This window comes from Dreissena polymorpha, chromosome 1, assembly GCF_020536995.1.
Source record: "Dreissena polymorpha isolate Duluth1 chromosome 1, UMN_Dpol_1.0, whole genome shotgun sequence".
NCBI lineage: Eukaryota > Metazoa > Mollusca > Bivalvia > Myida > Dreissenidae > Dreissena > Dreissena polymorpha.
This window is the reverse complement of record NC_068355.1, coordinates 119,600,097-119,744,275: the sequence shown is the minus strand read 5'-3', so window position 1 is coordinate 119,744,275 and position 144,179 is coordinate 119,600,097. Positions and strand designations below refer to the sequence as shown.

Sequence of the window (144,179 nt, the reverse complement as noted above, 5' to 3'; positions counted from 1 at the left end):
AAGTCGATGGATAATGACCAAACTGCAATATGTCTTTATGTAAAGATCTATGTAAAATGAACACTCTTGTAAAATATTTCGAGATTTTTTTATTGCTGTCAATAAAAGAATTTTAGCACATTGTTAAACAATCATCATAAAAATGATTTTGTTTTCTTTTCATGGAAATCTGTTTTATTGTTTTTCTTGTTTTCTTCTTCTTCGTATTGAAATGTCAACTCAAATTCTTCGTCATGCCGATCGATCTCCATTTCCGCCTAAGGAGTTGTACTGAAAAATGTATATTTCATAAAACTGTATTCAAATGTTGAAAATAAATAAGCATTTTCATACGAATGCCTCTATCAGTCTGGTCCTACCACGTAGCGAAATAAAGCCAATACTATTTGCCCAAGCAGCGGCTCTCAAATATGTTCAACCAGTTTAAAGGAGCGAATCGACGGTATTTCCCTAAATAATGAAATATCACATATTAAAATTATAAAAAAGTCCAAATTTTATGTACATAAAATCGGAAGGAATTATACGTAATTGATGAAATCGGAAATAACAATAGTAAAAAGTCCACAAATATTATGCACACCAAGGTTTCAATCGGGTTCAAAGTCATTCCATATAGATCCCGCAAGCTTTCTATGCTAATATACTGTAAAAAGACGTTTATAGTCAGTGAGCATGCCTATAGCGGGGTCTGTACAACTCACTCGTAAATATTTTATTACTACTTCAATTTTCCCGCGCCGGCGAAAAGATTCACGGGGAAAACTTTTTTATTATTAAAAGACATATTATACAGAAAACTTTTAATACATATGTATTGAGAAATCATTTAATATATTCTCTCAATATGTAAATATATTTCGGAAAGTAAAATGCTATACTAGCCGCCGATATGTCCCTTTAATATTTGTGTATCATTCGATTTAATCTTTCTGATATAATGTAAAATGAATCAGATCAGTAATGCCTCAAATAATATTCGAAACCTCTATGGTGACAAATACATGAATCAAAGGTACAAGTGCCACTTTAACCTGCAGCTTCGACTCGAACCCCTTTAATTTTTTTTAAATTCCTATGCTTTTCATCCTATCCAAAATGACATGGAACACGTGTTATGGCATCTCTGTGTACGTGGAATGCAAATTTCGCATGCTTATTTTGCTTCTAATCTCAATTGTATATATATGCAGGTTCAATTATAATTTATTTCACTAATAACAAATAAATGAATGTTGAAGTTCGTTGAAAGTATTTTTTATATTCCATTATACACATCGTGTGAGTTTTTGGTTTTAAATAGTTGTTTTCAAATAATTATATCACACCTGTCTTTGGAAAACATGTTCAATACATCGCAGTGTGTGTATTATCCATTTTGAGTTTGGTTATTATCCACAGAAATGTTCATATCAGTTTGGATTTATCCATAAAATTTTATACCCGTCCTGCAAACACATGATTTTAACACAGGAACACACGGTGTGTTAAAAGTAAAATTGTAAAGGACATTCATGATACAATTTGGCATATCTCTGTTACAGTTTTGTTCGCTCTTTTGTCAATTAACGTGTAAAAAATTCAACACATAGGTCGCATTTCATGAAAATTAACATTTTCCAGAGACAAATTTATCGTTTTTTTTTACTAAAAAACTATTAAATCATTGCAAAAGTCAAAACGCATGTGTGTGTCAGACATTAATTATCACATGTGTATACAAATTACGTCCTTATAGTGACTAAATTAGCAGAAATGATAAAATAACCACATACCTGTCAGTTTCAGTTTCAGTTTCGGTCGACATTTTTTTCTTCAGTTTGAATTATCCAACTGAGGTTGGATTATCGACGTACAGGGGGTGTTATTAACAGCCTACATATGTTAAACAGAATTGTAGAAGATATAGACTGTTTTAGTTGTGACTCTATAAATAGTGCGTTAAATAAATTTACTGATGTTATACGTCATGTTGCTGATCCTTTATTTTCGAAAGAATATTTAATAACAAAAACACCCACATTTGAACAGTGTAGCGCTGTTAGACATGCAAATTGGTTTGATGTGGAATGTAAAACGGCACACAGTCGCTATGTTTCTCTTTTAAAACAATTTAATTGTAATAAGTCGGAAGACAATAGACTTCAAATGCTGCAATATAAAAAAGAATACAAACAAATTATCAATAGAAAGAAAAAACACTATTTAAGGAATAAGGCCCATGAGATGGAAAGCTTAAAAACTCGTAGGCCAAAAGAATTTTGGAAATATTTTAATTCAAATAATCAAACTAAAAACTAAAATATTCCTTTGGAAGACTTTCAAAACTTTTTCTCTGATATTAGTCATGGTTTGTTTGATTGTGTAAATGATGAGGCTGAACAATTTTGAAGTACTCATAATTTTGATTTGCCGAATTCGCGCTTCCCCGAACTAGATCAGCCATTTACCTCTGATGAGATTAAATTGTCTGTAAAACGATTGAAACGCAACAAAGCATATTAGAGTGATTATATTTTAAACGAATATTTAATTGAATGTATTGACATTTTAGCGTTGCATATATGTGATTTGTTTAATGCTGTGTTGAGCTCTGGTCATTTTCCAATGAAATGGACGGAAGGTATTATAACCCCTTTACATAAGAAAGGCGATAAATCTGATGTGAACAATTATAGCGGGATTACACTTATAAGTTGTTTATCTAAGCTATTTACTTCAGTTGTTAACAATAGATTAGAATTTTTTTGTATTTACTTTAATATAATTTCGAACGCGCAATTCGGATTTAGAAAGGGCGCTCACCAATTGACGCTATATACATCCTAATGTCATTGGTTCAAAAATATGTTAATGAAAATAAAATACTTTATGTTATATACGTTGATATGATATAATGCTTTGATACTGTTTGTCGTAATTCATTGTGGCTTAAAATATACAAAGCCGGCATAGAAGGTAAATTACTTAGAATAACAAAAAATATGTATGAAAATGTTAAGTCATGTGTTAAGCATTGTGCCTCATACTCGGAATATTTTAACTATGCTGTAGGTTTACGGCACGGTGAAGTTATGTCCCCTTTGTTGTTTTCCCTATTTGTAGAGGTCTTAGAATTGTTTTTTGTTGCAGAATGATCCCTCTTTCGGTCTAAGTATTGATGATATTGTATTGATATTGTTGCTTTTCGCAGATGATATGGCCATAATCGGTAAATCACCCGGGGAAGTGCAGAAACACTTGGATCTTTTATCAAATTACTGTAAATGCGGAGGATTAACGGTTAACACTGATAAAACTAAACTAATGGTGTTTTGCAAACGGGGTAATTTATTTCCATCTGAAACATGGACCTTTGAAGGTCAGAAAATAGAAGTAGTAAATGATTTTAATTATTTGGGAACTGTTTTTAATTATACTTGACATTTTCAGCTTAATCAAGAACATTTATGTGGAAAAGCACTTAAAGCTATGAATATATTATTTAACAAATGTAAAGAATTTGACTTAAAACCCAAAATACAATGTCAGCTATATGATTCTTTTGTCGGATCCATAGTAAATTACGCTTGTGAGATATGGAGTAAAACAAAGTCAATTGAATTGGAAAGGTTTAACGTAATGTACATTATAATTGTACATTATAATATATAAAGGGACATATAAATGAACGTAATAATATATATAACAGAATTTATCTCATTGTACATTATTGTGTTGTTGTTGTTGTGTTATTGTTGTATAAGCAAACTAATTTAGGAAATAGAATATTCGGGTAGGATGTAATGAAATTTGAAAAATTGATTATGTAGGTATAGTTTCATTTCTCCAATGTAATTCAATTATCGGGAACATAGGTTGATTTGTCTTTAGCCCTTCATTAACAATTCGGCTAGTACATAACAAACCCCAATTCAGATATGGTATATAATGAAATTTAAATAATGGAAATATCCAATTTCCCAATGTACATAACACATGCAAGTTCGGATTGAATGTATATCTTAAGGGTATCGGGGTTTACGTAATTGATTATAGGAGCGTTAGGTTTCACACTACTAATGTGGTTTGTCCATAAGAGAACACCTGGTTATATGATCAAGTATGTTAATGAAATAAGGTCTCCTATTCACAATGGTTATTATCCACACATGTTCATCACGAACGTATTGGTCAAACGTGATAATTGTATATTGCACTTTTCTACTGTAACATGTGGTACAGGCATGAGCGGTCCATCCAATCAACAAGGGTTATTTGAAGGGGTGGGTTTAGAAAATCGTCCGAAGAGAAGAGTCAACCAACCAAAAATGGAATAAGAGATATCTTAATTTTATGATTATTTTGATGAGAATAAAATGCTGTGTGTTTTTTGTAAGAATTATTCTGCACCTCAGATCTATAGAACACTTTGTTAGTCAAATAGTTACGAATCACTTGGTATTGTATTCTTCTTAAGAAAAAGAATAAATAGCACTTAGAAATAATTTAGAGACTTGTCTTCTTTAATAGAATAGTGTAATAACAGTGACTACGGGACACATAATAAACTGGTGCGCGGTGACAGGATCAACCGGAAGTACCACTTCTTTCACGGGCCAGAGGGAAGAAGACGTGCCGGACCTCCACATCGAACGAGCAAATATTCGGTGAGTGACTGACTTATTTTCCTATGGTTAATTATCTAAGATTGCAGATCAAGCGGTTCCACAATTCTTTCAAAATTTAAGCGAACAAATAAGAGGAGTATCAAATGCTATCGGAACTCAAAGCGTCTCACAGGTAGTTCAAACTTATGACGGAAACCCTAAAGAATACAAAAATTGGATCAAAAACATAGAGAAATATGGGGTACTTTCACGTTTGGCGGGGGATCAATTGAAGTTAGTAGCTTGCCAATCTAGTAGGGGACTTGTTAGCGATTACATTCAGAGGTATTTGACTGATTTTCCTGATGAGTCATGGGCAACCTTAAAAAATGAACTTATTATAAGATTCGCAGAAATCCAGGACCCTCATTATGCTCTCGCTCTCTTAAAAACGATCAAACAACAACCCGACGAAAATGTCCAATATTCGCGGAAAGACTCCTGTCTTTATCTAGTGAAGCGTATGAAAATGTTGAGGATAACCTCGAAATGATCGAAAGTCAGTTAATTGGAACTTTCATTGATGGCCTGAGACATGATTATTTACGCCTTAAATTAATGCGAGAAAATCCAACCACTTTAGCACTACTTTAGTCGGCAGTCAATTCCGCATTAGCCGAGCAAAATGTAAGAGCAAGATTCGAATTAAGGTCACATTTGAGTCATAATCACGTTCAAACACCACTTAATAGACCTGTTCCCATGAAAATCGATCATTTGAGACTATCAAACACTTGTAGGTATTGTAAGAGACAAGGTCATGTTATACAAGACTGTAGACGTAGGAAAAACGAAATAAATGCATACACGGTAGGTCAGAACGGTAACGCAATGGGACAAAAAGGTTACGCACGTAAGAACGAATATGACAAAAATTGGAAAGACAAAATAGACTGTTGGAATTGTGGAAAATTGGGACACTTCAGTAGAGAATGTACTCAAAGAAAACCGTACCTTAATAAAAAAAAACTAGGAACGTCTTATCAAAAAGGGGTCTAGGGTAATGACGGAAGCGTAAAGACGTATAATATTGCTTTGTGTGGAAATCCAAATTCTTGCCTCATTTCAATAGGAAATTGTAAATTTAGGAGCTTGATAGATTCCGGAGCGGAACTTTCCGTACTCAGTAAAAGAGCTTATGATCTATTAAAAAACAAACCACCACTTAAAATGACAAAAGTTAATCTAAAGGCGGTCGATGGTAACTCGCTATACGTTCGCGGGAATGTAAAATTAAAATTTAAAATAGGTAGTATATATATTGAACATCCATTTTTTGTTGTTGAAAACATTAATAGGAACGTAATACTAGGGAGAGATTTCTTACAAGATAACGGTGTCCGTTTATACTTTGATCTAGGATGTTTAAGGATAAAAGATTGTTATGTACCTCTGGAAGAAGATGTACACCTTTCAATAATAGCGAGGCTAACTAGACATACCGTTCTTAAACCACAAACTGCATATAGACTCCTTGCTAAAACTAAAAGAAACGGCATACACTCAAATCAAAATTATGACTTCACTGGAATAAGTAATTCTTTCTTTGATAATGAACCCGGTTTAACAATTGTAAACTCAGTAGTCAAGGCAACGCGTGATCGTAAATTCCCTATTCTAATTATAAACAATACCCATAAAACGATTAGACTAAAACGTAATTGTCCCATAGGCCAACTTCAATCTATCCAAGATAATGAAATATGTTCCATAGAAAGCGTTATCAAAAATAACACACCCAAATCAGGCTTGTCTAAAGATGAAATCCCATCAGATTTACATGTCGCTGGAGATCAAAAGGAAAATATTCTCCCGGTACTCTTAAAACACAGAACTCTCTTCGCAAGAAATAATTTAGAATTAACACAAACTACAGCGATAGAATTTAACATCGATACAGGGGACCATCCTCCAATTAAATTAAGGCCGTATCGAACACCATTAAACAATAAGGTATTCATAGATAGAGCTATCGACGAAATGCTAGCGGCAAACATAATAAGCCCATCAAGAAGTCCGTGGAGTTTCCCTATTGTTTTAGTAGATAAAAAGAAAAATAACTTTGATTCAAATAAAGATAATAAAGAGGAGAAAAGGTTTTGCGTCGATTTCAGACAGCTTAACAAAATTACAAAACCAAAAGCCTATCCATTACCATTAATCGATGATATATTGGCGTTATAAGGGAAAAGTAAATATTTCACCAGTTTAGATTTTATATCGGGTTATTGGCAAATACCTATAAAAGAAGAAGACAGAGAAAAAACGGCTTTTGCTTCAGGGTTCAGGGGTCTATTTCACTTTAACGTCATGCCATTCGGTGCGTCTGTGGCGGGATCAATATTTCAAGAATTAGCTAATAAAGTACTTAAGGGTTGTGAAGGATTCGCCGTAGCATATTTGGATGATATTCTAATATTTTCACCTGACTTACAATCTCATTTATCACACGTAGATACAGTACTGCGAAGTCTCAGTAAGCATAACCTAAAGCTTAAACTATCGAAATGTCAATTTTTACAAAGAGAGACTAGATACCTAGGCTTCATTATAGATCAAAACGGTATAAGGCCTGATCCGTTAAAAGTAGAAGCGATCCGACAATTCCCTAGGCCAAAGTGCGTACGCGATGTACGATCTATCTTAGGTGCAGCGGGATTTTATAGGAGATTCTGTCCTTCGTATTCAGAAGTAGTCGAGCCCCTCATTAATCTCACGAGAAAGAATTTCCCATTTACATGGTCAAAACAATGTGAAGATAGTTTCATACAATTAAAAGACTAATTTACGCAAATTCCTTACCTTTCTTATCCGGACCCAAATAAAGGTTATATTCTGTATACTGATGCTTCTGATAAATGCATAGGATCCTGCTTAACTCAAAAATGCGGGGACAACGAAACCGGAGATTATGTGGGTGAAAAACCGATATTCTTTCTATCACACCGATTAAACCCAACACAATGTAAATATAGTACTATTGAGAAAGAATGTTACAGTATATTTTACAGTCTAAATAAATTACACCATTATTTACACAACGCCGAATTTGTTATCAAGACGGATCATCGACCTTTAAAATTTCTTCTTGAATCTCCGATGCAAAACAAGAAAATACAATTATGGGCCTTAAGTATAGCAGGTTAAAATTGCTAAATTGAGTATATATCGGGAAAAAAGAATATTATTGCCGACTTTCTAAGCCGACCCCCAAACACCAAAATAACCAATGACCGAGGCGAACAAACGGAAATAGAATTAGATATTAACGATAAAAATTATACGATTAATTCGAAAATAAATGGACAAAACCAGACGCGCGAAATTAATGTAATTGACTCTACACATATCGATCACAGACAAATAATTGATAATAGGACGATCCCACAAACAGTTATAAATAACGAGACAATCGAACCCGATAAAATAAACGATTGTAACATGGACATTGAACAAGGAAAAGACCCACACATATCTGAAATTAAAACGAGATTGAAATTAGGGAAACAAAACAAACACGAAGATGATAAATTTATTATGGTTGATGGGATATTATATTATATATCGAACGTCGATGAAGAACCTACCTTTAGGCTTTTTGTACCTAAACACCTTACAGGTTTAATTATTAATCAGTATCATGACGAAAATGGACATGGCGGTTCTCAAAGACTTTTTCATACCATAAAAGAGAAATATTATTGGCCTAAAATGTTCAAAGAATTGAATGATTACGTGTCGAAATGCGTTGTCTGTCAAAGTAGAAACTTGAAAGCAATAAAAGCTCCCGTATCATCAGAAACCGCAATACCGCCATTCCCTTTCTCGGTCGTTTCCATAGATATATGCGGGCCATACCCAACAACGCTTTCCGGAAATAGGTATATAATATGTTTCGTAGATCAATATTCAGGATATATCGAAGGATTTCCGTCGCCGGATAAATCTTCTGATAGCGTAATACACCTGTTAGTGAACGAGATTTATTGTCGTTATTCATGTCCCATAAGGATAATTACCGATAATGGTAAAGAGTTCACTAGCATGGCATTTACAGAAACATTAAAATCCATGAATATCCAACATGTCAAAACGTCCACATATCACCCCGAAGCTAACGGCAAGAATGAGCGCTCTCACTCGACTATGAACAATTTACTATCAAAACGCGTTCAAGAAAACGTTCAGCAATGGGATTTACATTTAAACATGTCTTTGGCAGCTATGCGATTTTCCAATTCAGAGACATCGAAACATTCGCCTTTCTTTTTAGTATTTAACAGAGACCCCATTCTTCCCATAGACAATTTGTTAAAACCTAGGCGTAGATATCACGGTGAAGATTATCATAAAATAATATAAGAAGAACAACACAAATCATTTAAGAAGGTGTGTGCACAAATTCAAAAATCTTAATATAAACAAGCCGAATATGCGAATAAAAATACAAAAGACATCAAATTTGAAATTAACGACCCCGTTTACTATAAGAACTTTCAACGTACAAATAAATTAGACAGTAAATGGAGGCCATATTATCGTATTATCGAACAAAAATCACCGTTAACATACGTAATAAAGAATCAATTAGACAACTCAACTATTAAAGTTCATGCTGACCAAATAAGACATGCTAATATAAATGAGTGGCCTATATCAAATACTAATATAGGACGCCCCATAAGGAAAGCCAATTTAGCTTTTGCCGAAAGTAGTGAGTCTGATAGTAATTCAAGTAAATCAATACAAGGATTACCTATCATTACTAGGCAAACCCGCCAAATTCGGGACGATTCTGACAAGGAAGAAGATATCCCTTTAGCGGAATTGCAAAAACATTTACGAAACAAACAATTCAAATACAATGCGTCAAACTCTAGCGAATCTGACACGCGTCAATACGATAGGGTTGAACAACAATATCCGCCCCCATGTCAATCGGACACCGATTCTACCGATAATCACATGCAAATCGACGAAATAGCTATTAAGCATAAAAAAAGAAAATCCATACGACAACGTCAAAGATCTAATAAATCTATTAAGAAAGTGATTTTCACGTGCCTAGAGGCAATAGCTGACCATATGTAAATAATTACAGTAACGACCACACGAGCAATATTACTGTCTATACGCTTTAACGACTCCAAATTGTGTAAATAGCTTGTACTGTAGTAAAAAGATCATAGCACTATATTTCTTCTTTGTAATATTTCAGATGATGTTACCATCATTTGTTTTGATATTATCGTTGCGCATGATCGGTGGGCTTGAGATTAATGAAAATGTTATATTTCAAAAAGTAAACGAAGTGTCTGTGACCAGAGCTCATTGGCAAATAGCCCTACTTCTCGATACCACCGTCTTCTCTACGTTTCTTACCCAGCTTGAAACAATACTAAATGATATCACAAATACCACGAACGTCATGACATTCCAATTCAAACGTAATGACCAACTATTGCAAACGGACGCTTTTGAACAATCATTAGCACAACTCCATACGGAAATCGAATACATCCGTTCTGACCATGACAACGTACTTGACAGTTATCTAGATTATAAAACGCTCAGTCATATCCAGAAACGCTCATTGTTACCCCTAGGCGGATTCTTTAAATTTCTTTTCGGCACAGCTGACGATTCTGACATCCGAAATATTCAAACGCACGTTAATCAACTTCAAGAAAGCCAAAAAACTATTATCCATGTGTTACAAAATAGTTTATCCATTCTCAATGTAACCCAACAACACATAACTGAAAATCGCCACTCCATTAACACTCTGATATCTACTCTTAGACAACTTGACGAGAAAATCATGCACACATATGAGCGTTTGACCAATGCTGTTCAAGATTATACGGTTAATAACAACTCCCTGAAGATCATGATTGATGAATTACGTCAGGCTGTTTTCCACTCATCACTATATCTAGAAACTTTTAAGGGACAACTTAATATGCTCAGCACTTGCAAACTTTTTCCATCCCTTATTTCACCTATTCACCTGAAAGACGTACTATTAGACATTGCGACAAAATTGCCTAATAATTTACAACTACCAGCTAATCCCAAGACCGACCTATGGCATTATTACCAATCTACCTCGACGACCGTCATTATGTCACCTACCGCTATTATCATTACAATGGACATCCCCCTCCTTGAGATAGGAGCTTCTTTCGATGTATATGAAGTATTCAATTTCGATATGCCCTATTCACCTGCTAACGAAACTATCAATGACAATAAGATCCACTATAACATGTCCGCTAGATACGAACTGGAAACTAAGGGCTTCTTGATTGATCAAGCGCGAAATCACTACTGCCTATTGACAGATCATGAATTGAGCACTTGTCAAGCGCGACGTACATGTGACGTACAATCACCATTCTACCAAGTGGACTTGTCTAAATTATACGTTATAGCCATTATGATTAACAACACTCAGCACATAAAGGATTATTGCAAGGTGATCATACATCCTAACACCATCTTACCTGATGCCAAATATTTAGGATCTGGTAACTGGGCGATCGTCTCTAGACAAGACCTACGCCTTGTAACGATATGTCAAGACCATTCCGAAAATAAACTATCCGCTCGCGCCATCGCTCCCATAGACATTGTTAATGTACCCATGAACTGCCGCACGTACAACGAACACTTTACATTAAATGCTTGGTACATTAACTCCAGTCAAACACGCCTTCAAACAGACAAACTTGAATTACCTACCTTTAAAGGTTCTTCCATTTGGGAACCATTCCATGCCTCTCTCGTTAACTTCACTAAAACTGAAATGCCTCATGAATTGTCAAACATCATAGAAATACCTATGGAAGCTTTAATAACAAAACTGCAGGATATCAGACAATTAAATGACATTGACGCGACATCCGATGACTTCCCATTATGGGGATACATTGTCATAGGCGTGGCGACCGCTCTGAGTTCTGGTGCAGCACTCCGCATTTACTGTAAATGTAAACGTATGACCCGATCTAAACGTCCCATAATTGCCCAATTTCGATCTGCCAACGATGATATGCGCCTGGGAGAAATCAGTCCCCCGGGTTATGTGGGCGTGGCCTCCTGCGACGTGGTGCACGAACCTCTCGTGCCTGAGGTCGGCAAGCCCTCAGCACCCCTACAACAACCGAGAACACTGTCATCCCTATACCCGTCTCTACGAGGGTGACAAACCCTTTCAGACGACGACATCAGGATGATCATTGACGATAACAACTTGTCAACAACATCATTATCTAACATTTGATCCAAGTTGTGAACCATAAACAGCACCATGGGCTGTTTACTGGATATTATCTACTATCGTCAATAATGAACAGAACAATATACTTGAAAGGACTAAAATCTACGAACATTGTTTAGTGCACTACTTCATCGATCGATATATCACCCGTATTCGTCTATTGTGACTGTATATATGTGTTGAACACTCGTATAATCTTCAAAGAACGTTTGGAATATGTGTTATTAAGATGTTGTCTATAGTTAACCAAGATGCGTTGAACACTCGTATAATCTGCAACGAACGTTTGGAATATGTGTTATTACCATATTGTATATAATTTACCAAGACTAATGTCCACACCATGAACTGTATCTAACAATGATTTTTGATTCTACGAGTTATTCTACCGCAGAATCAAACCGACCACTACAAGAACTCTACCGGCCGCTGCCGCCCAATCTACCAGAAATCCATCATCCGCTGACGCCGAATCTACAAGTACTACATTGTTCGCTGACACCAAACTCCACAAACTTTATCGTCCGCTGACACCCAGTCTACAGGAGCTCCATCGTCCAATATCACCCAGTCTACAAGACCTCCATCATCCGCTGACGCCAACTCTACAAGAACAACATTGTTCGCTGACGCCCAGCTACACTAACTTTATTGTCCGCTAACACAACCTACAAGAACTGTGCTGTCCACTGACGCTCAAAACAAAACGGATATAAACATTTCCTTATTTTGTAACTATATATTTCATTTATTAACCATGTACCTCGTTGACCTCTTTGTACACATTACTTTTTGGATTACTAATTCGATTTTCTTTCAATCATTTTTTAGATTCTACAAAGAATTTAATTTTCAATCGCCAATTTCCATTACTTTACCTATTAAAGAAACTCAATTAGAAGAAATACATTATTTTATAACTACATTTGAAAGAATGGCCACCCTTGAACAAGAACATAATGTTTCAATTTTTACTTATATGATGAGATCTGGCGAAATTCAAGTGGACACATTGATTTTCTTGATTACTTATTTCAACATACCTCTTCTTCACCAACAGATGCTCAACCATTTAACAAATGAAGAACACATTCTCAATTATCAAATTTGCAAAGCAATATTCACGTACTACGGCATTGACTCTAAAGAATCACTACAAACATTCCGCCGATTAAAATATTCAACATCCATCCCAAACAAAATTCGCAACATGTCAATCACCACATTCGCTCAATCAGATAACACTCAATTGCATAACCGCATTCAACAATATTTCACTCAGGGCCACCAACGTCAAAGACGTTATCAATTTTCATCAAAACTTTTATGTAAGTTCTGTTCACAACATAGCATAGCAGCAGTACAAACACCTTGCTGTAAACTTAAATATCATCCAACATGTGGCACACCATACAGAACTTTCAACAACGCACATGTATGTACATTTTGTTTTACACAGTTGACATTACCAGATATAGCCCTCATTCATGCATCACATCAGTTACCACACATACAGAGATACAGACAAATACTACTAGAAAACAAACGACGTAAACTTGGTAATAGACGTTAAAAAAAAAAAAAAATCCAATCTATTTACTCATGATTATATTGTATTCACTCAGTTACAGTACTGGCACAACTCATATTTCGTATGTTTATATAGTGCAATACATGTCATGTTACTTCTCGAACCTCTTAATATGTTCAATCATTACATCATAACAGGAAATATTATTGGAATCTTGTTGGTTCAGAGTAATACAATGTCTTATCTTCGTACAGATCTCATGATTAAATTTTTGACATGATCATATTTTTTTCATATCATGAAATAAGAAAAAATTCATTTGAAAGAGAGAGTTGTGTAACGTAATGTACATTATAATTGTACATTATAATAAATAAAGGGACATATAAATGAACGTAATAATATATATATAATAACAGAATTTATCTCATTGTACATTATTGTGTTGTTGTTGTTGTGTTATTGTTGTATAAGCAAACTAATTTAGGAAATAGAATATTCGGGTAGGACGTAATGAAATTTGAAAAATTGATTATGTAGGTATAGTTTCATTTCTCCAATGAAATTCAATTATCGGGAACATAGGTTGATTTGTCTATAGCCCTTCATTAACAATTCGGCTAGTACATAACAAACCCCAATTCAGATATGGTATATAATGAAATTTAAATAATGGAAATATCCAATTTCCCAATGTACATAACAAATGCAAGTTCGGATTGAATGTATATTATAAGGGTATCGGGGTTTACGTAATTGATTATAGGAGCGTTAGGTTTCACACTACTAATGTGGTTTGTCCATAAGAGAACACCAGCACCCGATTGTATAAACGCTGGTTAAAGTTACCGCTCGGTAACATTCAAACCTTGGTAAGTTTGCGGTTATTCAGGTATAGTAACCTTCAAGGTAACTTGATTGTATAAACACGATATACCGCAAAGTAACCTAACCGCGCATAGTGGAATTTAACCACCGGTAACTTTAACCAAAACATTCCCACAATGCATTTTCTAATGACGTAATTTTCGCGCGAAGTGTCACGCTCATTAACAGCGACATGTATTTTTTTTTATCAAATTCATTTACAAATGAATTCACAATAAAATAAAGTGTAAATTTTAACTATGAGTTCATCAAAATGACCAGGGACAAATTGATAATGATGTCGGGATTTGCATCAATTAGCGGAATCCCTGGTGCTTCCAAACTGCAAGAGAGTGCTTACAAAGACGTCTATTCTTCTAGTTGTTCTAGATGTAACATAAAAATTATACTTGGTCGTCGTAACATGCTAGACTATTCTTCTAATTTGGCTTATGTTTACAATAAACTTACTTACTTTCTTGTACACTTAGGGTATTTACTATAGACAAATAAAATATTGTTCAAGTTTAAATATATCTTTGTATGCAGAAATCTGCAAATGCAACCGAGTTCACCAACGGCTATTATTTGTGTCGTGTTGTGAGAAAACTGGGCATAATGCATGTGCGTAAAGTGTCGTCCCAGATTAGCTTGTTAAGTTCGCACAGGCTAATCAGGGACGACACTTTCCGCCAAAAATTGATTTTTGATAAGAAGGGACTTCATTTTAACAAAAAATGTCATAAAAGCGGAAAGTGTCGTCCCTGATTAGCCTGTGCAAACTGCACAGGCTAATATGGGACGACACTTTAAGCACATGCATTATGCCCATTTTTCTCAGAACACGACACATTTGATCAACTGCTCCGGTTCATTTTAACAGCAGTAATGTACATAGAGTACATGACGTAGTGTGTGACGAAGAAGAAAGTTTATTGAGTTCTTATTTGAATATAATGATTTGATGGCATAAGGATGTTTATTTAACTATGCTAAAATAATTATCAAAGACCCTAGATGCAAACTCGTCAATTATTGAATTAAATGGATTATTTATGGATTTTAAAGGATTATTAAAGGTAAGATACTAGTTCGAACGTGTTTTGTTTTTTGTTTGTACTTTTGTTGTTCCCTGTTCTCGGAGAAATGATTTTAACATGGGCACCATTGATGCATCGGATCACACACGGCATACCCATAACAGAATATAAGAAACACGTTCTGTGCGTCCTTAAATTCGTCGTCCGAAGTCGGAAATCGTATTGCCCTGTAAATGAAGTCAAATGAATGGTCAGTCGCTGCAATTTGTGGTTTTCTCGTCGAAATTGTGAAGGTCGTCGATGGTTAGCTTATATAAAGTCGCGCGCCGCGGCCTTTTTGTGTAAGTTACCTCTCGGTTACTTGTACTTACCCACCTATGGAAGCAGGGTATGTTTAAACTGGGTTTTAACCGATCGGTATAACTAACCAAATTTTATACAAACGTTTACCGACCAGTAACCAATATGTTACCGACTTTTAACCGCCGGTATGTCGTTAACCGCCGGTTTAACTGTTTATACAATCGGGTGCTGGTTATATGATCAAGTATGTTAATGAAATAAGGTCTCCTATTCACAATGGTTATTATCCACATATGTTCATCACGAACGTATTGGTCAAACATGATAATTGTATATTGCACTTTTCTACTGTAACATGTGGTACAGGCATGAGCGGTCCATCCAATCAACAAGGGTTATTTGAAGGGGTGGGTTTAGAAAATCGTCCGAAGAGAAGAGTCAACCAACCAAAAATGGAATAAGAGATATCTTAATTTTATGATTATTTTAATGAGAATAAAATGCTGTGTGTTTGTTGTAAGAATTATTCTGCACCTCAGATCTATAGAACACTTTGTTAGTCAAATAGTTACGAATCACTTGGTATTGTATTCTACTTCAGAAAAAGAATAAATAGCACTTAGAAATTATTTAGGGACTTGTCTTCTTTAATAGAATAGTGTAATAACAGTGACTACGGGACAAAGGGTACACTTTAAGTTCTGAAAACGATTGCTAAATGTTAAGCAAAATGTATGTAATGCTGTAGTGTACGGCGAGTTAGGAAGATACCCACTATTTATTCATAGATATGTTAAGATGGTTAACTACTGGTTTAAAATTATTCAAACCGATAACATAATCTTAAAATCAATTTATATACAAGCTCTAAATGATTGCCAAAATGGTCATTCTAATTGGGTATCTAATATAAAAAAAATTGTTAGACAACTACGGTTTGTCATAAGTGTTTAATAATCCAAGCTCTGTCGCTGTTAAAATATTTATACCACATTTTATGTTGTTATTGATACCTATAAACAAGAGTGGTTTCGATCTGTTGAAAAAAGCTCTATTTAAGGTATGTACCGTGTATTAATGTCTATGTTTGTTTACGAAAATTATTTAGATTTATTACCTAAATCACTAAGACACTACGTCACAAAGCTTCGAACTTCGAGTCTGCCACTTAGAATTCAAACTGGAAGATATGCTGGTAAAAATATACAACTAAACGAACGTTATTGCTTTTGTTGTAATGAATTAGATGTCGAAGATGAGTTTTATTGTGTTTGTAAATATGTCCTTTATACATTGATATTAGAAGAAACTACCTAAAGAAATGTTACTATGTTAGGCCTTCTGTTTATAAATTCCACCAATTGTTGAATACCACGAATAAATTTGAACTAATTAAATTAGCAAAATTTGTAAAAGATGCTCTGATTTTAAGAAATAATATTTCTGAAATAGTATAGAAATTGCGCGACTGGGCCACTGTCGTTTCCCTTCCGTAAAGAAATATACTAAAGCAGTTTTCTTTCATGTCAACATGAAGTAACTACAATTTTATAAATTTATGGTCTTTCCTTAGCCATAAATTTAAAAAAAGTATTAAAACTTTCGAATAACACCTTAACCATGAAAATCCAATTTTCTTATTATCGTGACTGGGCGGCTGGAGGACTTTCGACCGTTTAGGCCTATGCAAAATATTCTCCTTTTATATGTTTAATTTCCAAGTCTTGGTAAACAATGTCGTTTGGTTCGATCATTCCGAGTAAGAATGCCGTGTTAATCTTGAAAAGATATTTTTTTCCAGTTTCACAGAAAGGTCAAGCTTTCCCTTAGATATTCGCCTATCGACTTTCGACCTTGAAAAAACGTGTTTAAACCCTCCCACCCTCCATAAGCTTCTACCAAGGAGTAACATTCTGTTTCAGCCATATCTCCGTAAACTCTGAAAACTTTGGGTCGTAGTTGGATTTTTTAACCATCAGCACCCGATTGTATAAACGCTGGTTAAAGTTACCGCTCGGTAACATTCAAACCTTGGTAAGTTTGCGTTTATTCAGGTATAGTAACCTTCAAGGTAACTCGATTGTATAAACACGATATACCGCAAAGTAAACTAACCGCGCATAGTGGAATTTAACCACCGGTAACTTTAACCAAAACATTCCCACAATGCATTTTCTAATGACGGAAATTTCGCGCGAAGTGTCACGCTTATAAACAGCGACATGTATTTTTTTTATCAAATTCATTTACAAATGAATTCACAATAAAATTAAGTGTAAATTTTAACTATGAGTTTATCAAAATGACCAGGGACAAATTGATAATGATGTCGGGATTTGCATCATTTAGCGGAATCCCTGGTGCTTCCAAACTGCAAGAGAGTGCTTACAAAGACGTCTATTCTTCTAGTTGTTCTAGATGTAACATAAAAATTATACATGGTCGTCGTAACATGCTAGGCTATTCTTCAAATTTGGCTTATGTTTGCAATAAACTTACTTACTTTCTTGTACAATAAGGGAATTTACCATAGACAAATAAAACATTGTTCAAGTTTAAATATATCTTTGTATGCAGAAATCTGCAAATTCAACCGAGTTAACCAACGGCTATTATTTGTGTCGTGTTTTGAGAAAACTGGGCATAATGCATATGCGTAAAGTGTCGTCCCATATTTGCTTGTTAAGTTCGCACTGGCTCATCAGGGACGACACTTTCCGCCAAAAAATGATTTTTGCTAAGAAGGGGCTTCATTTTAACAAAAAATGTCATAAAAGCGGAAAGTGTCGTCCCTGATTAGCCTGTGCGAACTGCACAGGCTAATATGGGACGACACTTTAAGCACATGCACTATGCCCATTTTTCTCAGAACACGACACATTTGATAAACTGCTGAAGTTCATTTTAACAGCAGTAATGTACATAGAGTACATGACGTAGCGTGTGACAAAGAAGAAAGTTTATTAAGTTCTCATTTGAATATAATGATATGATGGCATAAGGGTCTTTATTTAACTATGCTAAAATAATTATCAAAGACCCTAGATGCAAACTCGTCAATCATTGAATTAAATGGATTATTTATGGAATTTAAAGGATAATTAAAGGAAAGCTACTAGTTCTAACGTGTTATGTTTTTTGTTTGTACTTTTGTTGTTCCCTGTTCTCGGAGAAATGATTTTAACATGGGCGCCATTGATGTATCGGATCACACACGGCATACCCATAACAGAATATAAGAAACACGTTCTGTGCGTAATTAAATTCGTCGTCCGAAGTCGGAAATCGTATTGCCCTGTAAATTAAGTCAAATAAAGTGTCAGTCGCTGCAATTGTCTGTTAACTCGTCGAAATTGTGAAGGTCGTCGATGGCTAGCTTTTATAATGTCGCGCGCCGCGGCCATTTTGTGTAAGTTACCTCTCGGTTACTTGTACCTACCCACCTAGGGAAGCAGGGTATGTTTTAACTGGGGTTTAACCGATCGGTATAACTAACCAAATTTTATACAAACGCTTACCGACCAGTAACCAACATGTTACTGACTTTTAACCGCCGGTATGTGGTAAACCGCCGGATTAACTGTTTATACAATCGGGTGCTGCTGTTGAAAAGTATACAGAGTTAAGATTCTCCCCCAGTTAAGATCTGGTAGCATCTTATTCGCAATTAGTACAAATACTGTTTGCATACCGGAACGTTATTAACCACATAAAAGATAGCCTTGTTGTACTTGTTATTCTGTAACTCTAAAAGACCTTTTTGTAAATAAGTATTCATGGTTTATTTTGTATATCCTATTTTTTAATATTTAATCTTTTCCAAATTACATTTTGTTTTGACGATTATAACAGAACATACCCATAAGAATCAAAATGTTGGTGTAAAACTCCAACCCAGGATTTTAAATAAATGTGAGCAAATCTTGTCGTAAAACTTTTTTTTCTCAATGGTTTTCAAAACCACGAAATCCTCCAATTTACACATATGGTCTCGGTTGCGGAGAAGTTGAAATAGGATATACTGAACATTTATAAAGTTCTTACGTTTAAGTTCCATTGGTTTATCCTTCCCATAAATGGAGTCGTATAAGGACGAAAGCTTCTTAAAATCTTCGATTATTTTGTCCTCTAAATACTCAATATCGTCTATACGTTTTCCAACCAAAACGTAATAAATATAGTTTGCATTTTCGTAGTGGTTGGCATAATTAAGCTGTTTCAAAAACATTATAATGGTTTTCTTGGTTATTCTCGAGTACTTAATGTGTGCGTTATCGGAGTCGTTAAGCAGACGAAACGTCTGAAACTTTTGATGTAGCTTATCAAACACCTCCTGTGGAATCTTGCAGTTTTGCTTACCCTGGTACTGATTTATGCACTCGTGAAAGTGTACTATACGCGAGTACGCAACCTTCGTAACAATTTAAACTCGATCGTAGTCTTTGTGCAACGCCTGGCTTGTTTCAAGAACGTCGTGTTGCGTTGAGCATATTATACAAAACTTTTTACTGCTCTTGTCCATTTCAAATTTTCTCGGGTCCTTATTTTGACAGACGTCGCACACCGTCTTTTGCACCGAGAGAGGTTTTTGTATCTTAATGTTCCATTTCTTATCCTCCACCAACTCGGACGAAATGGCCACGTACTGTTGATACAGCGTATTTTTCTTCTCTTCAATGTTAGCATTTAGCGGTTGTTCAGAATCGTCATATACTCCTGCACCAGTTCCGTGGTTTTAACGATGAACGCGTTTTAATGAGCATGCGGCGCTTTAGCTCTTCTTTCGTTTCCTGTAAATAACGCACTGTCTCCTCCGTAAATAACGGAGAGGAAAGTAAATCGGTCACGGTTTGCAAGGTGGCCTTTGTCTCCTGTTCTTCCTGTGAAAAGCGGGAAAGAATTTTGTTGTGTGATGAAATAATTATCATATTTACGTCAGACATTGTTTTCATATATAATATATATATATTTTTATATCATAAAGATCACGAGGCTCTTGACCTGATAGGTCGCAAGGTACGATGGGTTAGGAAGTTTTATATTACAAAAAAAAATTGAATTGACTTAAGTATTTTTTACTTCATATAAAATTGATAACAAAACGGTACAAGAATTGATTCAACGGCGTATTCAGCAAATTGAAAATCCACCACCACAAGATGAGCATCTAAGACTTTTACAAAATTTAAAATCTTCACAAAAAATAATGAATTGTAAAAAAGCCAAAAGTCATAAACCTGTTAAAAACAGTTGTATTTATGATCAACGTGTTATCGATTTAGTAGATTATAAAAAGGATTAAGGTTCATTTCCAAACCCAAACTGGGTTTGAAAATGACTATTACAAGTCTATAAGGTTTTTATTGTCAACCCATGAATTAAACGATTCGGGATATCCGAGCCACTTGACTAACGACTTGTTTCCGCGTTTTCGAAAAACTTTTTCAATTCTATATACTTCTTGACTTCTCTTTTGTAGTTCTTGTTCATAAAACGTACCCTGTATTTCCTCACCATCCGTATATTGGACTTGTGACACTGTAAACACTTCATCAGTCCATCTAGGCGTATATTCTTTTTCAAATATTCCCTTTTTCTTAGTGATTCTCACCTTATCGCCGACTTCAAATATTGGCTTACCGTACTTTTGAGGGTGTTTGGAGTACAAATTGAACCAAACTACGCTTTCGTTCTTTTTATGACTAGCATCAACAGGTGTCAGTTTGATTGATGAATGCTTTGTGTTGTTATAATCATTTACCATTTCATCTAAGACATCGATATATTTTCTGGTAGAGTTGGCTAAAAAAAATTTGAACATCTTTTCCTTCATTGTTCTGTTCCACCGCTCTACCACGGAACTTTTCTCTTCGTTTCCTTGGAATATAACTCGATTCCCAACGCCATTACATTTTTATTGTAGAACTCTTTTCCTTTATCGACCCACACTTTTTGGGGTTGCCTTTCCTTAAATATTTCGTGATATGCTTCTGCAACCTCAACTCCGGTTTTACTCTTTAATGGAACAATCCATCCATATTTTGAAAATACATCTATAACTGTTAGCAAGTATTTTTGCACCATTTTTAAACTTAGCAAAAGCTTGCATATCTACTAAATCAGCAGCCCATATTTTATCAATGCCATGGACAACAACTATTCTTTTTCTAAAACGTTTTACAACGGGTCTATGCAGTTCGTCTGCGAGCTGATCAGTCCATTTTAGTTCTTTAGCCACGACTTTTTTTCCCCTTATAACCTAACCCAAACTATGCCTTGGTAGATATTATTGGCTTTATTATACTTCGCTCAATTCTTTCACGGATCGTTGGGTCTTTAATAGCATCCATTTGTTCAATATAAAGAAGTGAAACTCCAGCTGCTGGAGCAGTATTGAATTTTCATTAAAAACAATTAGTTGGTCCTTTATTTAAGGCAAGTGACCGATTGCCCAAACAGTACAAAACAGCACAATACAGCACAATACAAACCAACATAAACACAAAATATGAATAAAGCTGGGGTCACCGCCTTGGAACGGTCATTGCAAAGCATTGGGGGTTTAAACCTGGTTATAGAGCGCTCAACCTCACACTTGGCCCAGCAATATTCATAATACATTTAAGTGTAAATAAAATTTAACGTCATATCATTGTAACTCAAATTAAACAATAATAAAAGGGAATTAAAACGCATTCAATTTAATTACTATTTAATTACTCAATTGCATTGAAGATACAAGAGTAACAGAATTACAACTTTTTGACGAACGATAAAATAAAACTATTAACAATTGTCAACTACATTCTTTCTTTATAGAAAAGATTTGAGGATATAGAATCATGGAGTTAATATCTCAGATAATCATCGCGCGAATACAGGAAGAAGCAGCAATAATGGGTGTAAAAATTCCATATTACATAGCTTGGTTGTTTATGTGACTGCTAAAAAAATAAATAATTAAATCAAACAAGAAACACCTATCAGAGAGAAAACATAAATAAAATGGAACGTTATAAACCCAATTACCTATGCATGTAGATTACAACTGGGAAAGTCGGTCGTTTGACGTCACAAAAATCCATAATGACATAATGACGTGAACAAATTCCAGGGGCAGTACTAAATAAAAATATTAATGGGGCTGTGCTACTTTAATAAAACAAGTTTAGGTGATTTCATATTAAGAAGCAAATGAATAAAAATGGTAATTCCATTAAAGCAACATTATTGGAATCAAACAGTATATAGGTGTAAAGCATAATTTTATCAGCTGCGTTTCTACTTGCTGTATCTGGAAAGTGTTGGTAAGCTAAATCATGATGGAAGGAAGCATTATCAACTCGATCAACTGGTTTACTCCAGTCTTTATAAGCACCAGTTGAAGGTAATCGTTCGTTTAAATTAGTTCCAGGTCCTGCAAAGTACATTCCTGGAATATGCATTTCACCGGGAAAATTTAGCACACGGAAGCATTACTGTACTAGTTACCGAATTTAACGACGAAACCAAGTCATCTCCAGTTTTAGTATGCATTTTTACAAACTGTGTTTTAACACAACCGCAATCGACGCACTTTCCGCGAAGCATTGGTTTATTGTTTTTACTTACAACATTTTGCACATCAACTGTTTCAGTTTTGCTTTTGCACTTTACGCAATACATTTTTAAATGGAAAAATAACTTATATTTTAAATGGAAGTTACAGATCTTTCGTGGAATTATGATATTTCAAAAAGATGCAACAGTAGACTTTTACCGAGATCAATACGAGGTCTTATTATTGTTAAAAGCATATGCGGAAAAACTATACTATTGTTAAACCTTTTACTACGACCAGGATGGTTAGACTACAACAACTTGCAAGTTTTTGGCACGTAGCTATTTCAGCCGGAGTACAGAATTATTAAGAAAAGCTGCCTAAAGAAGAGATTATGAAATTGTTTGCCGAACAAGACTATATAATAGTGAATGACGTTTCACCAGTTCTTTTAGTTGAAGAAATGGCTAAATGTTTAGATAGGCCAGCTGATATTGGATGTATTTTTTTTGAAACGTCTGATAATGTACCTGATCCTAGAGACTTGAGTAGCTCTAAAAAGAATTTAATAATTTTTGACGACCTTCAGTTGGAAAAACAAAACAAATGTGAAACTTATTACATAAGAGGACGTCACAGCAATGTAGACTGCTTTTATCTCGCACAAAACTACTTAAAACTTCCAAGACAAACAATACGTGAAAATGCAAACTTTATGTGTTTGTTCCCACAGGACATGAAAAATATTAATCACATCTACAACGATCACGTTTCAACTGATATGTCAAAAGAAGAATTTAGAAATTTTTGTAAAGTAGCCTGGGACCGTCCTCATGGATTTGCTGTTATAGATCTTACTAGTAAAAAAAAAATAATGGTAAGTATAGATCAGGATTTGACTACTTTTACAAACCTCACTAATTAAAAATTGCGTTTTCACTCACTTACAAAAGTACGTTTTAATTATTCCAAGCTCGCTTTTTGACGATATCAATAAAGGCTTATCCTTTTCAATACAAACGTTAACTATTTTCGACGAGTCTTGAGAAAATAAGACGATCTTTGGTATTCTAAAGAGCTGATCTGGCTTATAGCAGTTGTGAACAAGCATGCTGTTTAAAACGTCTTCCTGTCCAAATGTGAATCTCTCGGTTACTAAATCAGGTGAACTAAAATAAAACTTTGCCATGCCGTGTTCTTTAGTTACGGTAAACTTGTGACAGGACGCGTTAGATTTAATAAGCTTGCACATATCACTAAATAGGGAAGTTGATATTGCAGTTGCGGAATCATCCGCAGGTATACAACGGAGGGGAGGACACGTTTTGAACAATTTCCGTTATTACCGACAAATCATAAGAAAACGCCCCTTTGCTCGTGGATTTTACTCCTATTATAAGCTCTCCCGGTTTTGTTATGGATAAGGTAACTATGGTTTTGTTTTTTATTATTTTAAACGACTTGCTTATGTAACTTTCTATTCCAACGTGAAGAGGCTCGTCGAATTCAAACCGATACTCGTCAAAATTGCTAGCATGTAAGTCAACTTCAATCATTAGGTTAATAGTTGTAAGCGACTTCAAATGTATACCATCCTTATCAATAGAAAAACACATCGTTTTTAGGTTGTTAAATAAGAGTTCAAACAAAGCTTTTATCCTATTTGCGTATTTAGTTTTGGCATAAAACATGTTCTTTAACAACCGAATTCTTATATCTAAATTTAAATCAATTTTTTCTAATAAAAATGGAAAGTGTTCTTGATTTTTTTTTAGAAGAAATAAAACAAGTTAGGATTAATACAGGTCCGAAAAATTCTTTTTACATTATATCGAAAGGTTATAGCTCTCGAATTTGTACTTCTTTATGTCCAACAATTCAACTAGATGTAGACAAAAATACGAAATGGCCTTAGGTAATTTTGAGACCTACTGTTCATTTCCAAATATAGACTCTTTAAATAATATTTTTCGCTATTGTCCTGACGGAGAAAAATGGTTTGATATAAATATTCCCGAAGGTTCATACGAAGTTCATGATATTAACGATTACGTCCAACGAATAATGAGGGACAATGGGCATTACAACTCTGTATCGGACGAGTACGCTATATCGCTAGAGTCAAACGACAGTACACTTAAAACAGTACTAAATATAGCACAAAATTATAAAATAGACATGACACCTGCAAACTCTATCAGAACGGTATTGGGGTTTAATGCAGAAGTATACGCATCAGGATATCACGAGTCAGAAAATATTGTAAATATATTAAGTATTAGTAGCTTGAGAGTAACTTGTGATATTATTAACTCATCATATGTTAACAATCCGACTGACAACGTTATCTATAGTTTTTTTCCAGCAGTCGGACCCGGGTATAAAATTATGGAAACACCAGTTAATTTGGTTTATTTACACGTTAATTTATGGACAATTTCGTCAATTGAGACAAAACTCACTGATCAAAACGGGAAACTTGTAAATTTGCGTGGTGAAGATCTTTCGATAAGATTTCATATAAGAGAAAAGTAAAAATAAATTAAGTCTTATATAAAATGAGTCGTTACGAGAATGTAAAAGTAAATATTAGCGAAGGTCGGAGGGAAAAAAATTAAAAAAGCTATTCAAGCAGGAGAGGCAGTTGCTATCCGTTTATCACATAAGAATATATCCGGAGAAGATGTGTTAGCCCTCACTCAAGCACAGATCAACAAAATAACAAAAGCGTACCAAAGTGGAAAAGGAGTGACGATTAAAATGTCAAAAACACAAATAGAACACAACGCAAAAGTTGAAGGGGGATTTATTGGAGCTATTTTGCCGATGTTGGCAACCGCGGGTAAATTTCTGATGTCATGCGTTTTACCAGGACTTACAACCCACTTACTAACCGGCGTAGGAGCCGCAGCCGGTAGTAAAGTTGTTAACAAAATTAGTGGATCGGGTGTTATGTATTTAAAGAAAAACGGAAGAGGTTGTAAAGTTACACAAGCAGGTAAAGGATTGTATTGAGCCCCGTGGAAAAAAGGTAGTTCGTTAGGAGAGGGGCTGTATCTTAAATCTGGAAAAAGAATGTACATGAGAACGGGAATAGGATTGCTACTAGGACCGCATTCACCATTTAGCAGTATTCCAATATTAGGGATGCTTCTATAAAAAATATTTACATATATAAAAATGCAAAGATATAGTATGCCAATTCACAAGTTTATCCACAAGTCTAAACGATCACCACCAGCGTCAGTTAAATGGTTGCCACACGAGAATCTTTCACATCCTGCAGAACCACTGTAATTAAATTAAAATTACGTTTAAAATCACGTCAAAAATCACGTATGAAATCACGTTGAAAATTACGTCTAAAATCACGTCAAAAATAACGTCTAAAATCACGTCTAAAAACATTATTATTTCTATTTAAAAAAGTCGTTTTTAAAGATAACAGATCCGGAAAAAGGGACTCCATGGTGCATGAGTATCTAATGTTAAGAAATAAAATTCGTCAAGACTCTTTATCTGAAAAGCTAGGATACATTGATCAACACAGAGAACTAACAAAACTTTACAAACCTATCACCGATTCGCAAAGAGAGTTAAAAGAAGCTACGTCAAGTCCGATACAAGCACTGCCAGCAGCATTAGCAGCTACAACACCTAATGCCTTTACTTTCCCTCAATACCCAAGCATACAAGCAGAAGAGGATAAAAGACCGGCATAAACATTAATAGAACTAGGTTCAATAGCAACTGAATACTTGAGATCGATGGCAGGCAAACAATGAACCGATAAAACATTTGGTCTGTATGATAAAGGTGGCGCTTTTTATATTGGAGATTCAGAGGTTAAACTATCTGGAGATGATATTATTGTTGGAGAAACAAAATATAATGGAACCCAAGGACTTTGGGAGCTAATAACATCTAACTATCCTGATTTCGATAAATATACTTTACAAGACATTGACTCCTACAAAACAATTTTACTAAACACCAATGCTATTGTGAATCCTGACACGGGTAAGGTTAAATCAAGTTCTGGAGAGAAGTACAGAAAAATTATTTAACCAATCTATGAAGCATATTTAAAACCTAAAAAGGCACTAAAAACATCTTCATTATTCAAGAAGAAAGGAGAAGGAATAGCGTTAATGCCTTCTGATCCAAACAGACTCGTTGAAATGCTTACATTACGAGTTAAAAGTTATAATGCAGGTAATACTGGAATAAAAAATGAAATCATAGACATAGCAGATGAACTGGTGAGACAAGCGGTAATAGACAATGACTATTATAAAAAATTAATGTTACGTATTTAAAAAATGATTGTTAAACGAAGGTATATAAAGAAACACGTTATCGGCGGTTCTGGGATGTTTGATACCGTCTAAAATTTCTTTAAGCGAATGGTAGGATCAACGGCTGCGAAAACTGCTGCAAATGTCGCAAAACGGTGGCATCAAAAGTGAGTAGCGCATCGAAAACAGAAATAGGTAAAACGGCTATCGAAGCAGGAAAATCGGTTGTAAAAGAAGTTTGTTTAAAAGCAATTGATGTTGTAAAAGATGTAGCTATAGCCAAAGCTAAAGCTTTGATTGATGGATATAATACACCAAAAAAGACGCAAAATAACGCAAAAATCGAGGGACGCGTTTGCGTCTCTCATAAATATGGGTTCTTATAAAGCAAAAAACATTAACAACTTGATTGCGGGTTCAGGCGTTGGGGTGAAGAGAGTTACTGCAAGGGCAAACGCAATTTCAATTCAAGATCTTGTAAAAAGGTTGAACACGTGATCCGGTCTTCGTCTGGCTTAAGAATTGTTTTCTTTTATAATTAAAATAGCAACAATGTCGAGCGAAATATCAAATTTTACGGAAGCCTATTGAAGAATCCATTGAAAAATATGAGTTTAAGGCGTATGAGCCTGTAAATGGTACGCATTTAAATTCATCGGGTACCATAACTATCGATATCGGGTTGTATGATGTCTTTGCTCATCCTGCGGAATCGTACCTACTCATTGAAGGTAGACTAACTAAAGTTAATGGGACTGCATACGCAGACGATGATGCAGTAACGTTAATAAACAATGGGCTTATGCATTTGTTTTCCAATATTACGTATACGCTATCCGATCAACAAGTAGAATCGTTGAATCATCCTTGACAGGCTACGACCATGATTGGAATGCTCAAGTATCCGGATGGATTTTCAAAAGCGCAAGGACTCAATCAGCTTTGGACTAAAGATAATGCGGCAACAGCTGTTATTGCAGACAACACAGGGTTTGTTATCAGGAAAGCATACCTTATTAAGACGCCTAAACCCAAGGGAACATTCTCGTTCGTTGTTCCGCTGAAACACATTTTCTGCTTTTGCGATGACTATGAAAAGATTGTGTATGAATTTAAACATACACTTGCACTTGTAAGAAAAACAACGATGCCATCTTTAGACACAATGACGAAGATGAGGGTAAAGTAAGCCTTGATAAAATGTCATGGTTTATGCCTCAGATTTTACCTGCAGATATGGAAAAAGTTCAGCTGTACAAATCCATTCAGGCAAAGGTAACAGTACCCGTCGCTTTTAGTTCTAGACATTGTGAAAGTATTACAGTTCCACAATCTACGTCGTTCAACTGGAGACTAAGTGTTAGAACACCAACCGAAAAACCGCGATACATTTTGGTAGGATTCCAAACTGATCGCAAAGTAATCAAACAAGAAATACATCGATATTCGATCATTGCAATCTAAATAACATATATGTGACTGTTAACAATCAGCGATACCCTGAGGCTGATTACAATTTATCTTTTCCAAGCCAAAAGTTCTCACGAGCTTACTATGAAGCGGCCAGATTTAGCGAATAGTTTTATGGAATGGATCCGCTGATAACACAAAGTAACATAACACCGGCGGATTTCAAAGACCTGTTTCAAATTATGGTGTTTGATGTCAGCAAACAAAGTGAGCGGTTAAAATATGCATCGGTAGAGATGCAAATCCAAGCGACATTCCACCAGAATGTGCCAGCGGGAACAGAAGCGTAGGCAGTTTTATTTCCGACCAAATGATAAAATTTACCTCTGACGGATCTAAAATGTATATAGTGATGAAATAAAAAAAAAATGAATTCACTTAAGTAATTTATTTACCATTATAAAATAATGAATCGAATAGTAATAAGTTTGAGTGGTGTAACGTCAACGGTCTGGGGCACGACAAGGTATATGTGGTCCTCCATATGGTTTGATGATGATTGGAAATGTAGGGAATGGGAAATGGAAGGTAAAATAAAACTAAAAAAGAAAAAAATGAATATTTGGAATGGATAGCCGTGGGCAGACCCATGATAGAGAAAGATGAATATTTGGAATGGCTAGAATAGAAAACAATGACTATTTGGAATGGCTAGAAAAGAAAAAGAACGAAGAAACATATAGAAAAGGAAAAGATGAATATTTTGTTTGGCTAGAAAAGAAAAAAGATGAATATTTGGATTGGCTAGAAAATAAAATAAATGACTATTTGGAATGGCAAGATTGGGAATTGGAAGATCGAATAGACCAAGAAAAAGAAAAAAGAAAGTGGAAGAATGAGTCAGAAAATATTGTAAACATCCCTTAAACAATGAAAACGACTTAAAGTATTTTATTTTTTATAAAAAAAAATGAGATACACGAAGAAAGTGCTAATTAACAGGTTAAAGGATATCAACATTACTACTACGACTAATCAGAGTATAATGGAGTTAATGTTGATTGCAAAGGAGAACGGATTAGATTGGAATCGAAAGGATATTGTTATTCCAGAACCTAATGCCGATGAAAAAAGACCGCGAGGTAGACCTAGACAGTTTTCACCAAAAGTAATTGTTAAATTAACGAATGTTGAAACTGGAGAGGAAACAACCTATACTTCAAAATACCAAGCAATAAAAGCGCTTGGTTGTAATATATAAAAGAAAAACAACGGACAAGTGGTAAATGGAATGAGGTATGAGGTAACGTTTTTATAAGCAAAACTATATTCTTATAAAAAATGAAAAGGACTTAAGTAATTTTCAATATAAATAAAATGAATACCAAAACTGTGAAAGAGTTGAAAAAAACTGCAAAAGATCAAGGTATGCGTGGATACTCGAAGCTCACAAACGCTGAGCTGATAGCGAGGCTGAATGCACGTAACGATGAGGATGATGATGTATGGGAAGATGCGAGGGATGATGCAAGAGCTGATGATGTATGGGAAGATGCGAGGGGTGATGAAAGGGCTTAACCTTCTATGATAAATAGGTTATTTAATTGGGTTGTTATACATGTAAAGACAGCTGTAAAAATAGCTATGATTGGATTATTAAGCATACACCAGAGCCTGTAAAGAGAGCGATCAGCAAAAAGGCTGAGGCGTTTAAAGCAGAAGTCAGATCTATTAATAATAAATATTACAATAAGAAGCCGCGAAGTTGTGAACGTGATATTGAAATTAGTGAAAGTGTTATAGTAATTAGAGAAAGTAAAACTGCACTTAGACGTTTTGCAAGACAATATATTATTGATGGGGTTGAAAGAACTGATGCTCCAACATTTTTAGATATTGTAAGGCCTGAAGTTGTAAAGTTTATTAGCAAACATCGTCAAATAAAAATGAATCTAGTGCTCGTGTGTGAAATGGATCGAGTAGATATAAAAAGTGGAAAAGTAATTAAAGACGATGTGCCGTTTATATCAAAAACTGAATTAGTATTGGAGGGAACTGATGTTGATGAATTGTACAAACAAGCATCAGACAAGATATTGGAATCCATTTCCATGTTTCAAATGAAGGGAAGCAATTGGACACTAAAGTCCGTCATTAGACTGGAAATTAACACCGTAACGTATAAGCCATTAAACGGTAAATTATACATTCAATTGCCGGGTAAGTTGGCTGCTAAAAAGGCAATTATTAACATGAGGAATGAAGATGACGAATGTTTCAAGTGGTGCGTCACGAGAGCATTAAATCCAGTTTTTAAACATCCCGAAAGAATAACCGAACAATTAAAAGAACAAGCAAAGTTGCTTCATTGGGGTGGTATTGAGTTTCCAGTTGCAGTGAATGAACATGTTATAAGTAAATTTGAAAGAAACAACAACTTGAGCATCAATATCTTCGGTTATGATTCTAAAGAAAATGATATTTACCCACTAATTATCAGTAAAAACGAAAGTGAAAAGGTGATTGATTTGCTGTTGATTTCAGATGGAAAAACAAATCGTTATTGTTGGATAAGAAACTTTAACAGATTGTTAGCAGATCGAACCAAAACAGGTCATCACACTATGCATTATTGTAAAAGGTGCTTCACAGGACATCGAACAGTTGAGGGTCTTCAAAGACACAAAGAATATTGTTCATTACACAGCACACAAAAAATAGTAATGCCAGCAGAGGGAACCTCAGAGTATTTTAAGCACTACTGTAGATCATTGAGGGTTCCTTTTGTAATATATGCAGACTTCGAATCGTTCATCGAGCCTATTAGTTCTTGTAAACCAAATTCAGCGACGTCGTTTACACACAAGTTCCAGAAGCATACACCGAGCGCGTTTTGCTATCACGTAGTATGCTCTGATGGCTCATTGTATAGTCAAAGGCCTGTAGTGTATTCAGCTAAGAATCAAACAGATGATGTCGCGCAATTATTTGTCAACTCTGTTGAACAAACCACTAAGGATATTTACAATAAGTTCAAATTCTCCGAGGAAATGATATTCACGAAAGATGATAAAACTGAATACGATGCTGCAAGCACATGTCATATATGCGAAAGTGCTGAAGGCGAGTTCCGATTAGAAGGCAACAATGATAGCTATACAAAGGTTCGCGATCATTGTCACTTGACTGGACAGTTTAGAGGAGCAGCACATTCAAAGTGTAATTTAGGGTATAAAATTCCTAAATTTATTCCTGTATTACTACACACTCTTTCTGGATATGACTGTCATCTATTTATTAAAAAGTTAAATAATGGAGGACAAATTAGCTGCATTCCAAATACCGAGGAGAAGTATATTTCGTTCTGTAAGAAGATTGTTGTTGACACGCATACAAACAAAAAAGGAAAGGAAACATCTTGTTCTGGAGATTCCCCGATGATTGGAATTTCAGTATATTCCTATTTCCCCGATTATGGGAATAAAATAAACTCTTAATACCCGATTGTGGTATTACAATTTATTAACGATCTTCAATAAATATATTCAATACGTCCTCTCTCTCATTAATAACTAAGCAACGACGTCACGTCTTTAAAGTAACGTCACAATCGACGTCACGTCAATGAACGAAGTCGCTGGTACATATAAAAACGTAAAAACCTACTTCCATTTTCCCCTCCATCAAAATACAGTACATTTGATACATATTATGAAACAATTAAATAATAAATCAAACGTTAAAATGTTTCTTAATTTCGATATTTAAAACATGAAATTGTCCAGTTCTAACAGGCATATCTTTGTTACCAGTCTTGTCATAGTGCTGCTTCCAACCTGGATTTTGATTCCTGTACACCCGTACATTTTTTATTTCCCCCCTGCTTGAACGATTATGTGATTGACTGCTAAATTGATCTCCATCTGTTATTAAGCGATGCGTATCGATTTTAAAATTTTCCTCTTCCGAAGATAAACGATATGGCTTGGTATCGGAGTCATTATGATTCCCCTCCCTGACTTGATTGTGCGATTTAAATTGTTTTGCAGATATTTTCATTGTCGAATGACACTCATTTGTCACAAGGCAAAACATTTTCGTTGCTATTTGGTACGTTTTTGCCCATGTTTGTCAAGCTGTTTTGATGAATGTTTAATCGCAGTGTAGAACTATGCAAAAGCCAATGATGAGTCTTGTTACACGACACGAGCGAACACTTGCGACTTTTTCGACATTGTTTGCCGACGTGTTTGTCCTCTAAGCAGCGAAAACAAAGTCTATAGCGCTTTGCAATTTGCCAACGATTTGCAACTGGCAACTGTAGAAATGTATCGCACTTCCAAATACGATGGTTATGATTACACACTGCACAGGGCAGTGCCTGCTTAACTTGATGGTCCGATTCATGAATGAAGAATGTACTTGAGGAACTACTTGGTTCTTCCTGCGACTGTCCGTTCCCTGAATCGACTGCCATACATGTTCCGCAAATTCCATAAAAAGTTTCGTAAGCTATTGTTTGGAACTCTGATTCCTGCAATACCCAGGTTCTTAAGGCAAAGGTTGACTCTTCTTTGTGAGTCTCAAATATCCAGCGATGATACCGCGTCAACATGTCCTCTGGCAGTTTTCTTTGTAACGTGTTGTATAGCAATCCTTTTCCAAGTTCCTGGTGCTGACCGTTTTCTTGCAGATTGATGATAGATAATTCTAGCAAATCAGCAAACTTTTCCAAGTCATCTGCATTTCCCATTCTGACGCGCGGAAAGTTTTCTAGAAGTTCCATATGGTTCGCCACTTGTCTTCTTCTGCCACCATATTTTCTCTCAAGTCGTTCTTTCGCAGCATCGTAAGCTCTAGCCGAGTGACCTAAATTACTTATTGCTTGAAGCGCTTCCCCCGAAAGGTATTGTTTTAACTGAAGTAATTTGTATTCCATGGTGACTGGGGCGATATCGATACACACCAGAAATGTAGATTTCCAACTCTTGTAAGTACTTTTGTCTCCAGTGAAATTGGCAATTCTACTTTCTTCAAGTGATGCAGCAAATCTTGTTCGACAGTATAGTTCTCTTTAAATGTTCTTAAATTAAACGCCGACGTGCTTGTTTTGCTTTCAATATAATGTTCCGAATTATCTATTGAACCGTGCGATGCCGCTGCACGATATTCGCTGTTACATGTGTTTTGTTCCAGTTTGTTTGAATAACTATCGCACGAATAAATTTTAGCTTCTATATGTCCATTAACCTTATTTAACGAACTCATCTGTTCATTTTCCGACGGTCTATTCGCCATTTTCTGTCCGTATATCATGACTGCATCAGTTACTACACGATAATCGTTTTCAAATGTGTCCATCTCTGATAACATTTTCTTACATTTGTCTATATTGTTAGTATTTAAATATAAGTCTGTTAAATCGTTCATGATACTCATCGAAGTTTTCGCAAACACATCAATCTCTGCACATGAATATCGTACCCGAATGCCCGATTCTTGACCTTCATGCTGAAGATACAACAACGATATTAGCTTGCTTCTTGTCAATAAAAAATCCGCTTTTGACAGTACCTTTTTTAGCCGAAGTCCGAGGACTGCTATTTCGTCTTCATTATCAACCGAACTTGTTCTTGTCGACGCCATTGTCGATTGCCGCATCAATCCATAAACCACGCTCTGCTACCAAAAATGTTCTGGAGATTCCCCGATGATTGGAATTTCAGTATATTCCTATTTCCCCGATTATGGGAATAAAATAAACTCTTAATACCCGATTGTGGTATTACAATTTATTAACGATCTTCAAAAAAATATATTCAATACGTCCTCTCTCTCATTAATAACTAAGCAACGACGTCACGTCTTTAAAGTAACGTCACAATCGACGTCACGTCAATGAACGAAGTCGCTGGTACATATAAAAACGTAAAAACCTTTTGTCCACATCTATTTATCATGAAATAAGGTTTATCGATACCTATAGGTTTATGCAATCGAGTTTGGATGCTTTATCTGGAAATCTTACCGATGATCAGTTTCGTGAATTGGCTAAGGTCTATAGCGGTGATGAGTTTACACTTTTGAAACAAAAGGGAATCTTTCCATATGATTATGTGAGTTCCGTTGAAAAACTCGAAGAAACATCACAACCCCCAAAGAAAGCATTCTACTCAATGCTCACGGGTAAAGCTATCAGTAATGATGATTATGAATTTGCAAACAAAGTATGGAAGGCTTTTGGCTGTAAAACAATAAGAGACTACCTTGAACTCTACATAAAGAGTGATGTCTTGCTGCTAGCCGACGTTTTCGAAAACTTCAGAGATGCTAGCAATAAATATTAAAAACTAGATCCAGCATGGTATTATACAGCACCAGAACTATCTATGGATGCGTGTCTTAAGTTGACAAAGGTAAAACTTGAGCTTATAAACGATTAATACGTGTTGCTAATGTTAAGGCAAGGTATTCGAGGTAGGGTTAGTACAATCAGTATATGGGTGATGATTATGATAAAAGCAAAGACTCATCGTTTATAATTTATCTGGATGCTAACAATCTATACGGGTGCGCGATGAGTAAGCCACTTCCAACAGGGAGTTTAAGTGGATGAATGAAAATGAGCTTAACGGTTGGAAAAACATTTCATGCACAGAAGGACAGGGGTGTATTTTAGAAGTTGAATTGGAATATCCTGATGAATTACATGATCTTCTTAATGATTAATCACAAGCCCCTGAAAACATAATACCTGAGGGATCAAAAGTTAAAAAGCTTATTCCAAACTTGAACAACAAAACAAAGTATGTAGTACATTATGAAAACTTGCAGCAGTACGAAAAGCTAGGGCTCAGAGTTACCAACATTCATAGAGGAATGAAGTTTATTGAAGGCCCTTGGTTTAAAACATATATCGACTTGAACACTGAATTGCGAACAGCTGCAACTAACAATTTTGAAAAAGACTTCTTCAAGTTGATGAACAACAGTGTGTCTGTAAAACAATGGAGAAAATCGAGCATCGTGTTGATATCCGATTGGTTAATAATCATACACAAGCGGAAAAGCTCGCTGCAAAGGTTAATTATAAACGCTGTACTATATTTGATGAAAATTTAACAGCTATACATATGAGAAAAAACATATATATGTTATAACTAACCCATTTATCTTGGAATGTCTATTCTAGACTTAAGCAAGACAATAATGTACGAGTTCCACTATAACTACATCAAAGCTAAATACGGAAAATGGGCGAAGCTATTGTTTACGGACACAGACAGTCGTGTCTACGAAATTAAAACTTAAGATTTTTATGCAGACATTTCAAACGATGTTGAAAGAATACGAGTAAGTATCCAAAAGATCACCCCTCCGGAATTAAAACTGGTGTAAACAAAAAGGTTCTCGTATTGTTCAAAGATGAGGCAGCTGGAAAACAAATAGAGGAATTTGTAGGACTCCGAGCTTAACTGTATTCGTGTAAAATGTATGAAGGGAAGGAAAACAAAAAGTTTAAGGGGGTACAAAAGAGCGTTGTCGAAAACACCATCACACAAAACGATTATAAGAACGCGCTGTTTTCTCGCCAAGAATTGCTAAGGTCAATGAACGTTATCAGATCATACGCGCATGAAATGTATACTGTAACGGTTAACAAAGTAGCTCTAAGCGCAAATGATGATAAACGTATTATACAAAAAGACGGTATTCACACACTGGCTTATGGAAATAAACTCCTAAGAAAAAAACAAAACATTGATAGCACTATATAAAATGAGTTTTAATACCGAAAAGTATATAAATGTTGAAGGAGTTGTATTGCCAAACGAACCTCTATCCAATTTTCGCTTGATAGATGCTGCTAAAAAGTTAAACATTAAAAACTTTAGGGGTGTCTATGTTCGTCATGGACTTCCGAAAAGCCCTAAAAAGGTAGAATGTGGAATTCTAAATTTATGCGACTCGCGAGGGAATGGTACACACTGGACTGCTTGGATCAAAAACGGTATTGAAAAACTGTACTTTGACAGTTATGGATTAGCACCGCCAGTTGAACTCGTTTGCTATTTAAGGAATCCTGTGTATTATAATAGCGAAAGAGTACAGACGGATGGTGAGGTTTTTTGCGGACACCTGTGTGTGTGTCTTTACATTCTTAAACAATGTGAGAGCGAATGCTTTCAACATGTAATAAACTCATTATATTAAAAAAATGTGTATATAAAAATGTGTGTAAACATATTTGGTAAAACAAACGTCGGATCATCGCAAAGAGTGATTTCAGGAGGTGTCACATAATCAAAAGTCATTAATACGTTCTTAAGACGAGATGGTAAAAATGCAGCAGCTGAAAATATTAACATGGATTCTCACAATCTAATCAATGTATTGGATCCTGCTAATGCTCAAGACGCTGCAACAAAAAATTATGTTGATAATCGAGCAGTTTCAAAGTCAGGAGATACTATGACTGGTGATTTAAACATGGGTGGTAGGATGGTTAAGGATTACCTGTTCATTATCCTACATTGTACAGTGGAAATGAAGTCCCCAGTTGGTCACAATATAAAGAAATGAAACTCCAGCTGCTGGAGCAGTATTGAATTTTCATTAAAAACAATTAGTTGGCCCTTTATTTAAGGAAAGTGACCGATTGCCCAAACAGTACAAAACAGCACAATACAGCACAATACAAACCAACATAAACACAAAATATGAATAAAGCTGGGGTCACCGCCTTGGAACGGTCAATGCAAAGTATTGGGGGTTTAAACCTGGTTATAGAGCGCTCAACCTCACACTTGGCCCAGCAATATTCATAATACATTTAAGTGTAAATAAAATTTAACGTCATAGCATTGTAACTCAAATTAAACAATAATAAAAGGGAATTAAAACGCATTCAATTTAATTACTATTTAATTACTCAATTGCATTGAAGATACAAGAGTAACAGAATTACAACTTTTTGACGAACGATCAAATAAAACTATTAACAATTGTCAACTACAGTCCTTCTTTATAGAAAAGATTTTAGAATATAGAATCATAGAGTTAATATCTCAGATAATCATCGCGCAAATTCAGGAAGAAGCAGCAATAATGGGTGTAAAATTTCCATATTACATAGCTTGGTTGTTTATGTGACTGCTAAACAAATTAAAAATTATTAAATCAAACAAGAAACGCCTATCAGAGAGAAAATATTAATAAAATGGAACGTTATAAACCCAATGACCTATGCATGTAGATTACAACTGGGAAAGTCGGTCGTATGACGTCTCAAAATCCATAATGACATAATGACGTGAACAAATTCCAAGGGCAGTACTAAATAAAAATAGTAATGGGGCTGTGCTACTAATAAAACAAGTTTAGGTGATTTAATATTAAGAAGCAAATGAATAAAAATGGTAATTCCATTAAAGCTACATTATTGGAATCAAACAGTATATAGGTGTTTTGACAACTGAAGACAGAAATGATTTGATGTACGATTTGAGCACTAGTTAAGTGAATGAAGCAACTACTAATAATAAACAGTATATAGATGATCAAGATGCTGTTACTTAATATTATGCTAATAATTTAACTAAAAAAATTATTCGGGTTATGTTCCAATTTTGGAGGAGAATATTAGTAGAACTGGATTTGTAACAACTGCAAGTTCAGTTACTGATGATAAATTTAGAGCATATGGTGCATTTAATAGTCTTAACGATGATGGGTCTAATGGAAGCTGGGCTACACCTTCAAAAACTGGTTGGCTTCCAATTAAATGTCCTGAACCCGTGACAATTTGGAGAGAGGCGTTAAAAGCTAGAGCTATAGATGGTAAAACTATAACTGGATGGACTATTAGTGGAAGCCATCATGGAAAAGAATTTGAACCACTGTTGACATCTACAGCTAAATTGTTTGGATCTGTTAATGCTCCTTTGTTTTTCGATATTTCAACTACTAAAGCATGCCAGTATTATAGACTCGATATAACAGCAAGTTCTGGAGCCGGAGATCTTGGAGTTCTGATAAGAAAAATAAAAGGTATTTGGAACTTCTTGGTTTTGGAAAATGTGGTATGATTATTGACAAAGACGATGGAACGTCTACCTTATTAAAATTTAATAAAACGTTTAAAATACCAAAACCATACAGCGTCCAACTGCTTGATGAACTTCATCAAATGCTCTGGTCTAAAACGATGAGTTTGAAAAGATGGAAGCAGCCATTAAAGAGTCAATAAAACAGTGGAACAACGTTAAAAAACGGGATTAACTTAGGTTCATTGACAAATACGTGTTAAAATTAAAGTGTGATATGGAGGGAAAAAATATCGCAAAGGTGCTATTACCACGGCATTCTTACTCGGAATAGTCAAACCAAACGACATTGTTTACCAAGACTTGGAAATTAAACATATAAAAGGAGAATATTTTGCATAGACCTAAACGTTCGAAAAAGTCCTCCAGCCGCCCCGTCACGATAATAAGAAAATAATAAGAAAACTGAATTTTCATGGTAAAGGTGTTATTCGAAAGTTTTAATACTTTTTTTAAATTTATGGTTAAGGAAAGACCATTAATTTATAAAATTGTGGTTACTTCATGTTGACATGAAAGGAAAACTGCTTTAGTATATTTCTTTACTGAAGGGAAACGAAAGGGAAACAACCGGGAAACGACAGTGGCCCAGCCGCGCAATTTCTATACTACCTTCTAATGTTGTTACTTAAAGGTCAATTTCAAAGAAAATCCAAAGTCACTATATTTAAATCTATTTACATTGTAATATGAATAAATTATCGGGAAAATAACGTTTGCGTGTTGTGTTTAACCTGAAAAGGATGGTTTTGTCGACTTTTATGATCGTAACTCGCAAAGCGTTGATTCGCTTATCTCCCCTGTTCATCCCTGTTTTGTGACGTCACAGCTGAACAAGCATTTTCGCGTCCGCTTAGCGATAGTTCAGAATTCGGGTTTTATTTTTTTGTATTTATTTATATTTTCGTGAAATTGTTTTGACAGTAATAGGGAAAATGGTTATTTGTGCGGCCTTTGGCTGTAATCACGTTCTGGAAAAGATAATGTGATTTTTTTCCAGTTTTCGAATGACAAAAAACTGAGGAAGATTCGGTGCACTAAAATCGGTCGTGCTAGCCATGCAAATATTTACATACTATAGCAAATGCTGAATAATTTTAAAATTAACGAACATTAAAAACAGAAACAGATAATACGCTGATATATTTACTTCTGCGCGATTGTGTTAACATTTCGCCAGCTTCTCTGCATACTTAATACAATTACCATCGGATGTCATCTGTCAAAACAATGATAATTCCGTATTTGGCCGATTTCCATTTTTAACATTACATTCTGGTAAATATTGACGAAACGGTGCTTCAATTCATAAACACAAACTTTTTCCATTTTTTCTTAAGTATCAAACGAATTTCGGCATATGTTTCTTTTTAAAGATTTGATGAAATTTCGATGAAAAGTTTCGTAGTGAATTTCAACTAAAGTACCGGGGTATCTCGCGAATTATTTGCCACTGACAATTCCTTAGAATAAAATAAAAATCAAACACTCTGTATCGTTATCGTTACACTCTTTTAGTTCGTTCATTATTGAACAATTAAATTGAGTTGCATACATTTGTATTGTACTGTATACTGATTGCACAACAAAAAATATCGTGTACAATTCATATTCGTTTGCAAAGACCAATAAATAACCTTATTTATATTTAGATATCATAACATGTACACGTTGTTTCTGTATTGAAACATTGGTTTGTATTTAAATTGTCCAAACTATTTATACTTTTTGTCGTTTGTGTATGGTGTATGTTGGACGGTTGTCATTTGTTTTTAGAAATTATTTTGACAATACATATCGTTATTTTAAATGTTTTAAGCAAGTCTCATTCCGAGATCATATACGGGAATTCAATGTGTGAGCTACTTCGATATGTTTACTAATCTATAAAAAAAAAATCATTGTTTTAACAGACGGCATGTCCTTATCTAAAGTTTGTGTGTCTTAATGCACAGGATATTGGATGTTCAGGGCTTGATTGGGCAATAAAACAAAGGCGGTTTTCGGTAGAACGTTTGTACTGACCAACATAATATTTAATAGTGCAAGTGCTTATCTTACATCTAGGGATCAAAAACACGGGTCGAAGCCACTGTGTGCTCTTTTGGGCCATAAAACATAATCCCGATGGCTATTTTCAGTAGCACGCTAGGTCAGAAACTAACAAGCTAGAGTAATAAATTACAGAGATTTGATCTGAGAACTGCATGGAGTCTGAAATGAAACAAAATGCCGACTAATCAAAATGGTCGCAGCCTTATGTTTCAATTTAAAATTCGACATGTAGACATATATCATGCAATAATTAAAATCAATTATGGTTTCGTCGTGGCTACAAACTGAGAAAAGCATAAACAACACGAAATTATCACTAATCCAGGTGCGGGAGCTTACAGCTAGGTGCATGCACGGTTTCCTTTTATCATCAGCGTCTAAAAATACAACAAAACTGTCATGTGCATGGGTGTGAAATACATGTTGAAATTTGGAAAAGAATACATATTCCGTTTATATCTGCTTACAATCCCGACTGTATATTTGACGATAAAATTTCTAAACGGCTCGCTAACATATAACAATCAGAAGAGTGTTTCGGATTACAAATTGGTATTCTTATTGGGGAAGTCAACAAAACATTTATATTTGTAATATATTTGTAATTAATTAAATATTAATTTGTTAAAAAGCTTTCCGTGTCGAAAAAATATTTTGATAATATAATGCATGAAAAGCACAGTTTCCAGGAGGATTACACCCGGTTGCTATCATCAGTAACTGACCACGATTGTATCGTGGAGCAGAAAACATAAGAATTTGTGCGGTATGTATAACAAAGCCATAACACTGCAATAAACCAATTAAATGATTGATTGATAGTGACATGGGGGTTATTAAGAGGCAATCAAATTACCTCTAATGATTATCACACGCGCATTTGTTTGCAAAAATTAGGATATTATGTTTTTCATTTTCGTCCATAAATAACGCTTCGGAAAAAAGTCGCGTTTTTTACCCCCCAAAAATACAAAAGTGTGTTTTCTGTCTTCTGAAATTTGTATTGAACTTTACATTTGCACTATGCATAAGTGGAAAAGATTACGAACTAGACCAAACATGGGCGATGAACAGTTAGAGTGGGTGCAAATGATTAGAATCATTGTTATAAGTTATGTGTTACAATAATACGATTTCTGTCACTTGCATTTATTTACAAAAAAAGAATAGATGATGAAAAATCTTAAAACGAACACTTTAAGGCTTTGCCCAGCCATTTTGGGAAAAGGAGTCTGGTCTAATTGGGATTTTGTAAATCGATTTTTAAATCGATAAAATGGCGTGCACTGTACATATACGGTCTAATTTCATATAGTTCATCTTCAGTATAATCAGATTCGTCAGGAAAGTCCATAATTTAACATAACAGTATTGAAGTAATAGCAATACAGATGATCGTCTCGGCATAAATAACGCTGTTAAAATATAGCGGATGTACACCTCTGACGTCACAGCAAGGGAGATAAGTCAGTTCAACTTTGAGAACAAGATGCGATATTGGAAGATTTTCCTGGTGATTGATGGCATAAGGCGTAACGCTAAATTGTTGCAAATAGTTTTAGTCCGCATCTCAAACGATAATCTTTAATATTATAAAGTTTCCAAAAGTGTTATTATTGACCTTTAACTTAAAAGTTATCCTCCATATTTAAAAAAATATATTTTACCTAGTATTTTCGTAACCGTATACGATGCTGCTCATGTTTATATTATTACTATGTTTATCTCTGTGACATATTTGATTGTGGAATATCTAGTGTTAGACGATGTACACTGTGAAAGTCTGAATAAATATGTCTTGTATTGTCTCTTCCATTAAACAATAGTATCTGATTGTAACGCCCATTGTTACCGGTATGGACAGTTTGCAAGTAACAGGTCTAGTGGAGATGAACAGTATGGCATTCAGAACAAAATATATCAATAATCACCATTCATGTCCTCGCAATCTGCAGTTTCTTTATGCCCCCGGATCGATAGATCGGGGGTATATTGTTTTTGTCCTGTCTGTCTGTCTGTCTGTCTGTCATTATGTCCCAAAACTTTAACCTTTGTTAAAGTTTGATAACTTTTGCAATATTAAATATACCAACTTGATATTTACCATACATGTGTATCTCATGTAGCTGCTCATTTTGAGTACTGAAAAGTCAAGTTCAATGTCATCCTTCAAGGTCAAAAATAGTTTTCATTTCTCCATTCAATCTCTTACTTACTTCTCGTGCAGCTGCACATTTTAAGTGGTGAGAGGTCAAGTTCAACCTTCAAGGTCAAAGGTCAAATATCATGTATTTTTCTTTCCTATCACTTTAACCTTCGTTAAAGTTTTATCATAGCTTTTAAACTATTGAACACAGCAACTTCATATTGGCATGCATGTGTATCTCGTGGAGCTGCACATTTTGAGTGGTGAAAGGTCAAGGTCAAAGTAATCATTCAAGGTCAAAGGTTAAAATTAAAAATAATAATTTATCCATTCAATCTCTTACTTACTTCCCGTGCAGCTGCACATTTTTAGTGGTGAAAGGTCAAGGTCAACCTTCAATGTCAAAGGTCAAATATCATTGTATTTTTCTTTCCTATAACTTTAACCTTCGTTAAAGTTGTATCATAACTTTTTTAATATTGAACACAGCAACTTCATATTTGGCATGCATGTGTATCTCGTGGAGCTGCACATTTTTAGTGGTGAAAGGTCAAGGTAATCCTTCGAAGTCAAAGGTCAAAAATATTTTTTTATTTTTTTTATTTCTCTTACTTACTTCTCGTGGAGCTGCACATTTTGAGTGGTGAAAGGTCAATGTCGAGGTCAACCTTCAAGGTCAAATGTCAAAAATTTAAAAACATTAATTTTCATTTCTCCATGCAATATCTTACTTACTTACAAACATGTTCTTACCAACATTGTCTTTTCTGTTCATATTTCAGCCTGACGTATCTACCTTGCCTATTTCAGTTTGCCTATCTGTCTTTCATTCTGTTTGTATGTCCAACAACTATAACTTTACTCATAACTTTTGCAATACTTAAGATAGCAACTTGATATTTGGCATCCATGTGTATCTCACAAGGCTGCACATTTTCAGTGGTGAAAGGTCAAGGTCATCCTTCAAGGTCAAAGGTGAAAAAATATTTATTGTTTTCATTAATAATTAAGATAGCAACTTGATATTTGGCATGCATGTGCATCTCATGGAGCTGCACATTTTGAGTGGTGAAAGGTCAAGGTCATCCTTCAAGGTCAAAGGTCAAAAAACAAAATCCAAGGGAAGTTATAAGCTTTAAAGGATGTTACATTCATATTTGTTATGCATTTGCATATAGACAACGCCTTTCCATACGCACACACATTTTTACCCATTTCACCTTGACCTACATGTTAGGGTCCGCGTTTAGGTTTCGAATACTGCGTTGAGGTTTCGAAAACTACTCGTAACTTCTATGTCGCTTCGGATGCAACCTTCATATTTCTATGTAAAGCCACAAAAGGGACATCATTTTTTGACGCATTATCTGCTTCCTCTCAAACCCACCTTAAATGATACAATTTAAATAAATTTGTAATAATATCGCCCTTCACCATTTCCATGTGCACAAAGATAAAACCGTGTACCGTAATAACTCTATGTTTTCGGACACTCTAAGTTTTCAGACACCCCGTTTTTTTTAGCAAAAATAATTTATTTTTCGTGACTCTTAATTTTCGGACATACGAGTTTTCGTCCATAATTAATGTCTCTAAGTTTTCGGACAGTATATTTTACAGCGCTATTTTACCAAATTTCGGTCCTGTTTTCGATAATTAATGACACTTCGATCATGGGGTTTTACAACCAGATTAGCATCATAAAACATGACAGGTGCATGCCTGAGGGCAACAGACCATTACATTTGCGTTATAGGGTAAATAACCTTGTAAACCGGTATGAATCAATGTTTTCGCCCGATAGGATAAGCGTTATGACAATTACCATGGGTAGTGCCAATTAACGTGAGTGAATCCTTTGTCTGTGGTTAAACCACGTGACCTATGTATCGGTCAGCTTAGCAATTAGTGACGTCACAGCAGAACTGTACTATTATCTACCGCAATGGTACTTCCCCTTCTCAGTAAAATAACTGACAAATACTTAACGCTTCAAAGTGTTATGCTCCCTATTGCAAGTTTTACGAACAATGGAAGGTGTAAGACAACAACTATCGGAAATGAACAAACAAAGAATCCATTGTTTGCTTTTTTGCGTTAATTACAGGTTCATACTAGCGAGTATCGGTACATCACATGCTCATCTTTGAACTCGTTGGTCAAAGTACAACCTTGTAGTAACGATCTGTCAAATAAATTAAGCATTTAAAATTATTTAAAATACAGTGCAAACACATATAACTGTAATTTATACTATACGGCATGGCATTTTACAAGCGCGTGCTATTATCCGTAGTCGTTGATACAATTGACGCTATTTCGGACACTTCAATTTTCGACTCTAAGTTTTCGGACACCTGTATTTTGTGAATATTTTCCGTATCTAAGTTTTCGGACACGAAAAAAATTAATTATTTTTAAGTTTCCGAAAACATAGAGTAATTACGGTATACCACACGTGCTTAAGCGTCTGATTGTCACTGATGAATGATTTTATCGTGAGTTTGCACAAAATGTTGTCAAATTATCACATAACACGTTTTAAATAAAAATCTTTACTCATACCTTAGATATTCAAGTTTGAAAAGTGTTGTGTCAGAAAAGTCTCCAAGTTTGTACTATAATATATAAGCTGTGAAAATAAATAGTTTTATTTTGTACTCCTTATCTTTGTATGCCCCCGGATCGAATGATCGGGGGCATATTGTTTTTGGCCTGTCTGTCTGTCTGTCTGTCATTCTGTGCCAAAACTTTAACCTTGGTTAAAGTTTTGCAATAACTTTTGCAATATTGAAGATAGAATCTTAATATTTGGCATGCATGTGTATCTCATCGAGCTGCACATGTTGATGGTGTAAGGCCAAGGTCATCCTTTAAGGTCAAAGGTAAAAAAAAACTAATCCAATGGAAGTAATAAGCTTTAACGGGAGATAATTATCTGTACCTACCAAATGATAAAAAGAAAATAAATAAATCAAAACGGCGCAGTATGGGGCATTGTGTTTCTGACAAACACATATCTTGTTTAGACAAGAAACATAAAAAATAATGTGTCTTTGGCTGACAAAGTAAAACCAATTACTAAAAATCTCTCACGAAAACCTATTGACCAATATCGATTGTTTAACATATTAATGTTAAACAAAACGCATAGGTATGCATTCTTTTTTTTCACTTGCCCAAATTATTATTTATAAAATACCTTTCATGTTTTTTTATGAAACTTCATATGTAACTGTTTATGATCAAACCTGAGATTTATGACATTTATGGATAGAAATCAGTACATCAGAATTTTCTACCATCAACCTTTTCAGATGCACTTAAAGTCGTTTAAGGTGATTAGTTCAATCCATTTGCAAAAGCGTTAGCTTTTAGCGTTAGCGAACCAATATCAAATTATGTATTTGCCTCGTGACTTCATTAATCAGTCGTTCATATAAATACATGGATTCGTGCGAGGATGCCAAAGGAAAGCTGAATGCGTTGTTTCCGACTCTACGACGCACGTTTAGATTTATTGCACTAAAAGTAACATTAAAACGTTGTTTTTTTATGCTGCAGTGTGTTCCATTGATTGTGTAAAGCGACTATGGAAACGGATAATATAAATACGACAAAGATTACATCGAATACCACAACTGAAGCTCTTTTGGTGTTAAAGGTTGACACATGGTCTGTGTACTTTGCGCTCTTTGTCGTTTGGATTCCGGGAATCATCTGCAACCTTATTGCACTCTTCTTCATCATCCGGGACATCAGAAAGAAAGTGTTTCCCGCCATTTTCCTGCTCCTTATTCTCATCTGCTGCGATCTGACAGCCGTCATTTACTCAGCAATAAATCATATTTTAATGCTTTTGTACAGGAGCGTTTTGTCATACCCACTGTGCGTTTTCTTGTCGTCAAATTATGTTTTCTTTAGAGTGGCGTCTGGGGTCATGAATCTGTTTATGGCAGTGGACAGGTACTTTGCGTTATGCAAGCCCTTCTACTACAAGATCCACGTGAATGTCCGTACGTGGAAAGTAGTCTGTCTGATCACCTGTGTTATCATGGTTTTCTATTGCTGTTTTCCGATTTTTGGATTGGGAGAAGTGATTCTAATACAAATGGACGACTATGCTGTTTGTGGGAATCTTGGTTATCGACACATTCAGGCATATCGTGTCATGGGGTTTATTTTTCCCTTCATCGGATATGTCTGTTCTGTAACAGTTGTCGTCTGCAACGTATTTGTCATCCGGGCGCTCATACATCTTAACAAGCGCGTGGCAAACGTCAGCACCTCATTCGAAGCAAACTCGGTGGAACTTTCTGGTGAAGAATCTGCGACCCCTAAGGTGACACCTTTCGAAGTGGCATTCGCAAAATTAATGACGTGTCTTGCTGCCGTATATCTTGTATGCGGAGTGCCGTATAATGTAAGTGATAATCTCAACATTATACATGACATCATTATGCGTGTCTTTTCTTATATTAACGAACTAAGTGATTTATTGCGAAAAGAAGTTTAGCGGGCCGATAAAATAGTTTAGTGCTCACTGGTTCCGGGCATTATTTAATGTCAGTGCCCGCTCAGCTAAGTGGTTTGTAACCTTCAAATAACATTTCCAAAATGTTTGTATTTTATTTCATTTATTTCGATAAACCTGTGTAATAATTATACTATTTATAAAATAAAAACACTTACTGGTAATACAAGTGTCTGTATTCACACAAAGAAAACTTTCTCCTGACTTGTTTTTTTTTTTGGAATCACCTATAAACGGGATGCAATAGTACAATACACAGTACATGTACCTGTCATGTTTATTTATATGTAAATGCATTCGATAATGTTAGACGTGTGCAGTGGGGCTTACACACAGATATTTTACAGTGTAACATTGATGTACATCGCAATTAAAAACGCATTGTCAACTGTCAATATGCTTTGTGTCACATGTGCACTAAAAGGATTCAAATCTTAAAAATCCACAGTGTTCTCTCAAATATGTAAATACAAAGATAAATTTAATACAGCGCCATACTTCTTTTCAGACCCTCGTGCTGGTCGAGCAATTTCCGGGGCCAGTTAATCGGAAAATATCTGGGGTGTTTAACCTTCTCATGGCGTTTATCTTCACGGTGGATCCTATCGTCTATATTCTGGTGCGCAAGACCAACTGCCAAAGAATAAGGACCATAGTTTGCAATTGTTTCTACTGAAAGAACATCCCTATAAAAACATTAAAAGAAAATTATCAATTGCAGATGTTCACTCAACTCTCAAAATCCGTTGCCAACGTTTTCGGTTCCGGTTGTTTTGATATGCACGGATTGATCATATTATCTGCATTCTGCTTCGCACAACAAATCGCCATCGACGCTGGGGCATTTTGTTCCCGAATTGCGATCAAAAGACAAGAACTGTAAAAAGATAAACGATTACAAAATAAGTAAGCCTAAGATTCACAAATTCTATATTTATAGCTATCATGAAAAAAATGTGGTTACTTTATATACTGAACAATTTAACAATAACACTATTTGTTGTATATGCTCTTGTCGCCTTTGTCGTTGTTGTGTGTGTTTGCTTGTCAATAAAAAATTGTAACTTATTAAGCGTAAATGGTAAATTATACGATTATTTATTTAAATTTAAATTCCTTTGTATCATTGTGAATTTAAAATATTCTATATGAATTTTGTAGATATTAGTGGACGAACTTAATGTTAAATACATTTATATGAATATATAGCGATACAAAAATCGGTGCTTCGATGAGAGTTCGTGCCAACCGGAAATTCGAGCCAAAAGAGTTCGAACAAATGGATTACGACTGTATATCCATAAGATAAAAAATAATAATGCAAAAACAATCGGGACCAATCGCTCATTTTAAATCGCATTTCTATGATGTTAAAATTAGGTCTTATCAATCAAACATTTTGTATTGGTATTGATACTATCTAATAAGTAGAGTTCTCAATACAATGTGTAAATATTTAGGAGTTATTGCGTTTTTTTTTGTCGTAAGTATCACGGCCATGCTATTAGTAATGCTAGGATTGACTTAAATAATACAAAGACTTTCAAATAACTCAAATAATACAAACTTCCGTGATGCTTAATTTTACAAACTTGCATGTTGTTTAATTGGACATTTACTTCAAAACAAAATCGGTGACCCTATGTTTTTATTTCATGTCCACATGGTATCTGTATTTATTATTTGCAGGCAAATGTGAAAAAATATTTATTGTTGCGAAAAAAGTCTCCAAATTAACCTCAAACCTTTTAAAGGTAGAAACACCAAACAGCAGAGACATTATCTGGATAGGAAGGAAAGTAACCAAGAATTAATGCAATATTATCAATGAAATATATTACATAAAGTTAAACATATACAATTATTAAATAGATGGCCATTGCCTTGGACCGGTTAATAAATAGTATCGCAGATGTACACTGGTTTGATGGCATGCACGACTACGCTTGGCCTAGACTTTATCTCAAAAGTACACTGTGTAAACACACATATAAGTCATAGCATCATTATTCAAATGGCATTAGCAATACACGCGAAAACACATTGTACATAAATGTACATAAATGCAATTTAAGAAATCTGATTCATCAGAGTAACATAATAAAAATGCGTATTGATGCACTGTGAAAAAAACACAATAAACGAAAATACGTATATTTAAAACTAGACTTGCAATTATTTATTTTCTCTTCGGTGAATTTACAATTCTAAGCCATTTCATTTTTTATCGAACGACGTTGTAGTGTGGTTTCATCTTTATTTATAATCCTTAACTGTTTTACGAGCTTTTATTTCATTAGTATCACATATAAGCTGTAAATAATTACTTAAAAGGTTTTAGCAATTTTCTCAGAGGTTCAAAGAGTTCAAAGAGTTTAAATATTTGTATTGCTTCTGAATCCAGTTAGTATTAGCCATTAACTTCCTTCTGAACCACTTAATAATACTGATTATAAACACGTGATCAATTGAACTAACTTTACTTTATTATTATTTTTGTTATACTTCTTGTGATTTATCAAGAAATATCTTTTAAAAAAGATATTCGGAGTAGATCCTTATTTTGAATGAATGTAGAACATTGACGTTTTTAAGTTATTAAAAATAGACTTAAATATTATTGTGTTATTTAATAGTCGCAAATTCACTGCATGACATGTTTGTGAATTAAGTGCACGTATATTAAACCACTAATAGTGTTCGTAGATACAAATTTTACTAGGTGAAATCACATCATATGTATCCTCACATGTTTCATCACGAATTTATATTATCATCATCGAAAAAAAATGGTATATTGATATCTGATTAAGACGCAGTTTTCTTTCTACATATTCAAAAAACACTGCTACATCCGCGTAATGCAAACATTGGTTTTATGGCATATGCACTCGAGCAGTCTGGTCAGGGGCTACGATTTCCGCTATAAAAAAAGCACACAACGTTTCAGGTATCTCCTGAGTAGCCTATTCATTATCCTTATCCTGACACAACATCGCAGATACGCACGATGAGCTGGGGCTACGCTGGCACACATTGCATAGTGTTCATTTTCGCATAACGAGGGTCTTTACAAATCTCATTGCGTATTTTAAATGGAACATCAAACCACGATACTTGGCAATAGAAAATTTAAGTCACATTTTGTTATTTATAGCAAACTGGCAAATAGCGGTAGCCTATTCTGGCTAGCATACCTCACTAATAAATTTAGACTGTTATTGTGTTGCTTTGTGCTTTATGCATTCTGTTTATTTGTTAAAATTGTTTGTTTCTTTGATGAATCGGCCATTAAAGAAAACTTGTTAAATTCATTTTAAAAGCTATTGGATTTTTATTGTTGTTATGGAATCTTTTGAATTTTGAGGACAAATTATTAAAGCAGAGACCAGAAAATATGTAATGATACGTCAAGCCAATTCCTGTATACAAATATAAGAAAAATGTTATTGACAAATTCTATTATAACCGACCTAGTATGCATAAATGTATTCTTTTGATAACAAAAACTAAAACCAAAGTCCTAAATAAACTAGCGATATTGTAAAAATGCTTTTAAAATGAGAACTGATAAATTGAATGCAAACGTTGAGTAATATGATGGCCTAAGTGCATTTTTAACACCTTTTTATGTAATATTTTGGTCACTTTCGAATTACTATGCATGTGCTTATTGCTTATATATTGTCAGTTTTGTATATGTAACGATGAACTGGAAATATTCAAGTTATATGAATAAACTTTCTGTTCTGTTCTGTATTAAAGCATTTAAACTTAGAGCCGATAATATATAGATTTATTTGAGAGTTAATTTTTTCCCATCACTGAAATTTTGTATATAATATCTAACTGAATTTTTTAATCAATTGCGGATTTTAAACATTCACTTAACTTTGTTAAAACAGAAAGAGCTTTGTCTTACATCATTCATTATTGCTGTATTGTTTGACGATTAGCTGTACATGCTTCAGGTCTATGTGCACCATTGAAAGGTTTCTAAGTTATTTCAATCGAATAAATCGAAGTCTCCATAAAGAACATACCCGACACTTAACATAACCTATTGCAAAGTAAAAACCAAAGCTTTAATAATTAATAATCATATTGTCCCATATACTTGACGTAGAACATATTTACAATAAATTCTTGTTCATGAAGAAGACACAGAACCAAGACTAAATAAGCGCATTTAGTTGGCAAATTCAATGAAAAACGATATGATACCTGTCGAAGAATTTCGAACATGTTTGGTATTTTTGTTATTCGTGGAATGCTGTAAATTAGTTTAAGTATTTAATTTAAATGTATAGGGATTGGAAAAATAATGTCTTAGAAACGTAATTTATAAAAACAACTAAAACAGTATTGCCATAAAATAAGTTTTGGTAACTAACATAATGATGCATTTCAAATCAAATCAAATCAATAATCTGTTTATTTAATTAGTTGATTTGCTGACTAAATAATCATTACTCGTTCAGTGCATACACAATCAGACCATTTGCGTAAAATTGAGTTTTTTTTAGTCTATAAGTAAATGGTTTGAATAGAAAATGGTATCAGTTCCTAAAGAGCTCAAGAGTATAACAAGACAGAGTTTAAAACAAAAACACATTGGGTTCGTACTATTGACCTTTGGATTAGAAAGCTATCGTCCTCGGGTATCGTAACAATTCTGTTACACTGTGCATTTTAAATTATATATAACTCATCCATGTAGTGTAACAACACAGAACGAACAAAATAGAATCACTCTAAATTACGCATTCCTTTCGCGTTTGTGGCGCTTATACTAGTATCGATATCTTATGATGATTACTCATAAGCAAACATTTATTTTCAACATAAGTCTACATCTTTAATGCTGTTTTGCTTCAAGATGTTTTGTATTCTTAATTTTTACAAACTTTCAAAACAAGTTGCAAAATAATCACCCCGAAAATGTGTGAATAAGTATCTTAAAACAAATTAAACAAAACAATACACTTGGAGACACTTCTAACGCATCACTTAATCATATCAATATAGCTCCCTTATTTTTGATCGGATTGTTTTGAAATTTGGACCAAGAATAATTCAACACATATCTGATAACTCCTGAAAATTTAATTGAAATTGAAAAACAACAAAATGTAAAACTTAACAAATTAAAAACGTCACTTCAAAAGTCAAATTCGCAAACTTGTACAACGTTATATAATAATAATAGGAAAATGAAACGCATAAACTTACACGTCTTAATAACTGACCGGCTTGCAACATGCCGATTAAGCAATTTCGCTCGTGAATATTCATACGAGCCATAATGTTTTTCTTAAATTAATGTTATGTTGTTCTTGAGTAAAAACTTACCTAGAATTATGAAATTGAAATTAAATTAGAATAAAATGTATATCGCCTTTTACTACACTTGGTGATTTTTCTAACGCAACACTTTTAAAACTTACATATCTCAGTAATGAGTAGATATTTTTATTTAAAATTGCAAATGTGATCATTTGACTACAGTATGTGCAAGCTAACAATAAAATCATTCATCCGTGACGATCGGACGCTTTTAACAAGTGTGAAAGGTAGCCTGTAAAATGTAAAGTGCGCGATTGCGTTCCTGAATATTCATACGAGCTATATTGTTTTGTAAATAAATTTTATGTTTTCCTTATTTTAGAACCCACCTAAATTAATTAAATTGAAATAAAACAAGAATTAATTCGCGTTTCAACATTTTCACGTGCAAAAATATAGAACCACACCTACCCCACGTGCTAATGCGTCCAATCGTCACGGATGAATGATTTTATCGTGAGCTTGCATAGAACTTAGTCAAATGATCGTATGTAAAATTTTAAATTAATATCTTTACTCGTAACTGAGATATTCAAGATTGAAAAGTGATGCGTTAGAAGTGTCTCCAAGTGTAGATTCTGTTTCAAACTCCAGATGAACTCATTCGTCACAACACAACAATCAGTCAGGGACGTGGCTGCTATAAGGCACAGACGGCCCGGGCCTACATTTTTTTAACATGAACAAATAAAAAGCTTCAACGTCGAAAAACGCATTAAAATGTTGACCCTGAGGGTGTGTGAGGTATTTGCATTTCATATTGACATGATCCTCAGATAATGGATTCCGGTCGTGTGTTTTAAAGAAATAGGACGCGAGCTATCAATTAAGGGGAGAAATCTCAAAAATATTGTTTGAAGGTACATCCAAGATTTATTCGGATTGACTATAGGTCTCGAATTATGGCTTGGTTATCGCCCAACTGTGCGTAAACGTCTGGACATATTTCTTTGAAGTAAATTTTGTTTGAAAGGTTATTCAATCGCCCATAAAATGAGCAATAGATGCTTTGGATTAAAGCTATTTTTGACATGTTTGCGGCCCGCGAAGACAGGTCTAAAATCTAGTTAATGACCTTGTTATGATTCCAATATCAGAGGGTGGGGATTTTTTTTTCATGGCTCTTTGTCAATTTTTCTCTCATTAAACATGATTTTATATATGTATTTGAATATATTGGGCTCCTAGGCCCATATACTATCCAGGGTACGTTACTTCCACCTGTGTAGAAAACATGCTGATCATATATTTGGAACAATCGCAAAAGTGTCAAATTAAAATATGCCGGCCAATCTTTTTTGTGATGTAAATACAAAAGATAAAACATAAACAACAAAAGAAATGAATAATGTTAGCACATTCATATTTGAACTACATGTATAATAAGAACTTTATTGTTTTGTTTTCTTACAATATTTATTTTTCTTTTGTAGGAATCATGAGACCAAAAACCAACACTCAAACTCGGAAAGCGAAGCAAGCGTACCCAGACGAGACGTCAGCAACACGAATGTCCAACGTGGATGTAATCTTGGATCAAAACAAAGATGAAATATTCAATAAAGTGAAATATGAATACAAAAACTCACATAATTTTTACTCATCACACAGTCCCAGTCGAAATGCTGTTGCTAGGTAAACAGTAGGAGTACGGTGGGATAGTGCGAGAAGAAGCGTGAGCAAGTTGTTACCTACTTATAGACTTGGACTCGACATGAAAGAAATTTAATCATGCAGATACCCCCTTTCTGTAGAATTCCTTGTTTTAGAGGGATTGCAATAAAGAAGCTTGAGTTGAGATAAAACAGACATTTAAATATATATTTATTTAAGTGCATAATGTGTGTTTTAATTTGTCCAGTATTAAATGTAATGGAAGCGCTGAATATTTACTTCAGTCAAATAAATGTTAATGTTATGTGTGTTTTGTCGCTTTTGTAAATCCGATCACAATTGCTGGCAAATTATTACTTAAAGCTTTGGCCATCATTGAGTCAAACATTGTTTGTATAACTCTTAAAATGTTCGAAAACTATCAAATTTTTCAACTGCCAATGACAAAAGATAATACTAAGTTTTATATATCGTGTTTAAGAGATAATTGAGAACTTTGGGATACAAGGAATGTTTAATATAACACAAACGCACATTTGACTTTGCTTTTTTTCGTGTGATTTGCTCCATTCAGTTAACGAACAACGAAGATTTTCTCCCTCTTTGTGAGAACCAATTACACGGAATTTGCATACATTTTGAACCGATTTGTTTTGTTTTCATTCATTTTGTTTCAGAAATGAACACTACGCAGTGTATGTTGTTTTTTATATTAATGAAACAATATTAAATGGAATCATTAAATCACATGTTAATCACAATCTAAATCACTATTGCTATACTATAATTGTAGCGCTAACAAAAAAAACTATAAAAATAAAGAAACGCAGCAAGTAAACATCGTGGTATAAACATATAATATTCAAATGTTAATTATGACTGAGATTTGATGATAAAGCTATTATCACAACTATTAAATCACGGGTAAATCGCAAATTAATCACAGACAGGTGAAACCATGTTATACACCAGCCGTAGTGCCTACAAAAAGTGCTGATATTTTTGTAGGTGGCTTTGCACACTCTGCAGACATGTGTTTTGTCTTCACTATGTGTTTTCAGATGTTCTCGCATATGCGCCCGGGTACTTGTCTTGTGCTCCTATATATCACACTCTATCTCGAGAGAGAGAGCTATATGACAATAACCAGTGTCTCTGTTATTGTCGTCTAGATGGAAATGCAGCCCCGCAACTTTTAAAGGGTAACATCCCAACGTGTGATCTTTCATGATAAACCAAATTGCGTCTGTGCTTATATACTGGCGCATATAGCACATATATATCGCGCTTCTGCCGTCAGGCTGTGTATCTGAAAACATCAATTGGGTTAAATCAAATACATATGCATTTTTTTATTCTGTATTCACCGTACTGTCACTATTAGAGTATTATAAGCATATGCATGTAATGTATGTGTCCTGTGTGTTTCCGTTTCAAATATTTCATCCACTTACCATATATAATTACAAGACAACGGGCATTACTTAATCTTCATGTTAAAGCAATTAAAATCAACGTTTACAACAGTACAGTTTAATCTTTGCAATGGCCTTAACAGTTTGAAGAACATGGACATAACCAACAGTAGGATCAATCGAAAGCCAAGTTAATTGCAACTCCTATCGATATATCACTTGTTTTGAATCTATGTGGGCACTGAGTATTGTTTTATCAAAACGTACATAAATTTGCTACTAACCAAATGTTACTAATATAATACTACCAAAATTACAAGTGCAAGTATAAGTCAGCATCTTTCACTTAAGTATACAACGATCAAAGAAACATGTGTTGATATGTTGCGTCAAATGTGCCATTTTATATCAATCAGTTCGTCTTAACGATAGTGGAGTAATTGTGGACTGTTCATCGAAATCAAAAAAATTAATTGAAACCAGACTCCAGAAGGGTGTGTCAGACAGTCGCCAGATTAAGTTGGGACTTTTTTTCAGACACATAAGTCTCTCTGTCAGATTCCGAGGCTTGTTTTTGTGAAAGTTTCACATTTTTATAGCACTTGTGCAAGACAGCATCGACGCTATTGTATTTGTTTTGTTTTATGTGTCGGATCAAGAAAATGTTCTGAAATTCAAATTATATTTTTCGTTTATTATGCCCCCTTTCGAAGAAAAGGGGGTGTATAGTTTTCGCACTGTCCGTCAGCCTGTCAGTCAGTCTGTCTGTCTGTCAGTCTGTCACACTTTTCGTGTCCGCTCTCTAATTCAAATAGTTTTCATCCGATCTTTACGAAACTTGGTCAGAAGTTATATCTAGACAATATCTAGGTCAAGTTCAAATATGGGTCATGCCGGGTCAAAAACTAGGTCACGGGGTCGAAAACAAATCCAAAGGAAGTAATAAGCTTTAAATGGACATAATTATCTGACCTGACAAATTATGTATTTTTGTTAAATAAATCAAATTGGCGCAGTAGGCGGCATTGTGTTTCTGACAAACACATCGTGGTTAAAGGTCAAGGTCATCCTTCAAGGTATTATGTCAAAAATAAAAATCCAAGGGAAGTTATAAGCTTTAAAGGGAGGTAATAATTCAATATTGAACATAGCAACTTGATATTTGGCATGCATGTGTATCTCATGGAGCTGCACATTTTGAGTGGTGAATCTACAGTTACGGTAGTGGCTTTTAAGTATTGGCTACTCAAAATAGAGATTTGTTAGAGACAATTATTTTAAAGGGAAGTAACTGTACATATTTTTTATTTTGATTATTTATAACTCATTTTTGACTGTCCACAGACCCCCCCCCCCCGGTTGGATTGGACAAAATCCAAGGGAAGTAATAAGCTTTAAAGGGAGATGATTTCTATTCCTGCCAAATGATAAATAGAAATTGTATTTCATAGCGGCGCAGAAGGGGGGCATTGTGTTTCTGACGCACACATCTCTTGTTAACTCGACAATAACATCGCTTCAGAAACGTAGTTTATAACAACTGGTCGTTTTAGCCGAATATCGACTTGTCGTGCTTGCCTTGAATTTCGTTGCTGGTCGTGTTAGCCAAATTGTTGGTGTACATTAGAAACGTCATAAGATGGTGTTTTAAGATATTTTTTCGGACAAAACACATTTTATATGGAATTATTCACGTTCGCATATATTAGTACACTGCAAAAATGAATATAAAACGGATATTTTGGAAGATTTAAAATGTGCTTGTCGTGCTTGCGTGCGTTGTAGCGTAATCACTAGGAATTTGCCTCGAATGATAGGTCAAACTACTCATCTGGTGTCAAATGTTTATATTACCGGGAATAGTGCTCAACTTTACCCATAGCCTGCGCTTTATTTCGTCAAAATAGAGTATATAATAGGATACTTACGTGGATTTGAAGTTTCTTAGCGGAGGCAATGTTTACAATTTTCTACTTGGCGTGCTAGCCAAAAGGATGTCACGGACCACGTGGTATGGCCAGACTGTATAACACCCCATGGAATAAACTAGCCTGTATCCCACCTTGTTGAATATACCTGTCGCGTGCACGGACTACTTTTTATTCTACAACTGAATATTTTTTTCATAAGAAATCTCTAGGGTCGAGAAAACTTAAGCTTTAAAATTATACGACCTTCTACCTTTTGATCTAGTCAAAGGACATAATTTTTCACCATCTGTATACTGAATCAGCTGATTGATAGCACATAAAATGACATACTTATTGCGTCATTTTCCAAAAATATGTGATGTCATCTTTTGGTGTACACGAAACTAATACGCGATGTCTGGGAATAAAACATTGAAGACGCGCATTTTTTCGTGTTAATGTATCCTGGATGTAATTATGAAAAAGTGCATATTCTATGGACTACATACCTCGGATGGAACTGGTGAGACGAAGGATTTAGATCTACATGTAGACATAGCTTGTTCTTGTTATTGATTTTCAGAACGTGCGTACCTATTTTGACGTAACATTGTGTTTGTAGAACATACTGATGGGAGTGTATTATGGTTCAGTAGTCTATTGGAATTGTTTTGCTTTTGGATGTAAGTAAACGTAAGGGTATTTTCCTTGATGAATACAATTTGTCTTTGTTATTTTATCAAAGAAAGTCTGTTCAGTAATAATAACCAGTTTGCAACAAGTGTTTCAAAGCTTAATAGAATTATAACGGATAATCTCATGTTTTGGTCACAAACTACAGGATGTGAAGGCTAGATCTAGACGCCATCAAAATTTGCAGCGTCCATGAAAAAATAAGGCGAGTATAGTTGTTTTGATAATTTATGTTTAGAACGACTCTGTGTGTAAATCTACATGTACATGTATGTTGATATCGACATCATTTTGTCAGGATCAATCGCCACCCTATTGGATTTTGATAATTTTCTTTCGAAAATAAAATGAATTATATTAAGCCAAATCTTTTTTACGGTCGTTATGTGTTACAATGTGCATGCTTCGTAAAATTGAATCGATGCATATGGTGATTTCTTTTCGTTTTACAGTTTGTGTGTTATATTTTTTAAGTCTATTTTGCGTACCAGAACAAATACATTCTATTTCACTACGCGTAGTTACATTCGTTAGATATAGATTTTAAGCGCTTTTAACAATGAATTAAAATTATTGTTAAGGTTAAATATCTATTTATGTTAAATGTCACGTTGAAAAAAATCAATGGGATAAAAATAAAACCAGGATTAACGTTGAATAGAGAGAAGTTTATGTTGCTAGGCTCAAACACCGAAAGCGTTCGCCAAGGCTCGCGCTCCCGGTGTTCTAAGCCTTGCAACATAAACTTCTCTCTATTCAACGCTAATCTAGTATTCTCTATATACATTGCACGTTTACATGCATCTCCGAAATCATATCGTGTCCATCATTATTGTTCATAATTATTGTCTTAAGAAATACATCTTGTAAAGTAAATTCTCTTGAGGAGTTTGGAAGGCTAGGGGTAAAACAAAAGCCAATGCTTATACGGCGGCACGTCTGTGACATGTGACAATGATATTGTAATGCCGGTCCGTCTGATGGCCGTCTGACGGTGCCAACATCACAATTTCCCTACTGAATAAAAAAAATAAAGACTGCATAAATTAAATATTGCTTTTTATTAACACAAAAGTCATTTATCAAGTTTTCTTATTATTTCTGTTTTTTGATGTTATTCGTTTCCTCGCCTTAAAGAAAAATCAAGTCATCTAACCTCGTTATCCATGACCTTTTCCAATGAGAGCCTAAACGCAACTGACCCAAACGATAGTTTGGCCCTATTTATACTCGTAGTAAGGTGACGTCATAAGCATGTTTTAATGAATGACGTCACATGACTAAGCAAATCTTCAATTAATGACATATGATTTAGCACAATTTCAATGAATGACGTCATATAATAGTACACATTCAAGATGGCGGAAAAGAGAAAATACCGCGAAATACTTGCGAGTTAAATGTAATTTATGACAAAGGTAATCATTATAATATGATGAATTAATAAATAATATGCAAAGAACTTATCAATATATCATTATATTGATTATAGTCGTATAACATTTAATAATTATAGAATAAACAATGATTTATTCGTGACATTGACAATCGTACTATGTGTACATCGTAACTTACTATTTAAAGGTAATAGTAGGCATTGACATAGGTCATAGCATTGCCCCCTCCTATAGGAATTGGTCCCCAATTAGAAGTTTGAAAGTATTATTTGTATGGTAGTATGTAACCGAACCTGTTCTTTAATTTTCCATCTTAGAGTTAATTACTCTACTTTTACTTCCGTTTTCGGCATTTCCGTTTTACAAATTTAAAGAAAATGGCGACAGCATTTTCAGATGAAACTTATCCATTGAAATCCGGCTATTTGAAGAATGATTTTCTCATCAATTATCATCAAAAACGAATAGTAAGTACACAATCTATTTTCTGCAATGCTTTTTGTATGCAATATAACCAATAATCAACACATTTCTTTGTTTGAAATAACTTAGTTCATAACGAAAACACAACACACATTCACAATCAACATTCATTCACCATTATCCAATTAATCAGAAGGTAATTCATTCATAGCATTTCCACTTATTCCTACATCGAATTTTATCCTTATGTAAGCAATTATTTCATAAATACTTTTCAAGATATAAATACAATAATGAATAGCATGTGAACATAAACACAAGTCGCGTGACCATGAAGATAAATACTAAACATTTTAAGAAGTACTGTCGACGTTTGTGACAGATGAATTAGAACTATTTGGATACATTAATAATATTATAAATATTATGGCATACCAAAAGTTTGTGAAACGTTTTCTACCAAAGCATTTGCTACAGTAACCGTTTCTATATTTGGTAATAGAACACATTCTTTCCATTTTGTAAACTGATTAACGACAACCATCAAATATTTATTTCCTTTTTTTCGTAAATGCAAAAGGACCAACAAAATCTATAGAAATTCTTTCCCATTTGGCACTACAATTGAACTGTTTCATTGGGGCTTTATTTTTCATTTGAGGAGACTTCCTACTTGCACAAATTGTACATTTCTCTACGCAATCCTATCCAGAAAAACCTCTTTTTGATATTTTGTAAAGTTTTTCTTGACACCTAAATGTCCTTCAGTAACACTATCGTGTAACTGATATAAAATGAATTCCTTGAGACTATTAGGAATAACTATTTGCGAATCAAACAAACTACTATCCTCGTGTTCCCATTTTCTGTACAACACCTCATTTTCTAAGAACAATGAATCCCATCTGTACCACAAATACTTAACATCAGGGCATTTATCACTAACATCATTCCAATCTGGTTTAATTCCACTTTCTAACCAGTCTCTTACTACACAGTATATAGAGTCTTCCTTTTGTAGCCTTGTCAATTCCTTTAGATCTAAATTCTTTAAGTCAATAGAATTTAATTTGTCATTGACTGAATCCTCTGGATTTGATTCAGTATGACAACTAGTTTCACTTGCAATACAATTACTACTACTTTCTACTGGGGTGACATTTACACTGCACACCTTGGAATCGGTTTTCTTGCAATATGTGTTATCAATACACTCTGGTGATTTAATCAGCTGTAAATTTGATAAATCCTGCATTGCAATAACACTGCATGAATTTTGTTTATAGTTGTCAGGGAGTTCTACTCTCTTTTGTATCTTAACCTGTTCTAAACCTGACTTTGGTGTAACTATGGGGTGTATCTCTGACCCAGAACTGGTCTCTTTATCACCAGAACTTGGTTCCATAACATTCCTTACAAACAAAGCACAAATACAAACAACCGTCATAATCAATGGATCCATCAAAATGAGCAAACACAATATTACCAATATGAGTGGCAACAACTTTGTCTCACTAAAAGACTTAACGCTATGCAAAACGAACTCGTTAGTCTTTGAATCTGTAGAACTCTTAGTCCCATTAGGGTTTACATTAGTCACATTTGGGTATAAATGTGTGCTAATTCTAGCACAAGTCTTGTTTTGTTCCATAAACTTTGATTCAATTCTCTCACAGTCCAAACAATTACTCTCATAACAAGGTCTAAGACTTAGTGCATCACAATTTGAGTGCAATTTCCCTGGCCGGTAAACAATTTTGTAATTGTAATTTGAAAGAACATTTAACCAGCGACATAGCTGTCCATCTAAGTCCTTGAAATTCATTAACCATTTCAGACTTTCAGACTCTGTTGCTCTGGTATCTTCAATACCATTGAGTAATTAAATGGTAATTAAATTGAATGCGTTTCAATTCCCTTTTATTATTGTTTAATTTTCAGTAACAATGCTATGAGGTTAAATTTTATTTACACGTACATGTATAATGAATAATATATTCTTATTTGTGTTTATGTTGTTTTGTATTGTGCTGTATTGTCATGTTTTGTACTGTTTTGGCAATCGGTCACTTGCCTTAAATAAACGACCTACTAATTGTTTATAATAATAATTCAATACTACTTCTTTATATTGATGAAAAGTCAAAATACCTCATTTGTTTTAACACTGAGTTTGGAAGATATAGATACCACAGGTTACCATTTGATCTTAGTATGAGTGGTGATGAGTATATTTGTAAAATGGACCAATGTTTTGAAGGTCTAGATGGTGTCGTAAGCATTCTGGATGTGAATGTGAGTGGAAAATCGAGGAAAGATCATGACAAAACTTTACTAGCAGTGTAAGCAAGAGCTCGTTAGAAGTGTGTTATTTTTAAAGATGAGAAAATAGAAGTAGGTGTCACAGAAGTTCAGTATTTTGGACACATACTTTACTTCTGAAGGTCTGAAGCCCGATTCAGGAAAGGTCGCTGCGATCACAGAAATGTCACCTCCATTAAACAAGGGAGAATTGCAAACATGTATGGGCATGGTCAATTATCTCTCTAAGTTTGCTCCTTAACTAACTGAGATAACAAGTCCTCTGAGAGAATTCTTGCAAACAAATGTGGCATTCTCCTGGTTAGAACCACAGCAGCAAGCATTTACCAAAGTGAAGGATTTGTTGACAAAGCCAGGTCTAATCTTGGGGTATTATGATCACAAGAAACCTCTTGTTTTGCAAACAGATAGCTCTAAAATAGGTCTTGGGGCTACTCTCTTGCAGATAGGTCGACCAATTGCTTATGCAAGCAAATCACTCACCTCAAGTCAACTGAACTATGCAATGATTGAGTTAGAGTGTTTAGGAATTATGTTTGGTCTAAAACGATTTCACCGATGGGTCTGTGGTTGACATGTTACCGTAGAAACAGACCACCTGTCACTTGTTCCTATCTTAAGGAAGCCGCTTCACAGCGCTCCTGTGCGTTTGCAGCGCATGTTCTTATTGCAAATGCAGCCGCCATACAACATTGGAGTAAAGTATCGTCCGGTTAGAAATATTCCCGTTCGAGATACATTGTCTAGGTAACAACTGTTGGATACTTTCCAAGAATAATCCTGAAAAGCTGACATTCAGGTTAATATGGTAATGTCAAATGTACCAGTGAGTGACAGAAAAATGCTAGAAATTAGGCATCAAACTGCCAAAGAAGCGCAACTGGTCACACTGAAACAAACAATTTTGTCAGGTTGGCCTAATCGCAAGAGTCAATGTCCTTCCACATTAACAGATTTCTGGTTTTACAGAGATTAATTAACCATCAGTGATGGTATAATCATGAAAGGTCATACAAATTGGGACTGCCATCGTTAAAAAAAACATGTTTGAACTTGTTCATATGGTTCACATGGGAGTAGAAAAATGCTTGAATAGAGCACGAACCGTGATGTTTTGGCCTCGTATTTCGAGTGATATCAAACAGCTGGTGCTCATTTGTTCTGTCTGTTTTAGCATCGCAGTTCAAATGCGAAAGAACCCCTTATTTCACATGACATACCAGAGTATCCGTGGCAAATGGTTGCTACACGTTTGTTTTCATAAAATGGCAAGAACTAAATAGTTGTAGTTGATTACTACTCGCATTACTTTGAGGTCAAATAATTGCCAAATCTGCGAAGTGAAACAATTATCAATCGCATGAAATGTATATTTGCTAGAATGTGCATCACATAAATTGTTATTTCTGACAATGGGCCGTGTTACAGCAGTGCTGAATTTGCAAATGTTGCAAAGCAATATGATTTCAGTCACAGGACATCCAGTCCACATCATCCTTCGGGAAATGGTTTTGCAGAAGTGTATGTTAAAATCTGTAAAAAGATTTTATCAAAAGCAAAAGCTTCGAAAACCGATCCAATGCTAAGCATACTTGAGTACAGAGTCACCCAAATGGAATGTGGTTACAGTCCTTCTGGTCTTCTTAGAGCAGACAGCTTAGATCAATTATTTCCACTGCTAGGTCAAACGTGCTACCCAGAAACGATTCTCCTGAGATAGTTAGAGAAAGGTTATCTTTTCTATAACAAAAAGCAAAATCTATTATGACAAGATCGCGAAATCACTCCCTCTACTTGATATAGGAAAGTCGGCAAGAATTCAGAGCCAAGACCTAAAATGGAAACATGCTGTTGTTACTGATAAACACAATTATAAATCGTATTCTGTACAAACCCCAGATGGAGACTCTTACAGGCCTAACAGGTGTCATCTTCTAAAAACTAATGAGAATTTCCCGGAAACACCATATTTTGATTTCCAGTCTATGGTTGATGAGGAAAGTACTTTTGAAAATAATGCTCAACTGCAAGAGAACGTGCAACAAAATTATCCAAACGCCCAGCCAAAGATTGAAAACCAGCGGCTAGTCTGCACTACACGTTATGGTCGACAGGTCAGGCCGAAAGTTATAATTGACTTGTGAAGACATAGCAGACCTCGTTAGTGAGTTTATTTAATCTATGCTTTATCTGTTCCACGGGCGGAAGTGTGAAACAACTGTGACATTTCTAATTGTTCTCCCCTAAAAGCGTCATTGTTTTATCTGATAAGCATTGTTAATTGCATGGATATAAATTTTCCAAGAATTTCATTCAAGTAATAGTATTCCGTTAAAGCAACAGTTTCACGTTTACTGTTAAGTGCGCTTGTACAAGTTAGATGCGTTGTGTTTTACATTTTGGAATGTATGTGATTTAAAAGGTGGAGATGTTCTTATATTAAAGAGTTTACCATGTTTAAGTCACGTTACGTTCATAGCTGACTGAACCTATAAAACATGCATATACTGGAGCTCTGGGCTTCCTCTCATACCAGGTTTCATCGTGTTAAATCTATTGTATTCATATACTATTATATTGGTGCTTATTAAAAGTAGTTTAACACTTCAGTGTCGTTCTTTATTAACACCAACGGACAGATTACAAAACAACCACATGGCATATTAGGTTTATAGCAAAATTGTATGTCCTAAACAAGTGAAATAAATGGTATTTAAGTATTTCATTACGACGCAATTTTCTTTCCACGCATTCTAAACATACATTTATGGGTTTGTTTTCAGTGCGTTTTCTAAATGAAAAAAAAAAACGTCATCATTCTGTAACACGTTGTTTATTTTTAATGTACACAACAATTTAGCAATAAATGAAATCAGTTATTTTTGCAGTAAATCGAATTTTTCCATTACAATAGCCAGGTGTCTGTGTATTGAGCTGATAAGGATCACCACAGCAGGTTGCTAATACACAGTGTAGACTTCCCCTGTTTTAATATAGTATTTGTTATTTACCTGATTGGAATAAATGAAGTGTATTCAATCGGGTCTGCTGGCGTTATGTTTAAGGTCATTTAAGGTGAAAAGCTTGGTCAAACAGCTATGCCGAAAAAAGAAATGTATTTCATCTGAAAAAAGAAACACATTTAAAACCGAATACACCCCTATAAGACCACATCCAGAGCCAAACCAATGATTGCTTGTACATAAATCATTCATCCGTGAAGATCGGACTCTTTATCACGTAGGGTGGGTCGCATGAAATTTGCCAAATTGCGTGGCTGCGCATCTACATATTCATATGAGCCATACATTTTTAAAATTTATTTGATGTTTTCCTGGTGTACGAACCCACGTTAAATGACGAAATTGAAATAAATTTATAATAATATTGCGTTTCACCATGTCCACGTCTAAACAAAACTATACATACCCCAAGTGACAAAGCGTCCAATCGTCACGGATGAATGATCTTACCGTGAGCTTGCTCAGAATATAAAACAAATGATCACATTAACAATTTTAAGTCAAAATCTTATCTTATAGCAGAGATATTCAAGTTTGAAAAGTGTTGCGTTATAAAAGTCTCCAAGTGTATAGGCACGATGGAACAAGATTCATAAGTCAATATAATGTATTTCCATTCAAATAAACTTCAACAACTTCACATTTAAATACATATTGATATAGCTATTGCTTATAATTTTGTATAGGTAACGCATCTACCCATTGCGCTTTTGGTACTATTACCGAAAGCGCGCGCTCTTGGTAAAAACTAGAACTAAAAGACGTCAATGTGTCTTGGTTTTTTCTTGAGTTTCTTGTCGACAAGACATTGAGGTGTATGCTAATAAGTCAATATAATTGACTCTGAGTATCCAATATATCCAATATTAAAGTGATATTATGGGCATCTCACAGTTTATAGGTGTCTATCGCAAGCGTTGTTTATTTTTGGTGTTTTCACTTCATATACACTTATATTTGTTAATGCAGCATCAACATACTTAAACAATATCCCGGAAAAAGAAAAATAATGCATTTGAATATCAACAGTACTTTCGTTTGACGACTGATACGCATTTACAATGTGAACCTAAATTTAGTTTTAGTGCAGATTCGTTTATACGACACAAAGACACACTTTTGTTTTACGGATCATTTCGGCTTACAGGACTGGGTGAGTAACGTAAAATATCGAATACAAAATATATTTTTATAAACAACTGGTAGCAAGATGAGGTGCAGATAAATGGTCAGTAACCACATTTTAACTTGCTCTTTTGACCTGTTAATTCTTTTTAGCTCAATTAAACAGTGAAAAATGCCCATAATATCACTTTAATTATCCTATTGATTATTGCTCAATGAATATTAAAATTACAAAACAACAAAATTACAGTCTACATTTAGAATAAATGTAGGATGATCAATTAGTTAAACAAATGTTATCAATAACATAATCATAGAATGTTATTCATCCAATATCCTTAAAACATATTGCTCAAAACTCTATTTTACTATACAACATTAGGCATTTTTACTTATGGCATTTTTACCTCTGGCATTTTCACCACTTTAGTTCTGGCATTTTTAGCTCTGGCATTTTACCTATGGCATTTTTACCTCTGACATTAAAGATACCTCTTGCATTGTTTACCGCTCATAAACTCCACATAAGTAAAGTAAACAAGTTTGAGATTTAAACATCTTAAAAAATAAATTTTACACTAATGCAATAAATTGTAAAAAATACAGTTTTGTATTTAATTCGTTTTGCTCAGCCAACTGAACTAATGTGTGTCATTCAAATTGTAAACGGATCACATTGCCGATCGTACAACAGCCACACGTATCCAATACGGTTTCGCGGTCTTATTAGCGGGTAGTGAAGCTCCTGATCAGCATATGCGTATATGCAGGTTGGTTTGTGTTATTTATGATAGAGAAAGGAAGCCACATACGAATAGATAAATAGCACATATAAAGAGGATATTTGTTCATGTCAGTGTAAGATCGTTTGTTATTTCACGAGTGATCATAGAAACAAGGGCTGTTTGTAAAACATGCATGCCCCCATTATGGGCTCTCCGTTGTAGTGACAGCCATTGTGTGAATATGTTTTTGTCACTGTGACCTTGACCTTTGAACTAGTGACCTGAAAATCTATAGGGGTCATCTGCCAGTCATGATCAATGTACCTATGAAGTTTCATGATCATTGCCATAAGTGTTCTTGAGTTATCATCCAGAAACCATTTTACTATTTCGGGTCACCGTGACCTTGACCTTTGACCTAGTGACCTGAAAATCAATAGGGTCATCTGCCAGTCATGATCAATGTACCTATGAAGTTTCATGATCCTAGCCATAAGCCTTCTTGAGTTATCATCCGGAAACCATTTTACTATTTCGGGTCACCATGACCTTGACCTATGACCTAGTGACCTCAAAATCAATAGGGGTCATCTGTGAGTCATCATCAATGAACCTATGAAGTTTTATGATCGTAGCCATTAGCTTTCTTGAGTTATCATCCGGAAACCATTTTACTATTTCAGGTCACCGTGACCTTGACCTTTGATATAGTGACCTGAAAATCAATAGGGGTCAACTGCGAGTCATGATCAATCAACCTATTAAGTTTCATGATCCTAGGCATAAGCGTTCTTGAGATATCATCCGGAAACCATTTTTACTATTTCGGGTCACGGTGATCTTGACCTTTGACCTTGTGACCTGAAAATCAATATGGGTCATCTGCGAGTAATGATCAATGTACCTTTGAAGTTTCATGATCCTAGGCTTAAGCGTTCTTGAGTTATCATCCGGAAACCATTTTACTATTTCCGGTCACTGTGACCTTGACCTTTGACCTAGTGACCTGAAAATCAATAGGAGTCATCTGCGAGTCATGATCAATCTACCTATCAAGTTTCATGATCCTAGGCCTAAGCGTTCTTTAGTTATCATCCGGAAACCATTTTACTATGTGGGGTCACTGTGACCTTGACCTTTGACCTAGTGACCTCAAAATCAATAGGGGTCATCTACGAGTCATGATCAATGTACCTATGAAGTTTCATGATCCTAGGCCCAAGCGTTCTTGAGTTATCATCCGGAAACGACCTGGTGGACGGACCGACAGACCGACATACTGACAGACCGACATGAGCAAAGCAATATACCCCCTCTTCTTCGAAGGGGGGCATAAATATTATTTTTCAATGATCACGAGTGAAATAACAAACGATCTTACACTGACATCAACTAATTTTGTGTTTCTTTTATGCCCCTTTTTCAAGAAAATAATTAATAGCTGTTTCCCTTTCGCAGAAAAGTTACCCTTTCTCGGAGTTTCTCCCGTGATGTGCCTCAATACATTTCAAAACACAAAATGACGTCATTAGTGTGACGAAATGACGTCATTATACATGTACCATCAAAATTCCTCAGTTAAAATCTTTTACTATTTAAATAAACAGTGAAAAAGCATTAAATAAAAAGAAAATTTGTTGGATTCGGTGGAATGTCGAATTTAATTCACTCGTGATCATAGAAAATATACATAAAATTATTTATGATAATCTAAAAACAGAAAAAGAAGTTCCGAAAAAGTGTTAGGTATAAAAGAACCTGCCCTTATTTGGATTTCATAGCACATCTGTTCTTTTTCTGTTTGTGTGTGTGTGGGGGTGGCGGGATTGATACCATTTTATGAGGACTTGAGATCTAAAGTTTAAAAGAACTCAAACCTTATTTGGAATCGCACAATTAAATAATTCGTTCCGCGAATAGTTAGTTACAATATCGAATAGTTAATAGTTAAAAATATTTGATATATCAAAGATAATTTACACAGTCTGCAGTGATTTTGTAAGATTAGCCAGTAAATTTTCCAAAACATTGAATCGCATCACGTAATCGTTCGATTACACGTCAAGCGCATATTGCCATAATGATGTGACTCGCATTAACTGCATTTTGTTACATGACAAATAGGGCAAGTCCGTCCTCTTTCCTTTAATGTCAATCTATCCGTATAACAACGTGGAATGTAATACTAAACAACAACGCCATACGTGAATTCAAGTCCAATCTAATATCTAATACAATTCATTTTTCCAAAATAAACAAATACAGTCTGATAGCTACATGATTGGATCTTTATTGATCCGTTCACCTATATATCTAAGCGAAGAGTGTCCTATTCCGACCAAACATCCACATTTTACTGACAGGTTAATTTGCATAAAACTAAATTATAATTTTGATTGGTCATTAGTGTCCGTTGATTGGCTAAATCGCTAAATTTACTTATTCAATGATGCGGGAAACGTGTAGACAACATTATTTGCATTCGACCGATGTTATAGATGACTGACTCAGATTATAACGCTTGAGGCATCCAAATGGCACTTATTGTTAGCACCTTTGGTCAGTTTGACGGACCTTATGGATTGTCGGACTTGATTATAATTTACTACTGCAATTAATTATTACCGCTATCACATATTTTATCTGATTTGACATTCTTTGAAAGTTCAATTTACTAATATATAACACTTTAATAACGAATGTAAAGGTTTTTGCAAAATATTTTAAGCACATTTCAATTATTTTATCATGAATTCATGTTTTTATATTTAGACATATATATGTTTAATACTGAAAATGTACCCTTGATTGCCTTAAACTAAATCGGAATTTCTGAATCTTGTTAGCCATCAGTTTAAGGGGATGTCATTGCAATCTTCAATTCATAATATTGTGAGAAAGGATCATTGAACAATCATACATATATGAGCATGTTCAATAAATATGTAGCACGAGAATGGAGACTGAAAACATACATGCATTGATCTGAACACGAGAGAAATTATTTAGTAATATATTAAAAGATAAACTCTTTGGGCAGAACTATGTGTTGTACGAGCACTCAATTAATTGTACTTTGAAACAATCTGTTCAAGGGAATTATAAAATATTTTCTTATTATGACAAATGTCATCAAATGATTTTACTCCAAAACCCTTATAATTGTAATAGATTAAATGCGTTATAGTAGCGAAAAAACACAAGAAGATGTAACATCCTTTTAAAGTTGTTTGAGTAGCAAAACAATAGCATTGCTGGCTTAAATTTAATAATTTTCTGTTTATAGAATGGCAAAGTCAAAGCCGAACGAATGCGGGACTACATGAAGAGAAAGGAACAGCTTTTGAGTGACACCTGATTGAAAAGGAAACACCAGAGAAAAGAACCTTATTTTGTCAAAATCGTGTATTTAGATAGTTCTATTCAAATACACGGTTTAGATGTAGACAGAGAAAGAGAAAGTAAACAAAAAACGAACTTAAAAATTCGTTTTTATTTTAGGAATATGTGCTCTCCAGTTGCCTATACTTTAAATCAGATGTTTTTGCCTGAATTTATGCCTTAGCACATTCACCTAAATTTAATAGACAAAATCTCTGTAAATTGCTTGAAGACTTAAAATCTAAATTCGTCATAGTTCCTGTTTATAAGGCTGCTAATAATGTTATAATAATATGACGAGTGTTTTATGTTCAAACTATTTCACAAGAACTTTCACAAACTAAATCATATTGTGATTACAATAAGCAACCTAATGAAATTATTGCCGACCATATTGCCGAATGCAAAATGTTTAAATGTAATAGTCAATATTACTGACAAGAAATTGCCATCACTTTACTGGAAACCTAAATTACATAAAACGCCATATAAAAGTCGTTTTATCGCTAATTCTGTTTCTTGTACCACCAAGCAATTATCAGTGTATCTTACATCTGCATTGAGTGCTATTAGATATCATATAGCTAAATATTGTAATAAAGTTTATGAAAATAGTAATATTAACCTATTTTGGTCAATAAAAAACTCCTTAGAAGTTATTGATAAAATTGAAAAGAAAAAATATAAGGTGTCACAAGTAAGCACTTATGATTTTTCTACACTATATAGAACGTTTCGTCACGCTTTAATAAAATCCAAACTTGTTTCTTTGAATGAAAAAACATACCTAGCTTTAAACACTAAAACAGTTTTTTTTACTAATCAGATATTAGATAAATACATCATTTGGACTGGTCTTGACTTTTGTGCAGTACTTACTTTTCTTCTGGATAACTTGTTTGTTGAATTTAATGGTAAAATATTTAAACAAATTATTGGCGTTCCTATGGGCACTAATTGTGCGCCACTTATAGATGATCTTTTTTATATTGTTATGAAAGCGAATTTATGTTAGAATTATCTAAAACTAAACAAGTAGATTTGATTCAATGTGTTATCCTTACTAGTAGGTACATTGATGACATACTTAATTTAGATAATCCATTATTTGAACAATATATTCACAAAATCTACCCTAACGAACTAGTCTGAAATAGATCGTCTCAATCCAATACAGATGCTGCGTATTTAGACTAACATCTAACTATTAATAATAATATGATTAAAACTAGTTTATACGACAAACGGGACGACTTTAACTTTGAAATTGTGAATTTTCCGTTCCTAGATGGCAACATCCCTAAAGGTCCTTCCTATGGTATTTACATTTCGCAGTTGGTACGTTATGTCAGAGCATGTTCATGTATTAAAGATTTTAATGATCGTAATCTTATATTAACAAAGAAATTACTAAAACAAGACTTTTTTGTATCATAACCTAAGAAGTAAATTCGCTAGATTTCACTCTAAGTATAGTGATTTAATTTCAAAATATAATGTTTCTTTAAAATGGCATTTAAATAATGGAATTTCCCATCCATCATTTTATGGAGATGTTTTGAAACGTGTCCGAAAATTAAAATATGTTAAACAAAATGTTCATATTAAACTTTTCAATTTAATTAACTCGTTTTTATCAAAAGGATATGATGCTGATGTACTTAAAAACACGTGCTTGATGGTTTTTGATTCATTATATCTTTCTTCTCTTAAATTTTGGAATCATTAATGATATTATGGGCATTTTTCACATTTGAGCATAATTGTGTCTTTGTGTCGTTTGCACAATTCTGCATGAAAACTACATTTAGACTCACATCTTACATCAAATCATTTCTGTCGTCAGTTGTCAAAACACCTATATACTGTTTGATTCCAATAATGTCGCTTTAATGGAATAACCATTTTTATACATTTGATTCTTAATATTGAATCACCTAAACTTGTTTTATTAGTTGTTCAATTTTGCAGTACCGCCCCATTAATATTTTTATTTTTACTTTAAAGTACTGCCCCTGGATTTTGTTCACGTCAATGTGTCTTCGTTTTTGTCAATTACGTCATAACTCTTTCTCTGTTCCTGGGTACATTGATTTTTGTGACGTCATACGATCAACCTTCCCAGTTGTAATCTACATGCATAGGTCATTGGGTTTATAATTTTATTTTTATTTTCTCTGTGACAGGCGTTTCTTGTTTGATTTATTTTTTAGCAGTACATAAACAACCAAGCAATGTAATATGGAACTTTTACACCCATTATTGCTGCTTCTTCCTGTATTTGTGCGACGATGATCTGAAATATAAACTGAATGATGCTATATTTTAAAATCTTTTTCTATAAAGAAGGAATGTAGTTGACATTTGTTCATAGTTTCATTCCATCGTTCCTCAAAAAGTTGTAACTCTGTTGCTCTGGTATCATCAATACCATTGAGTAATTAAATGGTAATTAATTGAATGCGTTTTAATTCCCTTTTATTATTGTTTAATTTGAATTACAATGCTATGAGGTTAAATTTTATTTACACTTAAATGTATTATGAATATTGCTAGGCCAAGTGTGAGGTTGAGCGCTCCAAAACCGGTTTAAACCCACAATGCTTTGCATTGACCGTTCCAAGGCGGTGACCCCAGCTTTATTCTTATTTGTGTTTATGTTGTTTTGTATTGTGCTGTTTTGTACTGTTTGGGCAATCGGTCACTTGCCTTAAATAAAGGACCTACTAATTGTTTATAATATTAATTCAATACTACTCCAGCAGCTGGAGTTTCACTTCTTTATATTATATATCAACAAAGTCAATCACTTGAATAAGCGTGTTTATTCATCATAAAAAGCACATATTCAACATTTAATATAAGCACAGCGGCTGGCGTTGACCGCTAAATAAATATGAAATGACATAACAATAGAAATATGGATGCCACTAAAAAAATCGTCACGCGTTATATGTTTTCGCGATGCTATCAATAAACTTTAAAGCATCAAAAACATTTCGGAATATGCTAAATCACATTAAATACATACCTCAAGAAAAAGTATATAAATTTCATAATTATTTTAGTGCGAATCGCGCTAAATATTATCGCAATATTTACGTTTGTCTGCTAAAAATACGATTTATTTCCCTTTGTTTGTCATGCTTCCGGTTTCCTTTTTACCGGCTATGGAAGTTTTATACTTATTGGATGGAGAAAATGGTATTCCTTGACATGTGTGTGCTCAATATCAGGTTGTTCAAGAAGATGTCCGTAAGGGCCATGTGCGTGCTCAATATCATTCGTCAAAACCAATCGAAACTCAACTTTATCTTGAAAATAACGCCATGAGCAATCGATTTATCCAATTTTTGTCAACCAAAATTCGTCCACATGAACAATTGGTACTTAAACAGCGCTAATTAGTGTGAAAACAGTGATATTATTGATAGTCTGTGTTCAATTTCAATTGACGGTTCAGGAAATCGCGAAATATTCCATGACTTATCTCAACACTCAGACCAACCAGAAGAAAATGGCTGATACTCGCTGAAACTGCTTCCAGCTGGCCCTATGATAGGCGTCATCCGATTAAAAATAAGTAAATAATAAGGAAGATGTACCTGCTTGAAAACTCGATTTCTCGATCGAATCGAGGCATCGGCGGCCATTTTTCCTCAATTCTGACCGCGTGAGATACCCCGCATTGGTTTCTCTTAAAGAATCATATCTGAATGGAATAATTTACCTTACGAAGTACTGTCTGCTAAGTCATTTAATATTTTCAAAAATAGACCCTACCAGCTGTGGGATTATGATGCACAGTACATGTTAGACATGCGCATGCGTCGTGCAAATAACAGCTGTTTTCTTCACTCTCGCTAAAATTTTCAGAAAACAATTGTTTTCAGGTTTAAACTTGGTTCCAGACAGGAAATTTTTGTGTATAAATACTTTTTGATACCTCTTTATTCATAAAGTAGGTAGGAACCTCCCGCAAGCTCGATATTAGTGAGTTTCTTCCCATTTTTTTCCAGCTTCGGTCATTCGTCCTTCACCTTCATGTATGTTGACTGTGACACCGGAAATAAGAATGTTTACAGGAATTTTACTTCATGTCTTGTTATTTACACTTTTCAGAGCTTTTACTGGCCAAAATAAAAGTCTTTATCACCCAGATAGTTGTATTCCTAGGCCCTGCAAGCAGCCAAACAGCCTTAAACCAGAAAATATGCAAGTAGGTCTTATTTTCTCCAAAATGAAGAAGGCATCTACCGGTACCCCAACTATTTCGAAAAACTATTTCCTAGTGTTATTGCTCACACTCTCTGCGGACATTGAGTCAAACCAATGTCCGGATTATCCATGTGGGTCTTGTGGCATAAATATTTTAGACAATGACCCTGCCATATTACACCTGTGATACCTGGTTCCACATACATTGTGAATCTATCAGCCAAGATCAGTACTCTGACTTAGTCAACTGCAGTCAGTCCTTCGCCTGGTGCTGCACAAATTGTAATTCAACAAAATTCTCAGCCTCGTCCCACCCATCACTTACGTCTTTCTCATCAGACAACAGTTTCTTTTCTTTATCCGAGCACGATTCAGAAATTAACCCTCCCCCAAGTAATCTCCAAACAGGGAAAATAAGAACACCAAAAAATTTAACTCGTGCCTCAAAACTTTAACAATTAACTGTCAATCTGTCGTAAACAAGAAATTAGATCTCCAACTCTCATTCACTCAGAAAACTCAGACATAGTATTTGGCACAGAGTCCTGGTTAACCTCCAAACATACTGACAGTGAAATATTTCCCCCAAATCTAGGTTATACTCCTTTTAGACAAGATAGGAGCACAGGTAAACCGGTTGAGGGCCTCTTCATCCTAGTCAAAAATTCTAGTGATGTCTCGGAAATGAAAAAACTAACTTCTAACTGTGAAATTATTTGGTTAAAAATATAAATATTTGGTACCCAGCCTCTATATATTGCGTCATACTACAGGCCACACGAACATGATGAAGACAGCTTAAATGAACTACGGAAATCCATTGAAATGGCCAACAAACTAAAAGGTAAAATCTGGTTAACTGGTGATTTTAATTTCCCAAAACTATCCTGGGATACTGAAGGCACCCCGTCTATTAAACCTGGATGTTCTCACCCTAAATTAAATGATGAATTTTTATCAATTATTAATGACTTCTCCTTCCAACAAATGGTCAGCCTACCAACTAGGTTAAACAATACACTGGATCTTGTTCTTACTTTAAACCCCATTTTGGTCAACAATGTTAATACTATAGCTGGCATATCCGATCACGACATGGTCAAAATACAGTCAAGCGTCAAGCCCAGACTAAACATTCAAAAACCCCGATTAGTCAGCCTCTATAAAAAAGCAGATTGGATCAAATTCCAACAATTCATTGACTTAAGGTCTCCCGCTCTCCTCAAAGGTTATGAAACTAAGTCAGTGGAGGACTTATGGTCAGAATTTAAGGAACTAATCCATGAAGGAATGAACCTCTTCATCCCAACTAAAAGAATTGGTTCAAAGCCCACCTTACCCTGGATCACACAAAGTATTAAACGCCAAATCAGGAAAAGAGATAGCTTATTTCAGAACCTTAAAAGAAGCCCACCCCCAAACTAATAAAACAGTTTAAAGATCTTAAGAGCCAGGTCAAAACTAATATAAAAAAGCATATGATGACTACATAGAATATGTCCTTGAATCCGAAACTGGTCAAACCGATTCTTGTAGGCATCATGAAGGTCAAAAATTTGCCCGCAAGAAACTCTCCACCTTAACAAAAAATGCAAAACAGGATTGACAATGCATTTCCCCTTTACTAGAAAACAAGAAACTCCACTCAGACTGCAATGACAAAGCTAATGTATTAAATCGTCAATTCCAATAAGTCTTCACCCCAATGTCTCCAATAAGGTTATTTCAGCTGTGCAAAATGACAGTCCAATCCCTAATACATACCCCCAGGTACTTAAATGTAAATATTCATCCATGCCCAAGGTTGCCGTCTCAGTAAAGGGTGTCCAGAAGTTACTCACTTCTCTTAAAATTGATAAAGCCTGTTGCTTTGATAACCTTAAACCTATGATCCTGAAAAATCTCACTGTCCAGATTGCCCCTTTGATCTCTAAAATATACCAAAAATCCCTTGATACAGGTACTATCCCCTCAGACTGGTCAAAGGCTAACGTCACCCCACTTTTTAAAAAGGGAGATAAGAGTAATCCTGCCAATTATAGACCCATCTCCCTTACATGCGTCCTTTGTATATTACTTGAGCATATTGTAGCATCCAATATCACAAAACATTTCCAGGTCAATAACATTCTATATGACTTACAGCACGTGTTTAGGGAAAAAAGGTCATGTCAAACCCAGCTCCTTGCACTTATAGAAGATCTATCAAGAAACCTCATCCAAGGCCACCAAACTGACTTAGTCCTCTTAGATTTTTCCAAAGCCTTCGACAAGGTTAACCACCTAAAACTGCTATATAAACTTCATCAGCATGGTGCACAATGCAATACATTGCAATGGTTTAAATCCTTCTTGATAGGCCGTAGCCAGTCTGTCCTAGTAGACGGGGAAACATCAAATGAGGTCCCTGTAACATCCGGAGTCCCCCAGGGCTCAGTCCTAGGTCCCCTCTTGTTTGTGTGATATATTCATGATCTGCCTGAATATATTGTCTCACCGGTGAGGTTATTCGCCGACGACACTGCTGTGTACATCACCGTCAACAATACCTCACAAGAAACGATTTTGCAGCAAGACCTTGACGGGTTACAAATTTGGGAAGCCAAATGGGACATGGGGTTTAATCCCTCTAAGTGCACAGTCCTAAATATCACAAAGTCTAAACGCCCCTTTAGGTCCACATATTCACTCCATGGCCAAGTCCTAGAAACTGTAAGTGATGCAAAGTACCAAGGCGTCACCATTTCCTCAGACCTAAATAAATATGTAAATCAGGTCACAACCAAAGCTAGCCAGACCCTTTATTTCCTTAAACGTAATATCCTCTCTAAAAATTCAAGCGTAAGGCAATTTGCTTACAAAACCCTGGTCTTACCTCAGCTTGAATACGCAAGCTCTGTCTGGTGTCCCTATACCCAGCAAAACATCCAAAAAGTGGAAATGGTCCAGCGCAGAGCTGCGCGATGGGTCACATTGGACTATTCATCATACAGCAGTGTCTCCCAAATGCTAGGTAACTTAGGTTGGCGCTCCCTTGAGAATAGGAGGTCTGACGCCAGACTCCTAATGTTTTACAAGATTGTGCACGGGCTGGTTGCAGTTCCCTTAACCCACTACATCCAACCCTCACTCAGATCTTCCAGAAACTCACACCCTCTCTCATACAGACGGATCCAAACCCCTTGTAATTACTATAAATATTCATTTTTTCCAGCTACCATTATTCTTTTGAACTCACTGTCATCTGAGCTTGTGCAGGTCCCTACCTTGGGTCAATTCAAACAGGGGGTGACCACCTTAGCCCACCATATTTAAACTGAAAATATTGTTTTTATCTCTTTTAACTGTATATTCAATTTCTTAATTAACAGTATCAACTTTTATTTCATGTCTCACAAATACTGTACAGTACTACTTTTAGTCTCCTATACATTTCTTCCTTTAAATTTATTGCACTGACAGCGCACCTGCACATAATACTCGCGAGAGGTTGTTGCAGTATAAATATATAGATAGATAGATGGATACATGTTCTAACCAGTGTTATATCTCAATGGAGATATTGGATGTACCGAATCTCACTATATCTTTTTATGTGATAAGTGCATTAAATAAATGTAAGTACTGAAGAAGTCAATTTATCATATTATAGCGAAGAGGTAGGCTAAAAAGGATCCTGATAGTTTCTTACGAGCCTAACAACGATTCTACGGTATAAATTTAATGTAAACCTTCCCACAATATGACTTGTGGAAGCTGGTTGTCAACCGGAACTTCGGCTTGGGCTATAACAAAGTTATTGTGAATACCAATTACATTGTTATACCGCATTTGAACTTCTCTTATAAATTGCTATTACCTGTAGTACTTCAAAAGAAAAAGACCGAGTTTATGGAAATCGCCGCACAATTGATGAAGTTATGGCTGTTCAAAGCGATGCACCATGTTTCCGGGTGAACTTGAGTTAGATACCTTGTTATATATTTTGATAGTGAAAATATTTTCCAGAAAAAAATTGATTTTGCGTTATATTTGCATTATTTATCATTCAAAATAATGTTTTCACTAATTCATATCATAGCCACACGCTAACCACATGTGTTTAGAAGCACAGCTTCAGTGAGCTTTATTTGAATAGAGACATTTGATAAAACAACGTGTTCGTCAGTCGGGCAAGTACATGGACTTGGTGTTTTAAGTGTGATCTAAAGAAAACTTCCACTTATGGATTCAATATCGAGACCCCACAGTCGCTAAAACGAACACCATATCTACTACACCGCAGCCACAGAAAAAGCTTTGAAAGCCAGAGGCTTAAAAAAGCACCAACATATAAGATATTTGATCTTAAAGCTTGGCGCATGTAAAACTTTTTTCCATCTACCACAAACCAATTGTGTATGCATTATTCTTTTATGGATACATTAATAATGTTTTGAACACAAAAATGTCCATATATTTATTAAAATACATGGTTATCAAAAAAAGCTTTTGCCCATAAATTAGGTAGCAGATATTAGCATGATATATTAGGCCTACTTATTTGAATGTGGCTTCTATGCACAATTGTTCGCATGTTCTGCACTTGATTGTTCATTTATGATGAATATAATTAATAATTACATTGTGTGTGGTCTTTTAAGAATAAATTATCTTGCTTAAAATATTTTTTAGTAATGGAGTATGGTTTTATATCATTAGATGTTGGTGTGTGCCGGTGGATTTTAGTACAATTCGGTATTTCCAGTAACCTCCTGTCATGATCGGTGAGGACATACAAGTGTTGCCAATGAAAACAAAAAACACTCAAGCGTTAAAAGGTAATGTTTATGTGTTTTTGTCCTTAAATTATTTCATCACATATTATGCCAATACCGTTTTAACATATATTGATAGACATAACTAAATTGTCAAATATCCTTGTCCATCAGTAACTCAATTACTGAACAAGACTAGTACTTCGGACATAAATACCAATTAAAGTTTGGTCCAAAGATTGAATGAACTTTGGTTTAAGTGTTAGTTGCAATAATTCAATCTCAGCTTCATAACCTTAAGGATAGCTGAGAGTTGCAATGCGCCGTCATAAGTCCAAAGTTCAATGGACTCAGCTTTAAAACCCAAAGGATTTAATTGCTGATAGTCATCAAAGCAAAAATCATCAAAGGCTCTGGAAATACTTTTAATTGGACTAGTCGCAGCAAACCAATCCTTCTCACATCATAATATTTGATGTAAGTTGATAACGATGTCGAACAGTTGTCGAATATTCACACTGTTCGAAATTTCAAAATGAAAATGTCAGCAAGAATAGTGTGTTAAAACATCATTGTGTTTTTTAGGTTGCATGCAAAGGATAATGTCTGTAGGCTGCCATTCAGGTAAATTTAATGTGTTTTTGAAGTTTATTCATCACTTTGAATCGGTAACGAACAATGTCTGTTTAGTGATGCGCACCAAATCTGTGAGCAGAACTGGGATTGTGTTTATGAAGAGGTGCAAATGGACTCTCAGAGCCGCCATAGCAAAAATTATCAAAGGTTCTGAGAGTATGTTTATATTGACTTGTGTCAGGTTCTGCATGGTATTAACCAGTTTTGAACCCTACATCAAATAATCCAACGATACTGTCCGCCTAATATTGATAGAAGTATTTTGAACCAAACTTATTTTGTTTTGACTGTTCTAAGGCTATGATCACATCATGAATAGTGTTGTCTTATTCTGTATTGAGAATCAGACTCGCCTTGGTAAGATAACACAATTTTTTCCAAATTACACAACTAATTTCCATGTTTTCATGACTCATAATTACATAATAAACATCACAAAAATGATTTAAAACAATTTCTTTTAAGTTTTACCATATGAGGTAAGTGATTATAATTTCACAAAACTTTTAACAATTTTGTTTGTTTGTTTAATTTTACAAAAGTTTGAAGTGATACTTTTATTGCCCATGATTATTTCAACCACTGATATTTCATAGATAAATGAAGAGACACTCTTCAACATGGATGCTGCTGAAGAGGTATGTAATTATTCATGTAAATCTTCTTTGAACAACAGATAGTATAATTTCTAATTATATAACAATTTAAATTTCAATAATAAAATGCATTTTTATAGAATCTTTTATATATTGGAATGTACAAGAAAAAGTTATTTTGAAAACAATGAGCTTGAATAACAAAAATGTTTAAAAGCTCACACCTTGATAAATTTTTGAAAGTGCTCAATATGAGCTATTATGATCAATATATGTCCAGCGCCATGGGGTATCATGTTAGCTTGTAACCACTGTAGATTACAAATATTCATCTTCTTCATGAAACTTTTTCAGAATATTTAGCTGGACAATATCTATGCTAGATTGAATCTGGGTCACATGCATACATGTACAAATACTAGGTCTTCAGGTAAAATCTGAGTAAAAAATACAACATGCTACAACTTTAAAAGACACACGCTTCAATCTTGATGAAACTCAGTGACTGGGTCACTTGTGTCCTGAAAGTAGGTCACACTGCCAGATCTTAGAAAACTTGTTATTGCTCTGAGGCGGTAATTTTGATTCAATCTTAGTGAAACTTGACCAGAATGTTTGTCTTGTTTATATCTAGCTAGTTTGAATCTGAGACATGTAAGGATCAGCGCAGTAGTCCCTTTTATTGCCATGTTATTAATGATAGTTTAGTTTGATTGTGTGTATCATTTGTGAGTTATTGTTATTCAAGGTTCAATTAATGTTATGCCTTCTGAGTCAGTTTGTGTTAAATTTCCTGACTCGGTCTTAAATTAGTCATGTATTTATAGATTTTGAATTAACTTTGCAAAAAAATTCAACCATCACATGACAAAGTGTTGAGTGTAGCACCTGTATCCCAACTTCAAAGGTTATGATTACACTTAGTGGTTTAAAGGGACTGTCAACCACAAAGGAAGAAAAAAGAAAAGTTCTAAAATTCCGTATTTTTTACAATTATTAGTTTATATTGAATAAAGTATAAGGACTGGTATATTACATTACTTGAAAAAGTTGATTAGTTTTTATATTTTCAGTATATTCGGTAATACAATTTTACTGGGCACAGGTACCAGGTAACTACCAGTTAACTTTAAATAAAGCAAGTAGATTGATCATCATCGTCACGTGGTAAACCCAGGAATACAAATTGTGCGTGTGGAGTGAATTGTATATATTTTATATTTAAATTATTAATCTACTTGCGTTATTTATTGTGTGTATATCGTTATGTCACTTATTTTCGAAATGTTCCAGTGTGCGAAATTCAGATTTTAAAGTAGTAGCCCAACTTCTTATACAAATATATAAAAAGTAACATTTCTTACGAGCCCGACAATTTAATATTTTTTAATTCCCACTAGCCCGAATGGATTTTCACTAGTCAAAACCCTTGGGGCTTGTGCGAATTTTGCACACTGATTTTGATTTCACATCATGAAATTTTATTACCGAATATACTGAAAATATGAACTTTTTTCAAGTAATGTAATATACCAGTTGTGATATTTTAATCAATATAAACTTATAATTGTAAAAAAATACGGTATTTTATAACTTTTCTTTTTTCATCAATTGTGGTTGACAGTCCCTTTAAGGTCACACACAGCCATTAAACAGCTTGAGAATTCCTGTCTCTGCCATAACTTTGCAATCCTTCATAAGACAACAAGTCGCCTTTCAAATGAGCCTTGTTCTGAGAAAAGTGGGCTAAATGCATTTGAGTAAAGTGTCGTCCCAGATTAGCCTGTGCCATCTGCATAGGCTTATCAGGGATGACACTTTCCGCCTTAACTTGATTCTCGGTAAGGAGGGACTTCCTTGAAACTAAAAATACCATAAAAGCGGAAAGTGTCGTCCCTGATTAGCCTGTGTGGTTGCACAGGCTAATCTGGGACAACACTTTACGCACACGCATAAAACCCAGTTTTCTCAGAACACGACTCAAATGGGCCCACCTACCTCAAGGGTCAAGGTCACACTTAAAGAGTTCTAAGATCAGATTAAGCCATGAAACACTTGGTTTGGACTGTTACTTTGTAATTCATCAAGCTATTTAAGCATAACTTACTGCAAACAACAACTATGAGGGGATAGCATTCTGTATGTAACACACATTGATGGATTTTAAAATAACTCGGCGCAATCACATTACATCACAATATGACATGTCATGAAGTGTGCTTGTCTCCCTACCTCAAATGCCAAGGTCACATTTTAAAGATCACGTTTTGCTATAAAACAGCTTATTTGGACTGTAACTTTGTTATTCATAATGCTTTTTAAAGAAAAATTACTGTTAATTAACAGCAGTAATATACATCAATTTTGTATTGCATTAACTAAGCTTTGAAGAGTCTCGGTCAGCATTTCTAGGGTAAAGCAAACTTGTATTTATCTGATGTATAAATGTTAAGCAGGTACATCAGTTGCACCCTCTAAAATCAGTTTGAAATATCATGAACGTTCTGTCAAGGACATTGAAACGAGAGGGAAGTACAAGATTCCTGCTGATGCTGCAGAGGCCTCCTGGGCTGAGCTGCAGAAGTACATGGACGCTACACAAGTACAGACAATATTTCAGGAATCACTCAGAGTTCTGCTTCAACGTCCAGAGCTTCCGTACAACCCATACATTGGATTTCATAATCGTATTAAAGTACATCAGGAAAAGTAATGCTTAATTTTGTTTTTGTAGATTTTGTATGTGTATTGAAGAAGCTTGAACATATCATGAACTTCAAAGTTAAACGAATTATATTCTCATGGATTTCTGCATTTGAAGATGGAATATGAACAACTATCATTGTTCTTGTAATCAAAGTAAAGGTTGTTGATTTTCTGCTCAGTAATAGCTTTGGGTTATGTTTGATTTTGAATTAACTAAAGAGTAAGTTGTGTACCATGCAGTAGGAAGTTTTTATTCAGCATTCAAATAAAACCCATGATTTCCATGTAGAAGGATGATGTGATAATGTACATGAGGTCTTATTTGGACATGCTTTAAATCAGAACACAGATTTACAGGAAATACACAAGGACTGTTATTTGTGGCTAGATTTTGTCATCTTTTGTGTACATGGCAATGCTTTCAGATAACAAATTTAATTAAATGCAATTGAAAATACTTAAATGGAGTAATGTTTTATGTTATACCAATTTATAATATATGGATATACATAATGCAATAAGGTACATAAATAGCGTGTTTTGAAATTGCTAATATGCTAATACATACATATACATGCATGAATGACCTGACAAGTTATATCGTATGCAGGATATATTGCGGTCTCAATCTTTGGACCCAACCAACCGCATTTTATTGGAGTTACAGTGTATGCATTAATAACAAAAAATGATGCAAAGATTAAGACATGATATATAAAATTTACTCAATCTTTTGGGTGTTCAACACCTTTAAACTGCTCATTACATGTACACATTATTTACAGTGTTTATTATAAAGTTGCAAATCAAAAATTTGCCAAATAAAAAGTAAACTTCTTAAAACTTTATTGCAACTGTTAAAACAACTTTAATCGACTGGTAAACAAATTATAATTCTTACTGTATTGAAATTGAATTTCCAATTTCTAACAATACTACACAACTTTTCATCATCTTAATAAGTCAACATTTCAATCAAAACTTGATCAAAAGTAGCTGTTAAACATTCTTTTTTGTTTGATTTTAGGTTTCATTTGTCCCAGCAAACTAGAGAGGAGATAGTCAGAAATCTGAGTATGTCCTTCCTTTTTCTAAATTGTATTAATTGTATTAATTTGTATATTTTAATTTGTATTCATTTAATACTTGTAAAGGTATATTTTAAAATCTAGATTTAAAGTTGATGGCTCTTATTATGTGTCTTACGAGGTTGGTCAAGTTGGTAAATATTTGGCTGAATTATTCAAGCAGCAGACATGTACTTTGGTCAGAAATTTTCTTACAAAATTGCTTGTTGCAGCATAGCATATTTATAATTCTCCAAATAAAAGTCATAATTAAAACATATTGGCAATTAACAAACCCTGTTTAAATTTTATTTCTGTATTTTTGCTGATACATGAACATGTGTATATTAAAATCCTGAAACCTTTGCTTTTTATGTCCCCCACTATAGTAGTGGGGGACATATTGTTTTTGCCCTGTCTGTTGGTCTGTTGGTTGGTTGGTTTGCGCCAGCTTTAACATTTGCAATAACTTTTTCAATATTGAAGATAGCAACTTGATATATGGCATGCATATGTATCTCATGGAGCTGCACATTTTGAGTGGTGAAAGGTCAAGGTCATCCTTCAAGGTCAAAGGTAAAATATATGGGTCAAAATCCCTCATTTAATGTACACTTTTGCAATATTTCAATATTCAAGATAGCAACTTGATATTTGGCATGCATGTGTATCTAATGGAGCTGCACATTTTGAGTGGTGAAAGGTCAAGGTCATCCTTCAAGGTCAGAGTTCAAATATATGTGGCCAAAATCGCTCATTTGATGAGTACTTTTGCAATATTGAAGATAGCAACTTGATATTTGGCATGCATGTGTATCTCATGGTGCTGCACATTTTGAGTGGTGAAAGGTCAAGGTCATCCTTCAAGGTCAAATATATTGGTCAAAATTGCTCATGTAATGTCACTTCTGCAATATTGAAGCTAGCAATTTTATATTTGACATGCATGTGTATCTTATGGAGCTGCACATTTTGAGTGGTGAAGGGTCAAGGTCAAGGTCATCCTTCAAGGTCAAACGTCATATACGGGGACATAGTGTTTCACAAACACATCTTGTTTATTCATTCACTAATTTCCATGAACAATAGAAATAAGATATTACAACAAACTATCAAAACTGGTCACCTTTTACAGACAATGATGTGGAGAATCACCACATAGAAACGGTGCACACGGTGAAGCACTACAGCAGCCTCTGGGGAGCCAAGAGCATCATAACCGTTATCAATCCGGCTGCCCTGGAGAAATACAGGTGGCTGGTCACCACTGTGACCCCTGGCTTGCTGGCAGACATGGATCAATACAAAGTTAGTCAACTGTTAACAAATTAAAATGAGCCTCACTCTGTGAAAACGGGGTTTAATGCAGTAAACAAAGGCTAATCAGGACGGCACTTTCCGCCTTAATTGGATTTTCACTAAGAAAAAACTAACAAAACAAAAGAAAAACATACCAGTAAAGCTGCAAGTGTCTTCTCCAGTGTTTCAGATTGGATCGGCCCTTCGGATCTTGTCCGATAAAATTTGAAATTGACCAAAGAAGTAAACTTCAATCGTACGATCGGGCCAACAAATAAACCATTCGTCGGACAATTTGACCGGTACATTTCTGTAGCAATAAGTCAAGTCTTTTGGACGATCAAATCTCGCAGTATCTGGTTTATTTTGTCTACAATACAGGCGCCTTAAGAACATAAACATGCTTCCCAATCATGCAGACGCTTCTGAATTCATGTTCGGAATACTTTGCCTTTTATCATACACAGTCGTTCGTGTCACGTGGTCGCTCGCTTAATAAATAGTTTTCATTAATCTGGCTTTCGGAAGCTAAATTTTGAAGGGTTTTCAGTCTGATTGATCTTTTCACGGTTAAAGCTTTCAACCTGCAAGCGACATTACCTGTAATATGGGATGGAAATTTATCAACGTGAACAGAGTGAAATCTAGCAAATTAATGATGGGGAAATTGAATTGTGCACATGCACATTTTGCAAGTTTAATTATTTCATTAGAAACTTGACACGTTGCGTATTATTTTTACAGTTGACAAATTATGTGTTTACTCGCTACCTTGCTTCTGTTATTTGCCGTTTATTGATGTAAGAACAGCATACGTCAAACTGGCAAATAGCAGCCAAATATCATCACATCTACGTGTACCTACACAGAATATACCGGTGTAAACAACTATGATTTACCCTTGTTTCAAGCTACTCTTACCTAATTTGGTATTAACAGTTCAAAGTGTGACAAACACCTTAAATGTGTCAGCCGACATCAAGCTTGCGTCCAATTAGAGACCTTATTTTACTACTGTTATTCTAATTAGCAGCCAAAATGCCCGCCGTACCCATGCCTTCTGTCATAGACAGGGCGGCTTTAATAATCCTTCCACACTAATTTGTATATTTATCCATGAAAAAATATCATGGCTAGTTACTTAAGACTGATGATGACAAGCAGGTGTATTCCTCATGGATATTGAGAATTTCATGCATAACTAAATTTTCTAACCAAACACACTTCCGAATTAAATGTTAATGCGACGTAAAAAAACATTTGTGCTTCAAATTGACCTTTTTCATGTATAGTGTGTGCATCTGCATGATAGCGAGGGTGTATAGAATTGTGTGCTCTAAGTCGATACCGACACATTATTTCACATTCGTTAAAGAAACACATGTCTTGTTTAATAAGACTCAATGTGCACATATAAGCTGCAATGTTAAAATTTTGTTTTCTGAGTTCAAGTGTTTTGATTCGAGTGATCGCTATATTTTGAAAAATGTGTTTGATTTGTATGCATTTACTTACATTATACACTAAAAGGGATATAATATGAAGTCTTTTACGTATGGATATTATATCAAATTATGGAAATCGGCACTATGCACAGAAGAGTAAGTTTCTGTTTATATGGCTATTTATTATAATGTCTGACAAAATAAATTGCGCTTTGACAGGAGAATGATTGTTTAAGAGTTTTGAAACACGAAACAAGTTAACAGTTTTCTACTAGAGTAAATCGTATTCATATTTACTGTTGGGGAATGTGTTGCGCATGTAAACTTTTGTATGCGTGAATACATGACCATAACGACGCCATTTCATCGCTAAGCTAAACTACTGCATATGTATATACAAGGCGCGAATTCTCATTGGTTACTATCGATGTTAATGTACCGCTTAACTCCGCCTACAAGGCTGTGCACTAATTGCAGTTGCAGAGCAGAGAACTATCAAAATTGTCGGCGAAATGATGATTGCTTTCATCTTTTGATTTAAGCCTTTATTGTTTGGAATGAATGCCCATGTATGCTAGTTGACTGGATAATCTTAAACAGCAGTGGATCTATTGCTCTGATAATAAACTGATATCACAACAAGCGTCATCGGTGACTTCATGACATGTATTTTGTTTTCGTTCAATATAATATTCTGTTATGAAGCTTAGCAACTACTGACAATACATAGTTAATTTTATTGGTGATTTATTATGTTCAATTTATCACTTTAAATATAAAAGTGAATGTTGTGCAATTCTTTCATTTTTCCCATAGTATTTATATGTATTATTTGCAGATTTCTTGTTCTCAAAAATATGTATTATTGGGAAAAACACCACCAAAGCTGCTTTAACAACTTCCTAATCACCCCTTAACTTCAGTGTTATTTGAAGTAATATGTTATTGAATATTGTTGTTGTTTTCTATCAATTTTACATTAAAAAAAAACTGTCCGAATTTTTTTTCGAGATTTAGGACAAATGTCCAGAAAAAAATTGACCATTTAGGACATCTGTCCTGAGGAAAGTGGGACCAATCTGAAACACTGCTTCTCTGATTAATCTGTGAGGACTGCAGAAGCTTATCTTGGATGACACTTTATTTGTTTTAACCCTTTGCATGCTGGGAAATTTGTCGTCTGCTTAATTGTCGTCTGCTGAATTTCTAAAATTAGCATATTCTTCGATTTTTTTCAAAGAATAGTATCAGAATAGCAAACAGTTTGGATCCTGATGAGACACCACGTTCTGTGGCGTCTCATCTGGATCCAAACTGTTTGCAAAAGCCTTCAAAATTTGGTTCCAGCACTGAAAGAGTTAATGAAGCCCCATTTTCCCAGGATAAAGTTCAAATAAAAATAGCAAGTTGTGTATGAGATTTAGCTAACTTAAAATATATATTAGATCTTTTGGAATTCTAGTATTGATAACGGTTAACCTATGGTTTCTGGAACACTTTATAAAAACTGTATAAATGGCTACTAATTCCATAAAAGAGCTTTAATAAGTCAATTACTTATGCAAATCTTTGTTCTCTAATGTTGTATAATATTGAAATTTTACTGTTTATTACCAAAGGAGTTGTTTCACACTTGTTTGAAAGGATTGTGTTGCAGTGCAAATCCTTAAGGGAATGCGGTCTCAATATAACGACTTTAATTTGTGTAAATAGCAAAAAAGTCTACCTGTTTCGTGTATTTAATTGGTCATTCACTCTTTTTTTACTGTTAACATATTAAGACCCTCACAACACACCTAAGCAGCTGTATTTACTTTTGCCTGTAAAGGTAGGATAATTATACTGTGATTTTTGTCGAGCCAATTTTCACCAAACTTTGGACCCATTTGCCTGTTGAAAAAAAAGCATGCATATATCTGCCCTATAATAATTTAAAATTTCTTCTTCATTTATCCATTATTTTGATAGAAGATGTCTTAATTGGCTTTGGATAAACAATTATTAAGAAGCATAAAAAATAACTAAAGAAGCAATTTACATCAAAACAAGTCTATTATCGTAATTTAGTTATGCATTTGTACCAAAACATTTTATTTATCTTATAGGAAGAAAAAAATAAATATCAGATCGTCCTTATGACTTTTTTTATTAAATGGATAACATTGTCATTGGATTAAACAATACAACTACTGTCTATAGACCCTCTGTGTCATTGTTATACCATAAGACCATTTTGAAAAGGCCATGTACGTTGAAGTGAGATTTGTCAACCAATCCCAAAGATATTTTGATAGGCAAAATGATGATCAATAAATGATCAGGTGGAAGCATAATGATAAATGAAAAGTTGTGAAAATCTTTACTTTTTTATGAGTCATAAGAAGGTCACATTGGCCAATTAAAACATTTTTTGTGTGTCTTGTGTTCACAGACTGAAGTGATGGTGGCCCTGACAGGTCCTGCAGTGTTCACGGGTGCCTTCTACACAGATGTCCCCTCTGTGACGATACATGTGGAGTATCTTGTGACTGGACCGGAGTTACAGCAGGTGGGAACAACACTGTGGTCATACTGATCTTTATAAGTGTATTCTGCACTCCAACCTGCTGGTGGGTATCTGGAAAACAGACAGTCTGATAAACTGAGGAATGACACTCATTGCAGCTGAAATTGCAAGTTGAAAATCAGTTAGTTTTTTTGGCTTATAAGATATTCAGGATCAAGGGAGTACAGGGTGCTTCTGGTGTTCATTGATATTTGTTAGTGCACAATATTGTCTTGTTTTCTTTCTTGTTTCATAAAGGCCAACTATTTTCAAAGACATTAGTTATGGTAGCCATTGTATTTGAACATGTTCCGGAGGAACCAAGCTGTCCAGAGTTCTATTGTGCACACCCTTAAGAGTGCTCAAACTATGTTCTGGTTCTTTCACTCGTTAAGTCATTCAATTCCATTATTTTTATGGCAATTCAAAAGGCCCCTAAAGAAGCTTTTGAGCTATTTATGCCTTTTTGGATGTTCAGTGATGTAGCATCTTTTAAAGAGTATATTTACAATACGGCTTCTTTAATATTTACAAATTCTTTTAAGAAAACAATTCATATTCCCTCTTTTAAAGTTATTATGTATATGTTAAAATGTTATCTTTACAAGGTCATTAAAAAGAGTAAAATTATTAACTTTTGTGTTCAATACACGCCTCCAATGAGATTCAAAAAAAAATAGGCAACTATTGAACAGTTTACTATGCAGTCATATTATTGATAGTGCACATTGTTAAAGCGTTACTTCATGCATCGCTAACAATTTTACAACAAGTACTGATTTTCACTGTGCTCTCTAAAAATTTGGCTTAGGACAACTTCTAATGATTTCAATATACATATTTTACTGAATGATAATAAAAACCAATTGGTAGACCAACTATTTAATGCATACATTTTTAAAGATGTAATTGAGCCCTGCTATGTGAAAACGGGGTTCATGCATGTGCATAAAGTGTCGCCCCAGATTAGCCTGTGTAGTCTGCACAGTCTTATCAGGGATAACACTTTCTGCATTTATGATAATTTCTGTTAAATGAAAGTCTCTTCGTAGCAAAAATCCAGTTAGGGCCGAAAGTGTTGTCCCTGATTAGTCTGTGTGGGCACTTTATGCATGCATTAAACCCCCTTTCTACAGTGAGAGCACAGCCCAATTATTTATGAAAATATACAACCATATTAGATGTCAATATGCCCCGTTAATGTTGAAGATCTACATGTATATGTATATTTGTGTATATTATGTGAGGCATATTCTACAATTACCTAATGTTTATCCACAGGCTATGTATCAGTTTGTGTCGAGCCTAATGGCAGATATAGACGCTATGTATCAGAGCGAGCATCATTCGGTGCTCTCAGCAGAGATCAGACATGCCGAGAACGAGGGAAACAAACCCAGCAAAGTCACATGGACCCTGCAAAGAATAGGTCAAGAAACAGTAAGTTTAGTTTGTTGATTGATCCATTGACAAAAATTAGTTTATCATGCATTTGGCTTTTTTTAATCTTTGTTCTCAATCAGATATGTTTAATGTTTCGATACATTATTTTTCAGGAAGAATTTATGGCTCAAGTGAAGGAGACAGTTCTGCTTTATAAATATGTCACCTTAAAAGTATGTATGTTTGAGGGTTTCTTTTAACAAGATGATTTATTACAAACTTTTACCTGTTGTTGATGAATTCTTCCAATGAAAAACAGATTCCAATTCCTTTTCATGTAAGTTTGTTTAATGATACATGTATGACAGAAGAAGAAGTCTGTATTGAAATCAAGTGTGAAGCTAATCTTATGTTTATTTTTATCTCATACAGTAGACTCTGCCAATACCGGACTCTCTGAATACCGGAACTCTCCCGATTCCGGACGGTCGGGCCAGTCCCGTATTTTCTCCTTCTTTTTCTTTGTTAAAAAATGTTGAATAAACCGAACTCTCTGAAAACCGGAAACCGGACGGGTATCTCCGTAAATTTGGTCATTTTCAACGTAAAATACATTGAGGATACCGGACGGTCTAAATTCTCAAGATGCCCGAGGCGTGAAAATAACAATACCTAGTCAGCACAGCGAGTGCGGTGTCACACATTTTGCTCGCGCAATTATCGATAATCGGATTAAACATACCATAAAGGTGTCAAGTCGTTACTGCGCTATGGGAGTCCGATTAAGTAATGTAAAACAAACTGTGAATGTCTATAATAGACGTGCGGTAACACCAAAAAGTGATTGACTCGACGGTTTTATTAATTATTTATTATCGCCTATGATAAACAATTTAATTAACATATTAATGCATGCCGTTGCGACGATCACTTTCTTGTGATCTTCTCTGGTATTTTAAAAGATCTTATAGCCATGTTTTTAACGCTGAAATGGTTGTTTGTTTGTTTGTTTGTCAGATCAACTGTTAGAAATATGACTGTTAAATATTCATCCATCTGTATGCAAATTCATTCATTGCCGTTTACTAATTTCGAATGCATCTAAAATGTCGCAGCCTCCAGCTAAACGCAGACGCGTAGAGCTTACGTTAGAGGATAAGATAAAGCTCATCACGGAATCAACTGCTCAACCAAAACCATCTCTAAATCGTGTATCTACAACAATCTTATTTGTGTCGTCACTCGCCTATGTGACAAATGCCACGTACGTACATGTATAAAGCACCACGCTCACTTTGGGATTAATCAAAACAAGTCGGTATGGATTTTTTTGCTTTGAATCGATTAAAAACACATTTTTTAAGAATACAATTAACATCATCAGTACCTGCGTACAGTTATCACATGGTACATGTAAATGTATATGGTTTGTTTTATTTTTATGTGATTCTGTACACAATGCATACCATGTATATTTCGGCAATATGCATACTCTTGGTAAACCTGAACTCTCTGAAAACTGGACGATCATGCCGATCCCGAGACAGTCCGGTTTACAGAGAGTCTACTGTATATTTTTTGAAAAAAATTATGAGCTATTGTCATTACCTTGGCGTCGGCGTCCGGTTAAGTTTTGTGTTTAGGTCCACTTTTCTCATAAAGTATCAAAGCTATTGCATTCAAACTTGGTACACTTACTTACTATCATGAGGAGATTGGGCAGGCAAAGTTAGATAACTCTGGTGTACATTTTGACAGAATTATGTGCCCTTTTTATACTTAGAAAATTGAAAATTTGGTTAAGTTTTGTGTTGAGGTCCACTTTTCTCATAAAGCATCAAAGCTATTGCATTCAAACTTGGTACACTTACTTACTATCATGAGGGGACTGGGCAGGCAAAGTTAGATAACTCTGGCGTGCATTTTGACAGAATTATGTGCCTTTTTTATACTTAGAAAATTGAAAATTTGGTTAAGTTTTGTGTTTAGGTCCACTTTATTCCTAAAGTATCAAAGGTATTGCTTTCATACTTGTGACACTTACTTACTATCATAAGGGGACTGTGCAGGCAAAGTGATGTAACTGTGACTGGCATTTTGACAGAATTATGGCCCCTTTATACTTAGAAAATTGAAAATTTCGTTAAGTTTTGTGTTTTGGGCCGCTTTACTCCTTAAGTATCATAGCTATTGCTTTAAGACTTGGAACACTCACAAACTATCATAAGGGGACTGTACGGAACAAGTTGCATAAATCTGGTTGTCATTTTGACGAAATTATGGCCCTTTTTTTACTTAGTAACTTTGAATATTCCTAAAGTATTAAAGCTATTGCTTTCATACTTGCGACTCTTACTAACTATCATAAGGGGACTGTGCCGGCAAAGTTATGTAACTCTGACTGGCAATTTGACAGAATTATTGCCCCTTTATACTTAGAAAATTGAAAATTTAGTTAAGTTTTGTGTATTGGGCCGCTTTACTCCTAAAGTATCGTAACTATTGCTTTCAGACTTGGAACACTCACAAACTATCATAAGGGGACTGTAGGGAACAAGTTGCATAAATCTGGTTGTCATTTTGACGGAATTATGGCCCTTTTTTTAATAAGTAACTTTGAATATATGGTTAAATTTTGTGTTTACATCCACTTTACTTCTAAAGTATCAAGGCTATTGCTTTCAAACTTCAAATACTTTCATACTATCATGAGGGTACTTTTTACCTTGACCCTCAAGGTCAAATAATTAAATTTTGCAAAAATTGCCATGACTTCGTTATTTATGATCAGATTTGATTGATACTTTGACAAAACAACTCTTACATGACATACTACAATAGACTCGACCCAAACTATCCCCCATGCCCCCCCCCCTCCCCCCCCCTGAATCCGACCCCCCCCCAAAAAAAAAACTTTTTTCTTTCTTTTTTTTTTTTTTGAAAGATCATTTTATAAATGACCACACCCTCACACTATACCCCCCCCCCCCGACCCCCCCAACCCCCACCACATTTTTTTTTTACGAAACATGGTTAAAAAACAAATATATTTATTTTTATTATTTTATTTTTGAAAGACCGTCCAACTATCCCACCAAAGAACCCTCCCCCCCCAAAAAAATTATTTTTATTTTGTTTTTGCATTTTTATTTCCTATTTTTGGAAGATAATGTAATAAATGACCACACCCCCACACTATACACCCCTCTCCACCCCACCCATCCATCTTTTTTGATTGAAGTATTGAGATAGTTTGCTTCACCTTTAAAAAGAAAAATAGATGAGCCGTCTGCACCCGCAAGGCGGTGCTCTTGTTTGATATGATTTATCTTTGAAACAATTTATAATTTTGACAAGTAGTTACCATTTTTAATGCTTTCCTGTGATTCATAAGAACCTGTGGCAACCAGGCAGGGGGCACTTTGTCTTAATTGGCTATATGAAAACTGAGGTTCAAAAATGGTTTGGTTCTGTTGAAAATTGTCGCCGTGATGGGATGGAGTATTTTTTGTTAAATGGTAATACCGAAACCTCCTAAACACTTTTAAAGTCTCATTTTATACCTAATAATGAAACTTGCTCAGATAATTTGTCTAATAATATCTCAGGTGATTTGGAAATGGTTCCGGTCCATTGAAAAACATGGTTGCCAAAAGGTGTGACAGTTTTCCTTGTTTAGCTTTAGTACACCTTTGTGAACACTCTAGAGGTCACATTTTTTATCCAATATTCTTGAAACCTGGTCAGAACATATTTCCCAGTCATATCTCAATCAAGTTTTGACTATCTTCTTAAAGGATCATCAAATAAGTCCCTAGGAAAAATAAAAGAAAAAGCCTTTTAACACTCTTGGGACCAGATTTGTTCCCCAATCTTCTTTAATCTTTATCAGAACATTTTCCCTATGATATCTTGTTGAGGTCAAAAGGAGTCAAGAACTAGGTCACAAGGTCTAATGAAGGAAATGCAGATGAACACTCTGGTGGCCATATTTATTGCTCTTTCTCTGAGTTTGAAACTCGTTTATTATACTAAGGGTAAAAGACTATGCTATGAGGTCCTTTATTAAACGAAAAGCTTGTTAACAGAGGCCACATTAATTGTCATGAAGCATTTTCAGTACTTTCATCCCCATGATATTTCTAATAGAAACAGAGCACTTTGGAATCTTAAATCTGGGTCACTATGTCAGATGTTCATTGGAAGTAAAAGCCTTTGAATACTCTGAAGTCCACATGAAATAAATTGTTATGGGCTCTGAGTTGCTCAAGCACATAGCTGATGAGTGTGGGGCAGTTGTCATGTGAAACTACCTGCTTATAAGAGCGCAAGTTGACTTGTTGTATCGCTCCTCATTAAATTATCAATTACTCTAACCAGTGTTAAATTCAAATGGATATTACCCTCGGGGTTAAAGAGTGCATGAAGAAACATCTGCACAGGGAAATCAGGGAAGAAATTTCCTTATATAAGGTATTTTTCATGTAAAATCTTTTCTTTGCAAATCTACATTTAAGGAGGTTTCTTCTCTAATTAGCCTGTGTGGAATGCACAGACTACTCTTGGATGACACTTTACGCACTTGCCTTAAGCCCCAATTTGCCAAAGCCAGGCTTGTATATACCTAAAACTAATAGAAATCCCGGATATCTTGACTTCCAGTGCTCCTTCCAGTTGGACCCAGACGACACAAGATATGTCCATGGGGACAAGATCTACGCATTTAACTTCATGAAAAATGCAGACGACTCATTAGCACCACAAGGGTTTGTTCATTATTGAAATACGTTTTTCAGTAATAGCTGCTAAATGTATGGTTATTCAACACTTGGTTATAGAAACCCTTCACATTATCAGTTATGTAAATACATGTCCTCCAGCCCTGCCTTGGTAAATTCTTGTCAAACTTACTCAGAATCTTGATTACACAAAGGCATGGTTGTAGTATTTTCTTAGTCTTGAGTAACAATATTTTGGTCCATATGCTGACTTTTATTACTGTAATGTAAAACTAACAGAACCACGGTTAATGCAAATAATGACATTACCCACATAAGTGACTGCATGCTTTAATATTAAAATGGACAAAGTCAATATTTGATTATCCATTTGATGTTAAAAATGAGTTTAAATGCTTTAATTGTAAGAAATGATAAAATTGATATGATGTAAAACTTAGATGTTAAGAAATGAAAGTATTTCCCAGTGATGGTTTAATTATCGTTTGTAACACCATGTTACATTGTTATTGCTTCAACAGCTCACTTACCACTATAGACCATGTAATTATAACCACTTTGTAACCTTAACTGAAACTATGAACATTGTTCATGTATTGTTTGGCAGCAGTCATTTTTAGGCATTTTTCACTTAAGTTCTATTTTAACATATGGTGTTTTTTTTTATACATTTTATGCACACTATTTTTTTCATCAAAGAATTGTAATATAAACCTTGGAATCATATTTGGAATTAAAACAAACTGTACAAATACAATCTCTGGAAATAAATCCTGTTCCATTGAAGATTTAAAGCAGAACATCTTTCAAAAAAAGCATGCCATTTCCTGTATTTCTTATTAGGATAGAGTGCTATGCAGAGATACCTGCTGTGTGTGTCCATACTGGGGTCTTCTTTGAGAAGTCAGGGGCCGAAAACTACTTCAGCATGTATGAACCGGAATCCATCAACATGGACTTGGCACGTCTACCCCAGACTGGTATGGATGGACTGAGGTTTTGTAGGAGAATGAAGTTCTAGGACTGATTTCTATTAATGTTATTAATTGGTTAGGGATGCATATTATATTTATTTGAAAGTTGATATTGTTGTAAAAAAGAATATTTGTGTTGTTTAAGTCTTATATAATTTTCTTTTAAAGCTTTCAATTTTAGGATGAAAATTGTGCGACTTAATAACAATTTTAAAATATTGAGGTAATTGTTTGTAACTGGACTATTTTACAAAAAAGGGTTGGGGCCCATTATTAATTAAGTTCCTAATTAAAACACTTTTAACATTCCTTTAATTTATAAAATTCTGTAAGTCTCTTGATTTTTCATTTCATTTATATTTAACATGTGTTGCAACTGTAAATATAGCTTGAATGATGGCTATACTATTCATTTGTAAGCAACATAAATTGTCTACATATACAAAAATATCTTTAGTGCTCATGTATGTGAAATAAAGTTTATAATATCTTGATATTAATTTTATCCTTGTCTATAAGTCTTACTTTGTATGAAACAGTGCAAAACAAAAAAATATTTTTAAACTATATTGGAATAAAATTAAAAATTAACATACTAGCATTAGAAAATACAATTTATTAAAAGTTAATATCAAGTCAAATATTTAAGAAATTGCTTCATGTTAAGAAAAGATTGTTCAAACGTTCAGATTGCCATATTCTTTTAAAACCATTATGTTTGATCTAGAAGTTATTTATAGTGGAATTAAACAATTTATATTGATCATGTTGTATTTTCTGCAGTAAATACATATTATTACATGAAACGAAAGTCAGCAAAATCGTTCCTTTAGGAAAGACATATGTTGTAATGTTGAAGAAAATGTGGCTGGTTTGGTTGCATTCTGTCCTTTGTTTCATGTCAGATGAGAGCGCAAAGGGGAACCAGAATCCTTCACAGACCAGCCCGGAGCCAGGGACCTCCAGTAGTCACCATGACAACTCAATCAAAATGAAGATTGACGGGTTCCTCATACCTCCCAGCGATGACAGTGTAATCTTCAGCTGGAGAATCACATCGCCTATAAGGTCTCATTTAAGTTCAACCCTGTGCCCTGTGTCACCAAAGATCTAATGGAAAAGACCTTTATGATGGATTCGTTTCTCAAATAAAGCATAAGGGTGTAAAATATATCAAGGACACAAATACAATCATTGAAACTAGCTTATCAAAGTTTATTGAGAAATAAAATCAATGAAACTGACTTATCAAAGTTTAGTGAGACAGTAAATTATTTATTAGTCCCTTCCCGTTTTATTTCAGTAGGAGTCAAATTTTGGTGATTGTTACTTTAAGTACAATAATTACAGCAAATAGTGCAATAACTTGAAAACATTTGAAAAATGCAATATTTAAACTTATAAAAAGTGAATAAAAGGTATTTCTTACAGCAAACATTTGCCTAAACTTATAGCAAACATCATGCTTTTATGGCTTAAGTATCTTAGTGTGAAATCTTTGTCTTCTATGTTTACAGGTCCTATTTTCAGCAACAAGTGGCAGCAGCTTTCACTGAAGTGGCTCTATACAAAGTGTTGTACAACCTCATAATATTAACATTGTTAGACAGGTATGTACGGATGCACTCTGGGCATTTTGATGAACTTATCATACCTGAATTTTATTAATTGTAATTATTAGGCCAATCTTACAAATTGTGTGTTTGCAATTGCAATTTCCTAGGGTTGCTTGTTTGTTAGCAATTTCCAAGGGCTGCTTGTTTGATTGCAAATGCAATTTCCTAGGATTGCTTGTTTGTTTGCAATTTCAATTTCCTAGGATTGTGTGTTTGTTTGCATATGCAATTTCCTAGGGTTGCTTGTTTGTTTCCAATTGCAATTTCCTATTAAGTGTTATAATGTTAAATACCAGTATAAAACAGATACTGCCTTTGATTTCATATGAGGAGTTCAATTTATTAGACATGAATTTCTTGTTTAAATCAGTATGTGACTCATAAATCTAATCCTAAAGAGCATCCATCTAAGATTCTTTGTGGTAAAAACTGTAGATTCTGTTTTTCACAACATGATTACTATTTTTTTCCCTGTTTAAAAGTATCTTCTAAACACAAGGTTGTGGGCATTGTTATTTTGACCACAAGTAGTATGTGTCTAGATGTAACCATTAACTGTTTTTGTTTACCAAATACAAAATAAAATTTTTTTTTTTTTTTTAAATTGGGTTGATTTTACTCAAAAAAATATTTTGAGTTGAGACCATTTCATCATCATTGTTAATGTTTGCCTAATTGAGATTTTTATCAACTCTGGACCTGGGATTGAAACTTAAGGACCTGTTAGCGCTGTTGGTTGAGTTCTTGACTACAAATATGAGGATGGTGGATTAAATTTGCTACCTGGCTACATAATTTATATGGGGATTTGCCATAATGACATTATTCTATAGTCATTCTCTGCCTACCTCAGATAGCTACATGTATCTCAACTAGGACTAATGTCAGTTACGGGCATGGGTATGTGTAATTAGCACTTGTAAACCAGCGTACCCAGGAAAAGTGTGACCTTCATGATGCAGCTCACTTTCTGGGGTTTAAAGCAAAAAATCCAAATGAACAACAGACTCGTGCTGTATTGTGGTATTGCTGTCACTGTTTTCCAGGAAAAGCGTTAAGCATAGTGAGGATGTGTTGGTTGAGGTGTGTCGCTGTATTGTGGTATTGCTGTCATTGTTTTCCAGGAACAGCCTGAAGCATAGTGAGGATGTATTGGTTGAGGTGTGTCACTGTATTGTGGTATTGCTGTCACTGTTTTCCAGGCACAGCCTGAAGCATAGTGAGGATGTGTTGGTTGAGGTGTGTTGCTGTATTGTGGTATTGCTGTCACTGTTTTTCAGGAACAGCCTGAAGCATAGTGAGGATGTGTTGGTTGAGGTGTGTTGCTGTATTGTGGTATTGCTGTCACTGTTTTTCAGGAACAGCCTTAAGCATAGTGAGGATGTGTTGGTTGAGGTGTGTCGCTGTATTGTAGTATTGCTGTCACTGTTTTCCAGGAACAGCCTGAAGCATAGTGAGGATGTGTTGGTTGAGATGTGTTGCCCTATTGTAGTATTGCTGTCACTGTTTTCCAGGAACAGCCTGAAGCATAGTAAGGATGTGTTAGTTGAGGTGTGTCGCTGTATTGTGGTATTGCTGTCACTGTTTTTCAGGAACAGCCTGAAGCATAGTGAGGATGTGTTAGTTGAGGTGTGTCGCTGTATTGTAGTATTGCTGTCACTGTTTTTCAGGAACAGCCTGAAGCATAGTGAGGATGTGTTGGTTGAGGTGTGTCGCTGTATTGTGGTATTGCTGTCACTGTTTTTCAGGAACAGCCTGAAGCATAGTGAGGATGTGTTGGTTGAGGTGTGTCGCCCTATTGTAGTATTGCTGTCACTGTTTTCCAGGAACAGCCTGAAGCATAGTGAGGATGTGTTAGTTGAGGTGTGTCGCTGTATTGTAGTATTGCTGTCACTGTTTTCCAGGAACAGCCTGAAGCATAGTTAGGATGTGTTGGTTGAGGTGTGGCGCTGTATTGTGGTATTGCTGTCACTGTTTTCCAGGAACAGCCTGAAGCATAGTGAGGATGTGTTGGTTGAGGTGTGTCGCTGTATTGTAGTATTGCTGTCACTGTTTTCCAGGAACAGCCTGAAGCATAGTGAGGATGTGTTGGTTGAGGTGTGGCGCTGTATTGTGGTATTGCTGTCACTGTTTTCCAGGAACAGCCTGAAGCATAGTGAGGATGTGTTGGTTGAGGTGTGTCGCTGTATTGTAGTATTGCTGTCACTGTTTTCCAGGAACAGCCTGAAGCACAGTGAGTATGTGTTCGTTGAGGCGTGTCGCTGTATTGTGGTTTTGCTGTCACTGTTTTTCAGGAACAGCCTTAAGCATAGTGAGGATGTGTTGGTTGAGGTGTGTCGCTGTATTGTGGTATTGCTGTCACTGTTTTCCAGGAACAGCCTGAAGCATAGTGAGGATGTGTTGGTTGAGGTGTGTCGCTGTATTGTGGTATTGCTGTCACTGTTTTCCAGGAACAGCCTGAAGCATAGTGAGGATGTGTTGGTTGAGGTGTGTCGCTGTATTGTGGTATTGCTGTCACTGTTTTTCAGGAACAGCCTTAAGCATAGTGAGGATGTGTTGGTTGAGATGTGTCGCCCTATTGTAGTATTGCTGTCACTGTTTTCCAGGAACAGCCTGAAGCATAGTGAGGATGTGTTGGTTGAGGTGTGTCGCCCTATTGTGGTATTGCTGTCACTGTTTTCCAGGAACAGCCTGAAGCATAGTGAGGATGTGTTGGTTGAGATGTGTCGCCCTATTGTAGTATTGCTGTCACTGTTTTCCAGGAACAGCCTGAAGCATAGTGAGGATGTGTTGGTTGAGATGTGTCGCCCTATTGTAGTATTGCTGTCACTGTTTTCCAGGAACAGCCTGAAGCATAGTAAGGATGTGTTAGTTGAGGTGTGTCGCTGTATTGTAGTATTGCTGTCACTGTTTTTCAGGAACAGCCTTAAGCATAGTGAGGATGTGTTGGTTGAGGTGTGTCGCTGTATTGTGGTATTGCTGTCACTGTTTTCCAGGAACAGCCTGAAGCACAGTGAGGATGTGTTGGTTGAGGTGTGGCGCTGTATTGTGGTATTGCTGTCACTGTTTTCCAGGAACAGCCCTAAGCATAGTGAGGATGTGTTGGTTGAGGAGTGTCGCTGTATTGTAGTATTGCTGTCACTGTTTTCCAGGAAAAGCCTGAAGCACAGTGAGGATGTGTTGGTTGAGGTGTGGAGGATCTTCCATGGCACGTATGGACATCTGAACGTGCTCATGCAGCGCAACAAGGCTCTCAGGGCTGCTATAGAGGCTGTCACCTTGGTAATCTGACCATTGCCAATATGACATACTCATTAAACCCTTTCCCACTAGGAAGCAAAGTGAAAATGGCTTTTGTAACCAGCATAAAACCAGAACAGCCTGCGAGTAACTTGCAGTCTGTTCAGGTTTTATGCTGTTTACTACTCATCAGTATCTAAGAGCTGGAAAATTATCCTTTAAAACTTGAATCTAGTAAAAAAGATATTTAATTTAATTCAACTTTCTAAGTGACTACAAATGCGTCAAAATATGTATCTAAGTGGTTAAAGGTTAAGTGAGTTTTTCAATGGTATTTTCTAAAAAAAATCCAAACCTATTTAAACTATGCATGTCCCCTTTTATGATATACCTATAGATAATTCCACTTAAATAATGGGATATTGTAAAATGCAAGCTAATGAAAATGAATTTTCTGGTTGATTCTATGAAATCTGTTTCATTATTTAACGGCTTGGAATAAGGGCTATTATATGTTTAAGTGTATTGTAAATATTACTAGCATTCTGACATACATTGAGACCTGCACAATACACTTTTGTGGATGGTTTAGGTCATGCAATAAATTCATGCCCCTTTTTCAAAGCCATTTTATTTGTATTTCTTTTGTGTTAATGTACTAATAAACTTTTTTAAGTTATTGCATTTGATTACTTTTTTTACTGAATTTTAAATTTATTTAATTAGATTTGCAAACACCAGGACAAATTATCTAAATGGGATGATACTTTATATAAAGTATCCCTTCAGGGTGGCAATCTGATGCATATGCTGTCATGTTGTGTCCTTGTGATTTTTAATACAACAATTTGTTTCCACACAAATAAGTTGTATATTGACAAAGCATATCATGTGGGAGCATATTCCGTCCATTTCACTGATATTCTGGTATTATTTTGAATTCTACGTACTAAAAAGCTTTGATACATACATCCAATACTCAGCGCTGTAAGATCACATGATTTCATTTTGACCATAAGATTGACCCAATTTTAATTAGTTGTACTTATACAGCATCATGTTGGCTTCCAGGATCAAGACTATGGTGACATTCGACCACTTCTAATACAGTACATGGAGGATATAGAGATCACCCTATGTGACTCCTTGTATGTAATACTTTTTTATAATTATATTATGAATGCGTGTACATTGTCTTATAGACTCATTGTGTGTTAAATATCAGTACATTTTGTAAATATAACTTGTTGTTTGTTTTTAAAAAAGAACTTTCATTTGCTACATAGCTGTGAACTGTTGCAATGTTATACAGAGAAGATAAATTGATAATGGCATTGATACTTGTTTTGGAGGTTCAATCGCTTATTTGACATTTGGTGTTTGCTATGTTTTATTCTCATTGGGCTAGAGTTTTTTTTAGATCTTTCCAGCCAAGTACTTGTTCTGTCCAAGAAACTGATGTAACAGTTTTTCTTTAAACTGAAGTGTTTCAATGTGTTAAATACAGTTATATAATTAAATGAATGTCTATGTTTAAATAATGTCAGCAATTTTATTCATTTCTTAGATATCTTTGTCATACTTTTAATCCTTTTTCCAGGAATATTTTAATTATTGTCCCCTACCGGTTTTACCAGAGGGGACTTTTCGTTTGCGCTTTGTGTGTTCACCGGAGGGGACTTATGGTTTGCGCTTTGTGTGTCTGTAAGTCAGTGAGTCTGTCACACTTTTCTGGATCCTGCCATAACTTTAAAAGTTATTAATATTTTTTCATGAAACTTGAAATATTGATAGATGGCAATATGGACATTATGCACGTCATTTCATTTTGTTCCTACGTCAAAAATTCTGCTATGGCAACAAATAAAAAAAAATATATATATTTCTGACAATGGTGGAGCCGGTAGGGGACATATATTGTTTGGCAATAGTCTTGTTACTCATATATTTGTTTAATTCTTCATAATTGGATTATAATAGCTACTAGGTGTGATATACCAGGAGCCCTATTTTATTCCTGTTTCCTCTATTAGCACTGAGCGCAGTCAGGACCAAGTGAATATCGGACGGGTGATGGTGGCCAGAGTACAGAGTCTTCTCCCCCTAGCTGAAAACATACTGGCATCTGACAGCCATAGCAACTTTGTAAGTGACATGTAGGGTATTAAATATATGGGTCATGCTCTGGGAAAGCAGGGCTTAATGCATGTGGGTAAAGTGTCGTCCCAGATTAGTCTGTTCAGTTAGCACATTCTTATCAGGGACAACACTCTCCCCTTGTATGGAATTTGTTGATTACAGGCAGTCTCTTCTAAAGGAAAATCCAGTCTAGATCCAGCATAAAGCCTCGTTCCTGATTTGCCTGTGTGGTCTGCACAGGCTTATTTGGGCTAATAAACACACATGTGATAAGCACCAGTTTCCTTGAGCCTGACTACATGTTATACTAGCACATGTGTGCTCATATTGAGCTTTTGTGTTTGGTGGCTGTTCAGCAAGTTTTTATGCCCCCTTTAGAAGAAAAGGGGGTATATAGTTTTTTTTCGCACTGTCCGTCTGTAAGTCTTTCCGTCAGTCTGTCAGTCTGTCTGTCACACTTTTCGTGTCCCCTCTCTTATTCAAATAGTTTTCATCCGATCTTTACCAAACTAGGTCAGAAGTTGTATCTAGACAATATCTAGGTCAAGTTCGAATATGGGTCATGCCGGGTCAAAAACTAGGTCACTGGGTCACTTAGTGCATTTCAAGGATTTAGCATGGTGTCCGCTCTCTAATTGAAGTAGTTTTCATCTGATCTTTACTAAACTTCGTCAGAAGTTGTATTAAGACAATATCTAGGTGAAGTTTGAATATGGGTCATGCTGGGTCAAAAACTAGGTCACTGGGTCACTTAGTGCATTTCAAGGATTTAGCATGGTGTCTGCTCTCTAGTTTATGTGGCTTTCTGATTTATTTTGATATTCTAAGACATTTTTATGTTCCGGAAGGAGGGCATATAGTGATTGGACTGTCCGTTCGTCTGTCCGTTCGTCTGTCCGTCACACTTTGTGTTTAGATAAAAATGCCCATAACTTCTATGTCGCTTCAGATAGCAATTTCTGTTTGGCATGCATGTGTATATGGACAAGGCCTTTCAATACGCACACAAATTTCGACCCCTGTGACCTTGACATTGAACTTAGGTTCCGCGTTTAGGCTCGAAATCTGCGTTAAGAATTTGAAAAAAGCTCATAACTTCTACCAAGCGTTTATTGGGGGCATAAGTCATCCTATGGTGACAGCTCTTGTTTTCATATTTATTGGGTCAGGTATTGTTTGTTGTTAAAAATTTGTTTAAAACAACATTTCATCCTTAAATGCTTTACAATGACACTTCCCAAGAATAATCAGTTGTTGGTCCTAGTTAATAATTTTTTAGAATCATTTCAGTCTGCTGCAGATGTGGGTCACTTGAGCTAAAAATCAATTTTGTTAGTGGAAACTTCCAAAATCGCATCAGAGTTTTAATGTTTGTTATGTAAAATTCTTGATATTTGGTATGGATAAGCAGGTAATGTTCATCTACAATGTTTATTCAAATCATGCCCTTGGGGTACAAACTGACCATGCCCCAAGGTTGTCCTTATTTTGATAGACATTGAGAGCAAAATAATCTTCTCAAAAAGAACATGAAACCCTGAAGTGTAATGTTTAGTATGTTATGTTGTTTCGGCATCGTGTACAAAGATTGTTTTGAGGTAAAAACTTGAGGTAACATGGTTATAATAGTTTATTAGCAAATTAAAGTTAGCAGTAAAGTAAGGCAATCTCAGTCACGTATCATATATGACTCGGAATCAGCTATCAAGTGATAAAGGCTAGCAGAAATAATTCAAATTTAGTAATATAGTTGATTTTGCATAGTTAAAATTAGACAAAATATACATAGTCATTGTTATAATAATATTCTTAGCTTCCCCTGCTATATTACAAAACAATAAACTGTTTTTCTCAATGCATGTATATTGACTGCATGCATGTATATTGACTACATGTATGTAAATTGACTACATGTACTGTAAAACCATTAATTTTCGTGTGCTACGAATTTTCGTGGATTTCGTTGTTCCTCCGAACCACGAATTCAAGTACGAACGATTATTTTGACATTTTTAATCCGAAATTGGTCCTTTCCGAATGTCATTGCGGACATTCTCTATTGTTTTTGGTTATCAGAGATATTTGATTGAGATATGCTAGGTAATACAATATGTTGTTTTCTTGATAAGTGTTTGGGTAATAATACTTTTTAAATCAAGCACGGATTTTAAACTGTACATCAACGATTGTTCTCTTTTACGTGACGTCGTCAAATTAACAGTTTGCAGATTTATCACATATGTCAATTAGTGCCAATTAAAGTTAAAAGAGACAAAACGGTTTTCACACCTGTATTTTGGGGACCTTATTACTCAATTGTTTCTACTAGGGGACCGATTGAGCAGAGAATTGCAAATATTGTCAAAACAACATTGATGGCAATTAGCGAGTGGGGACACACAAGATTGCTGCTTTATTCGCTTTTATCGACAATTATCGGCAACACTTTCATGCTTCAGTGCACATTAATCACATGCCTTGCTGTCAACACACATTAGCAGATTATTCTTCGTTATTACTCTGGTTGTTTTTAGAAAAGTTTAATTATTATGACTGTCAATCTTCCCCAAAAATTTGAAATCCACGAAATTACGTGTCAACGAATTAGTTGTTTTTTATTAAACCACGAAATTTCATACCGACGAATTTCTATACGTTTACAGTATGTATATTGACTACATGTATGTATATTGACTACATGTGTGTATATTGACTACATGTATGTATATTGACTACATGTATGTATATTGACTACATGTATGTATATTGACTACATGTATGTATATTGACTACATGTTTGTGTATTGACTACATGTATGTATATTGACTACATGTATGTATATTGACTACCGTATGTATAGTGACTACATGCATGTATATTGACTACATGTATGTATATTTACTACCTGTATGTATATTAACAACATGTATGTATATTGACTATGTGTGAATATTCAGGTTATGGAGGACCTGCACGCCCTCAACCTGTACTTAGTGCCCCTGATGATGGGGACTGCAGACATCTGTCTTCAGGCCTCGGACAAAGCCACTGTATGTGAAATCTTACTTTAAACACTTTAATGGGTCAATCGTTATAGAAAAATTTAAATACATGTACAGCTTGTCTATGCTGCAATACAGTTCCTGTGTTATGTAAAAAGAGTCTGTACGTTTCCATAAATATCATTAGTCTTGTGTTGCATCATGAGCCAATCTGCCATTATGAGACAACACAATCATGTAGAATGTTTCAGCTAATTACGTGGCTAACTTGACTCCAATTAGTTCCATGAAATTCTGAAATGCATGCGCAGCGTATTAACAACAAAAGAAACTTCCTCAGTTCAATAGAAACAGTTTGTACCTTTTTATGCCCCCCTTCCAAGAAGAGGGGGTAAATTGTTTTGCACATGTCGGTCTGTATGTCCGTCCATCCACCAGATGGTTTCCGGATGATACCTCACGAACGCTTAGGCCTAGGATCATGAAACTTCATAGGTAGAATGTTTCAGCTAATTAAGTGGCTAAATTGACTCCAATTAGTTCCATGAAATTCTGAAATGCATGCGCAGCGTATTGTCAACAAAAGAAAGTTCTTCAGTTCAATAGAAACAGTTTGTACATTTGTATGCCCCCCTTCGAAGAAGAGGGGGTATATTGTTTTGCAGATGTCGGTCCGTATGTCCGTCCGTCCACTAGATGGTTTCCGGATGATAACTCAAGAACGCTTAGGCCTAGGATCATGAAACTTCATAGGTACATTGATCATGACTCGCAGATGATCCCTATTGATTTGGAGGTCACTAGGTCAAAGGTCATGGTCACGGTGACCCGAAATAGTGTAATGGTTTCCGGATGATAACTCAAGAACGCTTATGCCTAGGATCATGAAACTTCATAGGTACATTGATCATGACTCGCAGATGACCCCTATTGATTTTCAGGTCACTAGGTCATAGGTCAAGGTCACGGTGACCCGAAATAGTAAAATGGTTTCCGGATGATAACTCAAGAACGCTTATGCCTAGGATCATGAAACTTCTAAGGTACATTGATCATGACTCGCAGATGACCCCTATTGATTTTCAGGTCACTCGGTCAAAGGTCAAGGTCACAGTGACACTAAATAGTGAAATGGTTTCCGGATGATAACTCAAGAACGCTTATGCCTAGGATCATGAAACTTCTTAGGTACATTGATCATGACTCGCAGATGACCCCTATTGATTTTCAGGTCACTAGGTCAAAGGTCAAGGTCACAGTGACCCGAAATAGTGAAATAGTTTCCGGATGATAACTCAAGAATGCTTATGCCTAGGATCATGAAACTTCATAGGTACATTGATCATGACTCGCAGATAACCCCTATTGATTTTCAGGTCACTAGGTCAAAGGTCAAGGTCATTTGAAAAAAGTTATGAGCTATTGTCATCACCTTGGCGTCGGAGTCCTGTTAAGTTTTGTGTTTAGGTCCACTTTTCTCATAAAGTATCAAAGCTTTTGCATTCAAACTTGGTACACTTGTTTACTATCATGAGGGGACTGGGCAGGCAAAGTGAGATAACTCTGACGTGCATTTTGACAAAATTATGTGTCCTTTTTATACTTAGAAAATTTGGTTAAGAAAAAAGTATACTTATTGCGATTTGGAATATAGCCGAATTTCGGCTATAAAATCGGGCCAAAACAAAACTTGCCTAGGATCATGAAACTTCATAGGTTCATTGATCATGACTGTCAGATGACACCTATTGATTTTCAGGTCACTAGGTCAAAGGTCAAGGTCACAGTGACTGGAAACAGTAAAATGGTTTCCGGGTGATAACTCAAAAATACTTAGGCCTAGGATCATGTAACTTCATAGGTACATTTATCATGACTTGCAGATGACCCCTATTGATTTTCAGGTCACTAGGTCAAAGGTCAAGGTCACAGTGACAAAAAACGTATTCACACAATGGCTGCCACTACAACTGACAGTCAATGTGGGGGCATGCATGTTTTACAAACAGCCCTTGTTATAACTTAAATAATAAAAGTAGATGTAAATGTTCTGATAAGAATTTAGGCTGTAAATAAATCTGACTAGGTTTTGTAATGCTATTGTGATAACATTTAATATTATATTGTTTTCAGATGTTTATCAGGGAGATTAAGGAAACATTACAACAGGCTGACCCAGAAGTAGTTCAGAGAATAAAAAAACGCCCTGTTGAAAAGCCAGTTAAAGTATAAAGTGATTCTGTTTTGTTGTATTTATAGATAGTGGCGCAAAGAAAGGAAAACAATACATGTACCATTGCATTTGTCATATTTTAGTGTAAAGCATTTTGTAAAAATTGGTGACAGTGTTGACCGCGAACTTCACTTTTTATCCCCCGCCATCGGCGGAGGGATATTGGTTTGGCGTTGTCCGTCCGTCTTTCCATCCGTACGGAGCCATATCTTGAAAGTGCTTTGGCGGATTTCATTGAAACTTGGTATGAGTATATATATGGATGAGAGGACGTTGCACGCCAAATGACATTGTACACCATCTGTTAATAACGGAGTTATGGCCCTTTGTATCTTGAAAAAATGCTTTTTTGAGTGTCAAATTTAACACTTTTGTGTCCAGAAGCATATTGGCGGGGGATATCAATTCAACGAATTTGCTTGTTATCCACCGCCATAGGACGAGGGATATTGTTTTGGTGTTGTCTGTCCGTCCCTCTTTCCGTCCTTCCGTGCGTCCTTCCGTCCGTCCGGCCGGCACTTTTGTGTCCGGTACCATATCTTGGAAGTGCTTTTGGCGGATTTCATTGAAACTTGGTATGAGTATATATATGGATAAGAGGATGATGCACGCCAAATGGCATTGTACGCCAGCGGATAATAACAGAGTTATGGCCCTTTGTACTTTGAAAAATGCTTTTTTTGTGTGTCCCGAGCCATATCTTGGAAGTGCTTTGACGGATTTCATTGAAACATTGTATGAGTATATATATGGATAAGAGGATGATGCACGTTGACATTGTCCATCCGTCCAGAAAAAACTTTTGTGTTAAGAAGTAAAATGGCAGGGGATATTAATTCAACGAATTTGCTTGTTTTTTCTCACTTGTGAAATGCACATGGCACCATTTTGTGACCACTTTTTGTCTGTCATGCATGAACTTTCCTTTCAAATCAAAGCACAAAGCCCAGAGGGTTGTTTGTCTTCTACCAATTTTGTTTGAATCACATTGCTTACCTTGCCCTGGGGTTGTTGGGGCTATGTTTACACTGACTAATATATCAAACTGATAATGAAAAAAAACTCCTCTGAAACCAAAAATCACACAACTTTTATATTTGATATGTAAGAGTAATCTAGCATAATAGCTTACCAAAATCTTGGTCTCTAAAATTAAAAAATCAAACAGGACTTATGTCTGGTATTTTACATCATGTCCCTGGGGTCAAAACTGGCCATTCCCCAGTAATTGCATGATTTATATAGAGGATCATGCTAATTAACTTTATGAACAGTGCTCCAGCTAGGCCTTAATTGAAGGGCGCCCCGCCCTGCCCCTCCGAACCTCCGCCCTGCCCTTCCTAGTGCCCCCCCCTGCCCTTAATTTTTTTTTTTTTTACATATCATAATTAATAATCTCTTATTACAATACATTGTAATTAATTTATTCCTCATTGTAGATATTATATTTGATTTTTTTTATAACAATTGGAACAATATATTCTAACAATTATTAATAACATATAAATTAACATGCAAGAGGAAGCATTCCAGAAATGCCTGCGCGCTCGAAAGTGCCCTTTTGACAAAATACTGCGAGTCCAAAGTGCTCTTTTGACAGAAAAGCCCCCCTGCCCTTTTCAAATCCTAGCTGGAGCACTGTTTATAAACAATATTGATATTGTATTCATACTACATTGTTGATACTATTTAGAAGTGCAAGATGTTATTTATGTGTATGTTACACTACAGTTATATACCTTTGAATTTGCACAATTGATTCAATCCATTAGTGTGAGTCTTTGTATCTTAGTGTGCAACCAATACGTACACTCAAGTTTTGCATCTGCTTAAAAGGTGCTAATGCAGGGATTTTTGTCTTTTTTAGTGATTGTTCTAGTACTTACTTTGAGTCTCAGAGTAGCTTGCAAAAAAAGAAAAATGGTTAGTGTTGACTAAAGAGAGAAAACTTGGTTAGTGTTGAATTTAGAGAGAACACTTGGTTATTGTTGACTATAGAGGGAACACTTGGTAAGTGTTGAATATAGAGAGAACACTTGGTTAGTGTTGACTATAGAGAGAACACTTGGTTAGTGTTGACTATAGAGAGATTAGTGGTTAGTGTTGACTATTATAGAGAGATTAGTGGTTAGTGTTGAATATAGAGAGAACACTTGGTTAGTGTTGACTATAGATAGACCACTTGGTTTGTGTTGAATATAGAGATAACACTTGGTTAGTGTTGAAAATAAAGAGAACACTTGATTAGTGTTGACTATAGAGAGAACGCTTATCTGGCATTTTATTCATCCTCTTATATGTATACAATACTTATCTGGCATTTTATTCATCCTCTTATATGTATACAATACTTATCTGGCATTTTATTCATCCTCTTATATGTGTACAATACTTATCTGGCATTATGTTTATCCCATCATGTTAACATTTTTCTCCCTTCATCTAGAAAGTAAACAAAATAAAATAATAAAAAAAAGCACTATAATAGGACATGATGTAATGAAAATGAACAAAATGCCGTTATTACTGTGCATGCTTGCTGCATTTAACATTGTTAATGACTGAAAAATGCATCAGATTCCTTATTATTTTGTTTCGAGTATGAGGATGCAACAAAGAACTGGCATTAATCCTTGTATAGTAATGGAAAGGTTGTTGTTTGTTCTTTGTCCAGAAGCGCCGAGGACTGTTTGGGACAACAGAGGTGCCCAAGAAGCCTGTGGTGACAGAGGAGCAGGAGGATGAGGGGGAATACAGCCATGGAAGGGAGGACTCTGTGGTGTGTAACCACCGTACTTCAGGTGAGCAGGCAGACGAGGGGCTCTTTATTTGTCATGGATGACATAGACCCAGTATTGTGAACATTCTCAATTTTTTAGGAATATAGGAATATGCAAATATTCCTCCTCAAATCTGGGGTTGAGTAAGACTCAAAGCTCACAAAAACTTCTGCAAACACCAAATTGAGCATGATGATCAAAGTCATCTAAACAATAGAGAAAAATGAACTCTAAACTTAAGTCAGAATACTGAACTTTTAGTATGTTTTTGATACTGGGCCATGGTAATGAAGTCCCTTTTTCAGCAAAAGTTGACACTATGTTTTCAATGCAACTGAATTTTCATCACTACAAAGAAGAGGGGACATTTACTTGCAATTGATTGTTGGTCTGTATGTTGGTAAATCCTATTGAGGCTCCAAATGTTAGAACAATCCAAATGTAAGAGATGCTTACAAACCTCACATTTAATATTTGTTTACATTGTAAACTTTACAATTACAGCAATACTAAGCTTTCCTTTTTGTGAAAAAATGAATACAAAAATTCAGATCTAGTTGTGTCATTTAATGATATGAATAAGCAACAATGCTTTTGCACACAAATAACATTTAGAACTGCAACACAATTATTATAACACACACTGTCTTGTTCTAATGTACTATTCTTGTTTCACTATATGTGTGTGATCGCCACGGTCTTCTCGTCTCAGTGTTACCAGTGCAGACTCTGATAGACAAGGAAATGTCCCCAGTCAAAGTTGTCTATGAAACAGTACTGATGAAGGTAATATGATAGGATAATGGTGTTAATTTTAACTATTTTTATCTGCCTCAAATGCATATCCTGTTAATGATAATCAAATAAAATATTCAATATGTGTTGTCTGTACAATAGATATTTAACTTAGTATAAAGGTATGTTAAGTTGTCATTATATATGGTCACTGACCAAGGGTGATATTTCTGAACCTCAATTTAGTAGAATGATGCCCCTTTTGTACTTTAGGTTCATGTTTGTGTTTGTTTAGCTATAGTTTTAGTATCAGGGTTCGACACTATAAGGCACGTCAGACAGACATTGTCTAGAAAGATTGGTGGTCGGGCTAGTAAAAGTGCGGGTTAGCTTGTCCGACTGGTCGTACATAAAAAAATCTATACTGATTCATATAACTATAACTAACTGTTGTAAAAACCTTTTTCCTTAATGTGTAAAATTACTCTCGTATCCGTTTTTTACATCAGAACAAGACTATCATATATAAATTAACCCGGAGCATTCACATGATTCATCGCTATTTTTAGACACGAATGAGAGCTTCCGGTAGGAATTGCTTGTTTCCATTGGTCAAGTTGTTTCGAATATTAATGATTTTCTGCAGTGTTGTAAAAATTTACAGCATGTTTTTACGACTTCTGTCGAAAAATCGGTTTCGTCAATGTAAACATTTTTGTGTAGCAGACAAGATAATGCAATTTAAATAATGGCTTTTTCCAAGTACGGATTTTCGTCTGACAAATCAGTTAATAAAGAAGAATCTGACGGTAAAACTGTCAGGAAACGTAAATATGAAGAAAAACGAAAACGTCAATTTATCCTATGGAAAATCGAGTCAGTTCCCATGGCTTGAATTTGACCAAGAAAAGCAAAAAATAGTTTTATTTTATTGTTTTACTCTATGCATCAAAATAACTCTCTGGTGTTCACTGATTATTTACTGATAAATCCTGATTAAACAGTTACATGAAACAACTGTGTTTATTTGCTATGTCATTTATGGTCTTGTAGACATCAGATTCGGGCTAGTACATTTTAAGAGGAGCTGGTCCGATGGTCTTGCTGTTAAAAAAGTTAATGTCGAACCCTGAGTATGCTTTAACCTGATGAAATTCTAGATATAGCAAACCTGCATGAAGAAGCTGTATTTGGGGCCGGTAGTGGAAAGGGTACTGTTGATAAAAATAGATTATGAGTTACTTTATAATTACTTCTGTAAAGATAGAGATGTTTTGATGACAATTTGTGTGTGTAGGTAGCGTACATGCTGATCTAAACTGTGAGCGCATTTGGGGTCATTTTAGTCAAGGTTACTGTAACTTGAAATTGATAAACAAATTTTCTTCAAAACTTTTGTTTGAATGAAGGTTTTTTGCTTGAAATGTGTGTTAAGGTATCATACATGCAGACCTCCACATATATAACATTTGGGGCCTGTCGTTAGAAGGTCACTGTTATTACCAAGAGAATAAATGTTTTCACTAAATAACTCAACTTTGCTTTGAAGTATTGTTATCAAATTAGTTATGTAGCTAGCATACATGCAGACTAGGTTTGGAATTGCATTTGGAGCAAGTCAGGTGAACAGATGTTAAAAGTCACTGTTACAAAAATAGTACAACAATTTCAGCTTGTTAACTAGAGTTTTGATAGAGGTTTCACAAAGAATTTTTTTTATCAATAGCTAATATGCAGACCTTGATTGGGGTTGCACAGTCATTTAAAATGAAATAAAATAATTTTATAAAATGATGAAAATCAAGTGTTGCTGCATGGCCACATTTGTTGTTGTAATCTTAATTTTCAGGCTCAATTTTTCAAATAACTTACAATGCAACTAGTATGGATATTTACCATCAAATATGTTGTCTCAGGAATTATATCAGATGACTGACAGAAATTACACATTACACTATCAAAGTGGAAGAACAGTCAAATGTGCTGCCTTTTTGACAGCTCTTAATAAATATTTTATTTGCACATTTGTCTCTTTTGCATATTAGCTACATATTTTACAATTAAAAAACTTGTATGTCAACAAAATGAAATGCATACTCACTGATTCAGAGCATTCTGTTCTTAGTTCATTATTGATATTCTATATCAAGTGCCTGATTGATGATTTTACATGTCAGTATATGCTGGACTGTCATTTTGATGATATGTGGACTGGTTACTTGCTGGAACTGACTTGTGATGTGTCCTTGCCCAGAAACCCCTTCTCCAGACTGGTCAGCTCCCTCAGACAGGCTGCCATGAGGTAAGTGGGGGGTTTGCATTGACTGTGGAACAGTATGATATAGCAAATAAATCAAATGAGCCTCCGTCTGTGTCAACATGACTTAACCCTTTACCACTTAGATACGTATTTTCACGCATTTGTAGTCCCTTAGAAAGTTCAATAGAATTTAAGACCTTTCTTACTAGATTCAAGTTTTAAAGGCTTCATAAAACAGGATAAAGCCTGTAACTCGCAGTCTGTTCTGGTTTTATGCTGTTTGTACATAGCAGTTTTCACATTGCTTCTAAGTGGGAAAGGGTTAATGCGCATACGTAAAATTTGTGCCAGATTAGCTTGTGCAGTCTTCACAGGCAAGTTAAGTACACCATTTCCGCTTTTATGTATTTTTAGTTCAAAGAATGTCTTTTTTAAGCCAAATTCAGTTTAGATGGAAATTGTTTCTCTGATTAGCCTGTCAGAATTGCATGTTATTGTTTTAGTTAATTTTCACATCAATCTAAGAACACTAGACATGTTGTTGTATTACAGTATTGTTTATTGAACATGAAAGGTACAATTTAAGCTTTGAATGTCTGCAAATGCAGTACTGTGAAGTGTTCACATTTACATTATAAATATATATGAGCCATGTCGTGAAAAAACCTGTATTTGTGACAAAATTTCACATTTTTTGTTTTCTATAGATTGATAAAGACTGTTCTGTGCTTGTTATTATGATACCAAATTTAAAGATATAGCTCCATTACTTACGGAGAATCTTTTATTTTAATAACATAACTGCAGAGATGTTTTGACATTAACAACGTTAACAACGTTTTCAAGTAAACTGCATTCAGATGTATGTTTCATCAAAATCCACACTTATTAAAAACACATGAAATGAAATTGAAGAACAAAATTATTTTGTTAAATATATATAATCAGGTATCTATTTGTTCTAAAAATAGTTGTGATTAACATTAAGCTGTAATCTAACATGCGTTGCTTAGCAACATTATAAGTCCACTTATATTTACATCGACCAGCAAACCATACAGTTTACATCATTTTTTTCTAAACCAATATCACATATTTTCACAACATATCATTTAGCTTTTCATAATACAAACATCATGTTCAAAACAAACACTCTCAATAACACCATCAATAAATAAACCAACAATATCCTATATAATAATAATAATTATTATTCATTGTGTTATAATGTTAGATCTCAATTTCTCAAAAGTGTTTTTCCTAAAAATTAAGAGTTGAGTAATCTTTAATAATATCTGCTTTTCACACTTTTTTTATAATTATTATTAGCATGTTTACAATTTATTTATCATGCAGCTTATATTGTATGTAGAATTCTTCGTTTGACATGAATTCTATAGAAACAAACAGAAGTGAATTCAAATATTTCATTTTATATAAAAAAGTGTTATTGAAATGTGTTACAAATAAACCAATGTATTCAAACAGACTTTTAATGATATTAAAAAATTACTGAAGAATAATTTTGAAGTTATTTGCCATTCCCCTGTAAATATTAACATTATAATGTGTGTAATATTTCGCCGTTGATGCCAATGATGCCATAGATGCGACAACATAACTATAGTTATGCTTCTGGGTAAGGGTGAGTAACATTCTTGTTAGCATCGCTGAGATATGGCCTGACAACTTAAATTGTACAAGTACTCTTGTCTGTTTTGTCTGAGTCCTTTGCCCTCTACAATCTGCGGTCGTTGGTATGGAATATGGTCGCAATCCATAGCCACAGTAACCTTGACCTCTGGACATCCGACTTCTGTGCGCATTGTCACAACCTGGCTCTTCCGTCTTCATGCGGATGTAGTAGTAGTGATTGTGTCTGAAAATAAAAATAAATACTATGTTGACAAACATTTTAATACCTTTTGATAGGACAAAAAATTATGATGCATTTGCAAATAGTATTCATTTGCATAGGTAACTATAATTGAAAACAAACTGCATGGTTATGTCCGAGTTTTGTTTTTCTTTCGCTTTGTATTTCACTTTAGGAACTTTACACGTTTCTTTAAACAGCATTTTAAAACCGTTATGCTGAAAAAACAATCACTTGTACTCAGTAGTGTGAACATTTTCAACCAATGATCATGGGCCTACGTTAGTAAATACCTTACCGATGGAGTTTGTCTAAAGTGGCTGGATAATAAATTCTCCAGTTCCTGGATACGTAAATATGCCAATTATTCAAACATCAAATAATTGATACGTGTTTCTATACGCGAAGTTACAGAGATTTGTTTTTGCACTCAGTCATTAAATAATAGGAGACAATGTAGATATACAATGTGCGATATACAAGCTATTTCCTCCTTTCCTACATATAAATCTATATAGAAGTTGGACAAATAATAATTTAGAGAATATGGTCGAGTTTATAATAAACAGCGATAATAAATACTAACAAATACTATTTTGCTTTGAATAAGAAATATTGTTTAGCCTTTATGATTGGCACAACAAATTAGAATTGGTCTGGTTATTGGACAAAAAAAAACGTTTTGTACGCCTTGTTATGTGTAACCTCATGGCTGCAATTAAAGGTTGGGATAAACTCTTACAACAATTCATGTACAAATAAAAATAACAAACTTTTAGTCTGATATTCTCTACCGTAAATATAAAGTTTTCATTCACTGAATATCTAAAAAAACGTTGAACATGGTGGTTAATTTGTAAACACGTCTAGTTTGCTATATTCTATTAAATGTTTAGATCAAACCAATTTTGCTCAATAGATAATAATAAAATATATTACTTACTTCTATTTCATTATCCATATCACGTCATTTCATGTTAAAGATGTTTCACAAATACAAAACTGTCCAAAACAGCTACACAGACTCACATGTTTCAGTGATGACGAAATAGCGCAAATTAAAATTAAAATGTTGACGTCACTTTAAAGAGAAATTACCAACGTCATAACTGATGTCACGAAAACAGGTTTTGTCGCGACACAGCTCATATCTATATTGTGTACTGGGATTGCTAGTTGGTTTGTGTACATTTTATAATGTAATAATTCTTTAATTAAAATCACTTAATACCACATATTTTTACCACATATTATGCATCTTGCAGGATGGATCTTTGCTATGAGAAGCCAACGGCAGTTGTTCAGAAGGCCTTTAACTCTGAGCAGAAAATTAAACATAAAAATTCATACATGCATTCAATAGCTGGATTGGGCGTTTTTGGTAAGGAGATGTGTGTGGGGTATCAACATAATGAACAAAAATGCTCACTCTATGATATTTATTTTATTGTATGTGTAAATCACCGAATTCTTGTTTTTGCTAGGCATAAGACCGAAGTCTTTGGCATTCTGGGTAACCAAGCTAAAATATATTGTTTTATACTATAAAACCTAAATAGTCATGTATTGCCCTCTTCATTGTGATCTTTATTTCTTTAATACAACTCGCCATGATTTGAACTTATTTGTGCTCACATAACATAATTATATAGCAAATACAATGTGGTACAGATTTAAATGCCACTTAAATTTTTAGCTCATCTATTTTTTGAAAAAAAAATTATGAGCTATTGTCATCACCTTGGCGTCGGCGTCCCGTTAAGTTTTGCGTTTAGGTACACTTTTCTCATAAAGTATCAATCCTATTGCATTCAAACTTGGTACACTTACTTACTATCATGAGGGGACTGGGCAGGCAAAGTTAGATAATTCTGGCTTGCATTTTGACAGAATTATGTGCCCTTTTTATACTTAAAAAATTGAAAATTTTGGTTAAGTTTTGTGTTTAGGTCCATTTTATTCCTTAAGTATCAAAGCTATTGCTCTCATACTTGCATCACTTACTAACTATCATAAGGGGACTGTGCAGGCAAAGTTATGTAACTCTGACTGGCATTTTGACAGAATTATGTGCCTTTTTTATACTTAGAAAATTGAAAATTGTGTTAAGTTTTGTGTTTAGGTCCACTTTTTTCCTAAAGTATCAAAGCTATTGCTTTCATACTTGCAACACTTACTAACTATCGTAAGGGGACTGTGCAGGCAAAGTTATGTAACTCTGACTGGCATTTTGACGGAATTATGAGCCCTTTATACTTGAAAATTTGGTTAAGTTTTGTGTTTTGGTCCATTTTACCCCTAAATTATCATAGATATTGCTTTCATACTTGGAACACTAACTATCATAAGGGGACAGTAAAAGCAAGTTGCATAACTCTGGTTGTCATTTTTACGGAATTATGGCCCTTTTTTGACTTAGTAACTTTGAATATATGGTTACATTTTGTGTTTAGATCCACCTTACTTCTAAAGTATCAAGGCAATTGCTTTTAAACTTTAAATACTTTTATGCTATCATGAGGGTACTGTACCTGGCAAGTTGAATTTTACCTTGACCTTTGAATGACCTTGACTCTCAAGGTCAAATAATTAAATTTTGCTAAAAATGCCATAACTTCTTTATTTATGATTAGATTTGATTGATACTTTGACAAAACTACTCTTACCTGACATACCATCACAAAAAATACTTAACATTGGCAATAACTTTTTCACTTTTTAAGATAGCAACTTGATATTTGGCATGCATGTGTATCTCATGGAGCTGCACATTTTGAGTGGTGAAAGGTCAAGGTCATCCTTCAAGGTCAAATGTCAAATTTATGGTGTCTGTCCGTCCGAAAACTTTAACATTGGCCATAACTTTTTCAATATTGAAGATAGCAACTTGATATTTGGCATGCATGTGTATCTCATGAAGCTGCACATTTTGAGTGGTTGAAGTTCAAGGTCAAGGTCATCCTTCAAGGTAAATGAAATAAAAAAAATCAAAGTGGCGTTCTCATGAAGCTGCACATTTTGAGTGGCGGAAGTTCAAGGTCATCCTTCAAGGTCAAGGTCATCTTTCAAGGTCAAAGGTAAAAAAAACAATAAAAAAAATCAAAGCGGCATTATCATGAAGCTGCACATTTTGAGTGGTGGAAGTTCAAGGTCAAGGTCATTCTTCAAGGTCAATGTAATCCTTCCAGGTCAAAGGTAAAAAATAATTCAATGCTGCGTTATCATGAAGCTGCACATTTTGAGTGGTGAAGGTTCAAGGTCAAGGTCATCCTCCAAGGTCAAGGTCATCCTTCAAGGTCAAAGGTCAAACAAAATATAAAAAAATCAAAGCAGCGTTATCATGAAGCTGCACATTTTGTGTGGTGGAAATTCAAGGTCAAGGTCATCCTTCAAGGTAAAAAAAAATGATAATAAAATTTCAAAGCGGCATTCTCATGAAGCTGCACATTTTGAGTGGTGGAAGTTCAAGGTCAAGGCCATCCTTCAAGGTCAAAGGTCAATTTTTTTTTATATTTCAAAGCGGCGTTCTCATGAAGCTGCACATTTTGAGTGGTGGAAGTTCAAGGTCAAGGTCATTCTTCAAGGTCAAGGTCATCCTTCAAGGTCAAAGGTCAAAAAAATTTTTATTTCAAAGCGGTGTTATCATGAAGCTGCACATTTTGAGTGGTGGAAGTTCAAGGTCAAGGTCATCCTTCAAGGTCAAAGGTAAATAAAAAACAAAACAAAAAATTTCAAAGCGGCGCAATAGGGGGCATTGTGTTTCTGACAAACACATCTCTTGATTATTTCAAAAATTGTTAAAAAACACAAATATTTATTTTTATTATTTTATTTTTGAAATACCGTCCAACCATCCCACCCAAGAATCCCCCCCCCCCCCCTCCAAATTTTTTTTATTTTTTTTTGCATTTTTTTTGCATTTTTGGAAGATAATGTAATAAATTACCACACCCCCACACTATACACCCCTCTCCACTCCACCCCTCCCTCCTTTGTGATTGAAATTGAGATAGGTCCCTTAGCTACACCTTTAAAAAGAAAAATAGATGAGCGGTCTGCACCCGCAAGGCGGTGCTCTTGTTTTATTTTTAGCTCACCTGAGCTCAATTTGCTCAAAGTGAGCTTTTGTGATCGCCTTTTGTCCGTCGTGTGTTGTGCGGCGTCAACATTTGCCTTGTTAACACCCTAGAAGCCACATTTATTGTCTGTTCGTAATGAAATTAAGTCAGAACATTTGTGCCAATAAAATCTTGGATGCATTCAAAATTGGTTCCGGTTGGTTGAAAAACATGGCTGTCAGGGGGCAGGAGAATTTTATTCCTTATATGGCTGTAGTAAAACCTTGTAAACACTCTAGAGGCCACATTTATTGTCTGATCTTTATGAAATTTGGTAAGAAGATTTGTACCAATGATATCTTGTACGAGTTTGAAAATGGTTCCGTATGGTTGAAAAACATGGTCGCCAGGGGGCACAGCATTTTTTCTCATATGGCTATAGTAAAACCTTGTTAACATTTTGAAAGTCAAACGTATAGTCCAATGAAACTTGGTGAGAACGTTTGTTCTCAGGACAATGGTTCCGCTCTGTTGAAAAACTTAGGCGACAGGGAGCGGGGAATTTATCCTTATATGGCTACAGTAGAACCTTTTTAGAATTCTAAAAGTTTCATTTATTGTTCACTCTTTGTGAAAGTTGGTCAGAACATTTGTTCTATATATCTTGGGCTCCACAAAACAGGTCAGTTCCTTTGTATCTCAGTTTAGCGACTTTGGGCCTTTCAGGCCCTCTTGTCGCTTAACTTTTACGAAGATAAGTAATAGCTAAGAGAGTATGTGTCAAAGCCCATACACCAAACTTTTTGTCTTGAAAAGATTATATCTCTTTTTCTTTATTATGAAAATGCAGCCTTTTGACAAATAGACAGATCTTGTTTTTTTCCACTCAAAGTTAATTCCTCAGATATACTGTGTGGATAAATTTTCATTTATTTCATAGCACAATCATTATCACATGGGTCCTGAAAAATCACTAACAAAATTCAAAAGCTTTTGTCTAAATAGTTCTGCTGCTAAACAAGTGTTGCAATCATTGAATAATACAATTTATTTAGATAAAAATAAACTATCAGCAGACTTTATTTAACATTGCATTTACCCCAGTAGCCGTTTTGTAAAAGCATTTGTTAAATATTGGTGTTGTTTATCATAGATTTACCTGAGAATGCCTGGTTATGAAAGCAATTGTGAAGGGTCAGATATTATACTTCAGGCCTGGAAACAGCCTTGACATTGATTGACACTGGTGTGATCACCTCCATATTGCAAGTGCTCCAACTGATGCAGCAGGAAGTGTACATCCAGAAGAAGGGCCCGTACCGTGTGGGTATCTGCCTGGCCCTTTGCGGCCCCTGCACCTGGTATGGACGGGTGCAGCCGTACCTTAACAAGATTGAGCTCCAGGAGCACTACTACATCCAGGGGCCCTCTGGCTGCCATGGGGAGGCCATTCAGCTTTTTGCAGAACTCGGTGAGGCAGCGTTGTGTGGTGTAGACAGGTGGAGACAGGGACTCTCTAGAATTGCCTTGAGCTCAGTAAAAAAACTGAGTCCTTATTGACAACCCTAAGAAAAATTGTAACACTCATAAAGTTTCTTCAGTCGCTGGCTTTTTGAGTTAAGGAGTTCTATAAATAAAAAATTGTCAAATTGCGTTGCTAAAATGTCTGATACTTGCATCCGTTTTTAAATGTAAAAATGCAGTTAATTTTCTATAGAAGATTTAGTTAGGGGCAATCTAAGTTAAGATTTATCTAATGGGCATGGTACATGTAAATATCTGTCAAAGGTTGCAATGTTTTGTATAAGTTGCAAAAAAAAATTAGGGAGAAAAAGTTGTTCAGCATACGAATTATTGAGTTTATGATTGTGATTGTGAATTTCTTAATTGTGTCAATTTTAGGTTCAACAATTCAGCCTTCTAAGGAATTATATGGCTTTTTATTTGTAGATGTAAAATTTGTTATTTATTCAATTTCTCTAAGCCATATTGAATTGGTTGATAAAGTAACTAATTCTAAATTTGAATAGTCAATTGAAAATGACATGATATTTCAACATTTTATTTTTCAGTGTTTAATAATATGGAAGCACTGCAAAGTAAAAGGAAAGGTATTGGGTTAGCAGTGGGTGGGGTGTTCCTTGGAGACCCACTAACCATACACTGGACACTGCAGGATATGATGGACAAGAAGCAGGAATTTTTGTCATCATTAGCCCAGACTTGTAGGCGCAAGCAGCCGATCTATGGCAAGGTAGGATTTTGTTTTTTGAGTGTATTTCTGATCATTAAGAGATCCTGATTGATCACTCTAATTTAGTCGTGTTCTGAGAAAACTGGGAATAACGCATGTGCGTAAAGTGTCGTCCCAGATTAGCCTGTGCAGTCCGCACAGGCTAATCAGGGACGACACTTTCCGCTTTAATGGTATTTTTAGTTTCAAGTAAGTCACTCCTTACCGAAAATCAAGTTTAGGCGGAAAGTGTCGTCCCTTATTAGCCTGTGCGAACTGCACAGGCTAATCTGGGACGACACTTTACGCACATGCATTAAGTCCAGTTTTCTCAGAACAAGACACAATTAATATGAACATTTTGACTGCCAAATGTAGATTGTTGCAATATTATTTGGGTCGCAGTGGTGTAGAGAATATGGCGTCCATCTAGTAATTGGGAAGTCGCAGGTTTGATCATCACTGTGGGAGCGTTCTTTAGATTTCCCCCATAGAATCTAGTCCCAGGAAACAGACTGGAGATTATTATAAACAAGCCTAAGGCGTTCTATGCAATAGAGCTTAAATAAATAGGTTTAAACCAAATACTATTTGGTGCTTTGGTGTGTGTAGACTATTATGGCGGTCATCAGCATTCCAGACAGCATGAAGTAGACCATTCTGCTGATAAATCTATCCTAGACCATTGTGCTGATAAATCTATCCTAGACCATTGTGCTGATAAATCTATCCTAGACCATTGTGCTGATAAATCTATCCTAGACCATTGTGCTGATACATCTGTCCTAGACCATTCTGCTGATAAATCTATCCTAGACCGCTCCAGGTATGCTTTCAATAGTCTATGTGTGTTAGTCAAAGGTATTAGTCTAAATCTGGACTTGAACTATTAAGGAAACCTTACAATAACATTTCATGAGAAATACGGGTTATGTTTAATCCCTTTACAATTTTAGTTTATTTTTTATTTTTTAGTTCAAACCTATTTATTTTAGCTCGATTGCATCGCAAGCCTAAGGCTTATATAAACACTCTCGAGTCCGTTTCCTGGGCCTAGAACCAGTTCTTGGTGTCTTTGGAGGAGATCTAAAGAAGCTCCCACAGTGGGGATCGAACCTGTGACCTCCCGGTTGCTAGGCGGACACCATATCCATTACACTACGGCGACCTACTCCTTTACGATTTTCAATGAGTTTTCACACAATTTGATGGACATATTATTGCTATGCTCAGAGTTATGCTAACCCAGCAAAATGAAGCCGATGAATGTGAAAACATGTCTACTGGGTATAATAGCTGACTTTCAATTTTGAATCATTATGTTATTGTTGAGTATGAAATATAAATAACAAGAATGTTTTAGTTGTGAACATTTAACCCTTTCCCACTCAGAAGCCAAGTGAAAATGACTATGTGCAAACAGCATAAAACCAGAACAGCTTGCGAGTAACTCGCAGTTTGTTCAGGTTTTATGCTGTTCACTGCTCATCAGTATCTAAGGGTTGGAAATGAAGCCTTTAAAACTTGAATTAAGTAAGAAAGGTATTTGATTAAATGTAATTTTCTCAAGGACTACTAATGCATAAAAATAGGTATCTAAGTGGTTAAGGGTTGAGATGTCATTTGATCAGGCTTTTTATACCCCTGCGATGATATCCTAGTAAGAACAGGCGGTAAAGATGCATTGATTGGAAGTTTTTTTAAATAAGCTGATATTGTTCTACATAGTATTGGGTAAAAAAATATTTTGTCTCAAGAATTTTTGGATCCTTCTTTTTTCAAAATACAACTTGAATGCATAAGTTGTAAATATATGAATTTGTGAATATGCTTTGTTTATTATCCAAGTTGAACAATTGCTAAAGTTATGCACCTATGTTTGAACTATGAAATATATTTCATTATGCAGTGTCAGTGGTTTAAGTCACTGCTGCAAATTGCTCTAGTTTTGATGATACCATTGTAAAAATAAAATGATCATCGAGATTGTAAGTTTAATTTTTTTAGGTTTACATGCTTCTGGACAACTGGTTCTATGTCACAGTGGTTGAGCATTTTAAACTGCATTTTCTGGTTGAAAGTGCCAAGTATGAACTCTACATGTGCTGTGTGCCATTAACAATTACTGTGGCTAATGTAAACTTACATAAACATGACTATTGTTTTACATAGCGTATAGACAATTTTTGTCTCAGCCCTAACATAACCATAGTTTAATGAACTTTCAGCAAGCCTTCTTGGAGACTATCTTGTGTTTGTATTTGAGGAATATAGGGTCAATATCAATACTGCTAAAAAAAAATAAAAAAGGTTTCCGCTCAATAACTCGAGTTTGGCTGGAGGTATTGAACTGAAATTGTGTGTGTAGCTTACATGCAAAAATAACTTGGGATTTCAAAACTATTTATGAATTAATAACTTAAACCTGGTTTTTGTTGCATCGCTATTTTTATGCCCCCGAAGGAGGGCATATAGTGATCGGACTGTCTGTCCGTCCGTCTGTCCATCACACTTTTGCGTTTAGGTTTCGAAAAATGCTCATTACTTCTATGTCGCTTCAGATGTTACCTTCATTGGTATGCATGTGTATATGGACAAGGCCTTTCCATACGCACACAAATTTTGACCCCCTTGACCTTGAACTTAGGGTCCGCCTTAAGGTTTCGAAATCTGCCTTTAGGTTTTGAAAAAGCTTTTTTCGGGGGCATATGTCTTCCAATGGAGACAGCTCTTGTGTTGTTTTGAAGTATGTTTTAATTTAAAGAACATAATTATTGTAAAAGTAGGATGTAAATATAAAAAAATAAATACAAGTATTCAGTACAACTTTTAACATATATTGATAAAAATGAGTTAAATTATATCCTTAAATTGAACTTGCATAAAAGTTTGAACACACATTTTAGGTGAATTCTAATATTTGTTGTTGTTTTATTTTAACAAAAGCATGCTTGCTTGGTAAAATCTATTGTAGAGCTAAAATATTTTTTGTTGTTTGGGTTTGTTTGATACGTTGTTTTTTATAATATTAGAGACATATATATAATATGCATATTTAAAAAAAAATTATGATTATGAAACTCATCACCACTATTATAAATTTACAAGTATGCAAGCACCAAATGTATTAAGCTAACATGTGCAAAATATGCTTATTGTTAGCTTTTGTGACTGCCTTTTGTAAGCCATTTGTTGTCTGTTGTGCATCATGCTTCATTTGTTGTCAACATTTTCCTTGTCATGAAGTTAAATTTGTCACATTTCAAGTTGCCAGTTTATTTCACCAATGTAAATAAAGTAAGATCATTAGTCCTGATGATATCTCGGTCAAGTTTGAAACATATTTGTGTGTGGGAAAAACACTAGGGAATTAGGTCAAATTAAATAAAAGGCTTGTGAACACAAGAGGCAACATCTATTGCTCTATTGCCCAATCTTCATTTTCAGCAATGATATCTTGGATATGTTTAAAACTGGGTCATTTGGGGTCAAAAACTTGGTCATTAGGTCAAATGAAAGAAAAATCTGTGAACACTCTAGAAGTCACGTTTGTTTGCACCATCTTAATTAAATTTTCTCTGAAAATTTATTTTATTCTAATGCATAAATTATTTCTCTTATATGTTCTAATAATAAATTATTTGTGAGATATGATTCTTTTTCGTTGAAAAACATTGCCATCATAATTCAGGGCAGTTTTGCTAATGTGGCTATGATTAAAACATTTGAAAACTCACATTTTTTTTACCCACTTATCGTGAAACTTGCCCAGAACATTAAACAAATGTGTAATTCTGGGCTGAGTTTAAAAAAAATCATTTGGTTTGTTAAAAAACTTTGCTGCAAAGACGTGTTAGGGCATTTTTATGCCCCCTTTCGAAGAAAAGGGGTTATATAGTTTTCGCACTGTCCGTCTGTCAGTTTGTCTGTCAGTCTGTCACACTTTTCGTGTCCGCTCTTTAATTCAAATAGTTTTCATTCGATCTTTACAAAACTTTGTCAGAAGTTGTATCTAGACAATATCTAGGTCAAGTTCGAATATGGGTCATGCCAGGTCAAAAACTAGGTCACGGGGTTGAAAAAATAAATCCAAGGGAAGTAATAACCTTTAAATGGACATAATTATCTGACCTGAAAAATTATATATTTTTGTTAAATAAATCAAGCGGCGCAGTAGGCGGCATTGTGTACAGGTCGGGCTACCGTAACCTCGTGAAGAGGCCAGTAGGACCTGTAAATAAACTCTGAAACACACACAGGCGGCATTGTGTTTCTGACAAACACATCATGGTAAAAGGTCAAAGTCATCCTTCAAGGTCTCAGGTCAAAAATACAAATCCAAGGGAAGTAATAAGCTTTAAAGGGAGATAATTATTCAATATTGAACATAGCAACTTGATATTTGGCATGCATGTGTATCTCATGGAGCTGCACATTTTGAGTGGTGAATCAACAGCCACGGTAGTGGCTTTTAATTATTTTCTACTAAAAATAGAGATTTGTTAGAGAAAATTATTGTCAAGGGAAGTAATTTATATAATTATAAATCTCAGATTATATATTTCCTTACCAAAAATTTAAGTTCTTTTCAAAGTTACTGTACAGATTTTTTATTTTGATTATTTATAACTCAAATGATTGATTTGTAAAAGTTTTTTTTTAATTATATAATTATCATTTCTTTCCTGTACTAATTTGTGAATGGTAGGGTTCATTACATACCTGTGGACTTATGTCCATAGATATATGATGAACTCTGGCTATGAACTCTTTGATAAACCACAGGCCTTGGTTATCAGTGAGGGAACCAAGGGAATTAGTAAGCTTTAAAGGAAGATGATTTCTATACCTGTCAAATGATAAATAGAAATTTTATTTCAAAGCGGCGCAGAAGGGGGCATTGTGTTTCTGACGAACACATCTCCTGTTCCTTTTATTATTATAGGTCTTTTGTGAAACTTTGTGAACACTATACGCTTAGAATGTCTAACTTCCATGGGGTCTCAGGTTAGACTTTGGCCCTCTAGTGTAATGTTGTCTTTGATATAAACTATATTCTGAGAACAGCTTTAGTTAAATTCCAATTACGGATTCTATGAGTTACACAGGTCAGTTGTTAAACTGAAGGATAAAAGTTCTAATGAATTCGTCAAATATATGTTATGTGACATACTAGTATTTCAATAGCAAGTCAGGTGGAGCAGAATGCATAGCCCACCCAACACTACTTATGGGCTACATGTAGGAATTTAAATGGGTCCTATATTAACACACAGTATATAGTCCACATGACTTTGGCATCAGGGTTCCGTAGTGGCTCACATGTGGATGTTTTCCTACAATTATAATGTGTCTTTAAATACTGATTTGTAGCTTATTTAGTGGCAAACATGGGATAATACCATATGCATTTATAATGCATTCAGAATCCTTATTTATCCCTGACATTTATGTTCAATATACCCTGTATGAGTTTTACTTTTAGGGTTGGCAAGCAAGAAACCTTCTATGAAGATGACCCAACAGAGTTGTACATGATGCTGTTTGGCTCATATGAAAGGGTATGAAATTATATTGTTAAATAATATTTGTATAATTTTACTTAAATCTGTCAAACTTAAAAGCACATCTTCTGTGAATCTGCAAGGCTCATAATTGTTGTATTTGACAGGTTAAATTGTATGGTAGTCTTTCACCAAATTTGTTACAATAATGCCCCTGGAATAAAAATTGGCCTCGCCCAAGGGGTTACTTGTTTTCCTAATATGTGTAAAGTACAAACATAAATCGACTCTGAAACTGAAAGCGGCAGAGGTTTTTTGTATTTTCTATTTAACAACATATTATGGCCTTCTGCAAAGTTTGCTTAAATCAAGCCCTTTAGTCACAATTGGGGGAACCTTGCATTTCTTATATGTAAATTATTTATATAATTCGGACTTATACAAGCTTCTGCCCTTAAACTGCAAGGCCCAGATATTCCGTATTGATGATGTTACATCAAATGGTAGATTTCATCTAACTTTCTGCACATCATGCCTTTTTTCTACACATCATGCCCCTATGGTGAAAATTGAAGGGCCTGGGGTATAAAAGGTTTATATACACTTCCTTAATAAAATATGTTACACACATTTTTTTTGGTCAATGAACAATGCCCATAGGTGTAGTATTCTGTGTGTGATATATGAGAAAGTGGTCCTCTATCAAGTTTGGTTTTATACCCTGCAGGAAGATTTTATACCCCCAAAGAGAGGGCGAAATTTGAAGTCACTATGTCAGTCACACAGTGTAATTAAATCTATACATTTTTAGAGTGAATAATTTTCCAATATCTCAAGCAATTAAACTGTAACTTCAAGTATGTCATCACCATGAAATGAAAATGTTCAAAGACACTTCATCCTCAGTCAAAATGTTGCAGTGGTATAAGTCGAATTGATGACCAAATTCTCTGGTATTTTGCGTACTTTCAGGCCATGTTCCATTACCAGCTCAGTGGGCCTGTCAACCACATGGATCCACTCAGTGCATGCAATGTGGAGGGGCCATCACAGTACCTTGAAGATCGCATGTATGAGTGTCAGACGCGCCATGACTGGCTTCAGTACTACAGAAACCTGCTGCTTTATGACCTTATCAATAAGGTACTGGGTACTTCTTGGGGGCTTTATTATGTCAGCGATTGGAACAAGGGTGTGACAAGCTATATTTGTGTTACAGATAGCTCACTTGGTTGAAGACTCGCCCTTTAAGTGGGTTTAAATCACTGCCTGGCGGTACTCTATTCGCATGTTACAAAATAATTTGCAGATTGTTAACATGTATGAACATATTGCATCTGCACTTACAATGATCATAATCTGATCTTCAGCACCACTCTTCAAAAAACCCATAGACAATCACCCATGCTTCCAGACATGTTGATTGATGAACCATGTTTGCTTTGTTGGACAGTCATAACGTTTTTCCTTTTTTTATGAGAAATGCATGGATTATTTATGATAACAAATGCTATTCTATTCTATTCTTCCCTTGTAATGTTTAACTATTTTTTAGAGGAGCAGCCATGTGTGTGATTGCTGGAGAATGTTGCACAGTGTAGCAGGAGAAATAGAGTACCTGAACAGTATGTTAACACTTTACATATAGAATTCTTAGTTTCCTTACACAGTAGTTAATCCTCTTGACTTTTGATATGCCACACCAAAGGCTTCTAAAGGGACATAGAAATGCATATAGAAATGGTAGCAGTCCATTTCCGCAGGCTGGCCTGTTTCCTTCCGTCACACTCATCAGTGCGCAACTCCTCGGACATTTTGCATGCCATTTTTGCAACACTTTTACAGAATTCCTTGTCCTACAGCTCATATTTGCAAGGTTTGGAAAATGCATTATTTTTATTCCCCTCTTCTAAGAAGTTGGCATCAAACAAAACTGTGCAATTTTCCTGTTAGTTAGCCATAGTTAGATTCTTAAGTCAATCTTATAAGCTTGTATACCAATATTTCTTATTCCGGTTTGCTCAGGTATGATTGACACAATGAAGGGCCTTGTACATATCAACCTGGCCCATGTCACATCACTGGGTACCAGCAATGAAGCGTTACTGGAGAGACAAAAACAGGAGGTATCAAAGATTATTAGTTTTTTTCATTTGTTTTTTTTTTTCAGAATTTCAGTCACATTATGGTTGGATATTGTTCGTGTTGCAATTTTTGGTGGGGAAAACTTAGCAGATCTGATGCCTTACAAGTGCAAACTGCCCTAGTCGGATCAGAATAAATGGGAGCCACAACAAACAAACAAACACATTTTTATGTGATGGTAGATTTATAAATTGATTGTTTTATACATGTACTGCTCAAGTAATTTACTTATTGATGTCGACATGAGCAAACTGACACTCAGTAAAGTAAAATGCTGAGCCGTATTGAAGTAATATTGCAAAAGCAAAGTTGACACATATCGTATATATATAGTCATAATGAACTGTATTTGCTGATTTCTGTGAGTGTCATTTTTTTATTTGAACCATTAAATTATTTTCATCTGTTGAACATTCTGTATAAGATGCACGTAAACTGTTGTTTGCCAAACTATTGACAAATATAGGTCCAAAAACAAAAAATATGTTATGTTACCGTTCCCAAAAGTCAGAATTGAGGGGTCATTTGTGTTCAATTGTTGTATGTGTGTATATTTAATTGTATATTGCTGCTATCCTGATCAACAATTGCATCACTTTACCACCTTGATAGGTATTTTGACGCATATGTGGCCCCTTAGAAAGATAAATTCAATTAAAGACCTTTCTTACTAGATTCAAGTTTGAAAGGCTTTTATTCTAACCCTTACATACTGATGAGCAGCAAACAGCATCAAACCTGAACAGACTGCGAGTTACTCGCAGGCTGTTCTGGTTTTATGCTGGTTGCAAAAGCGGTTTTCACTTCGTTTCTTCTGGGGGAAAGGGGTATTCTATCACCAACTAAACATCACAATTTGAACCATTCACAGGCAGACAGCCCTGTGAATCAGGCAGCCTTCTCTCGCATGCTGGTGGCATTTCTACAGAAGCTGGAGTGGACCCTGGGTCAGGGGGTCACACTGTCTGACACCAGTCTGTTTGAATTCCTAATGGAGAGGAAGCTGTCACGGATTATTGAGTACGACGAGATCACAAAGAAACCCAGCATTGCTCCCGAAAAGCAGGTATATCCTGATATTTAATGAGCCATTCAAAGGATTTATGCTTAAGTCTGTGAAATAAATGTCTCTGTATGCTTAGTGGTGATTTATAAAAAAATATTGAGGAGATTAAACTAAAATTTTACTGTTTTTATTTGTTGCTTTATCAATACTGGAAAAAATGGACTATACAATTTCAGAGCCAAATTTGTATGTTGACATTAATTTTAGGTCAGACTTGATGTGCCATGGTATTTGTGCAATAAAATATATGAAAAATGAGTAAAAAGCATTAAATGATATAATATAAAAAAAATGAAACAAATTTGTTTCATATGATAATGTGTAATATTATAACTGAAAAGGCTGACTATTTACATATTTTAATAATATTGCAAATATTATTTTTTCTTGGTTTCCAATCATGATATAACACATAATAAAACTGAAAACTACAAATATCTTCTGTAAAGATATAGATAACGATACGATTTTGTCTTTAAAAAAATAAAAATAATATTAACCAAATTATTCCCCTATGAAGAAGCATGGTATGTTGCTTTTCACCTGTCTGTCAGTCAGTATGTCTGTATGTCGAAATGCTCCAGCCAGGATGTGAAAAGGTTCTGATTGGTCAAAATGGCACTTGCACTCTCTGTCACTGTATCAGTGTGGCTTAGTTTGAATAAAGCATGTGTTATATAGAGGATATTTGTTGGATTTGGTGGAATATTGATTTTAATTCACGAGTGATCATAGAAAATTATATTTGCATGAGTGGTGAAGCAACGAGTAAAATGATCACGAGTGAATTAAAATGGATATTCAACCAAATCTAACAAATTTTCTTTTTATTTTAAGCTTACAAATGAATATTTTTGTATTTTTGCCATTCCGGACAATATAATTCCCAGTTGGGCGCCCTTCATGTATTTCAAAAGAAAGCTCATCTGTATAGTTTTATAAACATTAATGCAGAGTAGTCATCCTTAGTAAATTGCCTTTAATTGGGGGTCACAATCGTGAAACCAAAGATATCTAAAATAGTTCAGGTAAAAAACTGAAAATTATCGATAATTTTCACTGTTATTTTTCACTTTTTAAAACAGTGAAATATCAGTTTTAATTCTCTGATACATCTCTATAAACCATAGGAAAGCATAAAATAAATATGTATATTTTTCATTTAACATGATTCTGAAGAGTGTTTCTATAATATAACAAAACAAGTTTAGCTGTGAGAATTTGAAGTATTTATTGAAGCTTTAAATAGATAACATTGTATAATACTGTGATTGGGTAAGAAAAAGTACATGGTTGGGGTCCAAGGGGTTAGTGTATGATTTTTGGTTGGCAATATGCTACTCCCCTCCCAATAGGCCTAGCTACATCACTTTGTCTGAAGACCATTCATGTTCACGTGACATTAAGAGAAAGCTTTGGTCTACAGCCATCCAAATTGGTTTGATAGTTACTGGGTAAGATAGGAAGATGTCTATTAATATTTATTTGGATGTCAAAGGTCACAGGGCCATGTAAAAATAAATGTCCGCACAATATCTTTACCCATGGCTATGATCATGCCTATTGGTATAGTGGATACTTGGGAGAAAGAGAAACGCCTATTTATTTTTAGGATGGCCAGATCAAAGGTCAAAGTCACAGGGTCTTTGAGAACGCTTGTACCTGAAATTGTGACACATGGTGCAGGATTAATATGGGGAAAAAATGATGCATTTGTATTTTGAGAGAGTAGTTTCATCATGATAGTAGTTTCTTTTAGAACAATAGACATATGATCAACTATATTGCTATGCTGGTTTCTTGAGAGGAAAGAATTCCTATTCATTTGTGAAGTATTAAATTTACTTCCACACCATATCTAGCCAGTTATCATGATCACAAAAACCAAGTGTGCAAGTAAGGCTTCATGATGTACGACTCGTTATGATTTTCAAATCAAGAGATCTAAGGTCAAGATTACAGGGACAACTTTGCTGAAAGTCAGGAACACACATGTTTTACAAACATCTCTTGAAATAATTTTTATTTAAATATAAATTTTTATAAATCTTGACATGCTGCGTTTATGATTATCATTACTCAAGAAATGTTGTTGGGTAGCAAATCATAGGTTTAATAACATTTACTTTTTTTTTATTTTAAGCTCGGCTGTTTTCGGAGAAAACCCGAGGTATTCTCATAGCCAGCTTTTCGTGTCGTCCGACGTCCGCCTGCCTCGTGCTAAAACTTGCACATAGTGCTCTAAAATCAAAGCGCTTCCACCTACAACTTTGAAACTTCATATGTAGATGCACCTTGATGAGCTCTACACACCACACCCATTTTTGGGTCACTTGGTCAAAGGTCAAGGTCACTGTGACCTCAAAAAAAAAAAAAAAATCTGACAAGCTTTTATTTATTAAAAACTGCACCCGCAGCTGAGCGTTGGCACCCATTATGCGGTGCTTTTGTTTCCCATTTAGTAATATTGATGCATTTACAACTTTTCATAACCTAAAAAATATGTTGTCTGCAGTTTAAAAATGTAAACCTGTGTTACTCGAAGAATGCTTTCTCTCATTGACCTAATTGGTTAATGACTCTTATTACAATGAATAGTACATGTGTTCAACAAGTACAAATGCCCTAAGTTATCACAATTTTGTCATAGAAAGTACACTGCATATCTTTCACTGCAGTCTATGACACAGATGGATGATATGAAGGGCATGCTACGGGCTCTACAGGACACTCTTGCAGCAGACATGAAGTCAGCGTTAGGCACACTGCCAGCCCTGGAGTCAACGTTCTTACGGGTCAAAGGTTCACAACTGGACAGCACCTCCACTCTGCCACTGGTGATGCACAAGAAGTGAGGCTGGTGTTGCAATTTAACCCTTTCCCACTCAGAAACAAAGTCAAAATGGCAATGTGAAAACAGCATAAAACCAGAACAGCCTGCGAGTAACTTGCAGTTTTCTCTAAGTTTTGGAAATGAAGCCTTTAAAACATGAATCTAGACAGAAAGGTCTTTAATTAACTTTTGATTTCTAAGGGACTACAAATGTGTAAAAAACGGATCTAAGTGGTAAAGGGTTAAAGTTAATCGTTTCTAGAACACATCAGCATAAACTTTATTTAAAAGAATGTAAATATGTAAATTGATCAGTTGCTCGATTGAGAGAAATAAATTTGTACTTCTTATATTCTAATTTGGATGTTCTAAAGTACACAGAAATCCATGATTGAAAAATGTTGATAATGCTTAAGGTTTATACATATTTTTGCATTGTTATTCAGTAAATGGGGATATTTAACCAGGTTTTCTGAAGGAAATAACAGGTTATTAGATTGGTGAATGTCGGCGGGCGGACAGGCAGGCGGGCAAAACAAGCTTGTCCGGGTTATAACTTTGTCGTTCATTGTGATATTTTTAAATCATTCGGCACATTTGTTCACCATCATTAGACGGTGTGTCATGCGAAAGAATTACGTCAATATCTCCAAGGTCAAGGTCACCACGACTAAAAATAGATTTATTTTGAAAAAAAAGGGGCTAATTATAAACAATCAGTTCAGTTTGAGTTGTCCCCCTTTATCAGGCTTTTTTTTATAGTTGGTTTTGTGACAATTTTGTCCCTTGTTTTTTCTTGGACCCATTGGTGAGGCTTAACACAGCTGTACACTGGTTGAATGTATGTGAGTGCATGGGTTTTTGCTCTTTCTGACAATAACATTGTGGAACAATTTTGAATTTACTAACAACAAATGTTTGCAATGTGAAGCTTACTTGTCATATGTTACACCTTTCAGTCTACCTAAAAATTTATGGAGCCATTAAGAAGTCAAAACTTGTATTTATGTATAAAACAACTTGTCCAGAGAGTCACGTTGATGATGTAATTTAATGATCATTTACCACAAATTTGCACTATTGTGTGTCACATCTGTCTACCAAGCTCAAAGGTTATAGTCACACTAAGAGGTCAAATGTTAGGTGCAAACTTAATTTCATCACATAATAATCTATTTTAAAATACATTTTGGGAGATTTTTATCGTGTGATGTTAGATTGTTGTCCCCTTCCGGTTTCACCCGGTTTTCACTCTGTGCGTCTGTGAGTCTGTCTGTCTGTCTGTCACACTTTTCTGGATCCTGCGATAACTTTTAAAGTTCTATATATTTTTTCATGAAACTTGAAACATGGATAGATGGCAATATGGACATTATGCACGTCATTTCATTATGTTCCTACATCAAAAATTCTGGTTGCTATGGCAACAAATAGACTAGAAATACTGCTGAAAATGGTAGTTTTCTGGATCCTGCGATAACTTTAAAAGTTCTTCTAATTTTCATGAAACTTGAAACATGGATAGATGGCAATATGGACATTATGCACATCATTATACTCCCACAAACGAAGTTTAGGGGGGTATACAGGAGTGAACTTGTCTGTCGATCGGTCGGTCTGTCGGTCGGCCTGTCGGTCCGTATTTAGTGTCCGCTCTCTATTTCAAGTTATTTCATCCGATCTTCACCAAACTTGGTCAGATGTTGTATCTTGATGATGTCTAGGTCAAGTTCAAATATGGGTCATGCCAGGTCAAAAACTAGGTCACGGGGTCACTTAGTGCATTTTAAACATTGAGCATGGTGTCCGCTCTCTTATTCATGTAGTTTTCATCCGAGCTTCACCAAACTTGGTCAGATGTTGTATCTAGATGATGTCTAGGCCAAGTTAAAACATTGGTCATGGCAGGTCAAAAACTAGGTCACGGGGTCACTTAGTGTGTTTTAAACATTGAGCATGGTGTCTGCTCTCTACTTCAAGTAGTTTTCATCCGATCTTCACCACACTTGGTCAGAAGTTGTATCTAGATGATATGTAGGTCAAGTTTGAACATGGGCCATGCCGGGTCAAAAACTGGGTCACAGGGTCACTTTGTGCGTTTTAAACATTGAGCATGGTGTCCGCTGTTTTTTGTGAAGACAACATGCAAAATATTCTGTGTCAATGCGGAATGTGGGGTATTAGTCACGTTTGTGACAAAGCTCTAGTTTCATTTTGTTTCTACGTCAAAAATTCTGGTTGCTATTGAAACAAATATATATATTTTTTAATTCTGACAATGGTGGAATTTCTGCCAATGGTGGAGCCGGTAGGGGACATATATTGCTTGGCAATAGTCTTGTTATATGTCAGACCTCTGTCCCAATATTAAAAGTCAAGGTCAGACTTAATTGTAAATAAGGGGTAAACAGCCCAATGTTAGCATTATAAATATTGTCCACACTGCAGCTTCATCGTTCAATATGCAATTTAAAAATAACTTACCACACATGTTTACCACATATATGTGTTGACTATAAAATCTTTCTCCTTATCTCAAGGTCAAGGTAACATCTGAATGCAAAATGCAGCTTGTTCAAACAGAAACTTTATCATTGATCGTATGATTTTATAATACTGTACCATTAATGTTCAGTGGTATTATTCCTCTTGACATGCTGATTAAATGCATGAACTTAAAAAGAAAAAAACTAGATCTGTTCAACCCCCTGACTTCTAGTATAAGCTCCCAGTTTCTTTTAATTAGTTTTTGTTTGCAAAAATATGTTTTCATTTAAAGGTATAACTATAACGTCGGCATTCCCGTTAGCGTTGCAATGTTAAAGTTTGCGGACCACCTCAAATATTTCCTATGTCCTTTCATATATTGCTTTTATATTTTGTATACTTCTTTACCCACATGACCCCAATCTATAAACAAGAGCAGACAATTGTATCAAGCATTTTGTGAGAATTATGGCCCTTTTTTCACTTAGAATATGCATATTATTGATAAATATTTGTTAACGTTTGCGTACCACCTCAAATATTTTCTATGTCCTTTGACATATTGCATTCATATTTTGCATACTTCTTAACCAACATGATCCCAATCTATAAACAAGAGCAGACAACTGTATCAAGCATTTTATTTATCTATCTATACTGTCTAACTCCCCTTGCGGGTATTATTAACAGGTGAACAGTCAGTGCAAAGATATAAGTGTTCAAAGTGAAAAAGTGAAAAAGATAAAAGTATGTTAGATTTATCATGCATGGTGAAATGATTTTAAGTTAAAAAAACTGATAAAAACATGTGTCTCGGAGTTCAAGGGTCAGAAGGGGAAAACAGGGACCGCTTTGCGTACTACCCCAAATATTTCCTATATCCTTTGACATATTGCTTTTATATGTTGCATACTTGTTTACCAACATGACCCCAACCTATAAACAAGAGCAGACCACTACATCAAGCATTTTTACATAATAATGGCCCCTTTTACACTTAGATAATGGGCCATTTTGGTTAAATTGCCATAACTTCTTTATTTATGATTACATTTTATCATTACTTTGACAAAACAACACTTACCTGAATACCACAATGGATTCCACCCAAACAATACCCCACGCCCCTACCAGAATCTTTTCCCCCCCCCAATTTTTTTTTAAACATATAATAAAAAAACCCACCCCACATTATACCCCCCTCTCACCCCCTAACCCCCCTACCCCCCCCACCCCCCAAATTTTTTTTTTTAAACAATTTTATTTTTTAAACATCATCTTATAAATTACCTTCCCCCACATTATACGCCCCTCTCACCCCCTACCCCCCTACCCCCCCCCCCCAAAAGAAACATATTTTTTTAAACATCATCTAATAAATTACCCCACCCCACATTATACCCCCCCTCTCACCCCCCTACCCCCCCCCCCCCCCTACCCCCCCCAACCCCCCCCCCCCCCAATTTTTTTGTTTTGTTTTCCTTTTTTTATTTTTAAAAGATCGTCTAATAAATTATTGAATATGAACAATTTCCCCATGACGGCTTATGTTATACTGTCAAGCACTAGAATAGTCGAGCGCGCTATGCCAGCTGGCGAATGTTGGAATTTCTTGTCTGTATGTTCCTGTGTAGAAAACCCAGAGATTTATTAGCGTTATTTGTAATTCTGTTTATATGGGCGTTCCAGGAAAGGTTTTTGAAATGTCCACACCTAAGTATTTTGCATTGTCAACAGTTTCTAATATTTGTCCATGGAGTCTGTAATTAAAAGAGAATTTTGATTTATTTCTGGTTATGTTTAAAACTTGGCATTTACTTGGGTTGAACTCCATGTCCCAAAGATGTTCCCATTTCATTAGTTTATCTAGATGTTCTTGTAGAGTATGGCAGTCATGCATATTGTTGATTGTTAGATAAACGGCAGTGTCATCTGCAAATAAGCGAACTTGAGAAGTAATAGATTTAGGTAAGTCTTTATATAGAGAAGAAAAAGTAACGGACCAAGCACAGACCCTTGTGGTACCCCAGATGTCACTGGTACCTCGGAAGATAATTCTCCATCTAGAGCAACATGTTGAGAACAACCTATAAGGAATGATTTGATCCATGAGAGAGTATCTTTATCCACACCATGTTCCTGTAATTTGAAAAGCAGTTTAAGATGGTTCACTTTGTCGAACGCTTTACTGAAATCAAGCAATATTAGATCAGTTTGTTGTCCAGATGTCATATTTCGTGCCAGGTCATCAATGAGTTGTAGAAGTTCTGTTTCGCAGGAACGCTTTTCTCTGAAGCCATGCTGTAAGTCATAAAGTATGTTATATTTATTGAAGTGAGCTGAAAGATTTGAGGAAACTATATGTTCTAAAGATTTACATAAAATACAGGTTAGAGAGATAGGTCTGTAATTTGCTGGGTCTTCTTTGTTTCCTTTCTTGAACATCGGTATTACATTTGCAGATGTCCATACTTTTGGGAGTATTCCGGAGTCCAATGATTTCTGAAAAAGTAGTGTTATTATGGGAGAAATTTGTGAACTAAATTCTTTTAGAACAAGAGGTTTGATGTTGTCGGGACCTGCTGCCTTGTCTGGTTTAAGATTGGATAGCAACTTCTGCACCCCATTGACACTGACTGTGATCTTTGACATTGTTGAAAATTTCCTGAAAGATGAAGATGAAATTTCATTAATATTTCTGAAAAAAGAGGGACATGATTGAGAAAGGGTAAGGGGGGATATAGGTGTGAAAATGGATTGGAACTGTTGGTTCAAAACATTGGCCTTTTCTTGATTCACAGTAGTTGATTTTCCTGAAACATTGTCAAAAAGAGTAGGTATACCGTGAGCGTCTTGTTTGGAGTTTTTTAAGAGAGTATACAGTTTCTTCGAATTAAAGTTGGATCTGTTTTCTTGAGCGTCAGTGTCTTCAATGCCTAAAATGGACTCGACATATTTATTATAAGCAGTTTTGGTATTTCGTTTGATAAGGTTTTTTATATTGAGAAACAGTTTCCTGGTCTTATGTGCTCCATTGTTTTTTATTCTGAAATAAAGGTTATCTCTTTTTCTCATTAGTCGTTTTATTGGTTTTGTAATCCATGGTAATGATCTTCTTGTACCTATAGTTTTTGAGGGAATAAATTTTTTAATACAAGTTGATATCTCATCTGAAAAAATTGACCAAAGTTCTTCTACTGAGGTACTTTCACCTTTTTCAAGAACCCTGTCACTCAGTCCTTGCAGTTGGGTTTTAAAAGAATCCCAGTCTGCCTTTCTATACAGCGGTACAACCCTGGTATTCTGTTTTGCTATTTTAGGTTTTAGATTTGAAATAAAAGATACAATATTATTTTGACAGAATTATGGCCCAGGTTTTAGATTTGAAATAAAAGATACAATATTATTTTGACAGAATTATGGCCCCTTTTATACTTAGATAATTGAACATTTGATTAAGTTTTAAGTCTTGGTCCATTTTACTCCTAAAGTATCATAGCTTTTGCTTTTTATAATTGGAAAACTCGCTACCTATCGTGGTGACTGTACATGGCAAGTTGCATAAATCTGGTTGTCTTTTAAACAGAATTATGGCCCTTTTTTGTCTTAGTAACTTTGAATATTTTTAGCTCATCTATTTTTTTTTTTTAATTATGAGCTATATATTGTCATCCCCTTGGCGTCGGCGTCCGGTTAAGTTTTGCGTTTAGGTCCACTTTTCTCATAAAGTATCAATCCTATTGCATTCAAACTTGGTACACTTACTAACTATCATCAGGGGACTGGGCAGGCAAAGTTAGATAACTCTGGCTTGCATTTTGACAGAATTATGTGCCCTTTTTAAACTTAGTAAATTGAAAATTTGGTTAAGTTTTGTGTTTAGGTCCACTTTTTTCCTAAAGTATCAAAGCTATTGCTTTCGTACTTGCAACACTTACTATCGTAAGGGGACTGTGCAGGCAAAGTTATGTAACTCTGACTGGCATTTTGACAGAATTATGTGCCCTTTATAATTGAAAATTTGGTTAAGTTTTTTGTTTTGGTCCACTTTACCCCTTAAGTATCATAGATATTGCTTTCATAATTGGAACACTCGCAAACTATCATAAGGGAACAGTAAAGGACAAGTTGCATAACTCTGGTTGTCATTTTTACGGAATTTTGACTTAGTAACTTTGAATATATGGTTACATTTTGTGTTTAGATCCACTTTAGTTCTAAAGTATCAAGGCTATTGCTTTAAACTTCAAATAATTTCATGCTATCATGAGGGTACTGTACCTGGCAAGTTGAATTTTACCTTGACCTTTGAATGACCTTGAATCTCAAGGTCAAATTATTAAATTTTGCTAAAAGTGCCATAACTTTTTTATTTATGATTAGATTCGATCGATACTTTGACAAAACAACTCTTACCTGACATACCACAATAGACTCCACCCAAACAATCCCCCACGCCCCCCTCCCGAATCCCCCCCTCCGAATCCCCCCTCAAACCCCCCATTATTTATTTTTTTAAATAAAGATCATCTAAAAAATGACCACCACACCATCACACTATACCCCCCCCCCCCACCCCCTACCCAAATAAATAATTTTTATGCCCCCGGTAGGGTGGCATATAGCAGTTGAACTGTCCGTCAATATGTCAGTCAGTCTGTCAGTCCATCGGACAAAAAAATTCACATTGGCCATAACTTGTTCAGTTTTGAAGATAGCAACTTAATATTTGGCATGCATGTGTATCTCATGGAGCTGCACATTTTGAGTGGTGAAAGGTCAAGGTCATTCTTCAAGGTCAAATGTCAAATAAATGGTGTCTGTCTGTCCGAAAACTTTAACATTGGCCATAACTATTTCAATATTGAAGATAGCAACTTGATATTTGGCATGCATGTGTATCTCGTGGAGCTGAACATTTTGAGTGGTTAAAGGTGGAGGTCAAGGTCATCCTTCAAGGTCAAATGTCAAATATATGGCGTCTGTCCGGCCGAAAACTTTAACATTGGCCATAACTTTTTTAATATTGAAGATAGCAACTTAATATTTGGCATGCATGTGTATCTCATGAAGCTGCACATTTTGAGTGGTGGAAGTTCAAGGTCAAGGTCATTCTTCAAGGTAAAAAAAAATATAAATTGTCAAAGCGGCGTTCTCATGAAGCTGCACATTGTGAGTGGTGGAAGGTCAAGGTCATCCTTCAAGGTCAAGGTCATTCTTCAAGGTCAAAGGTAAAATATTTTTTTTAAAAAGGCGTTCTCATGAAGCTGCACATTTTGAGTGGTGGAAGTTCAAGGTCAAGGTCATTCTTCAAGGTCAAGGTCATCCTTCAAGGTCAAAGGTTGAAAAAAGAATTCAAAGCGGCGGTATCATGAAGCTGCACATTTTGAGTGGTGGAAGTTTAAGGTCAAGGTCATCCTTCAAGGTAAAAAGAAATAAAAATTTCAAAGCGGCGTTATCATAAAGCTGCACATTTTGAGTGGTGGAAGTTCGAGGTCAAGGTCATCCTTCAAGGTCAAGGTCATCCTTCAAGTTCAAAGGTCAATTTTTTATATTTTTTTTAAAGTGGCGTTCTCATGAAGCTACACATTTTGAGTGGTGGAAGTTCAAGTTCAAAGTCAATTATTTTTTTTATTTTTTTAAAGCGGGGTTCTCATGAAGCTACACATTTTGAGTGGTGGAAGTTCAAGTTCAAGGTCATTCTTCAAGGTCAAGGTTATCCTCCAAGTCAAAGGTAAAAAAATAATAATTTCGAAGCGGCGTTATCATGAAGCTGCACATTTTGAGTGGTGGAAGTATAAGGTCAAGGTCATCCTTCAAGGTCAAGGTCATCCTTCAAGGTCAAAGGTCAAACAAAATATTTCGAAGCGGCGTTCTCATAAAGTTGCACATTTTTAGTGGTGAAAGTTCAAGGTCAAGGTCATCCTTCAAGGTCAATGGTAAAATTTTTTTTTTTTAATTCAAAGCGGTGTAATAGGGGGCATTGTGTTTCTGACAAACACATCTCTTGTTTTTTTCAAACATGGTTAAAAAACACAAATATTTTTTTTTTTTTTTTTTTTTTTAAATACAGTCCAACCATCCCACCCAAGAATCCCCCCCCCCCCAAAATTTTTTTATATATTTTTTTGCATTTTTGGAAGATAATGTAATAAATGACCACACCCCCACACTATACACCCCTCTCCACCCCTCCCTCCTTTGTGATTAAAAATTGAGATAGGTCCCCACACCTATAAAAAGTAAAATAGATGAGCGATCTGCACCCGCAAGGCGGTGCTCTTGTTTAAATTTTGTCTTTTGATCCCCTTTACTTCTAAAGTATCCAGACTATTGCTTTCAAACTTCAAATAATTTCTTACTATCATGATGTTACTGTACCTAGCAAGTTGAATTTGACCTTGACCTTTGAATGATCTTGACTCTCAAGGCCAAATTAATAAATTTTGCTAAAATTGCCGTAACCTTTTT

At 35.0% G+C, this 144,179-nt stretch overlaps 1 protein-coding gene across 5 annotated transcripts; it reads left to right on the top strand.

Moving 5' to 3' along the window:
• The first annotated feature begins 80,109 nt into the window (after positions 1-80,109).
• LOC127846992 (uncharacterized) lies at positions 80,110-130,298 on the top strand. 5 transcript variants are annotated; one of them, XM_052378486.1, is made up of 27 exons: positions 80,110-80,173; positions 80,696-80,734; positions 81,343-81,384; positions 83,855-84,051; positions 85,076-85,122; positions 86,251-86,423; positions 90,291-90,407; positions 91,686-91,844; positions 91,961-92,020; positions 96,450-96,553; positions 97,370-97,506; positions 98,406-98,568; positions 99,018-99,110; positions 102,035-102,071; positions 102,306-102,398; positions 103,428-103,504; positions 104,390-104,501; positions 107,454-107,546; positions 109,632-109,724; positions 112,406-112,532; positions 113,224-113,297; positions 115,424-115,548; positions 118,648-118,763; positions 122,654-122,911; positions 123,513-123,694; positions 129,159-129,234; positions 130,150-130,298. In XM_052378486.1, the coding sequence occupies exons 3-26, from the start codon at positions 81,367-81,369 to the stop codon at positions 129,183-129,185; spliced, it is 2,682 nt and encodes an 893-aa protein (XP_052234446.1). In that variant the 5' UTR covers positions 80,110-80,173; positions 80,696-80,734; positions 81,343-81,366; the 3' UTR covers positions 129,186-129,234; positions 130,150-130,298. The 5 variants fall into 5 exon arrangements, with proteins under 5 accessions (XP_052234446.1, XP_052234454.1, XP_052234437.1 ...); XM_052378494.1 differs by lacking the exon at positions 102,035-102,071 and adding an exon at positions 101,411-101,447; XM_052378477.1 differs by lacking the exon at positions 102,035-102,071 and adding an exon at positions 100,475-100,511.
• Positions 130,299-144,179: the final 13,881 nt, after the last annotated feature.

What these genes read in the sequence shown, in the direction of transcription:
- LOC127846992 (XM_052378471.1), top strand. An exon ending in ATGAAACAGTACTGATGAAG is followed by an intron (nt 113,298 to 115,423) that starts GTAATATGATAG and finishes TTTACATGTCAG; the next exon opens with TATATGCTGGACTGTCATTT. An exon ending in TCAGCTTTTTGCAGAACTCG is followed by an intron (nt 122,912 to 123,512) that starts GTGAGGCAGCGT and finishes TTTATTTTTCAG; the next exon opens with TGTTTAATAATATGGAAGCA.